Source organism: Chelonoidis abingdonii, chromosome 10 (assembly GCF_003597395.2).
Source record: "Chelonoidis abingdonii isolate Lonesome George chromosome 10, CheloAbing_2.0, whole genome shotgun sequence".
NCBI classification, from domain to species: Eukaryota; Metazoa; Chordata; order Testudines; family Testudinidae; genus Chelonoidis; species Chelonoidis abingdonii.
The window spans coordinates 23,735,734-23,856,631 of NC_133778.1; the positions used below are offsets into that span (position 1 = coordinate 23,735,734).

At 40.3% G+C, this 120,898-nt stretch overlaps 4 protein-coding genes across 5 annotated transcripts in view; all 4 read left to right on the top strand.

The window, feature by feature from the left end:
- The window catches only part of ANKRD44 (ankyrin repeat domain 44), a 228,991-nt gene extending 210,955 nt beyond the window's left edge, over positions 1–18,036 (top strand). The window contains exons 23-27 of the mRNA XM_075069823.1: positions 3,412–3,557; positions 4,569–4,651; positions 6,130–6,212; positions 11,548–11,639; positions 15,452–18,036. Of these exons, the coding sequence (XP_074925924.1) occupies positions 3,412–3,557; positions 4,569–4,651; positions 6,130–6,212; positions 11,548–11,639; positions 15,452–15,717 (670 nt within the window). The 3' untranslated portion in view covers positions 15,718–18,036. The remainder of the gene's footprint in view (positions 1–3,411; positions 3,558–4,568; positions 4,652–6,129; positions 6,213–11,547; positions 11,640–15,451) is intronic.
- A 7,025-nt stretch (positions 18,037–25,061) lies between these two features.
- Positions 25,062–83,210, top strand: PGAP1 (post-GPI attachment to proteins inositol deacylase 1). Of its 2 annotated transcripts, XM_032803604.2 has the most exons (27): positions 25,062–25,261; positions 36,288–36,441; positions 41,586–41,761; positions 42,397–42,568; positions 44,470–44,630; positions 46,336–46,388; positions 46,554–46,620; positions 51,457–51,562; positions 53,029–53,084; positions 53,167–53,250; positions 57,272–57,321; positions 59,648–59,699; positions 61,249–61,326; positions 62,367–62,442; positions 62,760–62,833; positions 62,942–62,993; positions 64,290–64,356; positions 66,906–67,014; positions 67,444–67,482; positions 70,907–71,000; positions 71,668–71,758; positions 72,031–72,228; positions 75,754–75,889; positions 76,794–76,844; positions 79,909–80,138; positions 80,587–80,691; positions 82,100–83,210. In XM_032803604.2, exons 1-27 carry the CDS (start codon positions 25,118–25,120, stop codon positions 82,236–82,238), a joined length of 2,814 nt encoding a protein of 937 aa, XP_032659495.1. In that variant the 5' UTR covers positions 25,062–25,117; the 3' UTR covers positions 82,239–83,210. The 2 variants fall into 2 exon arrangements, with proteins under 2 accessions (XP_032659495.1, XP_032659497.2); XM_032803606.2 differs by lacking the exons at positions 76,794–76,844; positions 79,909–80,138; positions 80,587–80,691; positions 82,100–83,210 and having other exon boundaries at positions 72,153–72,228; positions 75,754–75,850.
- Positions 83,211–107,159: 23,949 nt separating this feature from the next.
- Positions 107,160–109,103, top strand: C10H2orf66 (chromosome 10 C2orf66 homolog). Its single transcript, XM_032803589.2, has 2 exons — positions 107,160–107,294; positions 108,921–109,103. Exons 1-2 carry the CDS (start codon positions 107,172–107,174, stop codon positions 109,101–109,103), a joined length of 306 nt encoding a protein of 101 aa, XP_032659480.1. The 5' UTR covers positions 107,160–107,171.
- A 4,884-nt stretch (positions 109,104–113,987) lies between these two features.
- GTF3C3 (general transcription factor IIIC subunit 3) overlaps positions 113,988–120,898 on the top strand; it is a 30,082-nt gene continuing 23,171 nt past the window's right edge. Inside the window, 7 exon segments of the mRNA XM_075070038.1 lie at positions 113,988–114,051; positions 114,054–114,105; position 114,254; positions 116,335–116,437; positions 117,760–117,956; positions 119,031–119,154; positions 119,725–119,916. Coding sequence (XP_074926139.1) covers positions 114,006–114,051; positions 114,054–114,105; position 114,254; positions 116,335–116,437; positions 117,760–117,956; positions 119,031–119,154; positions 119,725–119,916 — 715 coding nt within the window. The 5' untranslated portion in view covers positions 113,988–114,005.

The window sequence follows — 120,898 nt, forward strand, 5'->3', positions numbered from 1 at the left end:
CCCAGCCCTCTGTTGACTCTTTCCCCCCTCCCCCCATGACCCCAGCCCTGACTGGCACCCCCACACATACCCAGCCCCCCTACCCTGACACCTGCATCCCCCTCACATGCCCCCAGCCCTCTGCCCTGACTCTTGCACCCCCCACATCCCCATGCACCCTGGACATCCCCACCCTGAGCACCAAATGGGAGCCCCTGCACCCCTCACACCACATGGGAGCTGCCCAGGTAAGTGCCACCACACCCAAACCTCCTGCCCCAACCCTTCATTTTAGCTCCTGGCCAGACCCTTCATCCCCAGTCCTGTGCTCGGTCCACTCCCACTCTCAGCTCAGTGCAGAGAGAGGAAGAGAATGGGCCAGAACCAGGGAGAAGGTAGGTACCCACTGTATGGGGGGCAGGGCTGGGACCCCAGACCGGCACTGGGCTGAGCAGGTCCGGCAGCTGCAGGTCCGGCAGCTGGGACCCCTGAGCGGCAGTGGACTGAGCAGGTCCGGCAGATGGAACCCCTGAGCGGCAGTGGGCTGAGCCGCTCAGCCCACTGCTGCTCTGGGGTCCCGGCTGCTGGCCCCGCACAGCCCACTGCTGGTCTGGGGTTCTGGCTGCCAGACCCTTCCCAGCTGGGGTCCTGGCCGCAGATCTCACTCAGCCCACTGCTGGCCTAGGTGAACAGAACCCCACACCAGCAGCGGGCTGAGTGGGTCGGTGGCGTAAGATCAACATTTTAATTTAATTTTAAATGAAGCTTCTTAAATATTTTTGAAAACATTGTTTATTTTACAATACAATACTAGTGTAGTTATATAGATTTGTAGAGAGAGACCTTCTAAAAAACATTAAAATGTATGACCGGCACACGAAACCTTAAATTAGAGTGAATAAATGAAGATTCGGCACACCACTTCTGAAAGGTTGCCGACCCCGGCCTTAGAGACTAACAAATGTATTTGAGTATAAGTTTTTGTGCTGTAGCTCACAAAAACTTATGCTCAAATAAATTTGTTAAGTCTCTAAGGTGCTACAAGTACTCCTGTTCTTATTAAACAAAATACACTACTGACTCTGAATGACAGATAGGGTCAGCTGGATAATGTACACACCCAAATCTTTAATTTATTTGGGGCAGTGAGAATCTCCTCAGTGTATTTCTGTGTGTGACAGGTTTGGTCACAGAGTCCCCCTTGAGATTGTCATGTGATGTGCTGAAATTACCTCTGAGCCCGTTTTCCCTGATCACTTGAGACTCCAGAACCCTGCCTTGTTGAGCCAGACACGCTAGCCTGCTGCAACACAGACCCGGGTTTGAACCACGTCCCCAAAACTGCAGGCTTTAACTGAAAACCACTCAGCAGGTTACCTAACTGCAGCACCCAGATACCCAAACAAACCCCAAATCTGTTTTACTCTGTACAAAGCGTATACAACGTAAACTCAAGAATTGTCTGCCCTCTATAACACTGAGAGATGCACAGCTGTTTGCTCCCCCAGGTATTAATCACTTACTCTGGGTTTGTTAATAAACAAAAGTGATTTTATTAAGTATAAAAAGTAGGATTTAACTGGTTTCAAGTAATAACAGACAGAACAAAGTAAGTCACCAAGCAAAATAAAACAAAACACACAAGTCTAAGCCTAATACAGTAGAAAACTGAATACAGGTAAATCTCACCCTCAGAGGTGTTCCAATAAGCTTCTTTCACAGAGTAGACTCCTCTCAGTCTGGGACCGATTCTTTCTCCGGTACAGTCCTTGTAAGTTCCAGCTCAAGTGATAACTACTCATGACTGGCAGCCCCCTTTGTTCTGTTCCATCCCCCTTTATAGCTTTGGCCCAAGGCGGGAATCTTTTGTCTTTCCCCATCTCTCCTTCTAAATGGAAAAGCACCAGGTCTAAGATGGATTCCAGTATCATGTGACTGGTCACATGTCACTGTAAGACCTCATTCTTCATTACCCATGTCATGTACACATAGGGTGACCAGATGACAAAGATGAAATATCGGGACGCGGGGAGCGGAGGAAAAAAAACAAACAAAACATCGGTTGGGACGTGGGACAAACAAGCAAATATCGGGACAGTCCTGATAAAATCGTCTGGTCACCCTATGTACACAGGAAGGCTTGCAGGTGAATAAATCCATTCACAACCAATTGTGCTAATCAATGGGAGCTGTCAAGATCTAGGTTGAGCAGACAGCAAATGTGAAAAATCGGGATGGGGGTGGGGAGTAATAGGAACCTATATAAGAAAAAGATCCAAAAATCGGGACTGTCCCTATAGAATCGGGACATCTGATCACCTTATCAAGATCCTAAGCCACCATTAATGGCCCACACTTTGCATAATTACAGTAGGACCTCAGAGTAATACTTTATAATTCTAGCTTCAGATACAAGAATGATACATTCATACAAATAGGATGAACACACTCAGTAGATTATAAGCTTTGTAATGATACTTTGCAAGAGACCTTTTGCGTAAAGCATATTCAAGTTACATTGTATTCACACTCCGTAGCATATTTCCATATAAGATATGGAGTACAATATCACACTGTGTATTTATTTAGTTTTGTTAAAGTTGTATAACAATTGAATTGCTGCCCATTGCATGCTCTGGGTACCCTTACAACAAATAAAACTGTGGTCATATAATTAAATTTAAATACCTCACCCTCAAAGTTTTCCAGATAACAATAAAGCTAAAAAACAAAACAACAAAAGCAGCCATAAAACAAAACAAGAACACCCAATCATCAGACATCACTGGAAACAACTGCTGCCTGTTCCCCCAATTTTCTTTTCCCCAAATGTCTCAGTCTTATCATGTGGAGACAGAGAACCCATCCTCAGAGTTGTGGGATCCTCTCAAAATTAAAACAAGCTACAAACCTTATAAAATCACTGCTACACTCTACAATAATGTTGTCAAACATTATGGGTTACAGTACTGTTACTGCAGTGTTCAGGACATTACTTTAGGTAGAATACTGTAGCATTTTTTTAATCATGGGAAGGCCAAATCCAAATTTTCCTTATATTTTATCTGTCACAAGCTTATTCAAAAAATCAGGAATAATAGGGAGGTCTGCTAGTTTTTTGCATTGTGCAGTATGTTCTGTTAAGTTAAACATCCTGTTTTTATGAGCTTGTCCACAACTCCATCCACCTGTTTGCCAGTTTTAGCCTTTTTGTTGTACAAACACTGAGGATGCAACTATTACCTTTATTGCTTATATGAGAGTAGCATCCTAACTTGCCTTGTTGAGAGTTTTAAGTTTCAAGTTTCATAGGAAAAAAGCTTCAAAACTTCTTGTACTGTTCAGCTTAAGGCTACAAGGAACAGCAATATTGTAATTCTTTATAGATCGTTTAATATCCTAAAGCTATAACCATGCTGTTTTTTCTCATAGAACTCCACTTCATGCGGCAGCCTTTGCCGATCACGTGGAATGCTTGCAGCTTCTTTTAAATCACAATGCACTGGTAAATGCCGCAGATAATTCAGGGAAAACGCCACTTACGATGGCAGCTGAAAATGGACATGCAGGTGCTGTAGGTAGGTACCTATTTGCTTCTGTAAATCTTGAAAGAAAATGAAGGCTATTGTACTTACCCATCCAAGTGCTTTATCAGTTTTTTTCCCCCTTGGGGATTATAAGAGATATAAGAGTACATACCTAAATGTGTGTCCATTTATTTTATATAATGGGTAAAAGGAAGTTAGCTTCATATTTTTAAAAAGGCTCATGTGTTTATTGCACCCAAAATTCTTGTCAGTTGTTTTCATTTCACTTTGCAAATAGTTTCAGTAACAGATAAACCATGCCCATTTTTCTGGCAAAAATCAAGTAGCATGTGATTAAAAAGTGCTCTCAGTATTAATTCCTTCATTTGTCTCATTTCTCTGAATATACAGGGCAACAGAATCTCTTTCTAGCAGGAAGATGAAGAGTAATCTTTTGTAGTTAAATTATTAAAAGATGTTTATTTTGAAGTGCAAAATATTGTTTTGAATGGGCAACTGTAAGTTGAGTCTGGATTTATTACTTTTTAAAAAACCCTATAACAAATATTAACTCGTACTTTCTCTCCAGACTTGACTGCGTAGCCCATGTCCTGGATTGCTACACCCATTATCTCCCCCAAAGATATAATGAGTCAGCAGAACCCACTTACTCCTCTCAAAGCAGGATCCACAGTTGTTAACTGGGTGGACTGTTTCAGGCCAAAACTGCCATTCTGATGCTGCAGATTTCATCAGTCAAATTAAAATGAATACATTTGAACTGACAATTTTGGGTAAAATGAACATTATTTAATTAACAGTTTCCCATTTTCAACCAGCTGTTAGCTTTGGTTTGATTGCTGATTAACTGCACAAATTACAGTTTGTTCATTGATAATTTTTCCTCCACATTTGTATAGTTTATATAGAATAAGGATCTATTTGACCATCTACAGTACTGTGTGCACATATTCTGGAGACTGGAGTTAATTTTCTCCTTTGCAGTTTGCAGGTGCATCAGTCTGTAGGATTTATCCAATGGTTTTTGTTTCTGTATTTCAGATTTTTTGGTGAACAGTGCCAAGGCTGATCTGACTGTAAAGGATAAGGACTTGAATACACCCTTGCACTTGGCTAGCAGTAAAGTATGTTAAGGAACTTGGTAGACTGCGCGCGCGCGCACATACACTTGCATTATATATACTATATAAGTGTGCATTGAAGAGGTATTTAAAACAAGGCCTTGGCAGAGTATTGAAGACATTCATTTCTCAGGCCAATGAAATGCTTAGTGCAATGAAGCTGTGATGTACACAAACTTGGGGGGGGGAAAGCAGGGAGGGAGGAAATGTAGTAGAGTTAGCTTGCTCTTTGGCCTATCCAGGAAGGTTACAGTAATTTTGAGAGGCAAGGCAATATAGGCTGCTGTATCTTACTACTTTTGAGATACTGGTAACAGCGATAAGGAAATATTGCTAATGTGAAGAAGCTATGAGACCATTGTGAATTTACAGAATAGTCTCACTGTAATATGTATAATACAGCTTTACATAATCTCTTGGGTTTCTGTGGAAAGGGACAGAAATTTCCTGTTCAAACTGATGCCAAGATCTTGTAAAAGTTGAGGCAGAAATCAGGTTTGGTCATGGTTTTCTTTTCCAGGCTCTGTGTCCACATATTTAGTAACCTCAGTAGGCTTCACCTCCTCTCTCCTCCTAGTCTTCTGCTGCCACTACCTGGCTTAGCAAGAAAGAAATGCCCTCATTCCCTTAACAGGTTTTTCTTTTTCAATTGCACCTTTTAATAGGTGGGAGTTTAGTAGCGATCAAGTTTGTTCAAGGCCTCCTTGCCATATCCCACTGAATACCCCTCCCCCAATTTATAAAGCTGCATCAGCTATTTTGTTAGCACCTCTTATCAGCTGTTTAATATGGTACATGTGGCACTGGACCACCTTCAAGGAATGGACACCTGTGCTAAACACCTATACTCCAAAGCCCCAACCCTGCAATTTGTTCTGCCCAGGCTGACCCTTGCACTTATGCAGAAGAAGTTGCAGAATTGTGGCCCAATTCTGCATTATTTAATAAAATCTTTGGAAAGTTTAATTGTCAATAGTGCCCTTGTCATGCAGGGGGAAAATACTACTTCAACTATTTAATCAAAAAACAATTAACCTTTCTTTGCCTAATTAAAATGCATAAGCAATCAGGCACTTAAAGGTCAAGGAAGTACTGTTACTAATACTAAATATTGCTTATTTATTTAAAAAAAATATACCATCAGTTAACTGTCTTTCAAAGGATCAGTACTGCTCCATGAAGACATGGATTCAAATACAGCTTAAAGTAGGGTCTATATGTATAAGACATTCAGTGTTTTAAAGGAAAAAAGCCACAGCTGGCACATTTGGATTACTTAAAATTCACCCAGTAATAATGGTAGGGATTGCAATCTGTGTCTCCTGGCCTTTGAAATTCATCAAGTATGCACCCTTTTATAAACTCAGAAGCATGTTTGTAATTCTAAATGCATTTTTTAATTTGGATTTGTATTTTTAATTTATGTTGCCTCAATTTTAAAACCCTCTGCAAATTAACATTTATTTTATTTTTAATATTAGGGTCATGAAAAATGTGCCTTGTTAATACTTGACAAGATCCAAGAACAGAGCCTTATTAATGCAAAAAATAATGCATTGCAGACGTAAGTAAATGCTGAAATAATTTTACTATTTACTTGTGCTCTTATGTATTGTTTTTACCAGAAAATTCAGATTTGGAATTTCAAATTAACGTTACTTAGATTTTTCTTAAGTGTGTAATTTAAAAAAAAAATTAAATTTTTCACTGTGGTAGAATATCTGAAAATCATTGATTTTTGGAATATCTTGAGCTATATTTAGTCCTATGAGGCATGTAGTATTAGGTGTTTCTGTGAAGATCAGCTGGTTTATTCTTTTAAAAACAAACATAGGTTTTCCAGTGAATAAAGCAGAAATTGTAGCCTGTTGTGTTGAATGTGACTCCTAATATCTCCCCCCCCCCCCAAAAAAAAAAAGGATTATCCCTTCCAGATTTAACAATGTAAGTTAAAGAAGAGCAACACTTTTTTTTCTCCCTGCTATGGTCTTTAGGAATGTACCAGGATCTGATCCACACATTGTTCGGCCACACCAAAAAAAAGATACGAGGCAGTGGATGTGGCTTAATTAGGCCGCGACTTTGTTCACTTAAAATATCTGGAAGTACCCGGCCATAAATTGTACAGTGTGGGTCATCATCAGTTTCTTAATCACTTCCACATAATCCCCAGCCTGGTTGGACCTCGCCTCCTTCCCTCATATGAGGGCTAAAGGAGGGTTTGAAAAGGAGAAAATTTGGCTCCCCACTATCTCAGACGTAGGACCCCTGAACCCTCCTCCTTTAGCTCCCTTAAGGGATGCTTTCCTTCAGATCCTTTCCCAATCCATTTTATCCAATAACTGTAACCCTGTCATGCATTTTATATACCAAAGTAGTGACACTATAACTTAATCCCCCAGCCTTGCCCCACCCTGCTGGGTTCCAAAGCTACTGTGGGAAAGGCGCAAAAAAAAAAAAAAAAAAAATCTCACCCTGTCTTGACCAACCTGGTAGTAAGGGAGAAATTCCTTCCTAGCCCCCAAGGAAAGAAGGGCAAATAGTGGAATGCCAACAGTGCGTCCTGAAGAAATCTGGTCCTTTTTCAGATTTTATGGCTGAGAGGATGGGTTCTCCCATCTTGATCTGATGAAGGAAGGCCAGCAATAACTTCTTCTTCTTCTCCTTCAAGTAGAGTCCCTGTGGGGGCGCCAATTCACATGCTAGGCTGTCTGGTAGCAGTGCCTGTTTGGCCTGTGCATGCATCCCACACATTGAGGCTATATGGGGATGCACAAGCGAACTTCCCTCAGTTTCTTCTCAATCACCTGTGACCTAAGACAGGGTCTACTGCAGTGGTTCTCAATCTATTTACTATTGTGGGCCACATCCAACATTCCCTGTATAGCTCTGAGGATGTCACACGGACCTCAGCTGTGTGCTGATTGGGACTCAAATTGAGAACCACTGGTCTACTGTGTATCTGTTCTCTTTAGTATTCAGCGGTTGGTTGGTTGGTTAGCTAGTTAGTATATAGTTAGTTATTTTATATTGTTTATAGTTATTGGAACAGTTGTCCCCCCCTTTTTTCCCCCTTAGGAAAAAATGTCATTCATAGATATAGTTAGAGATTTCAAATCCTTCCCCATTTAGGAAATCATTTTTTGTTGTTTTGTTTGGGGATGCTGGAGTTCCAGGAATTTAAAAGATGCTTCTCCTGCAGTGAGGTTGTCCTGATCAGTGACAGGCATTCTCAGTGCCTTTGCTGTTTGGGAGATGCTCATGTACCCAGTAAGTGCAAGATCTACACTTCCTTCAAGGGTAGATTCTGAAACAATAGGACGAAGTTTAAACTCCTAGCGATGCAACAATCCTTAAAACTGGCTTCAGATCCAGGGGCAGAGGACCTCCCTGTGCATAGGCCTCCCACTATGACTACATCAACATCTAGAACATCAGAGGCTGCTAGAGACAGGCAGTATCATGGCACCAATTGCATCCACAGCACCAAAGACCTCACCAAAGGTAGCCTCAACATCCGTCTCTACACAGAAAGATGTAAAGAGTAAATCTCCGAGAAAGTCTTAGTCACCAACATGTGCTTTAGAGAGTAGCAGAAAAGCTCCAGATCCCCTCAGAGGAGGTCCAGGACACAAGCTCTTGGACATCCTACAGCCTAAGGAGTCTAGCTAAATAGCACTCCCAGTGAATGAGGCCATACTAGAACCAGCAAGAACTGAATGGCACATGCCAGTTATGTGTGCATCTACACCTAAGAGGATGGAAAAGTGGTACTTTGTCCCAGCTAAGGAAGTGGAGTTTTTGTTCTCTGACCCTGCCCCATACTCCTCAGTCATCCAAACAGCTGCAAAAAGGCCCAGCCAAAAGCTCCGAAGGGCAATCTGTGCGGATAAGGAAGTCAAGTGTTGAGGGGAGAAAAGTGTTTAATTCCATCATCTTCCAATTTAGAATTTCCAGCTACCAGGACTCCCTGGCAAAATATTCTAAATTCCTGAGCTTTAAAGACAAGTTACCCCAGGAGGACAGGGCTCAATTTCAGGCCCTTATTGACAAGGAAAGATTAGTGGCAAGAACCTCATTAAAGGCTGCAGTCAACACTGCCAGTATTGCTTCAAGAGCTATAATGATGTGCTGGGAAATTGAGCTGCATTTTTGGGGTTCCAGGGAGGTACGGAACACTAGTCTTTTGATTAAGTTAGTGTTTCCAACCAGAAGATAGACAGGTCTTTGCACTCACTAAAAGACTCCAGGGCAACCCTCCATTCCCAGGGCGTATATAGACCAGCCCTGAAGAGGAAGTACCATAAGCAGTCTTACAAGCTGAGGTCTTTACCAGTGCTCTTACGAGCTACCTTGCAAACAGCAGAAGATGCAAAAATATTGAGACACTTCCCCATCCTCCTCTACTGCAGCTACCTGGTCTCCATGGCCTGTCTCTCTCCACCAGCCAAAAGATACTTTTGATGGGACACTTGGGAGCTACGAACTAATGTTTATGCCATCTCCACCCAATTACGAGATCTCCTTTGGTGGACGTCTAGCACAGTTTTCCCCACAGCTGGGGGCAATAACAAAGGACAAGTGGGTGCTAGATATCATCCATTCTGGTTATACCATTGGCTCCCAACCCCGCCAAAATTTCTTTCCCTCTCTTCAGAGACTATTCTCATGAGGAGATCCTACATTAGGAGTAGAATTCCTCCTCCAGTGGGAGCAAGGAAGAGCAAATCAAGGAAAAAGGTTTTATTCTAAATATGAGGAGGGTGGAGACTTTCTCAACGTGCAGCCAACTCAGTGTATTTATTTGAAAGCTAAAATTCTGCATGATTAGATTGGCAAGAATAATACCATCTGTGGATAAAGACACATGATTCACCACTCTCAGTATGAAAGATTTGTACTTTCACCTCCTTTCCACAGAAAATTCCTGATTTCTGGTGGGCCCCAACCACTGTCAATACAGGCTACTTTGGTTTGGTCTAGCAGCTGCATCCAAAGTCTTCACAAAAGTGTTTTCCATAACAGCAGCGCAACTCAAGATAGGGTGATTCCACCATCTTCCTGTATCTAGACTACTGGCTTTTTAACGGCAGGACATGTCCAAAAGTCATAGCACTGACCTCATTGCTACTTTGTCTCATAGCATCTCTGAACATGGAAAAGTCTGCTGTGACTTTGATACAGACTATAGATTTAATAGGAGTGACCTTAGACTCAGTCAGAGCAAGAGCTTATCTTCCTATGGACAGATTGTAAGCCATGGGTAGCCTGAGAGATCAAGTTATGCACAACCCTTGGATATCAGTCTGGATTTGTTTAACTCTCCTGCGTTGTTTGGAGTCACGTACTTAAATAACTCCATTAGCCAGACTCCAACTCCATTGTCTGTAGGCTTGGCTTCGAACAGTATACATACTGAGCAAACACAGCATAAACATTGTAGTAACAATTTGCACCACAATAAGGGCCTCTCTGACTTGCTGAAAGATCTCCCACACCCAACAGGATAATAATCACAGATACCTCTTTGTTAGTTTGGAGGCTCACATACACGGTCACACTTGGATGCCCTCGGAAACGAGGATACACATACATCTCCTGGCGCTCACAGCAGTCCAAGAAGCATGCAAAGCATTCTTACCATTAATCCAGTCTCACCACATTCTTGTGTTAGACAACAAGACAACTGTATTCTATGTAAACAAACAGGGAGATGTGAGATCCATTCCCCTGCGTATAAAATCTGTCAAGTTTATGGAACTGGTGTATCAATAACCATATTACCCTATCAGCAGTGTACTCCTAGGAACCAAGAATAGGCTTGCAAATAGCGTCAGCAGGCACTTTGCCACTGACCATGAGTGGGAGTTTGATAGCTCAGTGGGGAATTCCCTACCCAGATCTGTTTGCCTCTCAGACTAACAGGAAGCGCAGCAAATACTGTTCCAGGGGAGCTCAGAGCCAGTTCTCCAGAGGTGACAATACAGCAAATTGTATAGGCCCAAACCAGTCAGGGGTCCTGTAACTGCCCACACTGTAATCTGTGTGACTCATGGTTTTTGAATGTTTGGGATCGGCAATGCTGCAGATAATGGAGCACCTATATATGTAAGGATAGGATCAAGACCGATCTTGTAGACTGAGGGGGTGATTTGCTCCCACTGACAAGAAGGCAGGTGTGGAAGGCTGATGGAGGTTTCACCCCTGGATAAGAGGTGAAAACACCCCAGTCCATCTCCAGGGGGAGAGAAGAGATGCTTTGATTACCAATTGGGATGTACTGCAATAGTGCTGAGTAGATTCTCTTCACCTCCTGCTACTTCAACAATGAAAGAGCCTAGCAACAAAATGTACAATGATTCTGGTATCCTGCCAGAATTTTCCTGCAGAACCCAAAGGAAAGTGAAATACTGAATTTTTCATCTTAGCCAACCTGATATCTTTGCCAAACTAAGATATTCTATCTTAGCCAAAGTGAAGATGGAACAAAGGCAAGACATTTTGCTAGACTGGGGTCAATTCCCCTGCCAAATATCAAAGGCCTGCTGCAAACAAGGGAGGTGTGAGAGCCTTTCAGCTAAATATTTTATAATGAAAAGTGTTATGCATGCACTATATACAGTGTCACTATCAGTTCCTCCTCTATCTAAACACATATACATGCATGCACATTCAGAAAGAGCATGTGTGTGCATTCTTGTCTGTATGTGAAAACAAGATGTTTTATAGATGTGGAATTAAAATTTTATGTTTAAAAGAGGTGATGTTATTTACAGTCTATCTAGAATACAATTCTGAGGATCCAGAAAAGCAGCTGAACATGCTCTTAAGTGTTACTTAACCAGATGTTTCAAATATATTGCAAATCATACTTGAATCTAGAGTGTTATGTTTTGTAGACCTCTCCATATTGCTGCACGAAATGGCCTAAAAATGGTGGTTGAGCAGTTGCTGGCCAAGGGGGCATGTGTACTAGCAGTAGATGAAAATGGTAAGTGAAACAATGTAATTTGACAGTCTTCAGAAGAGCACCTAAGGTGATTTTTACAAGTAACAAAAGAAATAGACCTGCAAACTGGTTAATTAGACAACACTGATGCTTATACTCCTTTGTGAATAAGATGTTCAGTTGTATAAGTACCCAAACAAAGATACTACTTCTGTATATTTTATATCAAACACACCGCAGACATCACAACAGTCCCCTTAATGTTAATTTTGCATGTGCTGTCAACAGCTAGTCTTTCTTTAACCCCTGGGTGCAATGGTGGTTTGAATTTTCTAAACATGCAAAAGGCAACAGAAAATTCTGACTCCTTGCTCTAGAGTTAAGGATTATACATCTCACCAGAGCATGTTTAATGGTTAGGAGAAAAAACATCAGCAACTGTTTGTTTGTACCCCAATTCATTCTGAGATCAAAGTTAGTAATCAAATTTTCTAACTAAATCTGATATGCTAACAAATTATTACAAGCCTGTAGAAAGTGTGAATAGTGTGAAACATATTTTCAAGTGTAGTCACCAATTAAACACTTTGTTTCAGACCTCCATGAAATCTTTTTTCTAAACACAAAATATCTGTAAGGGAAAGTCAAAACTCTGTTTTTATGGTATTCTGAAATTAACCTTTAAAATTCCTTCTTTCTTGAAATAAGCTGGTTTCTCTTACGACACTGACTCAGTGGCATTTAAGTATTCGATGTAACAGTTCTGTGCCTCAGTTTCCCTACCTGTAAAGTGGGAATAATATTTTTTACCCATCACTGTAAGACACTTTGAGATCTATGGATGAAAGACACTATAAAAGTGATGAATCTTATTTGCCAAATTATACTAGTCAGACGGCATGAATTAATTCTGTTGAAGTCATCTGGATCTGAGTTGTGGACAGGATTTTGTCCCAAGTAAATGCATTTGTAAGAAGAATGTCTATTACATCAATACTAAAATATCATGTTTTATTACAAAGAAAACCTGTGGAGCACAGTTGAATGAATTTTGCCTGACCCAAAATGTAGCACTAATTATGATTAATAAAATGTATTAACTAAATGTAATTACCTGCTTATTACAGGTATTGTAATTAACAGCTCCTGCATATTTCACAAAATTAAACAATTGTACCAATATCATTAGATAACACTAAAGATTTTTTGTTTTGGCACAGTCCCATTTATCATAGCATGCAATCTTCTACATCCCCTCCAAGTGATCTAGGAGGAGCAGAAGGTTTCTGAACTATTTAATCTTACTGCTTAATTTTTTCCTTTTATTACCCTTAACCTCACCCTTATGCTTTTAGTGAGTGGCTATTGTTGTGGCACCTGACTGTAGCTGAATGCAAAGAGATATTGCTTTTCTCAATGCCACTGATTTGCCACTCCATCAATTTGCTGTTAGAACATTCTGAAGAGCAGTGCTGACAGGATACTGTTCCCAGGATCCAACCATTTCCATGGCTTGCAAAACTTCCACCAAACTGATGAGTCAGAACCTCAAGGTCATTGCTGAATCTGAGTCTCCTAAAGAGCATTGTTGCTACAATTTCAAGCTGGCTCTATTTTTCTCTTTTTAATGAAGCAATCTACAAAGATTGTTTTTGTCAGCAATCTAAACATTGTTTAACAAAAAAAAAAAAAAAAAGGCAATTAATTGAATGGAATTATGCCCAAGCTTTCACTGTTTGCCTGGCTCCCATCTTCCTGAAAAAGTGTACTTGAAGTACCTATTATATGACTACAAACAAGAGCCCAATTAATAAATAGCATTTGGCAGCTGATAAAAAATAAAGAACTGGAGTCTCACTTACTGTATCAAAAATTGTACCTAGAGTGATGAATACTGCAGATGTTTTTTTCAAATATTCTCTCAAATGTAAAAGTGAATTTGCCTAAGCCACTTTCTACAAACGTATGAGTTATCAAGTTTTATCAGTTTTAACTTTCCAGGCTCTAGTATTTGTATTAAAAGTGGTATGTTTTGTATAAGATAGTACATCTCTTGAAGTGGCCAATGGATGGGGCTCTGAAAATCTTTTGCCAGAGCTTGAGATAGAAAGAAGTAAATGAACCAGATTTGGCTCTAAACCCCACACACTTTACAACTAATACAAAACCAGTTAGTTTTGTGCGACTATAAAGAGTGAAGATTAAATTTAAACTCTTCACACAGGCAGTATGTCTGAAAGCACTGTAATGATGAATGATGTCTTGGATAAGGCTTTGCTGCCCTGAAAGGAAAAGCTTCAGATTTTCCTAATCATCATCATCTGCCTCTCACTGAGGGATTTCAAGCCAACCTCCAAATTATAAAAATGTCACACTTATCCAATCATAGAACAAAACTAATATAGTGATCATAACTAATCAGCACAGTTCAAAGTTTTTATTCCACTCTAAAATACTTGTAATGGATTGTTTATCATTCTTAGAAATTTTAAAGCAACAGCAATCAAACCAAAGCACAAAAACATATCTGAGTAATTCAAATTAATAAGTAAATTTTCGGAAGTCATGATATGCTCATGGACATAGTACCCAAAGAAAAAGAGGTTAAATTAATCAATTATTATTATTACTACTAATCATTATTAGCTGCAAATTATTTGCTCAGCTGTAGTTGTATATGAAACCCACAGACAGTATGTCCTCACTGCAGAATTAACTTGGGTGATTGGCACTCAAGTGTAAGAACCATGGTTGGCCAAACTCAGGTGTGAGTGGCCACACTACAAAGCCATACCTGAGGATGTCCACTTGGCTGCATCCACAGTGGTGCTGTACTTAACTTGTGTGAGCTGCTAGAAGTATCCCATGGTTCCTAGTGGTGCAGTAAGCTTAGCTACTCTGATTCCCAGTGAATTGAAGAACTTGTTTATCCTTCTGGGCATAGAGGGCATTGTGGGAAGGCATCGGATTTGAGTGATTTAGCCAGTGTCCTCACTGCAAAGATTAGCAACCCACTTGTAAGCAAAACCCGGTCTTTTAAAGCTTTTTGTGTGTAGATGGGATCTGGGGTACAAGCATCCAAATAGGAGCCCAAGTTAACTCTGCAGTTAAAATTGGGTGACTGGCTGTCATTAGTAGTTTCCCAGTTCTTCATTTCACCAAGCCCTTATTACATTTATTTAATTTTAAAAAATATATTTCATGCTTCCTGAATAAAACCATTCTTCTCTTAACAGGAAGGCAAATTTTGGATAATAATCTATACAGTCATACTTACTGTAAATATCGTGTGTTGGGGGGAGGGTGTGTGTCTAGTCCCTTTCTCTGATAACTTAATTCCTAGATAAATTACTCTCTAAAATACTCAATTGATCAATATTATAAAATATTTTAAAAAATCATAAATGCAGAACTTAATATTTTTATCGAATGCACATTTATCTTCAACTGAAGGTCATTGTTCTCAGAATGTGATTTGTTCATATGAACTGAATTGGAAATCAACTTCAGTTCATAGTGCCATATGCTTATTTATGTTGTCGTTTTGCAATCCTATTGTCTGTGTTGTGGAACTGTGTTTACCAAATATTTTTATTCATTTTGTGAAGGCTGTATGCTGCCTGACTTTTAAAATAGTGCTTTTTGTGGTCACATTAGCTTAAACACTCCATACATTGTGTATTTTCCCAGCATGCCTAATTTAAAATAAGTAACACACTCTCTTGCCTGGCATGATTGTAACTAAACATACATCTCCTTATTATGAAGTCATCTAGAGATGTATTTGAGGAATGCTCATTTCCCTTCTCAGTACCCCCAGTACTAACCATTGCCTTGTCTGCATTTGTGCCCAGGTCATACGCCAGCCCTGGCTTGCGCTCCTAACAAAGACGTGGCTGACTGCCTGGCACTCATTTTGGCTACCATGATGCCTTTTTCTCCTTCCAGTTCAATGATGCCTTTCAACTTCGTTTGTTTTAAAAAAGACAATTTAAGCAGGACACATCTCTGCGATGGCTCCAATATGGGCAGCATTAACTCTTACAGTAAACCCTTGAGTAACAATATAGGAACAGAGGATGGGTACAATGAAAATGATTCTGATTCTGAAACGTTTTGACTTTGGTATTCAAAGCTTTTTCTTAATTGCATTTGGGTTGTTGTTGTTTTTTTTTTTTTTTTTTTTAAAAAGCTTGAATCTCACATTATATTTTTAAAGTATTATTATTGACTGAAATTTCCAGAATTAGGCATTGAAAGGATTAGGGACATTAAAAATAATCTAGCCTTTAATATAGAAGTTAGGGATTTTCGTTTGAATGAATTCACATTTATGTTCTGTAGTTTCAAGTTTCACCGTGTTTTCTTTAGGCCCCAAGTGCTCCTGTGAAAGTTTCTACCTCTTTTTTTAAGTAGCAAAAGAGAAAATGCCTTTTTCTTTTTGACAGCACAAATGAACAGGGAACTGTTGTATAAAATATTCATACGTCCTAGCTGTATAGTTGATACACAGACGTCTTTCCAATGTGGCTTTCTTAAATTCCAAGAAAGAACCCCACCCCTCTCCTCATTGTTGTCTCTTCCCTGGTTAACACAGGTTCTGAAGAGTAGATAATAGTTCGTTGCACAAACCAAAGGTACAGTTGTGCATCTTTTTAAAGTACTGCCTGTATTACCTTCTCTAAGGGAAATAAAACATTTTACACTCTGCATGTATTAAGCACTTAAATATACAGAAGGCACTTTTTAAAGATCTTAGGTACAGCACACAATTAGAAGAATACTGATATAAAAATTTAAGGCCAAATCCTGCTTGTCTCTCTCATACCAATATTTCCCCACTGACATCAGTGGAATTACTTGTGTAAAGTCAGCATGATTCAGCCCTTGATTTGTTTTTTTTTTCAATTCAGCACAAACATATATGGCTTATTTGCACTACAGAATTAGGGTCATTAGGAGCTTCTGTTACCTGAGCAATTAACCACCAATCTGAGTTCAGAAAAAAAAAAATAAGCTGTTGATTTATGATGCATCTATATTTTGTTGCCAATTTAAATTGGTATTTTTCATTTTATTTCTAAACTTACATAGCTTATTTTTACCAGGAACATTATCATGTTTTAAAATACTTTTGCCAATATTTTGGTTAAAATGAATAAAGCCAAGGTAAATACAGAGCAAGTGAAAGCATTACATCAAGAGTGGACATACCAAACAAACGCTAGTAAATTTGAAAGCATATTATGGAAAGGGAATCATGATGTACTAGAACAGCCGATTGACACCAGCTTGCTTAAGCAACATCAACATTGTGAATATATCTACTCCTTCTACCAAAGCTTCTAGGTCAAATGGACCCCGTTCCTCGTCTGGAACAGATGTACAAAAGGAAGACTGAGACTTTAAAAAAATAAGCAAATAAATTACCATGAACTAACCAGCTCTATACCACGAGGACCAAAATGCTTCAGTATTTAAATGGAAGATTTTAATTTTTTTCTGAATGCAAGTGACAGAATGAAGTAATTTTTCTAAACTATAAAAATGTAAACTTTTTGAGTAATGAATAGTCTGGGGTGTATTTTACATTTTATGACACAAATTTCTAGCTGACAGCTTGACGTTTTTAACTGATGATGTGTTGACCACAGTGTATTTTTTTCCAGACTAGAGAGAATGTTCATATACTTTTAATGTAAATGTGTTTATATTTATTTGAAATGAAACCAATGCCCAGGAAAAATAACTATGACTTGTTCTCCTTTTTTGTGAATCTTATTTGGCATAACACAAAATGAAATGTGAATATAAGCCAAGACTGTTGGCTTGAGTGGGGAGGAGGATGGACGTGTGTAGCGTGGCCACATGGGCTGAAAACTAACCTCAGGTTCTTACTCATATGGCTGGATGTAATGTGAAGATGAATCAACCAGCCTGTTGGTAAAGGGTGGAGAGTGAATTTGTGTATTGCACCACTTGAGCACCCTTTATCAGACAGATTAGAGCATAGGAAAAACTCACAACTTCTAACGGGGAAGGTGGGGACATCCTAACGCAGCTAAGGTATGTGGCACAGGAAGGATAGAGGAGATGTAATGTGGCTTGGAGTAAAGAAATTTGTTGAAACTACCTATGATTCCCACTCAGGCTGTTTGCAGGCTTAAGTCTATGCTGGAAGGATGGGAGGTGTCTCCTCAGTAAACACTTTAGGCAGGGCAAAGGAAAAAATAGTTTTTTCTTTGTTGGTTTGTTTTTAATTGCCAATTCTGACAGTATTCTATATAATGTTAACATTTTCTAAAATTTGTTGACAGGTTCCCATTCTTCATGAAGGGGAAAAAAACATTTAGTATGTAATTCTTAATGAGACTTTTAATGCATATATGGGTATCTAGTAGTATACATAATACATTACCTGTAATTTGCCCTGCTAAAATTAAATGATTTTAATGTCTCTATGAATATTATGGAATAGAACATTTTAAATCTTAAAGTTAAAAAAAAAAAATCTCAAGGGGTGTTCCCTTTAAGGATTCACATTTCTCTTTTTCTGTGTTTTCCTGCAGTGGAAATCCCAAGCTCCTGAACCATGGGCTTTCCCCTCCTACATTAGTACTGTATGACTATTTTGATTTTTTTTAAATTGCTAAAGAGCAATAACTACTTTACTTAAAGCACTGAAAATAAGGGGAGAGACCAACATGGAAAGAGTGGTGGGTTCTGTGGTGTCCATTTAGAAGTGAATGGAAATCCCACATTTTGCTTTTTGTTGTTTCTAAATGGAATGAACACTTTAAACTTCATTTCCCTTTTTTTTCATTAGAAGGAGAAAAGGGTCACAATTACCCTAGAAATGCAGAGGTAATAATCACAGTGGTCATTTAAAAAAATTCAGCATTTCCTATTGGCTACCATACAGTGATAGCGAAAATACCATCATTACTTCCTACTAAAATATTGGTATCTGTGTAGTATTTGTCAATAAATGCTGACTTTATGATGACCCATTATATCTAACATTATAGAACTGTAGATGATTTATTGAATTTCTTTGATCATTCTGTGGTCCCAATTCTAAATCCGTTGAAGTCAGTAGAATATGATTCCTATTGAATTCCATGGATTGTGGAATGAGTACAATCTACAAATAGCTCAAGTGTATATCTGGTATTGTCTACTTTAAAACAAAAACAAAGGAACTAAATCTAAATTTTCTCATTGACTACAAACTGGCCATCCAGTTTGAGTGGTGATTTCAAGCATGTTATATTACAGGAATCGTAGAAAAGATATCACATATGCTTTGTTGGTTACCCTCTTAAGGGCACTGGGAAAGTCATGTTTTGAGCATGGTACTCTTAGAGGAGGAAAAAAGTACAATATGGGTGAGATTTTCAAAAGGTGCTCAGCTTTGGTTTAATTTTGCTCTTATTGAAGTCAATGAGAACAAGGTTAGGTAAAATGTTGAACACTTTTGAAAATCCCACCCTCGTTTTTATTAGTACAATAATTTGTTCACACTTATAGAAATAAATTTGTGATTTAGGACTTGATCTTGCAAACATTTAAACATGGGAATAATTTTACTCTTGTAATAGTCAGTCCCATTGAGTTAATGGAACTATTCACAGGAGTAAAGTTACTCATGTGCATAAATGTTACAGGATGAGGCACTTCAGTCCTGGTTCTGCGAGTTATATGGGCTACCTCTGTGCCTGTAGATAACATGGGGCTCTATGTGAGTGCACTGGTCCGTCCCCATGGTTCTACGTGAAGGATCAGGGTTTTAGTTTATATTTTAACCACAGTTATAGGTGGACTTCATTGCAGGAATGGTTCTCAAGTCTCTATCATAAATACCAAATGTTCCAATTTTCAAATTGCCTAAAATCTGCCACTATTCTACATTGAAATAGCTATGGGAATTTCAGTTTATCATTACTAACATAGTATGTTTGGTACTTTTTTATGCAGTAAACAGCTGCCAGATTTATTATTAAATCAGAACAAATACATAAAATGGATTATTATCCTTTGTAATGTTGAGAAACTTGGTTATGTATCAGTTGGGATGAATTAACGACTTGGTGATTTTTTTTGTCATGTAAGAAACTTTAGAGTGCCTTTTTATATTTGTGTATTCTGGAAGTATTTTGTGAAACTTGTTATCTTCTGTTTTTCATTTGAGTGTTATCAAAGCAATATAATACCAGTAAATTTTCAATTCAAGCCTTTTTGGAAAGTATAAAGTAGTTTTTTTCTTTTTGTACGTTCTACCTGCATTGAAATGAAAATTAATTTGCTAAATTTCTATAGGTAATTATGTATAATTTTTGCAGTGCTGAAAAGGCTTTCTTATTACACAAAAAGTTAACTTTAGGTCAGTGTTTATAGGGCAGGACGTTTTAAAATAGTGACAATCTGACAGTGTGCATAAAATGTAATTCTATGCGTTTCTTATGCAGTGATCTACATATTAAAAGCCAATAACCTTTGTTTTGTCGTTTTGTCTTATTTTATGCTTTAGCATGTGCAATATATCTTTACAAACCATGGTGATACAAATTTGGTGCCAGTGTTATATTTTGCATAACATATTTGTAATAAACAATCTAAAATACTGTTTGATGGTTTTGGTGGGATTTTGTCTGTAATGTTTTCTTATGTAAATTGGAGTTTAATTACTTCAGTAAATGTTATGACTGTACAAAATGAGGGGAAAAAAAAATACTTATTCCAGTGAATGACTTGGAATCCAATCTGAATCTGTTCAAGCACAGCTTAGTATCAACTACTGAATGCTGTATTAATGTAATGAAGTACCCTGACTGTAAACTACTATTGAAATGCATTCAGATGGTTATTTTTACAAATAAAAATGGTACAAATATTGTTTCAAAACTGAGTGATATATTATTTGTTTAAAACCACTGTATGTTTATCGAAAACTTTTTGTGAAATTACACTAGAAAAATGTTTTAAGCAGTATAGCAGAACAAAGATGAATAATGTAGGCTGACCTGTCTATACTTCATTTTGTATTTCTACATTTTCTTTTACACATTGACTATCTCAATTGGCTCAAGAAATGGGCTAGGATAGTATTAACTACTGTGTAAGTAATTTTGTTCAGTTATGTATTTGGAAAAATGTCATCTTGAATTTTTTTCAAAATTAAGTGGCCGCAAAAAAATTCAGACTATTTCATTAAAACTGTATCACTGTATCTTTAGGGACTAGCTAATACTAAAATAAATTCAACCATACAATTAGCTATTTTAATATTATAAACCTGTATGTTCCTCTTTGTAGTAAAAAGGGTTAATATCCATAAAAATGAGCTGCATAACCAGGTATTCAGCTAACTTTTATGGTGGAAGAAAGATACAGAGTTAAATTCTAGCTCCACCTATAGTAACCTGCAGCATGCATAACGAGAATTCTACCCACTTGAAGAGATTAAAATACTGTAGATAGTGTTGAGGAAAAATGGGAAGAAGGCAGAGCACTGTACTACTATGCATGTCGGTATCTGTAGCAAAGGAGCCACAGCACTCAGTAACGTGCATTACATTTTTCTGAGATCCTTGTAGTCTGATATGAAGTCCACCAGTCCCCTGAAATGTTTTACTTTGTCACAAAGGTGCAGACTTTTTAGTTTTTAAGGCCTGGTCTACGCTGGAGGGGGAAGGGAGAGATCGATTTAAGTTACGCAACTTCAGCTACACGAATATGTAGCTGAAGTTGATGTACTTAGATGTACTCACCATGGTGTCTTCACTGCAGTGAGCAGGGCCAGTGCAACCATTTAGGCGGTCGCCTAGGGCGCTAGGATTTGGGGATGGCATTTTCTTCAGCTTCGGTTGCCCCGGTTGCTGCCTGCATCTAGGGAAGGGGAGCGCAGAGAGGGCTACCTGAAGCAAGTAAGGGGGGGGTGCAGCACGCAGGGGAACTCCCCGCCCCAGCTCCGCCTCCACCCCAAGCATGCCGTCGCTGCTTCACTTCTCCCACCTCCCAGGCTTGTGGCGCCTAAGCTCGGGGTGGAGGCAGAGAAGGGGTGAGGGTGGGGTGAGGGTGAGGGCAGAGGGTGGGGAGCTGCCACGGGGGGGGTGCCTTAGGGTGGGGGCGCGAGGACGGGGGAGGGCGCAAGATGGAAGTTTTGCCTAGGGCGCAAAACATCCTTGCACTGGCCCTGGCAGTGAGTCGACTGCTGCAGCTCCCCCGTTGACTCTCCCTGCACTTCTCAAGGTGGTGGAGTACAGGGGTCAATTTATTGCATCTAGACTAGACATGATAAATCAACTCCTGCTGGATCGATCGCTGCTCGCCGATCCAGCAGGTAGTATAGACATACCCTAAGTAACTTTCATTATTGCCCGGTAGCATAAGCAGTATTATGGTTTTACCGTAGTTCCTCTTATTTCCTGAGATCACACACTATTCTTTTAGAGTTTTGTAAATAATTTATACCATGGCAGACACTTGGGGTTATAGTTCCTCTCAATCTGAGGATGTCACACCCAAGATCCTTCTATGTGAAGATATCTCTCAGCCTTGAGCTGTTGTCTGATTCTGACTGTAAGATAGAGAACGTTGTCCTTAGAAGACCCTGGTGCAGGAGAGAAGAAAACATGACTCAAAGCTCCCCTAGCAGTATGTGAGGCACTTGACAACCTGGGCTCAGTCTCACATGCAACAGGGGAGCCACCCTTTAGAGACATCCATTATAACTGGCTGCATAAGGGAATCAGAGCCAAGTCCAAGTTAGGAGGAGGGCCAGACTTCATTTCAATCAGATCATTCTCCCTGGCATCCAGGGGCAGTTCAGACTTGGAAGAGGTGACTAGGGAGGAGTCTCCCCTAAGGAAGTCCTGTAAACATATGAATCCCTGTAACAAACTTCTCCCAAGATTCTCCATCTAGTGCAAGAGCTGCCCAGCCAAATGACTACACTTAAACCCAGCAGCCCTCTTCCAGAGCAGCAGCTCTACTCCTTCCCCCTTGCAAGCTCTTAGATAAGAAAAGTGTAGAACAACAGTCCTGAGAATCTGTTTTGTGGCACCTTCTGAACCTGCAAGGTGGTTGGGAGCCTGGGAGAAAATGCCACTATGCCTCCTTTTTTTCTTTTTCTTTTCTTTTTTTCTTTTCGGAAAAGGCCAAGTGTTAATGCTCTGTCTTCACATATTCGCTGGGAGAAACTATGACCCAAGTGTCTGGATTGATAGAGAAGTCCTTGAAAAATAAACACCAGGTAAGGAAAATATCCCTTTATGGATCTTCTGCTCAAGTTATCTTTTGTATTACACATTGGTATGACAGCTCTACCATGGAGGAAGCTTTGGTTTGGTTTTGTTTTTTCCTTCATAGAGTTTTCAGCACTTTTCAAGTGAAATGCCCCATTGTATTTTGGAAAAAACCTCAAATATTTCTCTTCAGTTGCTATGTTTTTGAAAGATCTGATGTCTTCATCAAATCCACATGCACCCTCTGAAACTCAAGCTATTCATTTTATCTATGTATTTTCATAGCTACCTTCAAGATCCTAAATCCTCCTTGGCCCCCCCTGCTCTGTATCTTACAGAATGGCTTGGAAAACCAGACAGTGCCTACTAGCAGAGTTTCCTCCTTGTTCCCCACCCCCCTGGGACATTTGGACCCTTTCCCCGAAGGCAGGTGCTTCTGTTCACCGTTCTTCCCCCAGCTCTGTGCCAGTCCTAGGAATCTGTATTGCTTTTGGCCCCTAAGCCTGCCAACTTTCTAATCGCACAAAAGGTAACACTATTCCCCCGCCCCTTTCCTGAGGTCCTACCCCCTGCTCAGTACATTCCCCCTCCTTTGGTGGCTCCCTCTTCCATGCCCTCACTCACTTTCACCATAGCAGGGGGTTGGGTGTGGGAGGAAGTGAAGGCTCTAACTGAGGATGTGGCTTCCGGGATGGGGCCAGAAATGAGAAGTTCAGGGGGCAGGAAGGAGCTCCAGGCTAGGGCGTGATGGCTCGAGCTGGGGGTGCAGAATCTAGGCTGGGGGTCAGGCTAGAGGGGGCTGCAGGTTGAGACAGGGGCTTGGGGTGCAGGAGGGGCTCCAGACAAGGAGATGGGGCAGAGGGGTTCAGGGTGGGGAGGGGGCTCTGGGCTGGAGGTTAAGGTTGGGGGGGTGCAGGCTGTGGGGTGGGACTGAGGGGTTGGGATGTAGGAAGAGGCTCTGGGTTTGGGGCCCAGGGCTGGGGCAGGTGCTTGGGGCACGGGGTTACCGCTAGTGGCTCCCGGTCAGTGGCACAATGGGGCTAAGGCCGGTGTACCGACACTTTGAGCTACCCTCCCGTTTTGCAACAAGGTGCAGTTTCTGCTTCATAAGGACGCCATCTGTACTCATGCTCAGGAATTGCTGCCGCCTGGTCCATGAGGTTGCAAATCGGGAGGGATGGGGTCTGTGGTCGAAAACACTCACGATCTGCTTCCTGGTCCATGAGGTTGCAAATCGGGAGGGATTGGGTCTGTGATCGAAAACACTCACGATCTGCTTCCTCCTGGCTAATGTGCCAAACTGATCTATTGGATGATTGAGGCACGCTCTTTGAATTTTTTGTGTGTGAATACGTGTAAAGGGAAGTAAGGTTTGGGGGTACAGGGCACACTCCTGACCCCAAGGTGATAACCAGAGTGGCCCCTTTCATTGTTTCCACTGGCATCCTCCTTGCTTACTTCCAATGACTTGGTGCCTATGCACCTGTCACTGGTCCAGGGATGGTTGCAAATGGGGAGGGATGGGGTGTGTGGTCGAAAACACTCATGATCTGCTGTTTGTGTCGTTACACCGGCTCCCTGCCTGTTCTGACTCCCGTACGGTGCCCTGGACGCGGCCACCAGGTCTCGTGTCGATGTGGAGGCACCGCAGGTTCCTTCCCGCAGGCACCACCCTGCAGCCTCCATGGGCCGCAGTTCTCACTAACGGCATTGCGGAGCCGGTGCGCGGGGCAGCAGTAGTGTGGGGAGCCCCATGGTCCCCATGCCTAGGAGCTGGACCTACTGGATGCTTCTGGGGCAGAGCGCGGTGCCAGGACCCATAGGGACTAGCCTGTCTTAGTGCCACAGCACTGCCGACCGCACCTTTAGTGGCCCAGTCGGCGGGTGCTGACTGGAGCCACTAGGGTCCCTTTACGACCAAGCTCTCTGAGGTGGTTCTTCTCAGCTTCCCACAACCGTAGAGCAGATACCTCTTTCCTGCACTTTGACCTTCCCAACATGGGAGGCGCGTGTTGCCGACTGTAATTCCCGAACGTAATGGACACATTCTTACGTAACGCTGAGCCGACCTTCCCAACATGGCCGACGGGCCCCTCTAGGTCCTGACCTCTCCAACATGACTGGCCGGTTCCTCCAGGCTCGGACCTTTCCATCATGGCGGACCTCTTCCCAGATTTGTGGGCCGGCCACGCCCTCGTCCCTCTTCCTCCTCGGGAGACCGGCGTGTGGAGCCGGTGGTGCTGGCGGGCGACGGGGGCTCGCTCGGCGGGGGCGATGGGCAGGGGTCCTGGGCTGGCGGCCGCGCTGTTCTACGGGGCGGTGGCGGCGCTGGTGCTGCTGGGGGTGCGGGACGTGCTGTTCCTGTATGAGGAGAACCGGTGCAGCATGACCTACATGTACGAGTACCCCGAGTACCTGGTGAGTGCGGGGCCCGCGGGCAACGGGGCCGGCTGCTTCTCCCTGGGCGCAGCGCCTGGGCACCTGCCCGCCCCGCTCAGTGAGGCGGCCGCGCCCCACAGGGGCTGTAACAGGGGTCAGACCTGCCTTTGGCATGTCACTAGCAAAGCGGTTTCTCCGGTTCCCTTCCACGCCCAGGGCATTTGTCAGTACCCGGCTGCTCGATTTAGTCCAAACGTCCCCTGAGTTTCAGTCCTGAGAGACCATTAGCTCCTCTGCTCTGACCGTCCTGTCTCCCACAGGCCACTGAATCCCCCGGCTGCAAGCCCTGCAGTCAGACCAGTAATCTGCGTTTGCTTCTAAGGTGTTAGCGTCTGTGCAGAGAGTTTAGCCTGGCTTGTGGGTCACCAATGCGTGGTGTTCACACCCTGCACTCTGGTCACTGAAAAACTCACATCAAGAAAGCAGTTGCATGATTGTTAGAGGGCTACTTTTCTGTAATCATCTGACTCCTTGGATAGAACGCCACCTGAATGGTGTGTCATGCAATTTAACACAAATCTACTTAAAATTATATTAAGAGTTTGTATGCTGTGGAGAAGCTTGCAAAGCAGCTTCTAGTAGTATATCTTATATAATCTCTCTTCAGCAAGGTAAAAACTGACTTTTCCGAGGGATGTTTGTGAAAGTGATGCTGCACAGAGTGCTGTCTCAAATACATAACGTAAACAAACCAAAAAGAGTGCTTTTTCTGCAAACTTTCAGTTATAAACAGGTTAGTTTCTACTTGTAGCAATGATAAGGACAAAACTTTCAGACAAATGAAATTCCATCTCTCTATCTGTGAGTGGCAGATGAACCTTTAAGATTTTACAAAGCAAAAATTTGGGGCCAGATTATGATCTCACAATGTTTCTTTAAAAGCTTATGATAGATTCCTTATAGTATTATTCTACTTATATCTAATGCATTTCCCTTGTTTCTATCTAAACATGAAATAACAAATAGTATTTAAAAGAGTAAAGAACTCAACTTCAGAGAGAAATATTTTCCATTAGTAATAATTAGCTATATTTGTCAATAATCTACGCATCACGTCCCAGGAGAAGGACTTTGCCATTGTCGAGAATAGATTGATGTGCATTGAGCAACCTCACAATTTATTACAATAAGAACCAGCTTTGTGCCAACCTGAGCAAGATGCAGATGATGGCCTTTCATCAACACCAAAAAACCAAGTGGAAACTAAACCTCATCTGGGACCGAATACCATTGGCTAATCATCTGAACCCTGTCTACCTGGGAGTGACATTGGACCGGACAGTTTCCTTCAAAACAGGGAAAGTTAGCACCTGTAACAATATCCTCTGAAAGTTGGTCTCCTCAAAGTGGGGAGTCAATCCAATTACTTTGCAAACCACTGCTATCACCTTGTTCTACTCCATACAGTATGCATGTCCAGTTGTCATGGAATAACAGGATGTCTGAAGCCAACACCAACGGATAGCCTGTACTGACTGGCTGGCATTGCACTACCTGATATCAGGAGGAAGGTAACAAGTCAAAGGGAAAGATCATGGTAGATGAAACTCAAGGTATTCATTATGTGATCAACAGGAATAATCAAATGCCTTGTATTATGAAAGAGTTTTTTATAACCAGTCTTGTGCCTTTGTATATGACAGTTGGCAAGGCACGACTGAGGTTATGGAATGAAAGACTATGTGCAACTGGATGCACTGAAATAGATCTGGCACCCCAGGAGGACTTTTCCAGAAAGCCCAATGCAGACTGGTGGCGGTGCCTGAACTGCCTGCGCACGCAAACTGGCAGATTAAAGACTAATATAAAATGGGAATACTTTAATGACACGAATATATGGGAGTGCAGTGAGATGCAGACCATGGAGCACTTACATGTTTGCTAACTCTGGGGAAATCTGTACAAAGGAGGATCTGCTGCGGTGAAAGAAAGAGCCATCTCTTGTGCATGCTTCTGGAAAAACCTCTAGTTTGTGGCAAGGACACAAGAAGTAGTATGTAAAGTAACACTTTCATATGGTGTAGGACATTAATCTGAACAATAAAATCTGATAACTGTTTTTCTTAGTTTTATTAGTGAAAGATAGAAAGATTTGGGGCGTTTTATAAGGACCACTTTGCCGTGAATCAAACGAAGATAGCTGTTTTCCTTTGAATTTGCTTTGCAAATTATCCTTTACGATGACAAACATTTTTCAGACACAGGATTATGACTTAATTGCAGAATCTAGTAATAGGAGAAGCCATGCTGTGGAAGAGAGCTGGTGTGTATGCACATATGTTCTGTACTAGTAAAGAGCTTTTTGTAAAAATAGTCCCTCCTCAAAACAGCTATGGCCATGTCTACATTAGAGAGCTTACAGCAGTACCGATGCAGCTGCGCTGCTGTAAGATCTCCTGTGTAGCCGTTCTGTGCCAACGGGAGAGAGCTCTCCCGTCAACATAATTAAACCACCCCCAATGAGAGGTGATAGCTAGGTTGGTGGGAGAATGTCCGCCAACATACTGCTGTCCCCATTGGCACTTCTGTTGGTGTAATTTGTCGCTCGGGGAGTGTTTTTTCACATCTCTGAGCAACATAAGTTATATTGACAAAAGTGCAAGTATAGACATGGTTTATGCCTTGTACTTCAAGGATGTTTTATCTATCCACATCCTTCATGAACTTAGATCTTCGGCAGGGACTAGCCTAAATCCTGTTATTGATCTGCTTAATGACTTGTCAGTGGTTGCAGTGTGTATAATGATGGAGTGCTGATTTTTTTTAATGCAATGTTTCCCAACACAAATAACTTTTAGAAAAAAGTCACTATAATAAACTGATATTTAAGCATCCTATATATACTGTACTGCAAATCACTTTTCCAGCTAGTGGTCAGTTATTGTTTGGTGGGTATGAGATGAAAACTGGGAGCGTTGTTTGTGGAGGGGAAAAGCACTAAAGCACTTTTCTTTAAATAAAATATTGCACTGTATGTTCTAAACAGGTAACAAAGCAGCAAGTTAATTTCAGGATCTACTAACTTGGGGACTATCACTTTAGAAAAGGAAAGCACAAGCGAAAGCTTACTTAATGTAAATACATGGGCTAACTTGCTTATCACTTCATTAAACAAAATCATATAAGTGATTAGGATCTTTAGAAATATAATATTCAGAACTACCTGTAACTAAAACCTACTTTAGCTTCAATCTGTATAGTACTACCAATTTACAAGTAATTGACAAAATCTCTGTTTTGCTTATAGGACTGGAAGTTGTCTAAATTTAACACTCACCAGCATGACTGTTCTGTTCATTGATTGTCGGCACTAAAATTCTCATTATCTGTCTTATAAGCAAGTTTTGTGGTGGTGAAAGGTGCAAGATTGAAGTGTCAATCTGCAGTACAGTGGTAGAACAAGCAGTCCAAGTTTCCCCACACTTTGCTAGCAATATGCCTGAAGTCATAGCTAGAGGGACAACATCATAGAATATTCTGTCTCCAAGTATCTGGCTTTTGTTGATTTGGGGCATGGTGAAGGGGGAAGTTTGGGGAAAGAAAATGAGGTAGACTGGATGGCTTAGGTATTGTATTCTATTATTTATTGCTTGTTTACTGTAGCTCTCAGGAGCTGTACATACACAGAACAAAACCCATCTGCCATTTATCTTTAAAGTGCCGTCGAAATGTAGCTAAGGCTAGCAGAGACAGAAAGTTATTAGACGAGAATTTGGTGTATGTCAGAGCTATTTAGCCTGACCTTAGGTGGCAAGTATCCACATCACAAAAGGTACGTTCACTATTAATTGGCGTTCTTATTTTCAAACACCCAAAAATATGCTAGACACCTCACAAAAACAAATAATGACATGGTACCTAGCCTGAGGCACTTACAACCTAAATTTAACATGACAAAATGTGAAGGTCCTAAAACTATCTATTTAGAGTTTTATAGTGCTGCCAGTCATCTTAGGCCTGGTCTACACTACGCGTTTATACCGATTTTTAGCAGCGTTAAACTGATTTAATGCTGCACCCGTCCACACAACGAGGCCCTTTATAGCGATATAAAGAGCTCTTTAAACTGGTTTCTGTACTCCTCCCCGACGAGAGGAGTAGCGCTGAAATCGGTATTACCATATCGGATTAGGGTTAGTGTGGCCGCAAATCGACGGTATTGGCCTCCGGGCAGTATCCCACAGTGCAGCACTGTGACCGCTCTGGAAAGCTGTCTGAACTCGGATGCACTGGTCAGGTAGACAGGAAAAGCCCCGTGAACATTTGAATTGCATTTCCTGTTTGCCCAGTGTGGACGGTCCAGTAGACAGGAAGCCGGAACATCGGCTTGAATTGGCATTTCGCGGCGCAGACTGTGGTGCGGACTCGATAGGTGCCCTACGGTGGATGTAAGTCCCAAATCCAAAAAGAGCTCAGCATGGACCGTATGGCGAGATACCGGATCTGCATGGGACGGTGTCTCTGGGTCCGTAGTCAAAACTTTGTTCTAATTTCAGAGGCTCGTTACAGAGATGAAATTTGCAAAGCAGTTGAAAATAATCTCAACACAGCCTATACTCCACGTTGGGAGTCGACAGCACGTGCTGGTGTGACAGCCTGTCGAAGGAAAGTCCAAGAAGTCAACATGTTTTGTCGCCTGGCACGACGCGACCTGCATATGGAGGGTAGGAGACTCTACAGACTATTCCAGCAGTCCCACAAGTCCCCCGAAAAAGATTTTAGCGTTCTTGGCTGAGCTCTCTGCCGGTCGCTGGTACGAGGTCAACACAATTGCCGAGCTGGCCTGGCCTGGTGGACTGGCGATATCTCGCCCTTCGTCGCAATTTTACTGCCCCCTCGCGGACTTCGCCCCTGTGCAAGAAACGGGCAGAATTAAAATCGCTTCCTTGATGTTTCAATTCAACAGCCCTGACCTGTTCTGCCATGCCTTGTTGTGGTTTCCATTCTCCTCCCTTCGGGGCTCTTTCCGGTCCTTGTAGGCGTGCCCCGCTGCGCGGCTACTGCCGTGCCGGCTGTGCGGCCGCCCCATGTGGGCGTCACTTACCTTTCAACGTTCACCGTCCGCATGCGCGGTAAGCACATCAAGCTGCTGGCGTGGCAATGAACTAGTCAGCACATCTCTCTCTCTCACTCCCCGCGTGGAGTCAGGTGAGAGGGTGAGACTATGAGCCTAGCTCGGTCCTCTTATCAGTCTCCTGTCAGTGCCGGCAGTTCTTGTTGCTCTTTTGGGCCCGCGTCCTTGCTTCTTCCCCCCCCGCCATCGTCTGGTAATTGCTGCTTCCCCAGGTTGCTGGTTCCTCTTAGTTTAGCCTCCCACAATAAGTCGTCGGCCTGGGGCGTGGGTAAAAAGGCATGACTTCCCAGTTCATTCCGCAGTTGGTTAAACCGAATTGGCGTTATTTGTGTCTAACTGCTCAACGCTCCCAGTTATTCCCGGCAGATGGTACAGAACGGCTGGTAACCGTCCTCATCATAGCAACTGGGGGCTGAACTCCATCAGCTCCCCCTCCCCCCTTCATGTCTAAAGAAAAGATTCTGTACTGCCTGGACTATCCTACCAGTGAGATGCTGTGCTCCTCTCCCCTCCACCGTTTAATGTCCTGCCTGGACTATCACAGCCGCTGGAGGCTGCTCCCCCTCATTTTATCTCACTAAAAAGTCAGTGTTTCTTATTCCTGCATTCTTTATTACTTCATCACACGAATGGGGGGAACCTGCAGCGGTAGCCCAGAAGGGTTGGGAGAGGAGGGAAGCAACGGGTGGGGTTGTTGCAGGGACACCCCCTAGAATGGCATGGAGCTCATCGTTTCTCTGGGATCTGACACGGGGTGGCTATGCTCTCTGGTTCTCTGATACAGGTTCTCTAGTACACCTGCCCCATATTCTAGGCAGGACTGACTATTTTTAGATACAACATAAAGGAGGGAATGACCGGGGGTGTCATTCCCATTTTTGTCTTTGCGCCCCCGTCCGACCTCAGCGAAGGTCAGACAGGAGCACCCATGACAGCAACAAATGGTACAGAATGACTGATAACCGTCATCTCATCGCCAATTTACAATGGCATAGCAGATGGTACAGAACGACTGGTAACCGTCTCTGCTACCTTTCAAAGGCAAATGAATGCTGCTGTGTAGCGCTGCAGTACCGCCTCTGTCAGCGGCATCCAGTACACATACAGTGACAAAAGGCAAAACAGGATCCATGATTGCCATGCTATGGTGTCTGCCTGTGCAATCCAGGGAAAAAGGGCGCAAAATGATTGTCTGCCGTTGCTTTCACGGAGGAAGGAATGAGTTTAGACATTTACCCAGAATCATCCGCGACACAGTTTTTTGCACCATAATGCATTGGGATCTCAATCCAGAATTCCAATGGGCGGTGGTTACTGCTGGAACTATGGGATAGCTACGGGATAGCTACTCACAGTGCAACGCTCCAGAAATTGACGCTAGCCTCGGTACATGGACGCACACCACCAAATTATTGTGCTTTGTGTGGCCGCATGCATTCGACTTCATACAATCTGTTTTACAAAACCGGTTTATGTAAAACCGGAATAATTCTGTAGTGTAGACGTACCCATAGTATCTGAGTGCCTTTCACTAAAATCAGTAGCAAAATCCCTAGTAGGCATCAGGAAGTCTCTAGCATTTTTCCCTGTTTGGAGTCTAAACTTAGTTTGTGGTGGGGCTATTTTGTTTGTTTGTTTGATTAATACAAGTTACGGGAAAGAAGGGGTGTCACAAGTGGACCAGAAAAGCAAGAGGGAAGGGGAGTTGAATGACAGCGGAACAATTGTTTCGTTCAGTTACTCAATAAGTCTCATACATATCTTTCTGGTTATGTTAACTTGGTTTTTTCTCTCCTTCCGCCTTGCTCACTTCTCACAGGTTGTCAAGGCTGATTTCCTCACTCTGGCACTTTGAGTTCAGAAGGGGGCCTGCAAGGAGTCTAAAAAAATTAATACTGGCCACTCCAGGCTTGTATTAAACTTCCAAGGTTACAGCTTTTCTTTGACGTTGGATGGGTAGGTGCTGTTACCACCGAAGTGCAAAACCCCTTTGAGAACCCAGGAAAATGCACTTGGGAATTTCTTCCTATGTCACACCTCATCGCATCTCTGACTGACATAGTTATGACACCAAATGTTTGTAGTGTAGACCTGGCCTCACCCTTAATTTTCTCCTCTTGCCATCACCTTCCAACATGGAAGCAAGTGGTGCTGCTCTCAGACTGTTGATTCATCTCTCTACTGTCTTAAAGCAGTATGGCTTATTGAATGTGTGAGTGGACTGGGAGTTAGGAGGTCAGAGTTTTATTCTCATCTCTGTCATGGATTTGTTGTGTGACCTTGGGTGAGTCAATTAACCACAGTGCCTCAGTTCCCCTATTTGTAAAAGTAGGATAATGAGGACTTTTCTCAGTGGTAGCAGATGACAGAACAAGAAGCAATTGTCTCAAGTTGCAGTGAGGGAGATCTAGGTTGGATATTAGGAAAAATGTTTTCACTAGGAGGGTGGTGAAGCACTGGAATGGGTTACTTAGGGAGGTGGTGGAATCTCCTTCCTTAGAAGTTTTTAAGGTCAGGCTTGACAAAGCACTGGTTGGGATGATTTAGTTGGGGATTGATCCTGCTTTGAGGATTAGAAAACTTCCTGTGGTCCCTTCCAACCCTGATAATCTGTGATTCTATTGACATATTTGTACAGAACTGGAAGATAAAAGTGCTACGTTTGTTCTCAGTAATATTATATTTAATTGCCATGTTGAGAATTTCTCTGAGTTATTTTAAGTGAATGGTGATGTAGTTCTCTGTAGCTCAGTCTCTTTGAAATATTAGCATTTTGATTTTTTTCTCTTTGTACATTATATACTGGTTCTAAGTAACAGTATGGTGAGAAGTCGTAGATAGGTTGCTAGGGTAATGCTCAAAATTATGAATATTTTGCTTCCTTATGAAGTCCATAGATTTATTTTAAAATGGTTTATCTTTCCACTTTCTCTGAACCGCCTCTAATTCTGCTGTAGTGAGTAGAATCGAACACAGTACTCTTGGTGAGGGTATACTGTTAATTTGTACAATGCCGTTATAACATTATTCATAGTGTCCATCCTATTTCTTATGCTTGTTAATAATTGCATTTGTTGACTGCTTCCGCACATTAAGCAGAGGTTTCCATTGAGCTGGCCGTAATGATGTTCAGACCCTTTTTCCTGAGATGGTACGATTAGTCTAGAACAGGGGTTGGCAACCTCTGGCATGTGGATCACCAGGTACACACCCTGGCAGGCCAGGCCAGTTTGTTTGCCTGCTGTGTCCACAGGTTCGGCTGATCGTGGCTCCCACTGGCCACAGCTGTTCCAGCCCAATGGGGGCTGCAGGAAGTGGCACGGGCTGAGGGATGTGCTGGCCGCGGTTTCCTCCTGCCCCCATTGGCCTGGAGCAGCGAACTGCGGTCAGTGGGAGCTACGATTGGTCAAACCTGCGGACACGGCAGGTAAACAGACTGGCCTGGCCCATCAGGGTGCCAAAAGTTGCTGACCCCTGGCCTAGAACCTTGTAAGGAGTATGAGTTAAATATTTTCCACTAAATTGTCTTTTTAATCATTTTAACTGACTTATTTCAGTTAATTTTGGGGAGGGGTAGCTCTGCTCATGTCTGCTACATTGTCTTGCATTTTTGATGTAAATTCCCTTCTTGTATTGCTTTGCCGTGTGAAACGTATTTCTTTTAATTAGGAAGGGAAGAAGAGTCTGCCATTTCTGTCCTTCTTGTGAAGGTTTCTTTTACTTTAGTCAATCAGTTCTATTTCCCAGGACGTGTACAAAAAGTACTAATTCAAGGGGGATGGAGTGTGTATGCGTGCAGGTTGGTTGGCTGGTTAGTTAGTTATGGGGTCACTGGTCCTGGCTCTGTAACTGAGATTGAATTGAGGGTGTAGGGAGCTCATAACTCTTTCCCAAGAAATTTCAGTAGTTATACCCTGTTTCCAAGGTTCAGACTGTCTGGAGGAAATGCTGCTGTATCACGGTAGTGTCAAAGTTAGACTCAGGACTCGCAGTTTGTCAGACCACTCTGTTTTATTAGCACAGCGCTCTGCTAATACACCCAGATAATGTGAGCACCATACAAGACACAAACTATCTTATTTATACAGATAAAAGGGGGGAGCATTTAGCAAGATAACAAAGGAAGCAGAATCTGATAAGTTTACCTGGGCTAGCCATGCATATCTTATTTCCTTACTAACTATTACCGATCTTCTGTTAATGTTTCGCCATTAGCACCCTTGTTTATGCCTAATGTTTCTTTTCCTGGCACCTGTATTTCAACATTTCTTATTTCTGCTTAAAGGTACATACAACATTTCTTTAATCCATTCTTATTTTTACAATATAATTCATTCTACTTTCACAATAGAAATCTGCTTTTATTAAAAAATAAAACCAAACCTCATTCAGAGCTCAATGTGATTTTACTCTAAAGGATGACTGTAAAATGAGTCTCTACTCAATTCATATCTGATATGCGTACACAGAGTCACATCTTCTGACTAGTGACAAAAAATAAGACTATTATTTTTACTCCTTTCAGGCTTATATGGATAACACATTTAGGACAAAATGAGCTGGTTTCTATTCCGTCTTGTGCATCACCATCAGAATTGTTTGCTAAATTCTAATTACATATCCAGTCAATTTTATTTGTGCGAAACCCACTGAAGACAGAGATACCTAGTAGTCCTACTGAGGGCATAATTTAGCCTGCAGACTCCTTATTACTGGTGTTGATCATTAAGAAGAAAAGAACCCAGGTTGCGTTTGAGTACAGACTGAGTGTGAAGAAAACCTCTTGCTTATAAATGGAGTACGTTTGAATTGGAAGCAGATGAAACACTTTTTGGGTAGAATTGCATTTTAGGGTTTTAACTTTTAAGTCAGGTAAAATTGGATATCCTGTTTCAGAGTAGAACAATATTTGCACCAGGATGATTCTGGAGCCTTTTATATTTGGGAATAATGACGAGGCCCCAATTTATGCTCCTGATGCCTCAGGAGGAATTTTTAATGGTCTTTGTGACAAGGATTTCCACAAAGCTGTTTTTCCTTTGAGATATAGAAATCGGAGTGGATCTTTATTTTGTGTACAGATATTTCTTCCCTTTTACTTTGGTGTAGTTTTATAATTCTGAAAGATAATTGCCGTTCACTCAGACCTTGATTCAGAGCTTACTGAAGTCAATGAAAGTTTATTGACATTAGTGCAATAATCTTATTATTCAGCTACTGTTGCCTGTTGTTGGCTTCAGCTTTTGAGATTGGTTATATGTAGCAAAACTAATAAGTAAAACTACCAATTTTTTGTTTTATCTTAGTAACTTTTTGTAGGTCCTTACAGCAAAACCCATTTAAGTGGTGCGTTTTGCACACCATCAAAATATAAAGATAAAGCAACCTGTGATACATAAGGTACAATACATTGCTGTACACACAGTATGACTTTTTGTTTGCTACAATATGTGCACTTGCTCTTCTGAAGCTAAATCAGCAAACAGAAGCTAATGTATTTCACCCTTCCAGGCAATTGTTACTCAAGAGAACGAGCTTCTGTATTACAGAAAATGCAAGTCCCAAACTGATTAAAGTTACAATTAAATTACTAAAAGTAGTACAGAGAAAAGAGTATTAGCTGGAGAGACCCACAGGCTGCAGTATAAAACATTTTTTTTTTCCTGATTGCATCATACAGAATAGGTCTCAAAATTTTTTTTATTTCCTTCACTTACAAATTATAAGAATTTTTTTTTTCCCTTTTGTAAATTTCCGTAAGCATTACTGAGGCTAAATCCACTTCGTCTGTAATGATGCAAATTGCTTCTTTTGTAGTTACTCTTAATTTGCATTTTAGGAGCCCAGTATCTTGAATTCTCAGGAGTTGCTAAAGATCCTTTAATTTTAGTCAGATACTGTAGGTTTAACCATATCTATTTGTTGTCATAGAAAATAAAACTACCTAAGAAAATATCCAGACGTTTTCCAGCCTATGAGCTCTATCTCTATGGGGAAGGGAATTATGCTGAAGAAAACAAAAATCTGATATTGACAGGGATTCCAGTTCTCTTCCTTCCTGGGAATGCTGGGAGTTACAAACAAGGTAAGAATATAGTAAAGTGAATTTTGAAAGTTGTGCAAACAGAGTTATCTTTTTTAGTTAAAGGCAGGAAGAGTTTAGTCTCTGGAATATTACCAAGGAAAGACACTTTTAGTGGTCAAAGCTGCTACATGAATGATATCCAAATGCCTCATTGCTACTACTTTAAGTATAAATAATGGAGAATTTCCTTATGTACAGTGTCCAGGAATAAGGGGCCATATTCTTAGCTGTAAATTGATGTGACTCAGTTGAAGTCAGTGAAGCTATGCTGCTATTCACCAGCGGAGAACCCGGTTGAAGATGTTTACCTGTAATGAGACTTCACAGTTTTTGAAGTCCATAAAGCCATAGACATATTTGCTCAGCCTCTCATTGCAAAAAGAAAAATAATCCAACTGTAGAGAAATGATTTTAAAAAAATACAGGAGGTTGGTTTTATGGGAAAATTAACATGCCAATTACATACCTAGCAAAATAGACAGAGGACAAAAAGATACTTAAGAATTTGGTTACCTTTTATTCAATACTTAGACAAAGAACATTTAACTGCCCCATCCCTCCCCCCAAAAAAGCACACCTGTCTTTTTCTTTAATATTAACTCTTGATAGACGTGTGTAGTCTGTTTAAAAATATGTAATCAGACATTTCACTGATAATAAAATAACTAGAAATGACGTCAAAGGTGTTTTATATATGCTGTCTGTAATATGATAACACTGTAATCAATAGAGAGCTGATGATTATATTCCTATATAATGTCTCTTTCAACAAATGCTATGATTATTTTTGTGTTTCTGATATTTACATGACAAGGATTTGTAAACCTGTTAACACTTCATGAATAAATATATAGTAAAACAAAAACAAAGAAATAGCATAGCTTTAAATAACTTGACTCGATAGAATGTATTATTATTTAACCTATTAAGATTACAGATTTAATTCTGGGCCTGATTCCCCCAGTATTACACCAGCTTTACCCCAGCGTAAGTCCATTGAAATCAAATTGATTTCACGTAAAACTGAAATAATGCACTCTGTGTTTGACACATGTATATTATCTGTCCAACGATTTAACTAAAAATTTTTACACAGTTCTGTGTGAGGTTAGTTGTCTTAAGTTAACATAATTCCGTTATTACATTTTCTTCACTTGACCACAAAGCGTTCTTTGTCCTCTACCTAGGAAAGTAGGAAAGCAACCTCATTTGAGACTAGGGTCAGTGCAACCCTTTCTGTACTGGCAAAAATAGGACCCATATTGTTGCCCTCTGGTGGAACCTCTTATGTAAATGAGTTCAGACCAGCCCAGGCACACAGTGTGAAAGTACCCCTAAATCATAGTTTCACTATTGCTACCACTCGTGGGCTCCAGTGGTGAGTTTGGGGTCCTATTTTCACTATTGTGGATACATTCTAAAAGGTACTTGTGCTTTAGGAACCCAGCACCTCTGTATGATTCCCACAGGGATCACTCTGTAATTCCTCTAAATTTCACTAACATAGGCAGGAAAAACCCACAGGCTGCTACTCAAACCAGGTCTGTTATATTACACCATTATTGGCAACCTGAGTGACCTGCAGACATCTGATTGATTTTGACTTGAAGGATATTTTAAAACGGTCATATTGAATTAGAAGAAGGGGTAAAACTCACTAGCTGCTGGAGAATTCTGAGGTCTTTGATATCAAATCTAGTTTTAGATACCTTAAAAATAAACTTCAACTCTTCCCATCTACAAAAGCGGTTTCGGATTCCCTGCTAGTTACCTGATGGGCAAGTGGCTCCACCCTGGCATGTTGTTCCAAGTCTTAAATGTAGCCTATTTCTACATTCGGGATAAATTCATTATCTCCTGCTGTACTTCATTCCATTCAGAGACTGGAAGTAATAGTTGTATATTTGTAGAGGAAAATGAAGGTATGTGAGTACTTTGCAGTTAAGTAGTGCTTTACGTTTTTGAAAGTGCTGTGCAACCATTAACTAATTAAATATAGCATAATGAGTGTTATTCTGAAGACAGTCATTCTTCATTAGACCATTACTCGTTTTATAAAGTGCTTTGAAACAGACTTACTCTGCGCTCTAATGGTGACGTTAAAAAAAACTCTGTGCTTTTGTAAACAATTAGTATATGCCCCAAAATAGTTTTTGTTAAGATGAATAAATAAGCCTTGCACACACTTAGCTAATGAATAACTTAAGCTGACTTTTTTAACCTTCAAAGGTGCTTTGTTAATTCTTTTGACTGAAATTATACATACTTTGTCATAATGACATAGTAAAACATTTCATAATTTATAGATTTAGAAAACATATTTAAAGGCATGTGAGGACAATGATATCCAAAGAAGATTACTGTAATAGTCATCACACAAGATGCCAAATGGACACTTTTAATTATGTTTAAAGTAGTACAGACCCTATTGTGAGCTAATTAGGTCTTTTTGAAAACACAGCAATACACAGAAAGGGACCTTTTTGGAATCAAAGGGAAACATACAGAGTGATCTGGATCACTTGGTAATCTGGACCTACTTAAACAAAATGTGTGTTATTGCAAACAAACTGAGGATCATATATCTAGGAACAAAAAATGCAGGTTGTGCCTACAGAATGAGGGAACTGTATCCTGGAAAGCTGTGACTCTGAAAAGGATTTAGGGATCATAGTGGACAAACATAAACTCCCAGGGCGATGCTAATGCAATATTTGGATGTATAAACAGAGGAGTAGTTAGGTGATTTTACCACTATATGTGGCGTTTCTGAGCCTGCTAACAGAATACTGCGTCCAGTTCTGGTGTCCCCATTTTAAAAAAGAATATTGAAAAATGAGATAGAGAAGAGGCACAAAAATTATTTGATAGCTGCAAAAATGCCTTACCTTGAGGCAAAAAGATCAGGAAGAGACGTGGTTAAAGTGTGTAAGTACCTTTATGGGGAGAAAATATCCTGTACTAAAGATCTCTTTTAATCTAGGAGAGAGAGGCATAACAAAGACTAGTGGCTGGAAGTTAAAGCCAGACAAATTTATATTAGAAATAAGGTACAAAGTTAACAGTGAAGTTGATTAACCATTGGAACAAACTATCAAGGAAAGTGATGGAGCTCCCTCTCTTGAAGTTTTCAATTTAAGACTGGATTCTTTTCTGGAAGATATGCCTTGGTCAGGCACAAGTTTTTGGGCTCAATACAATACAGGAGTAACTGGCTGAAATTCTATGGCCTGTATTATACAGGTGGTCAGATTAGATGGTTTATGGTCCCTTCTGATCTTAAAATATATTAATCTTACCAGAGTGCTGTGGGAATTATTTAATATCTGTTCAGTGCTTTGAATGTGATGTTTAGCTTTTCCAACAGGGCTCACTGCGGTTGTTCAATAACTGAATCTCCACAGTAAGAGGCTATTTCCAGGGGTGAATAAAGACAAAGCAGGATCTAGATCTCAAAAAGTGTTGCTCTATAGGAGAGACTGGCATTTTGTCCCCAGATAGACTTGTCCCCATGCTCAAGCTTTCTTCCTTGTAGTCTTCATACTAGGGCTGTCAAGCGATTAAAAAAATCGTGCGACGTCAGTTACAACAGTGTCATGCGATTGCCTGTTCTCACTTTCAGATGACATTGTAAATAAGAAGGAGGCAGCATTACCTCCTGTAAATGTAAACAAACTTGTTCATCTTAGCAATTGTCTGAACAAGAAGTAGGACTGAATGGACTTGTAGGCTGTAAAGTTTTACATTGTTTTGTTTTTGAGACAGTTCTGTAAAAAAAAAAAAATCTACATTTGTAAGTTGCACTTTCATGATAAAGAGATTGCATAACAGTACTTGAATGAAGTGAATTGAAATACTATTTCTTTTGTTTATCATTTTTACAGTGCAAATATTTGTAATAAACAATTATATAAAGTGAGCACTGTACACTTTTGTATTCTGTGATGTAACTGAAGTCGATATATTTGAAATTAGAAAAACATCCAAAATATTTAATACATTTCAGTTGGTATCTGTGGCTTAACAGTGCGATTAATTGCAATTAACTTTTTAAATCGCAATTCAATTTTTGAGTTAATCACATGAGTTAACTGCGATTCATTAACAGCCCTGCTTTATACTATCTTCACAAACTAGTCATTTGCAGTGCAAACTAGCTGTGCAGCTTCTAAGAGCTATATTTGCAGCCCCTACTGATAGTGGTTCCCTCTCTCTTTCCTCCTCTCTCAGTAGTAACTGAATGTCAGCATTACAGTGAGAAGGCCATGCTCAGTAGCAGCCAGGGCAGAACAGGGAAAGTAGGATTTTATCTCTGCAAAGCTGAAGATTTGAGGAAGAAAGGAGTGGGAGAAACACATCTGCTCTTGTGGTGAAAATTAAGGGAAAAGTGCTTTCTCCATGGCTCCATGTAGTTTGGAAGTCAAGCTGCCCAGTTCCCAGGTTCTGCAAAGAACTAATTGGAAGACCCTAGCAATGGTAGTACATCTGCCATAAGGCTAATATATTCCCCTTGCTAGGCTGTGCTGTTGCTGGGTAAGGAGGAGAAAATCAGATCTGGAGGAGATTGAACAGCTGGTCCAATCTGATGCTCTTGAGCAAATTGTATATAATCCAAACAAACTCTCTTTTCAGTAGTCATGGAGGTTTATTAGGTGGATAGCTGATTTAATCTTGCAATGAGTATGGCACTACTTTGTAGTTAATTTATCTATAAAGTTTCTCTCCTCTTTCTTATCAGGTTGTGGGGTTTTTTTGTTTTTGGTAGGTTTTTTTATATGAAACTTTCAGTATTCTTTGAATGCTTTTTTTTTGTAAAATGGAAAAAAATATATATTTTTTATCAACTGATATTTTTCATCCTAATTTCTCATGTATGTATGTCTTAAAACAAGAGAAGTAAACTTATAGGTTGGTAAAAGAGGAAAGCTTTCCACTCTTTTTTGATGCATACAAATGATTTGCATCAAGTGACCACTGGTCAGGATTATAGAACTTGAATATCCAGTGGTAGTAAGATAACGTTTGTTTTTGACCAGCTACATAGTGACTTGTTTGTACTGGACACTCCAACTGAGAGTAGTAGCATTGACTATAGTTAGAAGAAAGATGTTTCTGTGATTAACTAGTGCAATTTCTTTTCCTAGTACGTTCTCTTGGCTCTATAGCTCTTAGAAAAGCAGAAGACATTGACTTCAAGTACCATTTCAATTTCTTCACTGTCAGTTTTAATGAGGAGCTGGTTGCACTATATGGTGGTAGTCTGCAAAGACAAACCAGATTTGTGCACGAGTGCATTAAAGTAATTCTTAAGCTGTACAAGGTAAGATGTGACGTATCCACATGAATACTATTTTGAGTTCGTTTCCTTTTCTCCTAAAAACTGGGATGGGATTTTTGTTCAGTGGGAAATTGTGGGATGGAAATTCTAAATTGTAATAGATATATTGGCTATTAATTATGTGGTGTAAATTATGTGGATGAGAGAAAAATACTCCTTAGTGATTTTGGAAGACTAAAGCATCTAAAATATGGGTCAGTTAGTAACAACTTGTCAAACTATTAAACCAGACTGTTTTCTTTGAGCAACATGATTGATTTCAGAGAAGAATGTAGAACTGTTAACTAAATGATAGGTCAATGTCTTAAGACCTTGTCTGCACTACAAGGGAAATTTGATCTAAGCTACGCAATTTGAGTTACATGAATAGGATACGTGAATACTCTAGTAGCTTACATCTACTTACTGTGGGGTCCACATTAGGCGATGTCGACAGGAGAGCGACCTCCGGTCCACTTAGTGGGTCTGCACTAGACCTGCTAAATTAACCACCGATGCAAAGATCACCACTTGTCAATCTCCTAGTTAGTGTAGACAAACCCTAAGTTTCATCTGCTTGTTCAAATGAATGTTCTCAACTTCTAATTTTGAGTGATTGCTATTTTCTTTTTCTGAAGGATCAAGAATTTGCTCCAAGCAGTGTTGCAATAGTAGGTCATTCCATGGGTGGTCTTGTTGCAAGAGCATTGCCCACTCTAAAGAATTTTAAGCCTGAATTTATAAACCTCCTCATTACACAAGCCACACCTCATGTTGCACCTGTAATGCCTTTAGACAAATATCTTACTGGTAAGTTTACTTCAGTTAAATGTTGCATTGGGCACTATGTTTATTTCTTAATTCCTAAGTGTGTGTGTGAGAGAGAATCTGCCACATTACTGTGACCTGAAAACACATTGTTATGGAAAAAGAGAGATGCTCTTAGATATTCTAGTCTTCCACTCTCTCTTTTTCCTATTTGACAGAACTGGGACACTAAAAGAACATCAGTTTATATCACATAAATATCAAAATATTGTCTTTCAGCTTTTAACTTGACCTTTGGTGTAGTGGGAGGATTACTTAATTTCCAGCATTTTGCACAGAAAATAGAAGTAATTTGGAACCTTGTTAATTACAGCTGAAAGCGATTTCCTGTGTTTCCCCCATGAGCTAATGCTTCTTTGTGTTAAACCTTCATATTCAAAATTATCTTCTCTTCTGAGCAAATACCTAGTTATTTTGTTACTTTTTATGTAATTTGCCAAGTTTCGTCCTGCCCACTCAGTGAACTCAAAGGTATTTGGGTGGAGCAGTGAGAATATTAAATACAAATATTGGTCTTAATTGAGATTAAATGTTGAAGATAGCGTAAAACATACAAGTCTGCAGAGCCCGAAAGGAAAAGAGAATTACTGTAATGACATTATATCAATACCCTACAATATTTTAATTTTTATGAAGTTAGACTTGATAAGAATGGACATTTCAAAAGTTATGAATCTGTACTGTGCATTGGGTGACCAGGTGTCCGGTTTTCGACTGGAACACCCGATCGAAAAGGGACCCTGGTTGCTCCGGTCAGCATTGTCAAGCGGGGTGTTAAAAGACCGGTTGGTGGCACTGCGGAGCTAAGGCAAGCTAGTCCCTACCTGTCCTGGCACTGTGCTGCGCCCTGGAAGTGGCCAGCAGGTCCAGCTCCTAGGTGGGGGGCCCAAAGGGCTCCATGCCTACGCCTGCCCCAAGCACTGGCTCCATACTCCCATTGGCCAGGAACTATGGCCAATGGGAGTTGCAGGGGTGGTGCTGGTGGCAAGAGCAGCACGCAGAGCTGCCTGTGGACCTCCGCCTAGCAGCAGTACCTGCTGGCCACTTCTGGGGTGCAGTGTGGTGCCAGGACAGGCAGGAAGTCTGCCTTAGCTCTGTTGGTGACCGGGAGCCCCTACCCCAGCCCTGTGCCCCCTTCCACACCCTGAACCCCTCTGCCCCACTCCCAGCCTGGAGTCCCTCCTGCACCCACAGCCCTCACCCCCTTCCGCACCCCAACTCTCTGCCCCAGCCCAGTGAAAGTGAGTGAGGGTGGGGGAGAATGAGCCACCAAGGGAGGGGGGAATGCAGTGGGCAGGGCCTCAGGGAAGAGGCGGGGCTAGGGCGTTTGGTTTTGTGCAATTAGAAAGTTGGCAACCCTAACTGTGCAGTAGTATATTTTATTGTGCTGCCATATGTAGAATTTTTTGTGTTCTATCTTTTTGTTTTTCTGGCAGCTAAGCATGGGTGATTCCTATCCCCTTGATTTTGTCACTGCTGCCTTTCTATTAATTTCTCCTTCTACTGTTCACTGATATCACAAATGCATACTTCCATTTGGCCTTTCTTATCGATCACTGTTACAGTACTACGTACGGGCCATTACAGGGTTTCGTTGTGTGTTGCGATTGATGTCTTGACCTTTCTCATCATGAGACTAAATATTTGGAAGCGCGTCTTCAGCTGGTGTAAGAAAGCATAGTTGCAGCTGACTTGCATCATCAGCCCTGCATTGAAATACAGTATTGTTTTCTAACACAAGACTCAAAAATGGGAATGGAAACTTGATTGCTGGGTGGGCTGCCAGCATAGCTCACAAAAAACGTTCTTACTAAATGCAGTGAAAAATTTCCACTGTTGCTTTGTATAAAGTGAATTTTAATCGATTTTCAATTTTTTTAAAGATTTTTATACAGCTGTAAACAATCATTGGATTTTAAAGGCCCAAGATGTAAGAAATCTAACTACTCTTTCTGTGGCGGGAGGATTCAGAGATTACCAAGTTCGTTCAGGACTCGCTTTTCTACCCAGATTAAGTCAACATAGCCGTGCCTTATTTGTTGTGGTAAAATATATTTTTAAATTGTCTTCTAATGGTATTATATTAACTGTTTAGGGTCTGTATGTACCTGTGTCTGAATACAGTATGTAAGGCATAGTATAATAAATACTTATTGCAGTACTACTTGGTTTGAAAGAACACATCTGATGATGAGATGTGCTTTATACAAATTTCACTTTGGAGCGCAAAGGTGAGGTGAAGAAAATATTTCATTTTGCAGTTACTTTTTCCACTCTGCTTCATAATCCTCAGAAACAGTGGATTTAAAGCAACTTGCATCACTGGTAATAAATAACTGGAAATTTGTGTTTTCTTTAAACTGCTTTGTAACAGAACTCAGTTGGCTAGTAACTAAGAGCGTAACCAAAGGGTAGTATTGGACAATGGTTATTTTCAACAAAGGCTTTTTCATGTGCTGTTCCATAGTGGTGGTCTTGTATGCATACGCTGAGCATGGGGTACCAGAAGTTTACAACATGTATATTGAAGAATGGTACATGGCATCTTTGTTATGCTGATAACACCTAGATTTATATTTCTATCGCCACCAACCCCATTGGAGGTATGGAGAGATTTACCCTGGGGTCAAATGGAAATTTGGATGTTGGCTAGTGACTGGAAACTCAACCCAGACGAGTGAATTATTTCCCTGCTGCTGTTTACCCCATGCTATAATGATTACACTGAAAGTTTGAAATAATCCCTGTCTGTTGAGAGGTGCTTTCCATTCATTTTAAGGTTTGCAGCCTATGAATCTTGTTGAATTCCTACCTGATTCTGAGTATCCAGGTGGTAGCCGTAGTCAGGAGTATCATCTTTTTTTGGTAATAAATTTGCATAATTTTAGATTTGGTGCAGACCTCACAGTGGCGATCTATGCCTTTCTCACCTCAAAGCTGAGCTATTACAAAATGTTCTACATGAGACTCTGTCTTTATATTATTAGGGAACTGCAGTTGGTGCAGAACATAAAGGCACTTAACTGGCATTTCACTCATATTGCAACTCTGCTCCATGATCTTCCATGGCTATCAGTTGACTTTTGGCTGAAATTTAAGATGCTGGTTTTAACTTGCAAAGCCCTAAATGGGGTCTTGCCTTTTACAAGTTCAACTCCCCCCCCCCCCCCCCGAGTGGTAGGACAGAAATTGTGATGCTCTAAGGCTAAAAGGTTAAATGGTTGAAATGTACAGTTGATAAATATTCTTTGGAGATAGGAGGTACAGGTGCGTGTCTTGGTTCTGTTGTGTTCCATCTGGTACCATTTCCCCCTCTGTTCCACCCTGGGTCTGTCAGAGTCCAGAATTGATGACATTCAGACTACTTTGCAAGACTGTCCTCCTTTCCCAGGTTTTGGATGTGGATGCTGATGGATCATTGGGAACATGGGATAATAGAATCAATTAAATAAGTTGAGGGTTTTTTGTTTTTTTTTAGGGAAGTGAATCTTAGCTTTGAGGAAAATGATGTAGTTTTCTTTAAAATAAATAAATAAATTAACCATGACAATTCAAAGTCTGTTCCTGAAGTGGTAAGGTTTTTTCCTCAGCTTTATCTTAAGGCTAGCCAAGCTTTTGTTAATTTTATAAAAGCCCATCTTATTAATCAATATTCAGACATAAATCACAGATACATTTTCAAATTTCTAATGTTTAAATGTTGAATCCCCAAAAAGCTAATACATTTCTTCCTCCCTACCCCCAAACAGAGCTCAGCAGTGCCTAGAACTTGGGCCTCAACAGACCACCTCTCCATAGTATGGTAAGCAAATAGAATAAAGAAGGTAGGTAATTGACCTGACATCTTTCTCCATCTCTTACCTTCATCGCCTTTTCTAAATTAATTTAATTTCAGAGTGTAATATTCTGAAAATACCCTTTTTGGGGTTGCATTTTTAAATATAATGTTCCTTATGTTTTGTTCCAGGTGTAAAGAATTGATCTTGGCTACCATTAGGGCATTTTTTGATCTTATTGATGAAACCACCAAACAGGTTTGTAGTTCCCATCTCCTGCATGCCCTATAAATACTGGGAGGAAGGTGGGGATTTGCTCGCCTCAACAAAGTGATGTTTTAGCTACCATTGTAATAGTCAGGGACAAATACTTTATATTACTTTCTGATGATTCTGTATCATGTTGAAAAAATTGCTGGCTTTTTGATGTCTAGTGCTCCAGAGTCTTGTGTTTTGGGTTCTGTGAAGAATGTGACAATGCTTCAGTTTTTGCTGCTGGCTGAGTTGATGAGTTCATTATAGCTGGGCTTAAACCCTGACCTTCTCACTGTGATAGAATGAATTAAACAGGCCTGGGACATTGCGATTCTGAACAAATTTGCTCAGCTGTACTGTGACAAGGTATACAAATTTGCTTACATATAGTGTCCTGTTGCAAATTATTTTAACAAAACAAAAACCCTCTATGTAAATTTGGAATGCTTACTTAAGGGAAACCAAGGGAAAAGCTGATGTTTCTTCTTTTCTTCGTTTTCTTCCTATTTATTTCTTCTTTTAACTCCCTCTGTCTCATTTTTCTTTTCTACCTGCTTAAGTGTTTTGTTGCCGCTGCACGTTACTGTTTTGAAAAACTATTTGAAGAACTTTTTGCCATATATCATCTTATTCCTGAAGCTTTGTATAATTTTACAGCAATAAAAATGAAGAACTAGGGATAAGGCTGAGAGGTTGTGTCATTCTTTGAGGGCTTCACTGGTCTCTGAAGCTTGTTCAGTTGGATATAGGGAAGTTGACTGGTCTGTTGGGGGTAAAAATTTTCAGAACTCGTTGGGGATGGCTGTAATACTCAGAAATGGCAAAGCTATATTTGCAGGAGTAGGAGGAAACTTACTTTGGGAGGTTGATTTTTTAAAAAAAAAGAAATGGCATAGGTTTGAAGCTACTCAGACATTTGAAGTATGAGTTAGGCCCCAGGAAGTTGGATTAATGGGCGCAAGCAAGTGAATCAGTTGTAGGTAAGGCTGTGACTCTGTCACTGAGGTTGCAGAAGTCACGGATTCTGTGACTTTACGCAACCTCTGTGACTTTTGCAGCTGCAATGGCCAGTGCGACTGATCCCAGGGCTGCCAGAGCAGCTGGCCCTAGGTACCCTGCAGCCAGCTGCACCGGGCACTGCTCAAGTGGTCCCAGGATGGCTGGCCCTGAGGAGCGCCTGAGTAGCAGTCCCTGGGGCCAGCTGCTTCAACCACTGCTCGAGCAGCCCGGGGCAACTGGCCCTGGGAAGTGTCCCAGGGAGCACCCGAGCAGCTGTCCCCAGGGGCTTGGAGCCAGTGCAGAGGCTAGCCAGTGCAGGGGCTAGCCTTTGGCCCCTGCTCCCCCACAGCAGCGGTGTCCTGAGGCCCCCCCAGAGCACTGTCGCCCGGGGCGCCAGGAACTGCTAAGTTCTTCCTTCAAGTGCTTGCTCATATCTGTTTCAGTTAGGTGTGCACGCGCGCGCTGCATGCACATATGTCGGAAACTTTTTCCCTTGCAGCTACCTGTCGGATTGGCTGTGGAGTCCCCTGGACTGGCACCGATATGGTGCTCTATATCTGACCCCACCAGACCGACCCCCTTTCAGTTCCTTTTTACCGCCTGTGATGGTTGTTGGAACAGTGGTCTCTTGTTATCAAGTGCTCCACTACTCCCTAGCTATCTCTTATCTCTGTATAATTCTGTCCACTTCTATTCCACCCCGCCCTCCCACCCTCCTTGCCGTCCCTTTTCAGGGACCCCTCTCTTATTCAAGAGGTGCAGGCACTCCTCGCCCTAGAAGCGGTGGAGGAGGTGCCTCGGGAGCTCAGGTGCAAGGGTTTCTACTCACTTTACTTCCTCATCCCCAAGGCAAAAGGAGGCCTAAGCCCCATTCTGGACCTCAGAGAGCTCAACAAACATATTGTCAACTTGAAATGAGACTTGACTTGCATGGTCTCCTTGGCTACAATCATTCCCTCATTGGATCTGGGAGACTGCTATGCTGTCCTCGATGTGAAAGACGCTTACTTTCACATTTCAATCACCTCATCCCACAGACGTTTTCTCGGTTTCGTGGTGAACAAGACGCACTATCAGTTCACAGCCCTCCCGTTTGGCCTGTACACAGCCCCTTACATCTTCACCAAATGTATGGTAGTCATGGCAGCTTTCCTTTGCTGATATCACATACATGTCTACCCGTACCTAGACGACTGGCTCATACGGGGCCGGTCTCATCAGCAAGTTCAGTCTCAGGTGCAGATGTTCACAGATGTGCTTGGGCATCATGCTGAATGTCTGTTCTCACCCCAACCCAAACAACAGAGTTTATTGGGGCAGTCCTGGATGCAAACCAAGCGAGAGCGTTCCTCCCAAAGGACGTCTGACCCTTGCGAACATAATCACCAACCTTTGCAGGTTCCCCACTACCACAGCGAGACAGTGTCTCAAGTTGCTGGGTTACATGGCATCCTGCACATACATGGTGCAGCACGCCAGACTGAGGCTCAGGCCCCTACAGACGTGGTTCATGTCCGTGTATCCTGGAAATGGTGCTCACAACCTCAAACCATACTCTCGATTCCCTGCGTTGGTGGCTGGATCCCCACATGGTGGGCACTGGGGTTCCGTTTCTCCCTCCTCAGCCCACTCTGACTCTGGTAATGGACGCATCTGCATTGGGATGGGGGGCACACCTCGGAAGCCTGACAACACAGTTTATGGCAGGTAGAAGAACTAACCCTGCATATCAATATCAAGGAACTCAAGATGATCCGCCTCGCATGCCAATCATTCCTGTCCTGCCTACAGGGCTATTGTGTAGCAGTATTGATGGACAACACCACAGCCATGTTTTAGCTCAACAAACAAGGCAGAGCCTGGTCATCTCCCCTTTGCCAGGAAGCCCTTCTGCTGTAGGAATTCTGTTTAGCCCACTCCGTCCTCCTTCAAGCTTCATACCTGCCGCGTGTCCAAAACGTACTGGCAGACAGCTTGAGCAGACGTTTCCTTACGCACGTATGGTCGATTCATCCAGACATCATCCACTCGGTTTTCCGCAGCTGGGGGTTTCCCCGAATTGATCTGTTTGCTTTGTGGACCAACAGGAAATGTCCAGCCTTCTGCTCCTTCCAGCGTCACAGTCCAGGCTCGATCGTGGATGCCTTCCTGATCCTATGGTCCAGCCAATGGCTTAACGCCTTCCTGCCATTTCCTCTGGTCCACAAGGTACTCCTCAAGGTCTGCAGGGACAAGGCGGACATCATACTGGTGGCCCCAGCTTGGCCTTGCCAGTGTTGGTACCCCACTCTCTTGGATCTGTCGATCTGGGTTCCCCTTTTGAGTCACTGGCTTCCTGCTCACTCCTCTACCTCTCCTGGAAGGTCGCCTTCCTAGTGGCCATTACCTCAGCACGACAGGGTTCTGAGGTGCGGGCTCTCATGTGTGAACCACCTTATACCATTTTCCATAAGGATAAATTCAGCTGAGGCCTCATCCAGCTTTCCTACCAAAAGTTGTATCCTGTTTCCATGTCAGCCAGGACATTTTCCTGCCAGTTTTCTACCCAAAACCACGTGCCAACCTTCGAGAACAGCAGCTGCATTCACTGGATGTCAGAAAAGTGCTCGCCTTCTACATAGACTGGACAAAGCCATTCTGCAAGATAACCCAGTTGTTCGTCTCCATCGCAGAATGAATGAAAGGTGCACCGGTTTCCTCCTAGCTAATATCTTCATGGATCACGGCATGTGTCTGCACTTGTTATAACCTGGCAAATGTCCTCCGCCTGTTGTTATGGCTCATTCCACAAGGGATTAGGCCTTGTCAGCAGCCTTCCTGGCACACATACCCCTCCAGGAAATATGCCGGGCTGCCACATGGGCATTGGTGCACACCTTCACGTCGCACTACACCATCGTTCACCAATCTCGTGATGATGCAGCCTTCGGCAGGGTGATTCTTCAGGCTGCAATACTTTGACCCTGACCCCATCTCCAAGGTAAGGCTTAGGAGTCACCTAACTGGAATTGATATGAGCAAGCACTCGAAGAAATAACGGTTACTCACCTTTTCTGTAATTGTTGTTCTTCGAGATGTGTTGCTCATATCCTTTCCATTCCTCCACACCTTCCCCTGGCGGAGTAGCCAGCAAGCAGGAACTGAAGGGGGTCTGGCCGGCAGGGTCATATATAAAGCACCCTATCGGCACCATTCCAGGGGGCTCCGCAACCAGCCCGACGGGTAGCTACTAGGGAAAAAGTTTCCGATATCTGTGCACGCGACGCGTGTGTATAACTAACTGGAATAGAAATGAGCAACACATCTTGAACAACAGTTACAGAAAAGGTGAGTAACTGTTTTTTTAGTCATGGGTATTCATATAGCAAAAGTCATGGACAGGTCACCGGCCGTGAGTTTTTGTTTATTACCCATGACTTGTCCATGGCTTTTACTAAAAATGCCTGTGATTAAATCTTAGCCTTAGTTATAGGTGCATGAAAAATTAACTCGTTACATGGGTCTGCAATTTATCACATAGATATCACCTTATGGTCCATGCATGTGTCTGTCTCTGTATTATATTGTATAAATATAGCTAAAGCTTTTTGGTTTTATGTATATGTAGTTTTAACTTTTTATATAGTTTGGGCAGTTGCAATTTGCATATAGCAGTAATTGGATATAGATGAATAGAGTATTTTTATTAGCTCCAGTTACTGAATTTAAACTAGAAACCGTATTATCCTCTGCCTTTTTGGAGCTCTGACTTTTACTATAAATAACTGTGTTGCTTGCTTAATTCTTGTAAATCACATAAAATGCTAAGTAGATTATTAACAAGTTGTCTGATATTTTTAGATAACTGAGGATCCAAAGATGAGAATGTTAGTATTGAATCATCACTTTGTGAGGCACCCAGCAAAGTTCTTTGAGGAAGATCCTGAAACACTTACTGAACTTAAAGGTATGCAACTCCAATTCCTTTGACCAGGATCCAGGGACACATTTTGTCTAAGAGTTAATTTTTTCACTACCAAATTGCTGAAGCACACACTCTTTCTTTAGGCACCACTCAAACACCATTTGGAATGCATGGTGACAAACTATAGTCTTGATTCTTGTTTCTAGCTGAAGTAGGCTTGGTTGAGGACCATAGTGGGGCAAACACATGCCACTTTTGTATTCCCTAGTTTCTGGGGAGTAGCCAGGAAACAAAAATTGTTCCAGTTTAGGCCTGGCGGACTGATCTCCAGCAATCACAGGAGTAGCTGGAGCTCAGATGTACTGACTATAGTCTTTCCCAGGTCCATCCCCTATCCTGATGGGGGTTGGTATGTATGTATTGTAAAGCCATTATGCTAATTCTGGCTGCTTAGGGAATTCTTAGTGCCCAGATATGCAGATTCAATGGCTCCTTTCCCTTGACAGAGCTGGGCAAAGAGACCCATGCTATAATAAAGAATTGGCTCCTCTCTTGGGTTGGGACATCTGCAGAATTCCTTATTTGGCATTTTCTGGCTGCTAGGAAGTTAACAAGGCTGTAGAGCCCAGGAGTAACTACCAATTTTAATTTTTAATTTAATTTTGTTGAAATAGGCTAGGGGGAGGTGAATATCATCTTTGCATTTCTTTAGTTTTCATTAATCATTTAGTCAGATATTCTCCCCCCCACTCACCCTTCCAGTTCAATAGCAATTTGGAGTATATTTATGTGCAATTTTTTTCAATTGCATTTTCCTTTCTCCTCCCTCACTCTGACACTTGGCTAAATTTATCCATGTTGTAATGCTAGTAAGTTCAAAGGAGTTACAATAAGGGTGAATTTGAGCGTGTTTTGTGTGTCTAATAAATCTGTTTCTATTACTCGTCCCCCTTCATTCATATTTCTTTCTGCTCATACTTTCTTCTTGTAGCGTGTCTTCTGCTCCTAATTATGCTGCCTGAATTTGGGCTTTTTATGTTCCTTTCCTGTGAGACTGAAAGTGTGGTAGGGGCAAAGAAAGTATGCTGTGCTGTTATATTTTCAACACTCTTGTCTGTATTCAGCTCCCATGCTGACATAGATGCCCACCAGATGCTAATGCTATTTTTCTTTGAGACCTTTTATTTTAGTAGCAGCACTTATTAATACATTTTGCAAGTAATAATAGCATCCCTTTGTTTGGGATGCTGTACAGATAGTTGATTTTAACCATTGTATGCAATTCTGAGTAGCAGTTGTGAGTATTGGATTACATATTTTAATGTTCCTATGTCCTAACTTCTGGAGATGTGAACAAGAAGTTGATTAAAATATGCTTGATATTTTTGTGAAGGTCTGCTGAAGATTATATTATACATTACAGGCAATTCCTGCAGTAACATACAACTAGAATTAAGGTTTTTTATCACACACAAGTGAGCAAATTAAAGTATATAATTTACTTCTAGGAACTTTGATTTGGATGAAAATCAAATCCTCAAAATGGACCTATACAGTTTACAATGTAAGTAGCATTAATTTCTTTTTCTAATTTCAATTTTGTTATTTCTGTGTTTTCTCTAATAAGCAATATTTTTTCTTTTAAGGAATCTGATGGAAAATATTTCATGTTTCCTCTTTCAAACCACAGAAATACCTACAGTCATGTCCACTGTCAAAACAGTATGTTGGTGAGAAAATACTTGCTTTCTGTATTTTTGTAAATATATCTGTTGTTACCTGATTTTAAATTTATGAAATGAATTGTTGTTTCCATTTAAAAAGCTCTATTAAGATAACTTCTCCAGTACAGTAATTATTGAACAGAGCCAGCTTTTTTACTGTAATCCCACCTATTATTTATTTAGGGGTGCATGCGTTTTGGTATTTGTTATTTCTGGTGTGTTCATTATCATAGTATCTGAGTACTGCATATAAATACTAAGGCCTTGTCTATATTAACAATTAGACCGCAACAAGTTGAGGTGTGAATCCACCCCACACTATCCTGCTGAGGTCTTTGTGTATGTACCCTGCTGACGCATTAAGAATTTGTTAGGATACTTTAAGATTTTAACAAACTGTTAACACTTGTCAGCAGATGAACAGTTAGACCGTGGCAGGCTAGTGTTGGGTGGATTCATACGTCAGCTTGCTGTGGTCTAATTATTCATGTAGACAAGCCCTAAAACTGACTTAGAGTTGCCTATAATAGATTTTGCAGTTCACCACTCCAAACTTCAGCAGCCGAGCAACTGTTTCTCAACCCCATTCTCTGTTGTCATAACTTGACATGCAGATCGTGGTATGAAAATGATCAGCCTTTAGCACAGTTCTGTCTCCTCCATTAGTCCATTGCACATTCCAGTGATTCCTGGACCCTTTGTCTTTGGTTCCCTTCTGTCTAGTCCAGTGGTCCCCAACCTTTTTGTGGCCAGTAGCACATTCAAATTTTCAGAAGAGTGTGGCGGGCACCAGTAATTACTCACATAGTGCAGGGCTGGCTCCAGGCACCAGTGGAACAAGCACATGCCTGGGGCAGCACATGCTACGGGGCAGCATTCTGTCCATTCTGCAGAATCAGAGCATTTTTTTGTTTTGTTTTGTATTGGGTTTTTTTGGCAGCAGTTTTGGACAGTGCAGAGAGAAGCTGGAGAGAAGCCAGGAGGACAGAAAACACTGGCGTCCGCAGCCTGCAGCCCAGAGTACTCTATTGTCAGCAGGTGCACGGCCCTGGCTTTTCTCCCCTGCTGGGCAATAGGTGGGCCCCGCGCTTGTCAGGGACAGAGAACGCCAGCACCCTCCGCCCGCAGCCCCGGAGTTCTCTGTTCCCGGCAGATGCGGGGCTGTGGCTTCTCGAAGAACTTAAGCCACGGCCCTGCAGCGAGGAGGCGCCTGCAGCCGAGGAGTTCTCTATCCCCGGCAGGTGCGGGGCTGCAGCTTCTCTCCAACTTAAGCCACGGCCCTGCTTCTGCAAGGGACCAAGGACACCGGTGCCTGCAGTCTGCAGCCCCGGAGAAGCCGGAGAGAAGCTGCAGTCCCGCGCCTGCCAGGGACCGAGAATACCAGTGCCTGTAGCCCCGGAGTTCTGTCCCCAGCAGGCACAAGGCCACGGCTTCTCTCCCCTGCTGGGCACTAGGCGGGTGCACATAAATGTCCCGGTGGGTGCCATGGCCCCTGCAGGCACCGCGTTGGGGACCACTGCTCTAGTCTCTGTTGCTGTTAACTGCACTGTCCTTAAGAACTGGTGCAGCTGTTTCAATGGTTTGTGAATGGGGAGTAGGTCTTTAGTGTAGCAAGGCCTCATCTTATGCCCTCATTCAGGAAAGCATGTGCTTAAGTGACCTTCCTGAATAGGGAGGCTATCCTAAAATGGGGTTCTAGTAAGGGCCTTACCCAGAACAATATAAATGAACCGGGAGCTAGTAGAGGATATGGAGCACCACCAGTTGATGTGTTCTCAGCCGTTTTCCTGTTGAGTAGATAAGCCGCTGTGTGCTATACAATTGGAGTTTGTGTTTCTTCCACTTTCAGCCTGAAACATGATGATTTGCAGTAGTTTAACCTCAAGGCAAACACATGGATCACTTTGACTCACCTCCTCATTTGAAAAGGAGTATAGTTTCTTAACTGGAGGTGGAAGAATTGATTTCTCACCACTGTTACTACATAGGTATTCGAGATTAGTGAAGAGTCCACTAAGACTCCAAGATTTCGTATGACCTTGATGAATGGAGGGTAAATGCCTTTAGTGAAAGGAGAGGTCAGTGTCTTGGTTAGCTCCTATAATTGTTCCCCCTTCCCGCCAGCATCACTTCAGACTTACCTGAGTTCATGCAGGGGTCTAATGAATCCCTGCCTGGCTTCCTGCTAGCTCAGTTAGTGGGCTTCCAGGGTCAATGGCTCTGGGGCAGCCCAGACATAAAAACTACCCCATGGTGGGGACCCAAGGGCTTCTAAGTGCCCTGCTGTAGAGCTAGGAGCCTGGAAGCCCTTGGAGACCTAGGTATAGCTGGAGCCTGCTCCCTGCTGCAGAGCTAGGAACCTGGAAGCTGTGGAAACACTGGGAGACCCAGCTTGAGGTGTGGTTCTCAAGGCTTCTAGCCCATGGAACCAGGCACCAAAAGTCTTTGGCTCCCATGCCTAGAGACTCCTGGCTCAGCCATGGTCCCCAGGGCTTCTAAGCTTCCAGCCCATCTGGGTGCCTTCTGCCTGGGAGCTGCAGCTGAGCCAGAGGCCTCAAAATTTGGGCTCCCAGGTTTAATTTCATTTCAAAAAATTTTAAACAAAATGTTTTGATTATATCAATAAGATTTTTTTTCAGATGTTCCATTCTGTGGGAAATGTTGGAAATTCTACCTTCTGTTCCAAAACGGAACACCATCCCCCCTCTCCTCCCACCTGCCCCCCAATATTGACATTTTCTGTAAAATAGAAATTCTGGCTTTTGATCAGCTTTAATCATTAGCAATGTTGTGTCTGATTCTTGCACCAGAATAGAATTTGCTTTATAAGATGTAAAATAACTGAAGTTCTTTAAATCAGACACAACATTGCTTGGTAAGAATATAAATTTTACTTGGGCTGCTTGGGTATTTTAAAAAAGGGTTAATTTCTAACTAAACTGAATTTTTCATCTCATTTATAAGCCATACTAATTGCTTACAGGATTTTGACAAAAACAATTGCTGATTACAAACAATAAACATTTTTGGCAGTATAACTACAGTACATCTTCAGTAGTTGTTTTTCATAAGTCTTTAAACTAGAATTGTTGATTGCACAAGTATATAAATAATACTTTAGTTTTGTACAGTCTTTATCATCATCATCTTATCTGAGGATCTATTGTTTTCCAAATACTTTACTTTGCAATTTGCTTGTAAGGTTGGCATGGAATATAGAGGGAACACCTTTGCCACCACTGCAGTCGATTAATAATAATAATACAGTAACTTTATACAACAGTTTGGGACAAGAGATGAAGATCACCACCACATTATGTTTGAGGGATTTAGGCAGGCACAATATAACTACCCAGACACTGGAATTACCACCCAGTCTTTTTAGAAGAGTTCTTTGAGACTTCTGAACACTTCAATTTTGTTTTTCATAAGAAATAATAAGTGCAATATCTTCTGTTCATTTTCATGGTTAGCAAAAACAACAAAGGGAAATTATTAAACATATTTCTTGTCTAGCCAAAGATTCTCATTATTCTACTTCATCGCATAATTCTGAGTTTGTGGTATCCAGCTTCTTGGCAGCAGACATGATGTCATTAACACTCTACAGGATCAAGAAAAAGAGATGGTGAATCTTAACTGATTTCAAATAAATAGCTAAGGAAACAAGAGATGAATCATACTTCATAAGTACCTGCATTTTTGTGTGTTGATTGAGTGTGTAAAGTCCCTCTTTGGAGCACTTGGTGGTTTTAATGAGGGCCTCTGTAGAAATGTGTGATAGATAAGGATAGGGAAATGAAGACTGAAGTCTTGTCTTTTTAATAGACTTTGATGTATGTAAGTATTGAAGGAGGTTTAGAACAGTGGGTGATGTCTGATGAGGTGTCACAGGTAGGCAGGTATACATTAAGAGTGGATCATCAACACTAACTCTACATTTTTTTTTGAAGTGAAGCTTATATATAAACTCACACTTAAATTTTAAAGTAGTAACGCACATTTTCACATGGTATTGATTTAACAGGATACAAGTAGCTGGATTTATGGCTGTTTAAACAGTAGTTCATCTATGTGGTGAGTATAAAGGTTTCTTGTAATTTATTTAACTAGTTACTGTAAGATCAATTTTGGGCATTCAGTCTTGTAACACAGAGCAATTTAAAAGGAAGAACTATAGGGATTTAAGAAGGATTACTGTTAAAAGTCATTGTTATCTGGTATAATGTACAATCAGCTTTCTTAATATTTAAATAAATTCAAAGCAGTAATAAGTGACCTAGTATTTAAAGAAAAAAGATAACTCTCTTTACTTTTATGTAACTTATTTTGTCTCTGACTTGTATGTAATATCACTTTAAAAAGTCCTCTGTCATGGAACTGTATCCGTTGTATGCAAAGGATGGACTGGATGGTCATCATCTTCCGTAACTACTACTATGAATTTATTGTCACTTGAGGACATTTAGGAATGGATGTGCTTGTTTTAGCAACTTTATTTTAGCAAATCAGGTTGTTAGGTTTAATTGATACATTTTGGAATTTGTAACGAATTAATGCAAATTGAAACGATTTTTAGGGCCAGATTCACTAGCCTTTTAAAATCTGCTTTATTGCACTCCAACTGCTCAGAGCTGTGTTAAAGCAAATTTAATCTACTGCTTGGGTTAGGGGAGTCCCCATTTGGCATGAGGTCAGTGTAGTGGTCCTATGCCTCTGTATTCTGTCCCAGAAGTAAGGGAGCATGGCCAGGGTGCTTGTCTGACCACCTGGTACCCAAGTGTTATAATTGCCCTGCATTGAATTAGGAACCACTAAGGTGTCTTTATAACCCCTTTGCACACCCTCCAGATCTGCATCAAGCTCTGCCATTACAGGGAGTTGGGGCCATTCAGTCTAATTAAATATAGTGTCTTTTTTTAATTGTGAGTTAAGTCCATTTAGTCAAACAGCACCATTTAAAGGGATCTGGAACAGTTTCAAATGTGGTTGTGGATTCTCAGTCACTGACTATTTTAAAATCAAAATTGGATGGTCTTCTAAAGGATTTTCTCTAGGAATTAGTTTAGTAAAGTTTCATGGCCTGTGTTATACAAGAGGTCATACTAGATGATCACAGTGGTGCCTTCTGGCCTTGGAATCTATTAATCTTGTTCTTAAAGTGCATCTCTTGAGAAGTGTCTGGGGTTTTGTTTAAAATATGTATAGCTGACCTAAAGTAAATTCATTAACAGATAATCATTAATCCAATTCTCGCTTTGAACTGCCACCTGAAAGGTTTGCACCAATAGGCAAAGCTGGTTGCACATGATACACTTTTATGAGTTCCCTTAAGCTGTGAGAACAGTGGATGCTTTTCCTTATTGTGCATTACTTCAGTACAAATGCAGATATCAGTTCATTAAGTGTTTTCATTATGCTTCAAAAAGTTGAGGCTAATAGCACCCAGATCTTGTGAATGCAGCGATATTGATACCTAAACAGCTCTGGCTGAAATCAGATTTGCAAGATCTCTGCTATTTGAGTTGTAAATTACTTTAGATTGCTAAATTATAATGTGTGGTATATGGACAATCGTTCAGTTAACTATAGTTAAGGCTATGTTTTAGTCATTGGTACTTTTAGTAAAAGTTATGGACAGGTCACGGTAGCAAACAAAAATTCATGGCCCGTGACTTGTCCATGACTTTTACTATATATCCCTGACTAAAACTTGGGGAGGGACCCCTTGGGAGGGCGGCCCTGGGGGTGCCACAGGTGCTGGGGAGGGGTGTGTGGCCGGGGGGGGAGGGCTGCTGAGGAGAGGGGTACCACAGGTGCTGGGGCGGGGGGTGTTGGTGGGGCTAGGGAATACTCCCTACAAAACTCCTGGAAATTGGTGACCCTAGTTCCTTGTGCTACCTCCGCTCTGCCTCAAGCCTTAGTTCTGCAGCTCCCATTGGCTAGGAACTGCGGTCAATGGGAGCTGCAGAGGCGGTGCCTGTGGGCGGAGGCAGCATGCGGAGCTAGGAGCTGAGGGAGGGGAGTTGCTGTTGCCCTTCTGGGGAGTGCCTCCCACCCCGAGGTACGCGCCACCCATCTGCCCAACCCCGAGGACCACCACACCCACACTCCTGCTGCTGAGAGGTGAGATGGGGAGCTGAGACTGCCTCAGCAGTGGCCAGTGAACCTGGCTCGGGGTGTCCGAGCTGCTCAGCCAGGTCCAGTGACAAAATCTGTGACCTCCATGACAAACACGGAGCCTTAACTATAGTAGACTTAGATCTGTGTCCTGTTTTTAACCTTGTGCATTTCTATAGGGGCAGAGAGAGGCTGGTGCATTACACTGTTACTGGCTAGCTTCTTTCATAATGAATATGTGCATTTTGTATAGTTGCACTTTAAAGTATTTTAACTTTTACAGCCTGGAAGGTTTTGATTTATCCTGGAAAGCTGAGTTACTGCCAACTGTTAAGGTAAATTGTACTATACGTTATTTTGTTGCAACAAACTGGGGTAAGCATTTATCTGAAGACGTTTTGTGTGGGTTTGTGAATAATTTAATACATTCACATATTGTCTATAATTGATTTCTAAGCCAGGTTTCCTTTTGGGATATATGCTACTGGGGGAGTGGGAAACATCTTAATTAAAAAATCAGCTTCTTCCCCATTTTTGAGGGAAGTGATATTTATTCCATATCAACGACTTGGTTGTCAGGAGTCCAGCAAGAAAGCTGAAGTTTTCAAAAGGCTAATTCATTGTTAAGCCTATAGAAAACTTAAAAGAACATTGTAGTTTACTAAAACTACACCAATAAATTGTGTTTTAAAAAGCATCTTGGGTTTCTAATCAAAGGAAACAAATAGACTCTAAATTGTGTTTGAGTTGTTCTAGAATGCAACTTGACTTTTCTGTTGTTATTGGCAAAGTCAGTACCTTCTTCTGTCATTCTGCTCTTGGGAGATTTCCCTTCACTCCCTTTCTTATAGCAGAAGGCTTAGCATGTATTTTACATCTTGTAGACTTTAAAGTTCTCCTCTATTGGCAGACATTTTCTTTCACTTCTAAAGTTGATAGCAGTTTGTAGCCACATAAATAAAGACAGCAACAGGGTTCAAACAGACTGAATATTGTGTGATATGCGATTGTTAATGAAACTTCAATGATACACATTCATCATAGCAGGAGAATATTTAAGTTAATAATCCGTGGGGAGCGACAGTGCATAAACAGTAGTAGTTATAGTAATCCATTTCTCAACTGCTGTCCAAATATAAGCAATTTAAGGGTGTATCTCATCATAATTTCTTCAGCACCTACTGTATCTGAAATCTGTAACTGGAAATTCATAATAAAATGTTTTACCTGTAGCTTTTTAATGGGAGCAGGATTGGACCATCTCTAAAGAGTTGTGTACAGTATTTCAACATTTATATTAAACTTCAGTAGAGTAAGTGATGTGGCGCACAGTGCAGTTCACTATAGTACACAGCACTCTTTTAATGCAGGACACTTGCATATGAACTGTGTTTTTTTTCCCCTTAATTGTAATTGCTATTATTTGTGAAGCTTACAATGATTGTAAGTGTTCACATTTAGGTGTGAGTTTCTGTGATGTACCTTCAAGAGGCACAGCACAGAATCCAGTGCCGACAGTGTGTGGGGTGTGATGCTAGCTTTAAGTCTCCTTTTGAGCACTCCCAATCATCTGTAGGGGCTGGAGCAGGCCCTGGCATAATTGAGACAGCCCTGGGAACCTTTCTCTGTGTCAGCAGCCTCCTGAGGCAGCCCCATGGCCTGCATTGCTTCTTGGAATCTCAGTAGCACTGTGGGCTCTGGCCCTGTCCTGGCATACCCCCTTAATACCAGGGCTTGCAAGTTTCTCCCATGGCCAGATATCAGGTTTTTAGGGCCGCTTACCCCACATAAAAGAGCTGAAGTAAGAGTGAGGCTCTCGCCTGAGGTTTTTAACTGAACCAAATTATACTTTTACTGTAAGTAATTTTTGTTTTCCTATTTTAGATTGTAACTCTGAAACTCCAGGAATATCCTTCTTTGTCCGATCTTGTAGTTTATGTACCAGCTATTAATGGCAATAAGGTAACAAAGATGAGACTTAAAAACACTTTATTCAGCATCCGTTAAAGACAACTGACTACTATATTTTGTCCTTATTGGTTGCAAGGAAAATGTATTAAATATGGAGAATTGCATTAAATATCTTTTACAAATTATAGTTCTGTCCTACAGTATGTGATTCAAAGGTAGAGTTTTCAACTAATTTAACATCTAGTCTACTGAAAGTAGCTATAATTCTAACATGAGTTACAGATTGTATATTTACTCACAAAAAAGTATACAGTAGTGATTTTCGAACTGCTGCTTACTTGTGGTTCTAGTCTCTTCCTTCTGTTTATCTGCTTATTTTTAAAGACAGCTCAATATACATTAATACTTTCCTAGTACTACGTTTTCATGTAAGCAGCTGCACTAGCTGTGACAAAGATGTTTTGTGATCGAGAATGTGATAGTAGGTGGTCAGTATAATCATGAATAAGAAGGGAGATTGTTTCATAGAGAGACCATCTTTCTGTTAACTTATAACTTTCAAGCTATAAACAGCTTGAAAACCACTTTTATAAAGGAAAGTGAGAAATACTGGTTTTAAGGTGAAGTGAGAGAATAGTTTTAAATGAACTAAATATATTTTTTAGATTGTGGACCAGATTCTCAGCTCAGCTCAGTCCATTTGTGCTGCTCCAGGGGCACAAAGCATAAAGCTGTTGTCATTGCTCCGCTAAATATTCTTCTTGTGTATGGGAATCCTTGAGGACAGGCTGCCATATACCACCCTCTTGTGCCCAGAGTAGGAGGCACTGACTTAGAGATACTAGCTCTCTGGTCATGCCGCAACACGTTGCAGCTGGGTAAAAATTGGAGCAAGTTACTCTAAAGCTGTTCTGACTTGTGCTAGTGGCTGAACCAACGGCTGGCCAGCCAGCCAGTGTAAATGAAGCATGGAAACATGACTTGCAGAAGCCTTTGAACGTTGTCGTCGTGTGAGAGTATGGTCAGACTCAATACTCTAGTTTTATGTTCATTTCAGATCTATGCAATAAAATAATATGTCTATGTTGCAGTTTACTTTGGACTGTGAATTCTTTAAAGAGGATTCCCGAATGGTACAACTTCCTGTAACACACCTTTTTTCTTTTGGTAGGTATAATGCACTGCTCTTGCAAAACTTGAAAACTGCATTTGTTGGCATATTTTGAGTAATAAATTTGGCCTTAAAATACTAAAAGATTGATCTTTGGAGTGAAATTCAAAGATAATTTCCCATTAAGCAAGCCTTATTTCACCCTCTTACTATTAGGGATTTCATAAATATTGTATATCGGATGTACATATAAAGTACCTCAACTTCCAAGAAAAACCTTAGATGAAGTGAACTTTTCAAGCAAATCAGTCTCTAGTCCTTTACTTTTCTAGATTTACTAATTGGAAATAATATAGGGTTGTCATTTCTACAGGGCTTTCTTCGAGCAAAATTGTATTAAATTCAACTGGTCTAATTTACAATGTACAGCTCCAACACTTTGGCCAGGTAAAAATACTGAATTAAACAACGTTGATATTAACTAACTAGTTCCTTTGGAAATACAAGTGAATAAATGCTTCTTGTTTTTGTTTTGTTTTGTTTTGTTTTGTTTAGATATACCAAGCTTTTAAAATCTATATTGAGAGCCACTGCCAGCCACACAAAGGTAAATTTAATGTTTTCCTGAAGTGCACATAAATGGTTGCAGTAAAATATATTTTGACAGCTTTTTTTCTGTTGTACATCTGCCTCCCAGCTCTCTCATGTTCCATACTGTAATGTGATTGCTAACAAGTTCTTTACTTTTTATATAATTTTTTTTGCTGTGAAAGTTGCCAGACTGAGCGCTCTGGAGACTGAAATCCTCTGTTCTGTCCAATGAACACACAAAATATGGGCAGTGTCTGTATAAGCTTCCCAACCCTGTCAGTGTGCTTCACCTCTCTTTCTAGAAGGACCATTCGTAAAGGTGAGGGAAGTAGTCTGGACTCCTTAACTATTCCATCCTTGGTGTCTCTGCAAAGAGAGGTGCCACTTATATTAGTGGGCTTCGGTTAGGTTGACACTATCTGTCAGGATCTGGACTATGAGTTCTAGAGTCCTTGTATGGTAAGGGCTTTCAATTGCTATTGACTGAAGTAAAATCTGAATTGTTGACTTAGGGATGAGATGCTCTGTGTCTTATTACTGCTTTCTTGTACCATTTAGACCCTTCAGTTTGGTGTAGAAGATTTTTATGGCTTTTAATAATGAACCCAAATCATCTTTGCATGGGTCTCAATCTGTTTACACACTTCTTTTAAACAAAAACTGAAAAAAATTCTGTTGTGAATATATGTTTCAAAATAAAAATCCATAATCTGTATCACTGTCTATGTGGGAGAGTGGTTCTAAATGAAAATAATTAGCAAGGATTTTCTAGGTTCCTGAAGGAACCATGCACCACGGAAGATCTTGCAAGGACTACAAAATGGGCCATATCATATGCCCAACACTGGAAAAATCTATGATTGTGGCAGAAGGACATGAAAAGAAGATCTGGGCACACTGGTGTGCCTGTTAAGCTTTCCTACTGTGCTTATTGGAGGATGGTTGACATATTTCACTCTCAACGGTGATAGACAGATAGATATAGATAGTTAGTTAGATATATCTCAGTCTCACACACACGGTATTCCAAACTTTATACTGTCAACCAAATTTGAACTCTCAATATATTATTATATGGCTTTCAATTTAGATTTCTTTCCATACAGATTGATATAGTCTATATTCTCCATTTATTCTTGTTTTACAAAGTGATTTTTAAAAGTGCAAATTGTAACAATTGTTGCAGATATTTGAAATGTAAGAATAATCCAATAGTCGTGTTATCAACTGCGTTGAACTGTGAATGAACTACAGAATTTTAATCTCATACAATAATGTTTCATAATTCATTTTTACTTCTGTTCCTTTCCAGGAAGAAAAACGAGTATTTACAGACTCCACATACCATGGTCACATGAAGACTCAATAACTGTCTCTAAGTAAGGAGTTGAGAGATTCTGTTTTTCCTTGTTATCTTTTAAAGTAGAGTTTACATCCCAGACATATTAGAAGAGTAAACTTTCTGGAATTAGATTTCAGTTTTAGACATTTGGGCTGCCTCTCTCTCCCTCTAAATACCAGAGAGAGTTCAGATTTGTCAATGAGATTCAGGGGACTAGCTGCACCGCTTGCATCAGATTCTTTAAATCCACCAGTGAGGACAGATGAGTAGTTCAGCGCTCTCTCTTTACACGTTGCCAATTTTTGCTTGTAAAGCTGATTTAGGGGAAGCAACAAGCAAAATCTTTACTTCCGCCCCTTAAGGGGCCAATATTTCCTGTGCTGTTCTTTCTCTCTGTGCTCCCTCCTCTCCCTTCAGTGTAGACAGACCATACCGCTGCAACAATCTGAAGTTTGAGGTTATACCTGTGCAGGAAAACCTCCCAGAAGCAGTAGAAGGGATGCTGACCTTCGCCCTGCCAGGAATGGGGGCTTCGGAGTCTGGGCAGCTTGTTATGGTGTGTCTGGATTTCTGTACACACTCTCTCTGTCTCTGTCCTCTGGCATTGACCAGTCAGTCCTCTTCAGCCCTTGGGACTCAGCAAACTGGACCTTCCTCACTGATTGACAGCTCTTCAGTAGTAAATCTAAAATGTCCCACGCTCTTGGTTCTGGACCACTTCTAAAGGGAAAAGCTTCATGGTTCAATTGCATGTGCTTTAAGTGGATAATTGAGTCATGTGGTAAGGAATCTGGCATCTTACCAAATGACATAATTATTCACTTAAAGCACATGTAGTTCTCATGCACATGCAATTTCATTCTCTCCGTCTGCCTAAGAGGAAGATCTGGGGTATCTTGGATGTTCTTCTCATTCCTTTCCAGTGATATTTCAGAGGATGAGGAGTGAATACCAGGGCTCAGAACCCTGAGATAAAGCCTAAAATAAAACACCAGGCAAGGAGGAGACTCATTTCCTAAAAATGAGCACTGTCCCAAATCCTCCAAAAAGATAATCTGAACTAAAATGGTCAAAAGCCAGAGGGGGGGGGGAAAGCCAGAAAAAAATTCAGTTCTTCATTTTCCACGATAACCCTGAGCCATAGAAGCTGGAAAGGTTCCTTTCCCCTCCAGGATACTCTTTTAGTCCATGGAGATGAATGTGGTGAAGAGGAAGACCAAGCTTTAAGCCAAGGCAAATATCTTTCTAGGGTGTGAGGGCAAGCCACGTGAAGGGGAGAGCAGATGAGCAACATAGAATTGTCCTTGATCCAAGTACACCTCTACCCTGATATAACGCTGTCCTTGGGATCCAAAAAATCTTACCGTGTAATATTGAACTTGCTTTGATCCGCCGGAGCATGCGCCCCCCCCCCCCCCCCAGCGCTGTTTTACCACATTATATCTGAATTTGTGTTATATCGGGCCGTATTATATCGGGGTAGAGGTGTATGTACTTGCCTAAGAGAGCATAAAAATATAATTGTCATTAGGTTATTGCTAACCACTAAATACACCTCTACCCCGATATAATGCGGTCTGATATAACGCAAATTCAGATATAACGCGGCGCACTTGTGAGAGGAGGCAGAATGGAGATGAGCTGGGGTGGGGGGCCCCAGGGAGGGCTGCAGCAAGTAACACGGGGCGCAGAGGAACCACTCCCTGCTCCAGCTCATCTCTGCCTCCTCTCCTAAGTGCGCAGCCATCACTCTGTTTCTCCCTCCCCCCATTCCAGGCTTGCCAGGCCAAACAGCTGATTGGTGTGGCAAGCCTGGAAGGGAGAGAGAAACGGAGCGGCGGTGGCATGGTCAGGGAGGAGGCGGAGGCAGAGCGTATGTGAGCTGGAACAGGGAGCAGTTCCTCTCCCTACCCTGATATAACGTGGCCTGACCTATAAGACGGTGAGATTTTTTGGCTCCCGAGGACTGCGTTATATCGGGGTAGAGGTGTTTTTAAAATAACATCTACAATTTATTCTAATGGTTCTCATAAATAACCAGCTGCTCTGTCCAACATCAAAAGCTTGTTGGGTTTGAGGTTAGAATATAAAATGGGCTTGAAATAGGATTAATTGTAATACATTGCAGGTTACAGTTAGATTTAATGTTTTGAAAATAGTCTTCCCTGTTCATTTCAGAGCTCTGAAGATTCTCACTTTCCCTTTTTTGCGCATATTCATACTCCTCAGCTCTTGAAGGCTCAAGCCCCAATCAACAGTTTACTTGCTGAGGATGGAATTGAATTTTTTGAGTCAATCAGAGCCCATCACTCACTCAGCTCACATAAGAGTATTATGAGGCCTCCTCTCCTATAGGACTGAGCTTGAAGCCTTCCTTTGTTAGTACCCTGGCCCATGGCAGATCAAGAGACTTGGACTGATGTTCTTCATGATTGTATAAATCACCACCACTATGCCATCAGGCTGGTCCTTGCTGTGATGCTTTTGTATGTTGCTAGTGTTTTGCAGCCATTTATATTGAACACGCTAAAATATTTCTGTATCTTTTGATTATAACTAGAGCATTTACTAATTGTTTCCTTTCAGAGTTCCATCTTTTACTGAGATTTCTGCAAAACTGCACATTGCACAACCTGAAAATGACAGCACTGTTGCAGTATTAAATATTTATTCATCTTCAGATTGTCAATATGAAGTAAGTAACAGGGGTTATTTTCTTTACCATATATAATTTGTCTCTATCTCTGCATATTTTGAGGAATTTAATTTATTTCTTGCTCATCAAATCTAAAGGTGTTTAATATTCTCAATCACTTTTTATTTACGTAGTGCAGTTAAAAGTAGTTTGGAGCAGGTGAAGGGCTCTTAAAGGTGGGCTGATGTCATCAAACAAATAAAATCTTTTAAAATGTTACTTGAGCTTTCCCTGTGTGTCAGTGATGATATACATTTCAACTACCGATCTGCTGCTGATACAGAGGAATTTTTTTCTTTCAGAAACCAAAAGATAAAATATAATGTTAATTTTCTATTTTTTGTGCTTAGCATTATTCAAAAGGTTTATCACTTGACAGTAATATATGACAAAATATTAAAGTTCTTTTTAATATGTGTGTTCAATTAGGTAACCATCAAGACCTCATTCTCACAAGTTCTTGGGCAAGTAAGGAAACCCTTTTAATGTTTAATTTTGTTTTGTGTATCACTAGTGTAAGTCTGTGGTTGGCCCTCTTGCTTAATGACAAACATAAATGAAAGCACATGTGACATTCTTAGGTACTGTGTCTCGAGTGAAGTAAGTCTGTCCAGTATCTGAGAAAATTACGTGGACTATAAAAGCAATATTTCAAAAGAGTGATGTATAGAACCCAAAGTTCTGCCAAAAATAGTGTTCGGATTTTTTTTCTTTTAAATATGTATATGTTATTTTAAAGCTAGCTGTTTTACTATACCCTTCTTGCATTCTCTCAAGATAGTGTGCGTGTGACTGTAAGATACCATCCAATGTTAGATTAAAGTATTTTTACTCAGCAAGACAACATACCAGAACAGATGTTGCCCTACATTTTTAAAGAATTATAAAAAGTATTCTAGCTTTCCTTAGATGTGTGTCGATTTTTTTTTGGTGTGTGATGGGTTATAATATATTTTGCACTGATTCTATCATGGCAAGTTGTACTAAAAACAAACATTTAAAATTTTTAATAATAGTTAATAACATAATTAGTAATTTGATTAGCTGTGACTACAAGGTGTTTCAACAAACTAAATTGAACCAGTTAGTATGCAATATATAAACCGTTCGTATATCAGTAAGAACAGTGACTTGTTACAATTAAGACTCTTTTTAATATTAACAATGTGTTTTTAGCACTAGCTTGGGTCACTTCCCTTCCTCCATTCCACTTATCACCCAGCTTTATAAACTCAGTAGGCAAAGATACAACAAATGATAAACATTAAAGGCTTGTCTTTACTGCATTGTCAGGTTGAGCTATAAATCAAGTCCCACTCCCTGACTCCCATCTATGCACAAAAATCTTTAGGACAAGTTAAGTGGTGTTTTAAACTTGAGCTAGCTAACACGCTAGGGCATGGGAATGGGTGAAGCTTGAGTGGAGTGCAGCGGGGATGCAGCAGCTCAAATTAAAACAATTCATCAGCTGCTTATCCAGTCACTCTGAATACCTCAAGTTTTTTTTTGCAGTATGGTCACTCTCACTCCAGCACACTCACTCGAACTAGAGCAGAGGTGGGCAAAGTACGGCCAGCAGACTGTATCCGACCCGCGGGACCATCCTGCCCGGACCCTTGAGCTCCTGGCTGGGGAGGCTCTCCCCTAGCTCCTCCCCTGCTGTCCCCCCTCCCCTTCAGCCTCAGCTCTCCATACAGCCAGCGCTCTGGGCGGCGGAGCCGCAAGCTCCTGCTGGGCAGCACAGCAGCATGGCTGGCTCCGGCCACATGGCACGGCTGCCAGTCCTGCTGTTTCTGAGCAGCATGGTAAGGTGGCAGGGAGCTGGGGGAGTGGGTGGGTAAGGGGCAGGAGGTCCCGGGGGGCAATCAGGGGACGGGGAGCAGGGGGGCGGTTGGATGGGCGGAGTTCTGGGAGTGGAGATAGGCGTGGGAGTCCCTGGTGGCCTGTCGGGGTGGGGATGTGGATAGGGGTCGGGGGACAGGGAGCAGGGAGGGCTGGATAGAGGATGGGGTCCTGGGGGAGGCAGTTAGGGGCAGGGAGCCCTGGGAGGGGGCAGTCAGGATAAGGAGCAGGGGTGGTTGGATGGTTCAGGGATTCTGAGGGGGGCAGTCAGGGACCAGGAAGTGGGAGGGGGAGGATGGAGGTGGGGGCCAGGCTGTTTGGGGAGGCACAGCCTTCCGTACCCGGCCCTCCATACAGTTTCGAAAGCCGGTGTGGCCCTCAGGTCAAAATGTTTGCCCACCCCTGAACTAGTATAGTAACTCAAGCTAATTGTTGCCATGAAATCAAACCCTTTGTATTTACATGAGTGCAAAAGGGTTAGGGAAATATAAAAGGAATGTTTTGCCTACTTCAGACCTAACTGTGTCTCCCCAAAAAGTAGGGCACAATCAGAGGACCCAGAAGGATTCTGAACAGGTCTAGACTATATGGTTGCAGGAGAACCAACAAACATCAGAATCTTATCTATGCCAGAGTTCCCATTATTAGACTTCAAATGGTGATAGCAACTGTGGGAGACTTTATAAGGAAGAGTCTAATGCAGATGAGGCTAAAATGTAGACTAGCAGCCAACGGTTCTGAAGCTTCTGGAAGTGTTTGTACTTGAGTCAGGCACAGGGCCTCCAAGAGCACCCGTTGGGACAGTGCACCTGTGCAGGACTCAGTGATGGGCTGTGTCTTAATAGCATAATGGAGCACTGAACAAGAAAAATCTTGCACTACAGATCACTGGCACGTGCTAATGATGGACTTGCCGTGTAAGCAGAAATTCCTCAGTTCCAAGTGAGGAGTATGACTCAATTATGCCAGTCCTCAATCACATATTTAGACTTAAACTTCTGAAAAGGGTGCTGCAGTGGGTGTTCTTCACCTTGCCTCCAGGTACTTATTTTGTTCCATTTAGGACATGTTGCGTGGTGGTGAACATAACTTATTCTAACGGCAAAAAAACCCCTCTAATTAGAGTCGTCATCTGTTTCTTCGGCAGTCATTGCCATACAGGAAGGATGCATTTCCATGCTAGAGTCAGTAGAAATAGGCCATCTGAAGCTTCATGGTACCAAAGTACCGGTAACTAGGAATGCTGTTCACAAGCATCTCCAGAATATATATATCAGTCTAAAATATTTCCACCTTTCTAGCCTCCCTGAAGATGTCTCTATGTTACGGTGTACATTTAAAAAAATTATTAGCTGTCATTTTAGGATATCAGTTACGCAGATTTGGCAAAATAAAACAGCTTTGGGTCATGAAATACTGGTTTATTGGATAGTTAACATGGAGTCTTTGAATTATACTCTCCTGTTATCCTAGTTTTTTACTAAATTCTGATGCTGTTAATGAAAAAGGAATAAAATATTCACTAAGCAATCAGACCTGTCCGTTTTACTCACAGTTATTTCCTCTCTGTCACTTGTTATAAGTATTTTTATGTTTCTATACCAATTCTAACTAATGTCTAAAACTGTAATTTGAAAAGCTCCTTGGCTACATACTTCCTGGCATGGCAGACGAATGATTATCTCAAACTGATTTCTAAGTTTTGTTGTTAAATATATTTGATTTTATCAGTGATACATAATTCAGATGCAACGGTATTCCTTCCATGCTTTATCCTGACTGCAAAATACTTTATCAGAACTGCATGCAATTTGGTATTTTATTTCTAAAACCAAACACAATCAGGTGGCCATCCAGGAGTATGGTTCGTGGATATTTATCAAGTATAACTTTTATTGTTAATGGGAGTTACTGAAGCATACACATCAAGGGGAAAGCAGAACCTGAACCTCATGAAAACAATTTCATTATTGTTCCATGAGGTAACTCGTTAATTTTTTAATCCTTTTTGGCATGCTCAAGTTAACTGTATAACATTCTTGTTTTCTAGGTAATAAGGTTTCATGGTGTTTCTCTTCCTGTGTATGTTGTTTCTAATATACTTCTTGCATATGGAGGACAAATAAGCGCCTTAATTTCAACAGGTAACGTGTAAAAAGATTTTAGCCGTACTTTTTTTTTTTTGTGTATAGTAATCATATCTTCATACATTGTGAATTTAGAAACCACCATATTAATATTCTCCTCATATGGACACATCACTGTAGTTTTTCTTGTGGCTTATGATCATATATTAATCCCTCAGAATTAAGAGTTTTCTTCTTTTAAGAGTTGGGCCATGATATCAAACAAACAAACAAAAAGGAGCACAGTGTTTTTCCCTATTAATGTCCTCCTCTAGTGACATTTTGCCCTTGTCAGAAGTTTTAAGGAAAAAAAATAGTTATGGGGTAGAACTTACTTTGAAAGACTTAAAAATAAACTGAAATGTGTGCAGGAAACTGGTAATCTCTTGTCACTAAAAGCATCTTTATTCAAGCTTAGGTGATGTTAGTATCGCTCACATACTTTTTTTTATCATGTCTATCTAGCTAAAACTGTTGTCCCATACCCTCTGTTTCTGAGCAATCAACTGATTAATAAGGATTTTGAACAAGAGCCTTGCTATTGTACAGTAATAGTCTTAGTATGTTATCATTCTTATTTTCACTTTTGAAGCTTTGTGTTTAATTTCACTTTCTGTTTTTGTGCTTTTGTTTTGAACTTTGTGGCAAGGTCTGAATTGTGTCTTTATAATAATTTTTTTTCTAGGCCATTGTTCGGATTTTGTTCCTGCACTGACTAGAGCAGCCAAACCTTACAAAGTGGACCCTTTTGTGAATGTTGTTAAATTTTTGTTGGGGTAGGTTATTTCTCTTACTTGTTTTAATTTCGTGTAGCAGTTTCCAAAGTGTAGAAGCTTTATTTATATGTTTTTTAAAAACTAAGTAGTAGTATTTTATTTTCTTTGTGATCCTTTGATTCAGAGGCATCTTTTGCCGTGTGATGATGTTCTGATTAAAAGGCTGTAGTGTCAGGAATAATTATAGATATATATATATATAGATATATATATATATATAGTTGAAACAGTGACCACAAAAGACAACTAATATTTCTTTCATATTTTGGCAGGTTTAACTGGTTTAAAGATATATGGAATGTATTGTTTTTGCCAGAGTTGGATGCTGTTTTACTGAATAAGCAGGATATGTGGTTCCCCCTTGTGTCCCTGATTCTGTTTCTTTTTGGGACAGGAATTGCCTACTGGGGTGGCATACTCTTCTCTTCATCTCTAAGGCTCTTGTCTTCATTGTGGTTATCTTTGACAAGGTAAAGCAGCATAATACTTATCTTCCTACAGATGACTGCAATGATCATAAGTAAATCAGAAAAGTAGCAGTTGTAAGATTGGGAATACTTGGGTGAATGAGATCCTACAATACAGTTGCAATAAACTCCTTTTTATTGATCATAAGGATTTGCCATCACCAAATACAAAAGGAATATAAGGGGCCAGATTGTGGCCTGTACTACACCCCCAGGTAATGGGACATTAAGGGGCTCTCTTTCTTGTGCTGGCTTCCTGTATTGCCATTTTGGTTTGGGAAATCTGGGAAGACGACAGTGACAGAGTTACCATCTCCTTCCCAGACTGCTCCAGGGGCAGCACAATAACGTGCACCCTTGCCCAGGGCAAGCCATAAATTCATAATCTGTTATTAGTGTCTGATACCCTAAATTACAGAACGCCGAGGACTCTGTACAATAAGAATTGTACAGAGACATGTTTCAATGTACAGAAAACATGTATTTTACAGGTATATCTGAAAACACTTTAATGTTCAATTTTTATTTATGTGTACAGACTATTAAAATATAAGAAGCCTAACAAGACTTTTTTGAAAGAACGGATCACTACATTAGCCAAATTGGGTTATATATTTAATCATATTTTAATAATTTCTATGTGAAAACAGCCAAACTAATTTAGTGTTTTAGCTCCAGAAACTCAATCTCTCTACTCTCTGAGCAAAGAGCTGATCCACCAGATGAACCTTTTCTACACATTTGCCCTTTTGACATTCCATCAAGTAGGTGTCAATAATGCATATAGTGTGCACACAACTGTCACATTTCAGCTGAGATACTCTTATCACTGCTGAAAGCTAATAGAATTTAGCTGAAGTGATAAAGCTGTAACTTTTCAGTTTGAGGATTTTTTAATTAAAATCCTGCTATGGATGGATAGATTTCTCTTATAGGTACCCAATTCTTGTTCTGTGTTGATTGAACAACGTGACCGCATGCTAACTCTGAGAACACTCAGGGTAGGGTAAAGCAATTTAATACTCATGCTTCACAGTTTGGATTGGCTGCCAGTAAATCAATAGATTTCATTCAGAGTTTTGTTGATTTTTTTTTTTTTTTTTTTTTTTTTAAAGACTGGAGTAGTCTAGTCCTGAAATTTTGTGATTGATTATATCTTTCCATGAATCCCTAGAAGGCAATTGAGAGTTGCTGTCTATACTTAAGTGGTGTGCTAAGGCCAGGAGCAGTGGATTTGTGTGTCGGGGCCCTTCTGTAGAATTCTTTCTTAAATACTGTCGGCCAGGGTCCCTGTGTAGCTGTCTTCGCTGTTTGGACCTAAACCTTTTCATTTGGAGCAGTCCATATTTTACAGACTCCTTTCCTGTTTAGATTATAATTTTTGCCCACATTGAGTTGAATGGTTGGTTTTTAGATCACTAGTACCAATGTTATTTTAATGAATGTTCTGAAAGAAGTATGATATCTTGGATGCCTCTAATGGGTGCATTATGGCACAAAGTAAAAATGATAAATGTCCCCTTAGTCAAAGTGCTGCTACTTGGAGAAAAGGGTAGAAGTCCTGTCATCTTAATCCTCCAACACAGCCATCCAATCCATGATCTCTAGTTATCTTGGCTCCTCTTGTTGTTTGAAATTCCTGTCCATTTGGGCATTCTTCCCCCACGCTCCCAATAGACTTCAGATGCTGTTCGGATTCCTCCTCTGTCTCTTCCAGAATACAAACCTGTTTTCGCATTGTGAATACTTTATCTGTCCTCCTGATCTGAATCCGTACTGCACATCTTCCATATCAGACTACCTTGGTTCAACTGGAAAACTTTCTCAGTTGATGTTTCTTCCGTTCAGTCATGTCCTTGTCTCATGTTTAAGTATTACATAATAGAATGTCTCTTCTTTTATTTTATTTTTTTAAGAACTAACCTGTTTGCTGTCTTTCTGGTCATTGCGAACATTTAAGTTGTTGAATTCTTGCCTTGTTTCACCCATTCTGTGCCTCAATTCCACTCAGATCAAACATTTTTCTTATTAGGAAATAACATCATGAGTTCTAACTTCAGCTGGTAGATGAACTATTGATATCTAACATCTTCTTTTGATCCTCAGAAAATCATTGAGCTTCTTCAGCAATATCCTGTTTTACCAGTACGCACAATGTGTTCAGTTGCACATCATTTCACAGCTTAGTCAGCCCAGATAGCTTTTGTTTCTATTTTCAGTTTTTGTTCTAAACTTTCTATTTTGAAATATTTTGAACATCAAAATGCCCACTGTATTTCCACAAAGAACATACTTTTCATTAGGATTTTCATTTTTCCATTCACTCATTTTATTGCTGAAGTACCTCCTCTCAGCTGGTTTTTGTAATCTCAAAAACTAATTCTTGACTTTTGGTAATGTCAACTGAATATCCAAAGAATTGGGATATCTGCTGCTGTCTTTCTGAGACTTTGAGCAGGAAATAATGTCTATTTGAGGAAAAATGTGTGTCACAATGTGAATTTTTTTTAGCACTCTGTTATGGTTTCTGTACTGTTGTATAACATTACATTTCATTAACACTGCTAATAAAAAGCACCATTGTGTATTGATCTAGTACTACAATAATAAGAAGCAGATAGAATCAGAAATGTATGGACTGGAAAGGACCTTGAGAGGTCATCTAGTCCAGCCCCTGCACTAGATCATCCTTGACAGGTTTTTGTCAACCTGTTTGTTAAATCTCCAATGACAGGATTCCAGAACCTCCCTTGAAATCTATTTCAGTGCTTTTTCACTATTACATCTTTGTGTTAGTTCGTATTCAGTTCATGATCCACTATAACGGCCAGATCCTTTCCCGCAGGACTACAGCTTGGCCGGTTATTCCCAGTTATTGGCTTCTCCTTAGGTAAACATGAAGATTTAATGATTGATGTAAAACCTAGGCCAGTGTTATAAAATATTTGATTTTCATGCACACAAGAAGTCAGATTATGAACTGTTTATTACATATAGTCTCAGACACTTAAGAGGCCATGAGTTTATTAACTCAAATGCCTGACATTCTTAAAGAAATGGAAGTATGAGGTAACAAACTGACAGCTGAAGAGTATTTCAGGCACCGTAATTTGCATGTGATTTGATTGGTTAACAATGTTGTAAACTTGCTTATGGACCCCTGAGAAGGTAAGCAGTAACTAGTTCAGGGTTTCTCAAACTGGGGGTTGGGACCCCTCAGGGGGTCACAGGGCTCTAACATGGGGGTCATGAGCTGTCAGCCCCCACCCTAAATCCCGCTTTGCCTCCAGCATTTATAATGGTGTTAAATATATAAAAAGTGTTTTTAATGTATAAGGGGGGGGGTCACACTCAGAGGCTTGCTATGTGAAAGGGGTCACCAGTACAAAAGTTTGAAAATCACTGAGCTAGTTCCCAACTTATTACATAATTGATTTAAGTTATTCTTGAACCAGGAACTTTTTTCCTTCTATGTAATTGTGGATTTTTGTCTCAGAACTCTAACAGAGAGTAATTTTGTCATTGTAGACCCTCTGGACTTCCTAAAGACAGCAAGTTGATGACACCAAGAAGAGCATTTATGGCCATTCTTCTGGTTTTTGTTAGCTGTACCACTTGTGGGGCATTTGCTATATTAATTATCTATCTACACTACATGTTCAAGGTATTAAAACAATAAATAATTGAGTCAATATCTGAATTAAACTCTTCAGGTATTTTAATAGTAGATGAATACCAAAGGGAAAATATAGAACAGTTTATCCTTTCCAGGATAATATACTTATTTGCAGAAACCTTTAAAATCCATACTTATCTGGTGTGCTTCATAATCCAATGATACTTTTTAAATCTTTTACTCATCTGAGCATGTCCTCCCGAAGGAACTACAAACTTAATCTATGTGTCTCTATTGTAAAGTGATATTATGCACAGGTGTCTAATGGGGTGAGTCTACTTTTCAAACCCAGGTTTATAAAACCAAGGGCCTGATCTTCCCCCTTTATGGAAATTTTAGTAATGGGAAGAGACCTTGATAGGAGGAAAATTCTGCAGAGATTTCATCACTGAATTTTCCCAAAATTTTTCTGGGGTAGGGAAAGGGGACGTGTGCATGCACACTGTCAAATGAGTAGCAGTTTGGTCTCCAAACTACCGGTATTCTCTGTGATCCACAGGAGGGCTAGGGCCATCTGCATGTTACCTCCGTGCTGACACCTCTTCAACACACGCACACCTTTTTGACTGCAGCAGATTCTCTGAAAGTAGGCATCTCTTGTGTATTTTGTTGAGGGATTCTGAGGAAGGCGGAATGGAATGAAAGGAAATGTCAAACTTGGCGGAAAAAACAGAAGCTAATACACCCTCCATTCCGAGAACAGGAAAAGGTGTCATAGGACATTTCTGGGGAAGTCCTTTTTATTACAGCTTCAGTTAAGCTGTTCTCCCAAGGAGCCAAAATATCAGGACAGAAGACTCTAGAGCCAGCACAGTGTTTTTTTTTATTTAGGCACTGCAGCTGTTGTGTGTAGAACCTATGTAAAAAAATAAACATGTCTGTCTTCTCACAGGTTATCAAACTACATTTGAATGTAAGAATAGAGCAAAATGTTCTTAATATGGTAAGTCTATTTAATACTACAGATGACAGAAAACAATCAGCACCCCTGTATGGGGTTATGTGTTTATCTTGCCTCAACAATGTCTGGTGGTGAGCAACGTTGACAGCTGTGATTTACCCAGACTTGGTAACTTAAAAAGGGAATAAGTTTTGTTGGTGGTTTGGTGACTAGAGGGGTCTAAAACTAGCACTAGAGGTAATGGCTTCTTTGGTTCATTGGAGTAGAAGAGGAAAAAGCAGACTCCTGAGTAGCCTATGTCAGCACTGATGTCTATTTTATTCTCTCATTCTGAGAGAATCACTGAGGTGATAACCTGAGATTTGATGCTATTGGTAAGAAATCTTTAATCTTAGGCTAGGAAGTAACAGTAATTATTTGTCTAGCTAATTATTTTGGCATTTTCCTGAGTGTAATTTTCCTTTTGTGTTCCCTGTATATAATCGGGAGAAAATGTTCTTTCTTGTGTCTAATTGTATAGGCTGGTAATAACCTGTGCTCTGCCTATAAATACTTAGCTCAGGAATTAGCCATGGTAGGATACAAGAGGAGAGGTAGTAGGACTTAATTAGTAAGGACTTGCATGGAGGGGAGCAGGGAGATATTGACTAAAATTCTGTTAGCCAGGAAGCTGTTAAGAATGAATAAAAAAGTCAATATTAGACTAGTTTCATGCATGGGAACATTTAGAATATTTTCTGCTTCTTTCTCCCATTACTTAACAATAGCAACTAGGGGTTTGTATATTAATATACGTGCTCAGAATAGCTACCCATCACTTTCCAAGTTTAGAATTATATGCCAGGGAAATGAAATAAAATGCATCTTTAATTCACTTACCTAAAAGTTATAAGTTTTTCTTGCTTTTTTTCTAATTTTTTTTTTCGTATCTTCTTTCTTTCCTTCTGTCTCTAATTCATTCTATCCATCTCCGTAACATTGCAATTTGTCTTCTCTTTTCTTTCCTTAGTCTTTTTGAAAATCAGCATCTCCTTTCTTTATCTTTCATCTTTCACTCCTGCTGCCTGTCTCCAACCCTGCTAATGGTATCTTCCTCCTTTCTCTCTGCATTCTCATCTCTGATCTTCATGTAGATTCTGTACTGTCCCCTGTATTCTGTTTTTCTTTTTTTTCCTGTCCTTCCTCCAGAAGCTCCCTGAGGTACCTCCACTCCCCATCCTTGTTCTCATTCCTTCTTGGAGTCCTGAAGCCATTGCTCTAAAAGGAGAGACTGGTTGAATTAGAAGCTTTAAAAGATGAATATTTCTTTTAAAAATGATTTTTTTCAGGAAATCCAAGACGATGGTCCTTTAACCTTGGCTAAATCTGAGTATATTGCAAATCTGTTTATCTTCCTAGATCAGATCTGGCACATTGCTATTATGTTAATAGGGTTCTTTATGTTAATTTTAGGGCTGTTGATTAGTTGAGGTTAACTCACGTGATTAACTAAAAAAAATTAGTCGTGATTAATTGCCGTTTTAATCTCACTGTTAAACAATAGAATACCAAGTGACATTTATTAAATATTTTTTGATTTTTTCTACATTTTCAAATACTGATTTCAATTACAACACAGAACACAAAGTATACAGTGTTCACTTTATATTATTGTTTTTATTACTAATATTTACACTCAAAAAATGATAGAACTAGTATTTTTCAGTTGACTTCATACAAGTCCTGTAATGCACTCTTTTTATCGTGAAAATGCACCTTACAAATGTAGATTTTTTTTTTGTTACATAGCTGCACTCAAACAAAACAATGTAAAACTGTAGGGCCTACAAGTCCACTCAGTCCTACTTCTTCAGCCCATTGCGAATACAAACAAGTTTGTTTACATTTATGGGACATAATACTGTCTACTTCTTATTTACAATGTCACCTGAAAGTAGAACAGGTGTTTTCAATTTTGTAGCTGGCATTTCAAGGTATTTACGTGCCAGACCTGCTAAACATTTATATACTCCTGCATGCTTTGGCCACCATTCCAGAGGACATTCTTCCATGCTGATGACGCTCGTTTTAAAAAAAAAAATGCATTAATTAAATTTTGTGACTGAACTCCTTGGGGGACAATTGTATGTCTCCTGCTCTGTTTTACCCACATTCTGCCATATATTTCATGTTATAGCAGTCTCAGATGACTCAGCACATGTTTGTTTTTAAGAACACTTTCACTGCAGATCTGACAAAATACAAAAAAGGTACTAGTGTGAGATTTCTAAAGATAGCTATAGCACTTGACCCAAGGTTTAAAAATCTGAAGTGCCTTCCAAAATCTGAGAGGGACTAGGTATGGAGCATGCTTTCAGAAGTCTTAAAAGAGCAATACTCCAATGCGGAAACTGCAGAACCTGAACACCAAAAAGAAAATCAACCTTCTGCAGGTGGCATCTGACTCAGATGATGAAAATGAACATGCGTCGGTCTGCACTGCTTTGGATCGTTATTGAGCAGAACCTGTCATCAGTATGGATGCCTGTCTTCTGGAATGCTGGTTGAAGCATGAAGGGATATATGAATCTTTATAGCATATGGCACATAAATATCTTGTGATGCCAGCTACAACAGTGCCATGTGAATGCCTGTTCTCATTTTCAGGTGACGTGACCAAGAAGCAGGCGGCATTATCTCCTGCAAATGTAAACAAACTTGTTTGTCCGAGCGATTGGCTGAACAAGAAGTAGGACTGAGTGGACTTGTAGCATCTAAAATTTTACATTGTTTTAATTTTGAATGCAGATTTTTAACATAATTCTACATTTGTAAATTCAACTTTCATGATAAAGGGATTGCACTACAGTACTTGCAGTCAGGAAATTGAAAAATACTATTTCTTTTGGTTTTTTCAAGCACAAATATTTGTAATAAAAATAAAGTGAGCACTGTACACTTTGTATTCTGTGTTGTAATTGAAATCAATATATTTGAATATGTAGAAAACATCAAAAATATTAACAGTGCCATTAATTGCAATTAATTTTTTTAAATGCTTGATAGCCCTAGTTAATTTTATTAGTCTTATCTACTCTACCAATATTTTCATTTATTTTCTTTACAGGATCCAAAGCACTCAAAAGAAACTTCAGATAATTCCAATAAAGAGACAGTAAAGAACTGTGATTCAGCAGAGACCATTACAAAAGCAGCAGCAGCAGCATCACCCACCACCAATACAGCTATTGACAATGTTGTAAACAGTCTTAAGATACATATTACAATCATCAATTTACTCACATGGATTGTGCTACTCTGTTTACCATCTTTAATTTATTGGTTTAAAAATCTCAGGTAACCTTTAAACTGCCAAGAAAAAAAAACAGCATTATAGTTTGCTTAGTACTTATCTTCAAAATAGCTGATGAATCAAAATTACAAAGCTTTCTCTATTACTATTATTATTATAGTAGCACCCAAAGGCTTTAATCGAATGATTTAAACACGTATCTGTACACCTCAGTTTTATATAATTATTTATGGTTAGCTATTATGTAAATCAAATTATATGATAAAGAGACTTATTTCATAAGGGATTTACAGGCAGGGCCAAATCTTAGCTCCCTGTGACTTACACTGAGAATGCTTCCACCCTAATTTCTTTCAGTCATATGGGATTAGCTATTCACATGTTGCCAGGCCGTCCTTTTGATTGTTTAACTTCTGTGTGGTTTATAGTGGTTCAAAAAAAAAAAAGGGGAGGAATAATATGCTGTCTTTGCACAATTTGCTTATTTTTTAGGTACAATATTAGACTTGATCCTGATCCATGTAGAACTATGGCTATTATTCTTGTATCCACTTTGGGAATTCTCATGAATTCAAGTACTACTAAAGTAAAATCAAGGTATGCTAGCTAATCCTCTATTATTAATTATTTCCAGTCGTCTTGTAGACCATATAACTGTCTTCTTGTTTAATTCTTACTCTTGAGTCCTTTTCCACTTCTGTGGTTAAACTTGATTTGTGATACACACATCTTTAACTGGTAACCTCTCATTAACATTCATGACATCTGTTTTATAAAACCTTAAAATGGAGATCCAGGTATCTGAGTGGATATCTGTTCAAACTACATTTAAAAATTGACACAGATCAGCTGTAGTTTAGTCAAATGCAACAGATCACTTGTGTTCACCAACCAGGACATGAAGGTAATATTGATTTGACACCTAAACAATCTGTCAGATCAAGAACTTCTTATTCTTTTAGCTTTCCATTCAGACCTTATTGAATCCTTCAGAGCTTTATTCTTAGCAGGTCATTGTGAGTCTAAGGCCTTGTATACATGGGAAAGTTATATCTGTGTAAGGTAAAGATGTGAATTTAAGCTCCCACATTGTTGCACTGTGTTAATTCCCTGAATGGACACTTATTCTGGGATAAGAATGTCTTTTTCTGGTTTATTTTATGTTGCTTTGGAAGATGTTCAAGTTAAACTTAAAAAAAATCAGCTCTTATTCCAAAATGAGTGTCTCCACATGAGGGAGTTGTATCATATAATTAGGACAGGATAACTGGAAAAATTTCCCATAGATGCAAGCTTTTAATAAAAAAAAAAAAAAAGTCGTGAAAAACTTACTGCACATGAATCATCTACTTCTAAATTAAAATACTTTACTTTTGTTGCGCAAAATAGCACAGTGTGAATAGTCACTTTAACAACAGAGTGAAGCTCTCCATGAATGGTTTCAGTTGACAATGCTAGTAGATGAAGTCCGTTGTTTATCCGGAGTACAGGTACAGTGCAGAGAGCCACAGCACAAAGTTTTCCAAATTACCCATTACACATTCAAATCAATACATTCTTCTTAAAAGCAAGTGCAACAGTGTGTTTGCACCAAAATACCTTTGTCCTTTCCAGGCCCATTAGAACTTTTGGCCTCTCTGCAAAAGCTATCAGTTACTACCAATTGTACTATAAAATATCAAGCATGTTTTTTTCTTTAGGTGTAAAACAATTATAGAGCATTTATTTTTAAATATTATTTTTCCTAATATTAAAAACATGCACATTAAGGTGGCTTTAAAATTGTTTTTTAAAAGATTATTTTTAGCCTTCATGATGATGATCTTGCTTTTAGATGAAGAGCCTTAATGGGGAACAGGTAACTTCTTTAAATGAAAATCCCAAAACCTTAAAATCAATACATCTTTCTTAAAATCAAGTTCAACAGTGTGTTTGCACAACTTTGACGCCTGCTATATGGCTTGCGGTTACAAAAATGGTAAAGTGTTTTTCTCTCTTCTCACAGTAAACTGTCGAAAATTGCAGCGCAACTTCCTCTCCCTTTGTCTGTAGCTGTGGTGGCCTTTGGACCAATGCATTTATACAGAGTACCATACTTTGTAATCTGTTCTCTTCTTCTACATGTGTTATGTTGTATTGTGTAAATCTTTAGTTTCCCAAATGAAATCGGAAAAGCAGTGTGGCCCAGAAATGGATGCTGGAAAAGATGTCAAGTTGAACAAAGAAATGTCCAGATCAGTGTAAATGCTAATTAACATCATTTGGAGAAGACGACAGAATTGTGAACACTTCTTGTGAAGTTTGGGGTGTTGGGGAAAGCTCAGAAATCTGCCAGTGGTGTTAGTCTACTAATCTGAAAAATTGATGGAAGAATTGCAATATTTCTCTGGACACAAAAACCTCTCTTCATATTAGCATAACACTTCAGTGTTCTAGATTTCAGTAGGCAGACCATTCTGTGTCCACACTGCAGACATTTTGATATTTCTGTTGACACTTGGTTTTCTGTTGAAACACGTTTACCTTCCTGTGTGTAGTATTGAACCTACATCTTGTTCTTGAGTTTTAAAATGTGATGTTTTAAATTCACAAATGATTGAAAGTGCACTGTATCACACAAACTAAATGGCCAAGAATACTTTTAATCATTTTATGCCACACTAGCAAGCTGTCACAATTTTCTTTTTTTCTTGTATCTATACAAACTAGAATATGTTGTATCTACTGACCTGTTAATTTCTAACAAGTCAAACATTTTTATCAGTGCCTGTGGTACATTTGTGTGATTATTGAAAGTGTTGGTGGCTTATAAACTTTATCTTTTGTAAGAGTGATAAAAAATATTTATATACTCTATGTTGCTTTCTATTCAGGAAGGATATCATAGATTCATACACAATTTCTGTAATATTGTTTTAAAACATTGAGAAATTCTGGAAAAAACCTGTGCCGGAATTTCAGTAATAGTGGGAAATACTGATTATACGAATCAGCTCTGTAAAACAGCGTCTTGCCTCAATCCTGCAGTGACTGGCATTATTGAAATACCTAAGACAGATATCTGTAATGTATAGGAAATCTCTTTCTGGGCATTGTATAAGTGTTTTAAAACAAAAATTGTGTCCATCAAGATAAAATGATCTATAATCCTTGTAAATCTGATTGGTTGATTCTAAACAGAGATGGACTGTCTACTCATTTCTGTGTATCTTATCTATCTCTATATTTCTGAGGCACCTATCACCTTAATGTCAAAGCACTGATCCTATCTGAGAACTCTTTTTTTCTGATCTTCTCTTCTTATGAATAGTTTGAGGAAATCCAGTACCGACAGTCAAGTTACAGCATACGCTCCATGAAGCAGTAGATCCTAAACCTATTTGTTCTATTGTATTGCATCATTCTTGCCTGAAGTGCCTGAGTTAATTCTGGCTTGTTTTTAAGAGTCATTTAGTTGAGCTGGCTGGGAAGACTCTGTAAGCAGGGCTGGCTCTAGTAATTTCGCCGCCCCAAGCACGGCGGCACACCGCGGGGGGGGGCGCTCTGCCGCTTGCCGGTCCCGCGGCTCCGGTGGACCTCCCGCAGGCGTTTCTGCGGACGGTCAGCTGGTCCTGCAGCTCCGGTGGACCTGCCGCAGGCATGTCTGCGGAGAGTCCGATGGTGGACCTGCCGCAGACATGGACGGTGGACCTGCCGCAGGCATGTCTGCGGAGAGTCCGTGTCTGCGGGAGCTCCACCAGAGCGCCTGAGGCGCTTGGCACGCTGTGGCCTGGAGCCGGCCATGTCTGTAAGTTTATACAATGACTTTCCAAACTGAAAGTGTGAGGTGACATGACAAACTGCAGCACCTTACTTTTGTCAGCTCATAAACAAGCCAGCACCCCGAGCTATCAGTGAACCCTTAAGACTGCTTTAAGTATAAGATAACAGTAGCTAACTGTGTCACCATTATTGTTATCAGGAACATATATGCTGGTTTTCTAATCTTAACATTTATATAATGCTAGGCTAGTCATAGTTTTTTGTAAATCAGAAAAGTTCTCTGAACAAACTACATTATGAAATTTGATTTCTACCTAAATGTATGCTACAGTATGTATGTATATGAAACAAACACTCATAGTATGCTGTGTGTGTATTTACAGACAAATTCTGCAGTCCTTTATCCTAAAATCTCATATTCAAATATAGAGTAGAGTAATAATAATTCTAGTTTGGGATGATTGTGTAACCCGAGAGAGTAGCAGAGCCATGTAGAGTCTTCTGTAAGCCATTACAATCAAGAGAAAGCTATTTATCCTAGGTTGGTCTTCCTTGCTGCATATTGTACTGTGCTTCTAGCATTGGGCTTGATTTTTGCTACCCTGACCACTGAGTAATACCTTGTTCTGCAAATAGACCCATTTACACTATTGCAGTGGTTAGATATCCTCACTGTTAAATATTTACTTCCTGTTTGAACTTTGCTAATTTAACTTTTTTACATCCTGGTTTGCTAAATAAGACCTCCTCCCCCCCTTACTATCAGAGAGGTGTGTGTAAATTCTTGCAGACTAAGATTAAATTGCCTCTTAACATTCTTTTGAATATAATAAATTAAATTGAACTCATTTACTCTCTCTTATTAGAAAATGAGTTTTCCAAGCCACAAATCATTCCTGTTGCTGTTCTTCTAATCCCCTCTAGTTTTTTTAACACCCTTTTTAAATTATGGACACCAGAATTAGCCACGGTATTTCAGCAGTAATCTCACCAGTGCCTTATGCAAAGGTCAAATCACCTCCTTCCTTGTTTGTAAGATACTTCTGTAAATGAGGAGAATAAAACCTGTCTTTAGGCTTATTTCTGTTGATTATGGCCTTCTGTGGGTACATATGAAATTTTTATTTTATAAACTGCCATCTACATAGCATATATTAAGAAATTATGAAAACTAGAATAAAATGTTACCCTATTGTAAGTAAACTATTCATTAAATAGCAAATATAGAAATGTATTTTTACTGCTTTTAGGACCTACCATACCATCTGTCTGAAAATGAGAACTGGTGGAAGTCAAACCCGGAATATTCCTGTGTTTTTTCTAAGACAAATGTCTGAGCTGTTGCTACCCCAAACCACTGTCATAGGGTATGGATGGAACACCTTTCATGTTAGGTAGAAATTGCATCACTTTCTTGCATTTATTAATGGTGTAATTTATATAGCAATGTTGTTTTAGCCATGTTGGTATCAGGGATTAGAGAGACGTGGTTGGTGAGGCATCATCTTTTATTGGACCAACTTTTATTGGTGAGACAAGCTTTCAGCACTCTGAATACCTTTCCTAGATCTGAAGAACAACTCTGTAGCTTGAAAGCTTGTGTCTTTCACAAACAGAAGTTGGTCCAGTAAAAAAAATAATACTTTATCTACCTCGTCTCTCTAGTTTACATAGAGCAGTACCTTTTCTCAAATTGGATGATGATACCCTTAGGATTCCCATACAGCAGGCTCAGGCTGTGTGTGTTTTGCAGATTTGTTAAAATCTTTGATCTAGATTTTCAAAAGTGACCAATGATTTTTGGATGACCAACATGGAATTTCTTTTAGGGACTTAATTTTTCAGACTGTGCTGAGCTCCGACCCTCTGCAAATCAGGCTCCTTTAGAGGTATGTACATATATATGTTTGTTTCTATTAATGCAGGTTTAATTTTGCTTGCCTCTGTTGCTTTCTTAAAAAAAAGGACACGCTGTTTCATATGGTATAAAGCAGTGTTTCCCAAACTTGGGATGCCGCTTGTGTAGGGACGTACTGGCCGCCACTTCCAGCAGTTGCCATTGGTCTGGAGCAGCAAACCACAGCCGGTGGGAGCCGTGATCGGCCGGACCTGTGGGGGCTTTCCCTACACAAGCGGCGTCCCAAGTTTGGGAAACACTGGTATAAAGAATACACTTTTTATTAAATTTCAGTTAATTTTTCTTTTAAAGATCCTGTGGGTTGGAATGAGAGTTCTTATATTTAAAATGGGGAATAGGGGTAGAACCAATAATCTTTTAAACTAGCACAAATTTAAGTGCTCCCTCTGTAAGGGAATCAAGTTGACTCTGTGAATAATGGTAACTATAGCTCTGATACCTTGTAAATATACGGTGTTCCAATATTTATGAAACAATTCTGAGCAGATAATATGTGGAATATGTTTTTAAAAATTTCATTGGATTCAGTTTTCAGTTTATTGTTGTAATTTAGCCTACATTCTCCTCTCCTATGGTCAGATGAGAGGAAACAGCCTGAAAATGGAGTTATCTTGTGATATTTTAGGGGCAGTCTCCCTTCTCAGGGTGAAGATGGCTGTTGACGTATAGGGGAATTAGGACCAAGGAATTAGCCCCCAGAGGAAAATCGTGTTCTGCAAATTTAATTGACTAAGAACTCTCACCCCCTTGACAGCAGGTCACTCAGGAGCCATGCTGTCTTCTAACTCCTGTTCCCTGTCTCTAATGGGAATAAAAGCTGCAGGGAGGGTATTAATATGCAATATTAGTTGCTTGCATGTTTCCAAATGGATCTGTCACAATTGGATGGGTGCATGCCATGTATAGAGCAAATGTTCCTTAGCGTACTTCAAAATCCATTCAGTGTAAGAATTCTTAAGTGTGCTTGTTGGCTTGTTTTTATAAGTTTTCAAAAACAGAATCAAAAGCAGGACAGGAACACAGTAACAAAATTACAAATTTATTTGAGCATAAGCTTTCGTGGACTACAGCCCACTTCTTCAGATGCATGGAATGGAACCTATATCGAGGAGAGAGATATACACATACAGAGAGCATGAAAAGGTGGGAGTTGTCTTACCAACTCTGAGGGTACGTCTACACTACGGGATTATTCCGATTTTACATAAACCAGATTTATAAAACAGATTGTGTAAAGTTGAGTGCACGCGGCCACACTAAGCACATTAATTCAGCGGTGTCCGTCCATGGTCCGAAGCTAGCATCAATTTCCGCAGCGTTGCACTGTGGGTAGCTATTCCGTAGCTATCCCATAGTTCCCGCAGTCTCCCCCGCCCCTTAGAATTCTGGGTTGAGAGCCCAGTGGCTGATGGGGCAAAAATCATCGTCGCGGGTGGTTCTGGGTAATTGTCATCAGTCATCATTCCTTCCTCGGGAAAGCAACGGCAGACAATCATTTCAAGCCCTTTTCCCCTGGATTGCCACTGGCAGACGCCAATAGCACGGCAACCATGGATCAGCCATTCAGTCCTTTTTTTTTTTTTTTTTTTTTTTTTACAGTCACCGTAGTGTACTGGATGCCGCAGATCAGAGGCGATACATCCAGCGCTACACAGCAGCATTCATTTGCTTTTGCATGATAGCAGAGACGGTTACCAGTCGTTCTGTACGTCCTGCTGCCGGGGGGGTACAAATTGGCAAGAGATGACGGTTATCTGTCCCTCTGTACTGTCTGCTGGCTATCATGGGTGCCCCTGGCTGAGATTGGCCGGGGGCACAAAAGCAAAATTGGGAATAAACTCCCAAGTCAATCCCTCCTTTATGGTTTCTAAAAACTAGAGTCAAATCCTGCCTAGAATAATGGGGGCACAGTGTAACTAGAAGAACCAGTGTATCAGAGAGCACAGGTGCCTGTGTCACATCCCGCAGAAATTATGAGCTACATGCCATTCACGGGGATGCCCTGCAACAACTCCACCCCGTTGTTTCCCTCCTCCCCAAACTCTGGGCTAACCGTGGTAGTGTCCCCCCTATGTTGTGTCATGAATTTATAAAGAATGCAGGAATAAGAAACAGAGACTTGTTAGGAGATAAAATGAGGGGAGGCAGCGTCTCGGGACTATTGACAGTCCAGGCAGAATCATTAAGCGGTGCGGGGAAGAGGAGCCCAGCATGGCTGCTGCTATGATAGTCCAGGCAGTACAGAATCTTTTCTTTACACAGGAAAGGGAGGGGGCTGAATGGAGCTCAGCCCCACTTGCTATGATGAAGAATGGTTATCAGCCGTTCCTGTACCATTACAGGGAATGACCCGGAGTCCTTCATATTTTTACCCAGGCGCCATTCCGGCCAGACCTCACCTCAGGCCAGCCAGGAGCACTCAGGGGCTGATGGTGACGACGGATATCAGCTCATATTGCACCGTCTGCACACTGGGGAGGGAGAGAGGAGCAGATAACTGCTCTTCACTGCTGCAGCATCGCATCTAACCAGCAGCATTCAGTAGACATAGGGTGAAATGAAAGACGTCAAGAAAACGTATTTCTTCTCTTTTCTTTCACCGTGCGAGGATGGGGAGTAAATTGACAAGCTATTCCCTGAACCACGCCGCATCATGTGTTTGACCTACAGGGCATTGGGAGCTCAAGCAAAAAATGCAAATACTTTTCGGAGACTGCTGTGGACTGTGGGATAGCTGGAGTCCTCAGTACCCTCCCCCCTCCCTCCATGAGCGTCCATTGAGTCTCGTGGCTTCCGTTACGCTTGTCACGTAGCACTGTGTAGCCTGGAGATTTTTTTTCAAATGCCTTCGGCATTTCGTCTTCTGTAACGGAGCTTTGATAGAACAGATTTGTCTCCCCATAACAGCGATCAGATCCAGTATTCTCCCGTATGGTCCATCCTGGAGCTCTTTTTAAGATTTGGGACTGCATCGCCACCCGTGCTGATCACAGAGCCTCACGCTGGGGCAAATCAGGCAATGAAAATCAAAATTTCGTGGGGGCTTTTCCTGTTTACCTGGCCACTGCATCCAAGTTCAGATTGCTGTCCAAAGCGGTCACAGTGGAGCACTGTGGGATACCGCCCGGAGGGCAATACCGTCGATTTGCGGCCACACTAACCCTAATCCGATATGGTAATACCGATTTTTGCGCTACTCTCGTTGGGGAGGAGTACAGAAACCGATTTAAAGAGCCCTTTATATCGATATAAAGGGCCTCGTAGTGTGGATGGGTAAAGCGTTAAATTGGTTTAATGCTGCAAAAATCGGTTTAAACACTTAGTGTAGACCAGGCCTGAGAGGCCAGTTAAGTAAGGAAAAAAAACTTTTGAAGTGATAATCAAGATATGTGTATATATATCTCCTCAATATATGTTCCATTCTGTGCATCCGAAGAAGTGGGCTGTAGCCCATGAAAGCTTATGCTCAAATAAATTTGTTAGTCTCTGAGGTGCCACAAGTACTCCTCTTCTTTTTGCGGATATAGACTAACACAGCTGCTACTCAATAACAAAATTAAGTAACTTTAGTTAAAATACAGTAAAATCAATATTTTGCAAATGTGCTATAACTAGAACATTTTAGTAAGGTGTCACCAGAATAAAGTCCAGTATCATCAGTTGTTCTTGACTTCATGTGTATTGTCTTGTCACTGTGACCAAGCATGCAGGCTTTTTCTGCACTGTCTTGTCATCCTGCAATAATTAGTATCTGCTCTGTAGCTTCCAATTCATCATGTGACCATAATGTGTGATGATGGAAAGGAGAACTCATACCACTTCTGTTCTTAACTGGGTCTTTTCAATCCAGTGTACCTCAAAATTGAATTAATATTGACCACAACGGGTGGTATCATATTTATTCAAAACAAAACTGGACTTCTGTAAGTTGGGTGTCAGCATCATCCTAAATAGTGTGTGTGTGTGAAGGGTTGTTTTAAAAATAACTGTGGTAACATTTAATTTAGAATTATTTTTTAATATTCAGCACAGTTCAATTTTTATTATTTATGGAGCTGATTCAAATAGCAAGCTATTGCACATTGCAAAATGAATGGTATAGTAATACAGGACTGAGAAATAAACTAAAAAAATTCTATTTATAACACAAAGTAGGAGAAATTGGGAATGCTATGTGATTAAATATAATAGAGCATCTGCATGGAACAGAACAAAATGTAAGTTAACCCAGCCGGGCTACAGACAAACTGTCATATTAAAAGTTGCTGTTGAACAAAAATCATAGTCTTGATAATAACATGAATCAGATTTATATATTTTATTTAAGGGTTTAAAAAGTTACTGCTTTTATCAGTACCATTCTTGATACAAAGTCTATTTTTTCTGTTCCATTGCCAATAATAAACCCTCAAATGCCAAGTGACATTTAATTTATTATATTTAATAGCTTTTGATATATCTGCTTTTTAAATTTTGACAGAGGAGTATAAATACAGTTCTAGTGTCTGTGAACAGATTTAAACATTCATGAAGAACCTATCTGATGATCAGATGTCTTTCAGTAAAATGATGAGAGATGACTTGCATATTTGGACCTCTGTCTTGCTTGTGGTGAGAGAAAAGAGAGTGGACATTTTGTAGACATAAAATCCTACAGCTTAATAGAACTGTGATGTCCTCTTTTGAGTGTGTATTTATATAATGCTGCTGCTGCTGTTATAAATTGTTAAACTACTAGAGAACTGTTAACGACAGAACAGCCTAAAATCTTGAGATTCATTTTATATTTCATGTTAAATGTTAGACATTTGTTCAGTTTTAGTGTTAAACTTTTTACATCCCATTTTTGGAAAATAAGTGAGCTAGTTTATATAACATTTAGCATTGTGTTGTAAACTGTTTCAAAAACTTCATTACCTTAGCAAAACATGCACATTTGCCACCAAAGCTATATGTAACTGTTATATACCTCTTGATATTTGTGCAAATGATCTACATTTAACAGACAAATCCATACTGGACTAAATAAAATCAAGTTTTTCTACTTAATTTTTTTTAAAACCTGGAACTTTAAGCTAGCATTCAAAATGAATAAGTATTTAAAATCTTTCTTGAAAACCTTTTAGAATTATAGTACTTTGATATATTTTCTTAATAATGAAAGAATGGAATCAAAGTTCTTATTTTAAAGAGTTCTGTGTGTTTTAAAGCTTAAACTGGATAAAATGTATAAATTTGTACCTTGGAAAACGCTTATTACAGTATTTCTGTGTTTTCTAATAATTTTTAAATTACTTTAGAAAAAATTCGGCAGCCTTTCTTTAGTCAGGCAAATCTGCCTGCGCCCCCAATTCTGCAAGATACTGAAGCATGTGCCTACCAGAATTGAGGCCTAAATAAGAATTGTGATATTTGGCCCTTTATTTGGATTCAGACTTAGGGCTTGATCCTGCAAACCCTTACATAGGTAGTCCTGATTCATGAGTAATCCTACTTTGCACTCTGATCTTGCAAGCATATCTGCATGGGCACAAGGCCTGCCTGTGTGGAGCTTCTTGCAGGACCAGGACCATAGTCTATAAGGGCTTATGTCAGTAAAGGTTTGCAGTATCATTCCTTAATCCTGAGGCATATTTGTGCAAACACTGTCAAGCGTTGTGTTCACAGTAATAAATGCTATAACTAGCATTTTAAGTTTATGCAGGATTGGTCCATTAGAAATCAGTGTATTGAAGCTTTGTGGGTTCATCAAAATACCAACAAGAATTTCTTTCCATTTTCTGAAACAAGTGAGAAAATGTTTGTATTTATTGTAAATCTGAAAAAATGTATGAAGCATTTTGATTTAGTTTTTAATTTCTTTTGCGGTGTTTGACTATTAACAATTTTATTATGGTGGAAATTAAAACTTTAATAATCAATTATGTAACTGCAGTTTGAGAACAATATTAGAGATACTTCAGGAACAGATAACTGTAACATTACAGCACTCTACAAGGAATAAAAATGACACACACAATTAGAGTGCCAAACCAAAATGAAACTAACATATTTTCTCACTGTGATTTAAAGCATTTAGTTTTATGGGGCAAAACATTGTGCTTTAAACAATTAAATGAATACACTGCAGTTCTAGCTTGTAAACATCTGTAGCCTCTGATTACATTGTGAAAGTCCATATGAAGTTGGCCAAATAATTTTTTGAAAGTATGGATCATAACTGCAACTTGATTGAGTACCAGGAGAGAGGGGGATGTTAGTTTCTTACTCACTCTGTGTTAGCTCTGGCATTCTTGGAGGCCTCCACTATTTTTAAATACAACTAAATTTTCTTTACATTGGTTGCTTTCAATCCAAACCTTAATATCAGGAAATTCAGAATTGTTGTTTACATGAATTCCTGAACTACTTCTATTATGACCTCCCCCTCTCCACACTCTCACACAAAAAAGATGTATAAGCCTCAGGTGTGTGTCTTGGCTTTTGTTACTTTTTGTGTCACAATCCTAATCTTCTATAGAAATTAATTGTAATTATAGTAAGATTTTATTTTTTCTCTAGAAACTTCACCTAAAGCTGTAAAGACCACAGAAAGTATTGTATTTAACAATGAAAGTTAATATCTCAGCCTGTTTAAAAGAGCAAAAGGGTATAATGCTGTAGTGGCCACATAAGCATTGTATAGTGAATTATATTTCTGAAGAAAAATTATTTTACATATAACCTGCAAAGGACTTTAAAAAATAGACATGCCATATTTTGGTTCTTTCTGATACAGTAAAGCCTTTCAGATCCTTTTATTGTTAATTCTGGTATTTTATTTTATTTTAAGAATATGAGGACAATCAAATGTGGCTTTTCTGGCTCTTGCTATAGGACTTAATTGATATCAGAAGATTGTTAACCCTCACTTTTTAATTGAAGGGGCAGGGATGTTGAATCTAGAACAAAGATGCCCTTGCTTCAAAATGTTAAGTAGTCATTGGACTTCAAAACTTTTATTTTTATTTATTCCTGTTTAAAGGGTGTGAGTAAAAATCTTCTCCTATCAGTCACTCAGCTTTCACTCTCTTGACTCTTTAGCTGTTGTCATTTTGCTAGTTCCAATCATTGTTCCTTTCCAGGCTAGCCAAAGCGTGAATTTTTAATATGAAAAACCTTAAAAAACAAATACCACCACACACCACCTACCAACGTTGAGAGCATCTTTATAGGTCATAACCAAAAAAATTGAACAAGCCCAATAATTTCTTTTGCAGATCATCTTTTAGATTCTCCTCCAAATGCCATGATAGACTCTTGCCCCTGCAAAATATCAGTTCATGCTGTTTTAAAGTAAATTACAAGAGCTCTTAAAAATGTTGGAAACCACAAACAATTTTGGAATTTTTATTATTTCCAAACAACCTAATTGACTTTTGTAATTTTTTTCTGACAGTTTGAGATCTCATATGGTCAGTTGAAATATGGTGTGAATGGTTTTTGGTGGAGTTAACCCCAGTAGTGACAGGTTTATAGACACTGTTGACAGGGTCTTAACTAAAGTTGTGTGAATGTTGAGGTTATAATCCGTTATCATTCTTTATAAAAACGATTGTAATTGAGTTCTCAAATACATTTTATATCATAAATACACGTATATGATAAATATACTTAGAGCCTGATCCTGTGAGGTGCTGAACACTCCTTGAAAGATGTTGAGTACCTTACTGAAATCAGAAAGGTGAGAGCTCCTGGCATCTCGCAATATTGTGCTCTTGAAGACCAGTCCTTTTTCTGTTGACATCAGTGGGAATTAGATTTGAACAGGAACTAGCTTGGGACCTTCATGTACTGTGTGACGTGTCTAATCTCTGCAGTACGTACTCCAAATTTAATTTTTGCTTGTCTTTTCCACACAAATGTGCATGACTTTTTGAGTACTTTGTCCAGCATTATATATACTGTATTAAATACACATCTTATTTTTGTGTATAATTTTTGTATGGTACACTAACACTTGCATTAATATACATGATTGTAATTCACAAACAGTGTCACTTATTAGTCATACTGTGTGCAGAGTGTTGTGAATGTTACCACCTGTATTTTTACCTATGCTGTTGGGCATAGTGGTGAACATTTGCCTTTGGTCTTTGCTCAGGTATTGATGTGCTTTTCTTTCTAAATTGTAATACTTGGTATTCTCAGTATTCGAAAGGTAAAATAAAAAGAAAACAAAAAATAGTGAACAAAAGAAGTGTGTGTGTTAATAGCATTACTTGGGGAATTTTATAATTTGTTTGTTCAGACCTAAAGAGTACGTGGCTTACTTGGACTCGAGAGGTAGCAATTATACTCCATATAGAGTAGATTCCAAAATGTTAATTTATGCTTAGCTAGTAGGCATGCATCATCTGCCTAACTCTCACAAGGGAAAATATGAGATGATGCTTGCTGAAAAATCTAACTATCCTTTCCTCACCTCTAGTCTGTCTTCTTTCCCAAACTGTTAATATTTCACATAGTATTTTCTTGTACATCAGTATAACTTTAGTTTTCTCACCTTTCTCTCAGCAGCCCTGGGACTTGGTGGGTAAGTTAAGTTGCCAAAGTTGTTTTGTCACCATTCGGTAGGTGCCCAGTGCAGGTACTCATTGGGTAGGTGCCCAGTGCAGGTATTCATTCGGTAGGTATTCTGGCTCCCTGACAAACTGGAATTGGAAGTGGGTTAGGAGAAGCAACTCCTAAAGAAGGTAGGGGATGGGGTAGGAGCTCCTAACCACTGGTACAGTGGGGAGACAACCCTCTCTTCCTCATCCCCCTTTAACCCTCAGAGAAGGGGGAGGGTATTGAGAGCTCATCAGTGGTGCTGGGACCAGGTTAATGGGGTGGGGAGCTGCCTGCATCCCTTCACATGAGGGAATGGAATACAAGAGGAGGATGACTGCACAGGGCACACTATTGCCAAATAGTTCCCAGATATGTTACCTAATAAAGTTTCAGACTAGTTAAACCACACTCCTGGTGTGTTATCTTTCTGCTCTCTCCAGGACACCACCTGGTCTGGTTTATTTTCTTTTGTTTTTTTTCTCCATGATCATTGCTCGAGAACAGTTGAGGTTGGTGGGTTTTTTTAATGTTTTTTAATTTTAATTTTTATTTTTTTGGATTTGGATTTCACTGAAGCTTTCATTTCTATGTACTAATCAGCTATCTGCGATCCCTGTTCAGATTTTCATTTTCTTAATCTAATGCATTTGATTATCAGAGTATCTCATAACAGCTTTTTCTGATTTGAACTTGGTGAATGCATTTCTGGGATGTGTGAAAAGGTTTAATTAAAAGGTAGTTTGGTTTTGGTTTTATCTGGGGTATTTTGTTTGGATTTTTTTGGTGTTCCAACGGAGGGTGGGTGGGGGTTAAAGATATATAGCAGTGACTTGCCTGGGGCTTAAGGCTGATCATCTGAAAGTGTTATCTTAGTTTAAGGAATTGTTATCTAACTGTCAGATACACATTAATATTCATATTATGATGTACTGTGTATGTAATTAACCATCTTCAGTTTGGCAGGGATGTGTCCATTTGGATAGGGTTGCTGAGAAAAGCACAATCTGAATTTAGACACCTTTGAAATGGCACATTTTGATAGGTGGCAAGCATTTGTGAAGCCAACCATCTCCTCATAGAAGGATGTAATTTTGTCTGAGTATAATTGCACTAATAGTACTCAATTCTGAATGTGTACTATTTATGTCTGAGTTTACTTCACTGAAAAGGCTGCAGTTGAATTATCTTTCTAAAATATGCTTTTGGCCCAAAAAGAGTCCCAGTATTGAAGCCAGTGCTAAATCTGTTCACACTTCATTTTGGCTCAGTAACAAACATAATTTCAGATAAAAGATTAGTGAATTAAAAACGGAACCTACAACAAGGATAAAATAATTGACTCTCTCATGTTTGTGCCTACATCATCAGCCACCCAACGTTCATGGTTTCTGTTAAACTCAGTTGTATGGAGCATAGGCTCCACCAGAAGCAATGTAATTTTTTTTAAATTCACATTAGTTCTCAGCATATTTACTATTAGAATATATTGAGTGTGTCAAAAATATACTTTTAGGAGAAAGATTTCACTCCCTACTGAAATACTTTAAAAAAGTAAATGGAAATAGGGGAATGAAGACGTAGAAGCAACTTGGTATGCAAACAATCATGAAGTTTACATATTTGTACAAGACTTTCAGATTAGGAATATACTTCCAGGACTCATAGATTCATAGACTTAGGTCAGAAGGGACCATTATGGTCATCGAGTCTGACCTCCTGCACAGTGCAGGCCACAGAATCTCACCCACCCACTCCTGGAACAAACCCCTAACCTATGTCAATTTAATCAAAATCTTTGTTCCTCAAACTATTCAAATATCTTCCAAATTCACTGAAGCTTTCATTTCTATGTATCAATCAGATATCTGCAATCCCTGTTCAAACTTTCATTTTCTTAATGTAATGCATCTGATTATCAGAGTATCTCATGACAGCTTTTTCTGATTTGAACTTGGTGAATGCATTTCTGGGATGTGTGTTTCACATACACAAAGTGAAAAGATTTAATTAAAAAGTAGTTTGTTTTTGGTTTTATTAAGGGTATTTTGTTTGGATTTTTTTGGTGTTCCAACAGTCTTGCCACATTCTCATGCAGCAGACTGATTCTCAGAATTTCTGGGGTTATATTAGTAGGACCCTTAAAGTGAAACTACAGTGTCAAGGGCTACTCTCTCTGCTCTAAAAGCAGTCTGCCTACTCCAACAAAGCAGGGATATGCTTTTTGGTCTATCTGATCATGTGATACAAGTACAACTGAGTCTGAGAACTCCTCTGTGGGGTCACCTTGGCAATCGGACTCCTAGCTTTTTTGTAGGGGATAATGTGGTTCAGTACAAAAGACAACTCCTTGACAGATTTTTGCAGCTTATTTAGGGTTTTTTTATTTCTTCGGATGGGACCTGATTTCATCACAAAAGTGTTGTATGGGAAGGCAGAGTCAGAAGAAATGCATCATCTTTTTCCTTCCCATAGTTCCAGCAGAGGTCATTTAACTACAGAGCTATATCTCCTACTCCAGAAAGAATCATCATCGGGGATATACAAGAACAGTAGGTTAAACGTAAGTAGATTCAAAGTCTAAGGTTAAAGCATTATTGTCAACTACCCTTTGCAAATTGAAAATATAATCAAAATTTAATTTACATTCCTTTGTAACATGGATTACTCTTTGAAAATTAGCAGTAATCAAATTTAAATTATTTGATTTGCTTTGTTTTACGTTTTAAAATGTACATTAAACTAATTGTCAACATACTTCTTGAGCTGTCCATACAATAATAAGCAGCCTGTTCAAAAACAAATGCCCCATATCAAACCCAATGTATCTCAAATTATCAACCCAGCTCTTTTTTTCTGTGGCAAAGGGGAAAAATAGTGACACATGCATACAAAATATTCATGCTTTAAAATATTCCTCAGTTTTAAGGTGCAGGCATAGAATCATACAAGTATAGGAGTGGAAGGGACTTCAGTAGGTCATCTAGTCCAACCTCCTGAATTCAAGGCAGGACTAAGTAATAAACCATTCCTGACAGGTGTTTGTCAAACCTGTTCTTAAAAACCTGCAATGACAGTGATTCCACTATCTCTCTAGGCAGTTTGTTCTTGTGCTTAACTAAGCTGACGAAGTTTTTCCTAATGTCCAACCTAAACCTTCCTTGCTGCAATTTAAGCCCCTTGTTTCTTTTCCTATCCTCAGAGGTTAAAGAGAAGACTTTTTCTCCCTCCTCCTTGTAACAACTTTTTATATAGTTGAAAACTGTTAGGTCTCCCCTCAGTCTTCTCCAGATTAAACAAACCCAATTTTCTCACTCTTTCCTCATAGGTCATGATTTCTAGACCTTTAAGCATTTTTGTTGCTCTCCTATGGACTTTATACAATTTGTGCACAACTTTCCTGAAATGTGGCACCCAGAATTGGACACAATACTCTAGTAGACGCCTTATCAGCACAGAGCAGAGTGAGCAAACTACTTATTGTGTCTTGCTTACAACACTCCTGCTGATATATCCTAGAATGATGTTCACTTTTGGGTGTGGGGGGACAGTGTTACACTGTTTACTTATATTTAGCTTTGTGATCCACTCTAACTCCCAGATCCCTTTCCGCAGTACTCCTTCATAGGCAGTCATTTCCCATTTTGTATGTGTGTAACTTCCTAAGTAGAATATGTTGCATTTGTCCTTATTGAATTTCATCCTGTTTATTTCAGTCCATTTTCCCAGTTTGTCCAGATCATTTTAAATTTTAATCCTATCATCCAAAGCACTTGCAACCCCTTCCAATTTGGTATAATCCACCAACTTTATACATGTGTTCTCTATGTCATTATCTAAATCATTTTTGAAGATATTGAACAGAACCAGCCTCAGGACCAGTCCCGGAAGGACCCTACTTGATAGGTTCTGCCACCCACCTTATAGTAGCTCCATCTAGGCTAGTTTATTTGTGAAAAGGTCATGTGAGACAGTACTAAAGTCAACATATAGCACATCTATCACTTTTCCCCCACCCACAAGGCCTATTATCCAGTCAAAGAAAGCTATTTGGTTGATTTTACATGATTTATTCTTGTCACTTTATTATCTTCTAGGTGTTTGCAAATTAATTGCTTGATTATTTACTCCATTATCTTTCTGGTTATTGAAGTTAAACTGACTGGTCTGTAATTCCATTAGTTGTTCTTATTCCCCTTTTTATAGATGGGCAGTGTTTGCCCTCTTCCAGTCCTCTGGAATCTCTCCCATCTCCCATGAATTTTCAAAGATAATCGCTAATGGCTCAGATATCTCCTCAATCAGCTACTTGAGTATTCTACATTCTGTATCTCTCTTAAATCTTTCATAATGAAACCACTGTCTGTGTCACTGAGGGTTTCTGGAATGTTTACAGTGACTGCCATGGTTTTTGGACCAGGAACATACATGGGCTAAGATACAACTTGTAAATATAAAATCTTTATTTTCCTTGATATAAGTAGAATTGCTCAACATAAAGGACAAAAAATGAGTGGCACCTGCCTTTAATTCTTATCATTAGGGTTCCAAGTTTCTGTATAATTGTAAATATTTCTTTGAAAAAAAATTAAAAATAACTAAAAGATATTTCTATGCAAATGACCTTACTTACACACATTTTATACTGCATGACAAAATGCTAAGTTTTCTTCTTTTGATGTTTGCTTCAGAGGTTCTCCATGTTTTCCATTCCATGATCACGCAACACAAAACACTTTTGTGACACTCCCGTATTCCCCATCTAAAGAAAGAGGAAAATTATCACAGTCCCCAGGTTGAGAACCCCAAAGTCTATTTGGATTTCTAAGGCTTTTCTTTCCCTTCTTCAAACACCTGGTGGTGTTTTAATGGACTCTGATGTGATTTATACTGGGGTTTTGTAAAATCAAAACCCTGTAACTCTTGTTTGGTTTTCTTTGATTAATAATTATGTAATTGTAATTTTGGTTAAAGAAGTAATAAAAATCATTGACAAAGAATATGGGATAAGTATGAAGCCTAAGGGTATGTCTACATACGAAATTAGGTTGATTTAATAGAAGTCAATTTTTTAGAAATCGATTTGATAGTTAATTGTGTGTGTCCCCACTAAGCACATTAAATCAGCAGGGTGCGTCCACAGTACTGAGGCTAGCGTCAACTTTCGGAGTGTTGCACTGTGGTAGCTATCCCACAGTTCCCGCAGTCTTCGCTGCCCATTGGAGCTCCCAATGCCTGATGGGGCAAAAACATTGTCGCGGGTGGTTCTGGGTACATATTGTCAGTCCCCCCTTCCTCCTTCCCTCCCTCTATGAAAGTAATGGCAAAAAATCGTTTCTCGCCTTTTTTCCTGGGTTACCTGTGCAGACAACATACCACGGCAAGCATGGAGCCCGCTCAGCTCCCTGTCACCGTACGTCTCCTGGGTGCTGCTGACAGACACAGTACTGCAGTGCTACACAGCAGCAGCTCCTTGCCTTTGCAAGTTAGCAAAGATGGTTAGCAGCCATATTGCACTGTCTGCGGCTGCCTCCTGGTTGTTCCTGGCCAGCCTCGGTGAGGTCAGTCGGGGGCGCCTGAAAATAAATGGGAGTGACTCCAGGTCATTCTCTTTTAAGTTTCGTCTAATGGAGATTCAGTCCTGCCTTGGAATATCATGCGAGCTGGACTTTTGCCTCAGGCTGCTCTCCCATCTGGCAAGCACTGTGTGGTTGCACCTACCCCAGCCTACCCCTTGCTCCTATGGCTCATGAAGCTGGACAGTAGTAAGGAGCAGTTCAGAATGGTGGTAGAGTGTGCCTTTGGATGTTTAAAATCTCTCTGGTGCTGCTTGCTGACCAGGTTGTTTGCAATTAGAAGAGGTCAGCAAGGCGCGCTGCGCACCGCAGAGGCTTTGAAAACCAGTTTCATGACTGGCCAGGCTTTGGTGTGACAGTTGTGTGTGTTTCTTCTTCGCAAACCTGCCCCCTTTGTTGATTTTAATTCCCTGTAAGCCATGCTGCCATGTTGTGCGTCACGTAACTAGGAACCCTAAATAGTCCTAGTTGGTGGCAGCGAGATAAAATCCAAGCTGGGTATAAGCTTGGGGGAGATTCACAGTAAACACTCAGATGTTGAACTCTAAGTCCAGATTTGAGACAGACGTTTATTACAGGGGTTCCCCAGGGAAGGTTTTGGGGAGACCAGAGTGAGCCAGACACTGGAAATCTGGCTGGTGGCAGCGCTATTAGATCCAAGCTGGTAATTTAAGCTTGGAGGGTTCATGCGGAGCCTGCTCAGATCACCGCAGCAGTTATGAGCACTGTAAACACCACACGCATTACCCTGCAGTATATGCAGCACCAGAAACTTCAAAAGCAGGCAACGAAGCGACGGCAGCGCAGTGACGAGAGTGATGGGGACATGGATGCAGATTTATGTCAAAGCACGGGCCCTGGCAATATGGATATCATGGTGGTAATGGGGCAGGTTCATGCCGTGGAATGCCAATTCTGGGCCTGGGAAACAAGCAAAGACTGGTAGGACCACATAGTGTTGCAGGTCCGGGATGATTCCCAGTGGCTGCGAAACTTTCGCATGCGTAAGGGCACTTTCATGGAACTTTGTGATTTGCAGCCCTCACACTTCACAAGTGAGTGGCGATAGCCCTGTGGAAGCTTGCAACGCCAGACAGCTACTGGTCATCGGGAATCAATTTGTAGTGGGCAAATCTACTATGGGGGCTGCTGTGATTCAAGTAGCCAACATGATGTCTGAGCTGTTGCTATCAAAGGTAGCGATGCTGGGAAATGTGCAGGTCACAGTGGGTGGCTTTGCTGCAATGGGATTCCCTAAATGTGGAGCGATAGACGGAACGCATATCTCTATCTTGGGACCGGACCACCAAGGGAACCAGTACATAAACCAAAAGAGGTACTTTTCAGTCATGCTGCAAGAACTGGTGGATCACAAGGGACATTTCACCAACATCAATGTGGGATGGCCGGGAAAGGTACATGACACTCGCATCTTCAGGAACTTTGCTCTGTTTAAACAGCTGGAGAAAGCGACTTACTTTCCAGACCAGAAAATAACTGATGGGGATGTTGAAATGCCTATAGTTATCCTTGGGGACCCAGCCTACCCCTTAATGTCATGGCTCATGAAGCCATACACAGGCAGCCTGGACAGTAGTCAGGAGCTGTTCAACTACAGGCTGAGCAAGTGCAGAATGGTGGTAGAACGTGCATTTGGATGTTTAAAAGCTTGCTGGTGCAGTTTACTGACTTGGTTAGACCTCAGCGAAACCAATATTCCCATCATTATTACTGCTTGCTGTGTGCTCCACACTGTATGTGAGAGTAAGGAGGAAATGTTTATGGAGGGGTGAGAGGTTGAGGCAAATCGCCTGGCCGCTGATTACGCGTAGCCAGACACCAGGACAGTTAGAAGAGCACAGCAGGGCACGCTGCACATCAGAGGGGCTTTGAAAACCAGTTTCATGACTGGCCAGGCTACAGTGTGAAAGTTCTGTTTGTTTCTCCTTGATGAAACCCGCCCTCTTGGTTCACTCTGCTTCCCTGTAAGCCAACCACCCTCCCCTCCCTCCTTTGATCACCACTTGCAGAGGCAATAAAGTCATTGTTGCTTCATATTCATGCATTCTTTATTAATTTGTTACACAAATGGGGGGATAACTGCAAAGGTAGCCCAGGTGGGGTGCAGGAGGAGGAAAGCACAAGGTGGGGTGGAGGAGGAGGGAAGGACAAGGCCACACTGCACTTCAAAACTTATTTATTGAATGCCAGCTTTCTGTTGCTTGGGCAGTTCTCTGGGGTGGAGTGGTTGGGTGCCCGGAGGCCCCCCCCGCATCGTGTTCTTGGGCATCTGGGTGGGAGGCTATGGAACTTGGGGAGGAGGGCAGTTGGTTACACGGGCTGCAGCGGTGGTCTGTGCTCCTGCTGCCTTTCCTGCACCTCAGCCATATGCCAGAGAGTATCAGTTTGATCTTCCAGTAGCCTAAGCATTGCTTCCTGCCTCCTCTCATCATGCTGGCGCCACCTATCATAGTGATCCCGCCCCCTCTCCTCTTGCTCCCGCCACTTGTCCTCTCACGCATCCCTCTTGTATTCACGTTCATTTTGTGCTTTCCTGCACTCTGACAGTGTCTGCCTCCACACATTCTGCTGGGCTTTTTCAGTGTGGGAGGACTGCATGAGCTCAGAACATTTCATCACGAGTGCGTTTTTTTCACCTTCTAATCTTCGCTACCCTCTGAGATGGAGATGATATGGGGAGCGTTGAAACATTTGCAGCCGCGGGAGATAAAAAAGGGAGAATAGTCTTTAAAAAGACACATTTTAGAGAAGAATGGGTAGGCTCTTTCACAGTGAACCAAGTTGTTAACATTACATAGTGTGTGTGCTTTCTTTACAAGGTTGCATTTTGCCTCTTATATTGAGGGCCTGCCACTTTGGTGTGAGAGATCACACACGCAAGGCCAGTGGGCAACAGAATTCGGCTTGAAGGCAGACATGGTAAGCCACAGTCTTTTGGCTTCTTTAATCTTCATAACATGTAGGAATGGTTTCAAAACAGCAGTGCCCTCATTTCACATACCAAGCACCTGTTGGGTTGGCCATTTAAAAGGAGGAGCTGTGGTTTTCAGGTTAATGTGCAGCACAAACCCAACTAACCCCCCCCACACACCTAATTCTCTGGGATGATCACTTCACCCCTTCCCCCACCGCATGGCTAACAGGCTTTGGGAGTACATTTAGGAGAGCTTCATTGAGATGTCCCTGGAGGATTCCTGCTCCATCCCCATACATGTTAACAGACTTTTCCACTAGCTGTACTGTCTATGAATGCATCCCAAGTCTTCAGGGCAAATTAATCATTAAACACGCTTTCTTTTAAACCGTGTATTATATTTACAAAGGTACAGTCACCAGAGGTCCCTTCTCCACCTTCTAGGTCTGGGAGTCCAGGAGTTCTGGCTGTCAGGGAAAATGGTTTCTTCACTTGCTTGCTGTGTGCTATCTTCAACCTCCTCCTTCTCCTGATCATCTTCCTCATTCCCAAAATCCACCTCCCTCTTATGTGAGAATCCATTGACAGAGTTCACGCACAGGCCTGGGGTAATTGTAGGGGCACCCCTTAGAATGGCATGCAGCTCATCATAGAAGCGGCATGTCTGGGACTCTGACCTGGAGTGGCTGTTTGCCTCCCTGATTCTTTGGCAGGCTTGCCTGAGCTCCTTAAGTTTCACATGGCACTGCTGCAGGTTCCTGTTATAGCCTCTGTCCTTCATGTCCTTGGAGACTTTTTCAAATGTTTTGGCATTTCATCTTTTGGAACGGAGTTCTGATAGCACGGATTTCTCTCCCTATACAGAGATCAGATCCAGTACCTCCCATTCAGTCCATGCTGGAGTTCTTCTGTGACTCCATGGTCACCTCTGCTGATGAGATCTGCATGGTTACCTCTGAGCTCGCCACGCTGGCCAAACAGGAAATGAAATTCAAAAGTTCACGTGGCTTTTCCTGTCTACCTGGCCAGTGCATCTGAGTTGAGAGTGCTGTCCAGAGCAGTCATAATGGAGCACTCTGGGATAGCTCCCGGAGGCCAATACCATCGAATTGCACCCACACTACTCCAGATTCGACCCAGCAAGGTCGATTTCAGCACTAATCTTCTCATCGGAAAGGAGCACAGAAATCAATTTTAAGAGCCCTTTGAGTCAACAAAAATGGCTTCGTCGTGTGGACGGGTGCAGGGTTAAATTGATCTAACGCTGCTAAATTCAACCAACTCACAATGTAGACCAGGGATAAGACCCAATGAGCCTTTTGCTTTAGCTGACCATAGAAGCCACTATTTTCTCCTGGTCCAGGTACTGAGAGTTTTTATGGGATGTTTTTGACTCTGATTATATTCCTGTTCTTAGAATTAAATGATTTTAGTTCACAGGCCAACATAAAATATGTAACAGCAAGTTATTGCAGGCAGAAAAACAGTATCTCCTTCCACTCCCCTCGTTGCCAAAACAAACCACTAGATATCTCTTCAAGTCTGAGACAAGTGATACCTTTGAACTCGCTCCTGTTGCCATTAAAGTCAGAGAAATTTGCATTGACTTATACAACAGTAGGGACTGGTAGGAGTACAAATGTGAGAGATTAGATTAGGAAGCTAAATTATAGCACAGAAGTTGATTAATGCAAAAGTAGTAATGGGCAATTTCAGATGTTTTTATTAAATAAAACATCTGTTTATAATGGACATAGAAATTAAAAAGATTTTTTTCAACACATCATTCAATTATTTTATTAGTCATATTCAATTTAGTCTGCAGCCAGTATATCATGTAGATAAGATGCCCACATTATAAGATAATAAAATAAAACACCTGAAATTGCTGCTATTCTGAAGAACTATCTAGATAGCATATGTTTTTGTCTGTTCATTTGTGGGGGTTTTTTGAGTGAATGCAGACAGAAAAGCAATAATGGCTTCTACAGCAGCAGGTCCTAGAAAAATGAGATGAACTAAGTACAGATACTTCTTCAGAACATATCAGAAATGTTTCATTTTTCCACGTTACTTCTGATTATTTTTCTCACTTGTTTATATTTTTAAAATATTTGTATTACAGTAGTGCACAGAGGCCTCAACAGAGGGGAGGGCCTTGTGCTAGGTGTGGGACAGATGCTTAGAAAAAGCCAATCCCTGCCTGAAGCCCCCACAATCCCCAAATAAGACAATCCCCATGTTACAGACAGGGAAGTGAGGCACAAAGATGAAGTGACTTGCCCATGATCACACAGGAAGCCAATGGCAGAGCCAGACATTCAATCCAAATCACCAGAGTTCCAGTACTGAGATCTCTTAATCAAGGAGCAAAAGGTTTTTTTTTCATGCAAGGTGGCTAGTTAACTTTTTTTAATAACTGTTTCTATGGGGGGAAAGTAAACAGCAAAGACAAATATAAGTTAATTTTTGGGTCTGCTTATGTTCTCTTTCTGGTCTCATTGAAATCTGCATAAACCTCCAGGACAAACACAGCCTCTTGTGTGTCTAAAAAGAGAGAAACTCTACAAACAGAATTGCTGGAGTGAAACTTGGTGAATGTCCTGGAACTGGCATGGGACACTGGCATGGGACACTGAGGTCCTTCCCAACTTTCACCTGCCTTATATGAGAAGCATCTGCTTCACAGACATGTAAAGTATGTGGGGTGTGTTTGTGTGCTGTGACTAGCTTATTCTGTCAGACTGGTAAATTTAAAATAGCTGCAACCCCGTTAAGTTTTAGCCTTTTCCCCTTCATTCTGTTTCTCCTGTTGCTGCTGTCCCTGGTGCTGATCTGAAAACCAGAATGCATGTACCTGAGGGCTCGAAGTCTCCAAGCTGCCCACAGATAACAAAAACAAAGCAGTTAAAAACAATCTAGTCTAAATACTACAATAACTCCTAGTGTAAACTTATAAGATAATCTATGTGCTAGGTACACACATTACTATAGATAGCAAAATAATGCAACTGGAATTTTATTTGTGTTAGCGATGTCAGGGTTCCTGAGCCTGGGATCAGTGTCTTTAAAAAGTTTAGATCTCAATAGATAAAGATACACACCTACTGACATGGCATTCTATACAAATATTTATTAATAATAAAAATGGACTGGTGATAAAAGAATGACCAAGATTCCTAACTTGAAAAGTGACAGTTTGGTGCAACTGCTGTAACTAAAAGGTTCTTAAAATGTTCTTTAAATTGTCAGGAGAAAAATATATGAGGAGAACTACGATCAAATGTTATAGCAATTTTGAACTGATATTACTGAATAAGAACAAGTTAAACAGTGTAGTCCTTGTTAGAATTCTTGTCTATAATACCTTGGAATCATCCACTCTAGTATCCCCATATGCAATCTGTAAATGAATGAAGATAACATAAGGATATCAGGTCAATACTTTCATTAAGGTGCCAAGATTTTGCCTCTTGAAATAGACCTCACCTTGCTGTCTTCTAGCACCAGGAAATTCCTCCATATCTAGCTCATCTTGGAAATCCTTCTGCTAGATATAATTATCTGAAAAATAAAAGTATAAAATTGATTTAAAAGTAACATTTTTATTAAGGTTCCACCATCCTCGCAGGAAATTTCTTTATTTTGCCATCCACAAATGTTCAGTAATGTGGCTGGATGAGGAGGGAGGGCAGTGTGTGCTGCAAGATTTAGTAGCAACAGGCCTGAGGAGTATCGAGGATGAGATTCTCAAGGGTCTTTGTCATGGATGGAAATGGAATCATTACTGCAATACTACTAACGTCATTGGCACCCACCCACAGCCAGTCCACTAGCAATATAAGTGGAGAGATCAGTCTGTTTTGCAGATAGAGACAGGCTAACCAGAAAGGGGCAAGCCAGAGCCAAACTTACAGGTAAGCTTTATTTATTTCCTCAGGGCACACAAAGATCTGCTGCTGTAACCAAATGATTAGCTATTTTAGAACTATTATATGATGGAAATAGAGAGGGGATGCAGTGTGGAATGGGAAGCATTTCTTTAGGATTAATCTGTTCCTCAAGATACACTAAAGTCGGGGGTGGGGGGGAAGCGGGAGAAAAACCACACACTCTCTTTCTCTCTCCCCCCAGTAGGTAGATTCTCCTTGTCATGGATTGATTGATTGTTTTAAACCATTTATCTGCATTAACTCTATGAAATGCTTGCTTTCAAGTGTCAGTGGTGCACGTTTTATAGAACTCATGCAGTCTTGTTCTATCCCCCTCTCGTGTGCAGCCTGCTCATCTCTCCAGCATGTGGAAAGTGGCACTTCTGGTTCTGTGTACTATGCTTACTCTGAGGGGGTTGGCAAAGGGGGCTCCGCTAAGGCCAGAAGAAAAATGGAAACCTCTGGACAATCCCAGAAACCGAGATCTGGTAAGGAAACCCTGCAGGAAACATTGTAATGAAGCCAAACTTCGTGTGTGTTTCTCATATTTAGGTGTCTCGTAAGAATTTCTTACCTGTTGTAGTTAAAAACTTCAAAGTGAAAAGGGACCCTCTTAGCTAGTGTTAGTAACTCTGATGTGCCTTGTATGGTCAGTATCAGCAGCCATCTGCATATGCTTTAATCTAACTTGAAGAAACACTTTCAATTTAATATACTGCACATGGATCTTCATCATATCTATGTACAATACACATTAATTTAAAAAGAGATGTATTTTGATCTGTGAAAATACAACACATTTTATCCAACAGAATAGGGGTTCTCCTAGTCCTGTTCTTGTTGACTGTATAGACAATATTGTTTAAGTCAAATGGTAAACCATGGTTTGAAAACACAAATATATTCGTATCTGACACAGCACCTTGAATGGTTTAAGATATGACAGACAATTAACAACAGAATATTCAACCACAAAGGTTTATTTATAAGATCTTATGCAAAAGTTGTGAGAAACATGTTAGTGATTAGCAGCAATGTTTGTACTTGTTTGGAAGGTGACCAAATATGAAATTTAAAAAATACTAACTAAAACCTAATATTTTTGAAATATAACAAAGACTATCCAGCCGAAGGATCAGCTCAAATCAGTCGCAGGTGACTTTTAGGATAAATAAAATTGTACTGGAAAACCTGAGGCTACTCTGGCTGTTGCTAGAGGTTGCTCTTAATGGAGGTTTCACTGTGCGCTTTTGCTAAAGAAAACGTTAGCAAATTGGGCAGCATAATACTCTAATCACATTTCTTGTAAAGATCTTAAAGGCTTTACATAAACTATACTCTTGTATAGTTTAGAACACATGTCAGTTTGAGGGAGTTCCAGATATTGTAAACTGTTTAATAAGCTTCACAGTTAAGGTATATTTGATGTGTAAAAGGCATGCATTAAAAAGTTGGGTATCTACCCCATTAATCAATCCTCAAAGCCTAGAGATCTGAAGAAATAATTAAGACCTTTGAAGCAGGCTGCTTCAATCTTCCTGATTTATGCCACCTCTTATTTGGAAACCCAAAGCTAACAAATATATTTTACTAATATTCTCAGTGTCAGAAGTATACACATTGTGGGGACTGGCAGTTGGGAGGGTTTTCTCCTCAAGGTTACCAGTTTGAATCAGTACAGCTCAGCTGAGACTTCACTGATTAATGGGTTGGTGGTCTTTGGACAGGAGTCTATATCACAAAGCCAGATTCTGACACCTTTCCCCACGATGAGAAGTGCCTTACTTCACATGCAATCTCATTAACTTCAATGTCAGAATCTGGCAACAATTTCTGGGTCTGTATGGCCAGTCCCATCATAGGGGCTAATGACTGACTGTACTTAGCAAATGAATATGACTAAATCACTGCTAGGTGTAATCATTCCAGTTCACACTTAAAACATATTGTGAAAGCAGAGTAGAACAGCTTGCTCTCCCACTGCCCGTGCTGTACGTGTTTGTGGATAAAATAGAGGACTTCATTACTATCCAGTTCTTGTCACAAGTATATTTACTTTCTTTTAATGGATATGATTATTCATTTTACATTTTTTAAATGTAAACTGTCTTCAGTTTTTCAGAACGCTCCAGGCTTATTTTTCGGGAAGAGGTCTTGATCTGAGAAAGTTCCTAGATACTTTCTCCATGAATAATGACAGACCCCAGCCTGTAGCTGTCTACTCGGATCCTACTGCTTCTGCATTTGCAGATTATGAAGAAAAGAAAAAACTATTTCAGAATTACTTCAAAGACTGAAAGAAGCTGCTGATCAAGGTAAAAGTGATTGTTTTTCCTCTGTGCTGACAGTTACATGTGGTTGAGTTACAGATTTGGATTTCAGTAATTTCCCCTTCTATATTAAGAATAAAAAATAACTTGCTCTTGATAACACATCAGAAATCTGTGGTATTTTAACTCTCACTGAAAGGTAATTGAAATGTATTTAAGGAGAAATTTCTGGGGAGTTAATTTATTTCTGGAATAACAGCAGTTATATGCATGGTAAGAAGTATTCTGAAGTCAGAAGTTTATGCACTGCTTATGCCTCTAATTTATTTCCAGAGACACACCTACTTGACATTTGCTGGATTAAATAGGGAAAGATTTCAAGAGATCAAGTAAAACCTAGTACAATCGAAATTTTTCTAATGGAGGCTCATAGCCTCCCATGATATGTGCACATCAAGGAAAAAAACAGACTCAAAAAAGAAAACATTACAGTAAGAAAGACTAGTCGGCCTTTTAAATCTCTGTAAATGTTTTTATTTCTTCAATTAAAAGTGAAGGTTGGATAAAATAGTGTGCAAACTGATTTATATGTCTATACTATAATATGAACCAAGCTTGCACTATTAGTATATCCATGGCCAAATGTCCTGCAGGGAACTTGCTTATTTTATTTTTATTTTCTATACTATATAAATAATAATCCTCCTTATGACAACATGATGAGGGTAGCTAAGTATTATTGCCCCCATTCTACAAACAGTAAGAACTTCAGTAGGATTTGGATCAGGTCTTAAGTGACTTGGTAAGAGATGGTTTCTGAACATAAATTTCTGGCTGTTCATAAATGAAAATATTTGCTTTGAGTGTTCTTACAAAATAGTTTATATTTACTGTGAAATTACTAAATTCTAGACACTTGTGTTTTGTTGCATCAGCCACACAGAGGATAACTCAAGGTCTGGTGCCTAAGGAACATAAACAACACTGATGTTTGACACAAACTGATGAAGACCTAGAAACATAGAATTAACTGTGCTCCCCTATCCTTGATTTACTCTGTTGTCTAAATATTGCATCACATAAGATCAGATTCTGGGCCCCCAAAATATCTGGAGATTCTATTGTTAACTTGATGAAGATTTAGGGGCTGAAAGACTGGGCATTTTTAAACATTTTTTAATTCTAACCAGGGTTTGTGTCCCCAATTAGTTACAACTTCCTAATCTCTCCACCCTATCAGTCTTGCAGCCACATAATGTGCTAAACGCAGCAGAACTGTACATTTCCACTCTAGGTGGAGACAGGATTTGAAATCCAGTCCTCAGGCACCATGGAGCTGTATTCCACAAAGGTGTCTATGCCACAATCATGCAGGGAGATGTGTAAGAATGGAAATTGTGTATTTGTGCATATGCAGCCAGTGGCTGATCCTATGAAAGCTGTGGCCAGAAACAAGCAGCCACAGTAGCTTCACTGACACTCCATGGCCTTGAGGAATCTGTTCCTCACCCTGACCCTTACAGAGATTACTCCTAGTCAGAAAAGATAATTTACTGTTTAACAATGCTCATGCTAATAATTTGGGATTTATGAGCCCATCTAAGCCAGTGGGAGTGTTTCAGTTAGGGTCCTTTGGCTTTGGATCAGACCCTACGTGCTTTTAAATGCTTTTATTTACCATCCTTATTTTATTTATTTATTTTTCTTTTCAGGTGGTTACTTTTGGACGTCACGTGAATTGGAAGCATACATGGCAAAATGTTACTGCTTTGGGGTTTCTGACCATTATTTGACAATTTAACATTTTCTTCAGCATCTGAGTCTTTACATATTCAAATCTGACATCTGGCTGTAATTGCCATATTTGCTCACTTTTCAGGTGGTGAGGTGTGGAGGTTGTGAAGATTGGTCTGACAAGATTTTACTTGTTGAAATGTAAATGAAGGAAAATTTCAATCTGATGTAGTATGTCTGACTATTCCTAATTGTCTTTTCAAGTAATGTAAATACATTTTACCTTTTAAATTGACTACATCTAGGTTTTAGATAACTGTTTTCTTGAATTTTACCGAGTCTTCATTACAGTGCTTTGTATTAGTTTGGAGAGGTGTGGAATTAAAAAAAACAAACAAAAAACACCACTTCAGTCATTACAGAAACCCATCTCTTTGTTCTCTGTGCAGCAGCTAGCACAAAGGGCCCTTGTCCCTGACTGGAGCTCCTCGGTGCTACCACAATACAAATAATAATGTTTTTAAATCTTCATGACAGAAAGATAGACTCATCAGCTATATACATCTGAGAGAGATCCCAAGATGATCCTACTGAAAAAGGCAGAAGATAATACAAGAAGAGCCTCCATAAATGTGGAAATAAGAAAAACCCTGTGAAGTCCTAAGACATACATTATTAATGTCATCTTCAAGGTCTCATTCAGATATACTATAGCCATCGGAGTACTTAAATGTTTTGGCTTTTATGTTTTGATAGGAATCTCATAGTAAAGAATCCCTATGATTCCCACAATTTAGTAAATAAACTAATAAATGATTCATAAGAGCCCATCTTACTATTTCTGCTCTGACCATTCCTTATGTATCTGAACCATTAGATTTCCAGTATCATATTTTAAAATGGCATCAGGAAATCCTGCATTCAGATTACCACAGTTACTTCTCATTTGGAAGGTACCGCATTGATCCTGAGAAAACCTTTACACACATGCTTAATACTCCACATGTGAGGAGTCCTACTGACTGAAGTTAAAGGATGAAATCCTGGTCCAATTAAAGTCAATGGCAGAAGTCCCATTGACTTCACTAGGATCAACCACATGGATGAGTCTTTGCAGAATCAGGGCCTAACCTCTTGTTTAATAATGGGTATGAAATATGGAGGTAATAGCTCCATTGTTGTTTCAGTACTGACATGGTCACCAGCTATACCTGCACATTTATAGAACTGGGACAAGAAGGCAGGCCACTGGCTTCAAAACACAGGCATCTTTCATCTAAATAAACTGCTTTAGCTGTTAGTATTGAGAAGATTTTATTTTATAAACTAGTACAGGTATGTAGTCTGGATCTATCTAGCCCACCAAATTGAGACTTTTTTTTTTTTTTAGGAACAGGAGACTGACTAGCATATTTAGAAAAGCCTATAGACATCAATGTAAGTTAATGCGAACTCAGAAGCTAGAATACATATCTATAAGTGATTTCATTGTTGTTTTATAATACAATAATTGCTCTAGAAACATAATCACTGCCCTATTCCAGATGGGTCATAGAAATGGTTTCTCAATTTTAAGAGTTCTGCTACTCTGTTTCTACTTGATGAAAAGAAAAACTACAGCGGTCTTTCCTCCAAAGAATCAATATAATCAGTAAAACTTGAGTTATTAAATATACATTTAACTTCTGTGTATTTTCTGAAAAAATTTAGGGGCTCTTCCAATACTGCCTTTCATTTTCACTAGTACAAAGTGAGGGCAACATGGGTGTAAACTGCTCTTATTACGACTTCATAGCATTTCTTAATACTTAGTCCTGCTATGAGTGCAGGGGACTGGTCTCTTTCAGTCCTATAATTCATACGCACTTTGAACTGTGCTGGACAAGAATCTGACTTAACCCTGAGCAAATCTAGGGTGCTTTCCCAATATAGATGTCCATAAATGTTTACATCCAATGGTATCTTCATAAATTAGGGAGTTAGACTTCTGTTCTTCCTAGATGGCTGCATCCATTTCTTTGATCTATCTGTGCTCTTCTAGCAGGGCTGCCCAGAGGGGTGGGGTGAGGGGGGGCAGGTTGGGCAATTTGCCCCATGCCCTGGGCCCCGCAGGGGCCCCCACGAGAATATAGTATTGCAACTTTTTTTTATGGAAGGGGCCCCTGAAATTGCTTTGCCCCAGGCCCCCTGAATCCTCTGGGTGGCCCTGCCTTCTAATACACCTATTGCTATAGTTTATGTTCTATTCATAGTCCTTCACTTCCTTTATCTGGTCAGGATTCAGTAACTCCTGTCTAATGTGCTCTTTCAGCCACTTAAAACAGTACAAGGAATGGGAGATGCCCTTTCAACTATCAATACCTTCCTTAGAGGTTTTTAAGGTCAGGCTTGACAAAGCCCTGGCTGGGATGATTTAGTTGGGAATTGGTCCTGAGATCCCCGTCAACCTTTTAATCTATTATTCTAATATGTACCTCCTTGATGCAAAGACCACTGAAGTTAAAAGGAAAGACGTCCATGGAAACAGACTTTGGATGGGGCCCATACAGAGCATTGGGCAGGAAATATGGGTTTATTACGAAAACAGTGGTTTGGCGGGGTAATTTTAATGCTTAGGAAAGTTGTTGGGTAAAATGAGCACAGGAAATGCTTAATTTCCGATCCGCTGGAAGGCGATGCACAGCAGTCAGTACCCTCACTGGCCCACCCTGCCAGCTGTGCCTAATGGATGCAGGGTTGGTGAAGCCCTGTCAGTCCAGAATATTAGCGAGACAAGGTGAGGCAGGTAAAATATCTTTTATCGAATCACCTTCTGCTGGGGAGAGAGACGAGCTCGGGGTGGCACCCAGGGCCAAGTGGGCTCAGACTGCTTAGCACAACTACTTACCGGGGGGCGGGGGCAGCACAGAGCGGCCCCAGACCCTGCCCCCACCCTCCGCCCCTTGTGTCCTCACCCAACCCCCTGCTACCATCGCCCGGAGCCTCCGCCGCTCCCTGCTGCCCCGCTCGCTCCGCGCCCAGGAGGCCAGCGGCTTCGCAGTTGTACCGCGCATGCTCAGAGCTCAGGCTGCGAGCCAGCTGGCGCTATCCCGGAACTGTTGCACAGCGGCAGCGAGCTGCGGTCGGACCCGATTAAGAAGGGACGCCGAGTCCGTGTGTGAACCCCCGGGGCCCCGGTCCTGGGTTGGCGGCGCGATGTCGAGCTTCAACCCCGAGCTGATCGATTACCTGGAGGGGAAAATCTCTTCGAGGAGTTCGAGAGGCTCCGAGAGGAGCGCAAGAGCCGCGAGAGGAAGTGAGGGCCCGGTCGCTCTCCTCAGGCGGGTCACGCCGTTCGTTGGCCCCTTAGGGCCCCGCCTCCCCGGCCGCGCTGCCCCTTTGGGAGGCTTCGCCTTGTGCTGCCCGTGTCTTGCGGAGGGAGATGCGTGGGGGGATGGCCGGAGGGTGCAGAAAATGGCCGTAGGGTGGTCCTTGGACGTATGTCGTGGAGGTGCGTGGGGGATGGCGGGGGTGATAGTGAGGGGCGGGGAGGTACAGGGCAATGGCCGGGGGGTGCGTGGGGGATGGCCGGGCGATGGGGGGGCGGGGAGGATGCAGGGCAGTGCCTGGGGGGAGGTGGTGTGTGGGGTGATGGCCGGGGAGGGTGCAGGGGAATGGATGCTGGCTGGGGAGTTTGCAGGGTAATGGCCTTGGAATGCACAGGGTGGCTGTTTTATTGACAGAACCAGGCTTCATCCAGTTGTTTTTGGCAACCTCTGGATGGGTGGAGAAATTCCTAAACTTCAGTCTTAGGATCCGCTGCACTCCTGACAGCATGCAGGGCACAGACAGAAGATGCCCAGCAGGGTATAAATAACAGTGTAGACAGTGAAATGGTTTAGGCAAATAGAGTGCCCTATGTTCCTAACACTCCTGGGTGTGTAGCTTAAACACATCACGACATGCCCAAGCAGTGCCTATCACATCTACACTGCTGGTTTTGGCAGTATAGTGTCTGCAGTGTTGTGTCTCTGCTGCTAGAGCTTTTCCATGCCAGAGTGACCATCCCCAGCTTTGGGGAAAGGCTTTGTCAGTGGGGCACTGTTTTCTCCTGCTGCCGGAGTCTTTTCCCATTACTTCCCTGCCCTCATAGCCTTTCACTTTGGTGTGTAGGTATGTGCTGCAGTGACAAGTGTGGGCGCAGCCTGACTTCCACCAAGGCATGTAGCTACGCATGTAATGTCTGTGCTCTACATGTGGACATTGTTAATCCATGAAATATTTTGTGCATTTGAACTTAATTTATGATCATGAGATACATGTGAGAAATTACTATTATTTGATACTGTTAAGATAGGACTCTTACACATTGCCATGTTTCTAGAAAGACAAGGGAAATTCTTGGTGAATGGAGCCTGACACCATAAGGAATGGCAGTTCCTTTTGCAGAGTGGGTAGGTGTCTGACTCCGAAGAGGATCTTGGCATCCTTGGCAGGAATGCAGGCACACTGTAGAGTTTTGAGGCAGTTAAAATTGGAGAATATGAGGATTATACTCAAAGTTCCATCAGGAACATGAAGGCCACGCATTTTTCATTCCCATAATGGGATAAATATAATTTTGTACGTATACAAAGATTTTGTTTTGATTCATTGTTCCTTGTAGCTTTTAAGATGTTTCTAGATTTGCTACCAGGAGTTGTCTTATTTTATAAATATGCTATTTTTGTAAACTAAAAACTGCCCCTCTTATTTTCTAGGCAATTTTTGTTTAGTTAATGAAAAGAAACTTAGACTATGTTGGAAATTTGGAACATCTGATCTTTTCTTTTTCTTCATGTAATTTCATGATACAAGAAGCAGCTCCTTCAAAGATTATTGAAGTGCTCTTTTCATTTCTTCATTTATTTGTATATTTTCCATTATATCCCAGCTACAGTAAATAAGAGAGCCATTGCTGTGGGCCACTGAAATTGCTGTTCTACAAAAAAAAAATACTTTGTTCCCCCAGAGGAGGCCTTACTGGTCAGGAGAGCATTACACCATTTTTATCCATTTTTTTTTAAGGGTATAACAGATTGTTTCAAGAAACAATTAATTGCAACATCTAACCATGTAGTGGTTTCAGCATTGCATTTAATTTTAGACAAGGCAGGCAAGCTTTTAAAAATATTCATGTTTGTTTACAATTTTGTTCACTTGTTTTCAATTTTGTTCATTTTTTGTGAGACGTTGGGAACCATGTAATCTTATTCCAGTGTACTTCAATACAAGCAGTATTCTTCAAGAGACTTCATTCAGAACTAATGTAGGACTACAGTGAACAGTCAGAATTTGAGTTCACTTTACACTGACGAGAACAGAAGTTTCTTAAAATCAATGTTGGTGCCTGCTTTAATAAAATAATATAACATCTGTTCCATCAGCAATGCAAAAAGCCAGAAACCCATAGTCTAAATGCCAGTAACTGTAAACGCAGGTGGAACAGTAAAATTAATTTAGTAGTTGTATTGCAAACCTTGTGACTAATTTTGTTGATATCTAGGATGGAGAAAGTGTACCTACTGATGAAAATACATATGACCCAGAAGCTCCATCTACATCTGGAAAAGGATCTGGTAAATCCCGGAGTCGCAGTGAAACAGAAGGTACGTGTCAGTATGCTGGCTTAAGAAATGTAAAAATCACAGACTTTTGTTGCTGAAATCATGTGTTCTTTGATAGGTGACTGTCAAGGCTGATCCCCCAGTCTGGCACTTCGAGTGCAGAAGATGGGGGCCCACAAGAACTCTAAAAATTATTATTGGCCACTCCAGGATGGTATTAAACTCCCAAGGTTACAGCTTCTCCCTGACCTTGGATAGGTAAATGCTGTTACCACCCAAATGCAAAAAAAACCTTTTTACCCAGGAGGGCGCATTTGGGAATTCCTCCTTGTGGGGTACCCTCAAGCCCTTTCCACACACCCCTCTGGGGAAGAGCTGAGAAAGAAAACAGAGGAAATCAGCCGTTACCACCAGCTAATTAAACAACGTGCACAAACCTCTTAGGACACACACACACAAAAAAATCCTGTTCTTAAAAAAGGTAAATTTTATTAAAAACAAAAAGAAAGAAAATACATCTGGAACTTAGGCTATTGCTAGATTTTAAAAGAGCAAATATAATAATTAAGCATCAAGAATGGTTTTCTTGAGGTCCAACTTAAAGGTTACAAGCAACACAAAAGCACCTGGGGTTAGCACAGAGGAGTCTACAAGCCAATAAGGGGAAGGAAAAAAAAAAAAGAGAGAGAGATAAACCTAATCGCATCTTTGTAGACATTTTCTGATCTACTTACATATCTGGGGGTTAAAATTGAGTAGTTTTAGGTATGGTGGTTTCCATAGCTGGTTCACAGCTTCTTACAGCATAGCTTCAGCCCTGTTTTGCTCTGTCCCCTCTCTCCGGAGAATAACAGACAAAAGGAGAGTCTAGTTTCAATTTTAAAAAGCTGTAGCCTTCCCATTGGCTCTTTTGGTCAGGTGCCCACTCACTTCCCTTTACCTATGCATGCAGTCAGACTTTTGAACCTTCTACAGGTAAAGCAAGTAGGGAACCGCTACTAACAGGGATTTTATAGCCAAGTGGCTGGCTGGGTGTCCATAAAAGGTAGCCCTTTCCGCCCCCCCTTCATTTATCACAGTGACTTTTAGAAACAGTTTACAGTTTGTTCAATTAGAGAATGTAAGTATGAAATGTTTGTTCTCTATCATATCCAAGCTTGCCATTGCACCAGTGGGTGCCCTGTATCTCCAAGAGGCAGGCTGAGGCGATCATAGGGAGGAATTGGGGGAATTATTGGGGGGGTCAGCAACAATAGTTGCAATTCCATCTATACTACCAGCAGTATTTTAGACCTGACTTAAACACCAACACATGCTGATTCATCAGGATGTATTGTAAATCTGTTCTGATTCTCTTCAACCAGAAGAAACAACAGATGGGGTCAGTAAATCTGTCCATCGGGTCTTCGCTTCCATGCTTGGGGAAAATGAAGATGAGGAGGAGGAGGAGGAAGAAGAGGAAGAGGAGGAGGAAGATGAAGAAACCCCTGAGCAACCCACAGCAGGAGATGTTTTTGTATTGGAGATGGTGCTTAATCGAGAGACCAAGAAAATGATGAAAGCAAGTATTTGCATTTAAAAATCTTTATGTGGTCTGCATGATACCACTGAAGCACAGTGAATGAATGTTTTCTGTAGCATCATTTTAGAGACATGATGCTAATATTTGAAAACGTAACTGAAAATGTTATACATGATGTCTCCTGATCCCTTTTAATGGTTTGATTTGTTTACATGTCTGTATGTTTTAAAAGATTCCTGCTGGTTCCTGAGTTGGTTTGTCAATTGCGCTTTATTATAAGCTTCCTTCAGCTGTCATTGAGATCTGTCATGCTTGGGTTTTTAGCTCCATGAGCGCTTACCGTCCTCAAGTTTTGGTTTAACTGAACTGTTTTTGTTGCAGTAAGATTTCATCTAAGTCACACAAATTCAGCTGCAGAGTCCTCCTCTTTTATCCCAGCGTGGGGCTGCTCATATAAGGGCACTTGGTTAAAGAATAGGGGAGTAATTTTTAGTTTTTCTATAATTGGATTTTAAACTTTTTTTATAAATGGATGTTTACACAGTGAGCTACCAAAATTAGTTCTGACAGTTGTATCAGCACCAGTGGTACTGAAACAAATTTAAAATATTTTATATTTGTTTAACAAAAATTACAGATGTGATTGATTCCTCTCGAATTTGAATAATAGACTAGGGATGGCATTTGAGCAGTCCAAAAATAATTGGAAAATTGACCAGTCAAGTAAAGCCAAAAATGGTCAAATATTTTAGAGCACGAATTTATTAGAACAGTAACAGAAAAGAGCAAGGCTTTATGATCTTCAGTAGGCTTAGCCTTAGATTCTTATGCCTAATTACAACAACCAAGTTACTTAACAGTTATTTTAACTCTGAAAAAATGCAAAACTCAATAAAATGAGGTTATTAAAAAAGAGAGAAATGACACCATGATGTAATCTAAAAGGTAGGCCACTGTCTACATCAGGGCATTCTTGCTAGAATATTTGACAATGTTTGACCCTGGTGAAATAATAGGCGGTCAATATGATATTGTTTGACAGGTCACTTGATCTGCTTGCCAAGCCTATTATGGTATAGTTATATTTGTTTCTATTATAATCTTTCAATTTAGGAGAAAAGACCTCGCAGTAAACTTCCTCGAGCCCTCAGAGGCCTCATGGGAGAAGCCAACATTAGGTTTGCTCGAGGGGAGCATGAGGAGGCTATACTGATGTGCATGGAAATCATAAGACAAGGTACTTCAATATTTTGTGGGAGTGTGTGAGCCATCAAAAGGAGTAAGATTTATGTGGAATTTATAGTATTCATCAAGGAAACTAAAAATTAACTGTGTTGCTTCATTTAATATCAGATACTCTGGCATCAGGAACTGATCTGTTTGAAAATGGTCCTAATACCAAATTAATGATATGAATACTCCTAGCTCATCTCTAAGCTCTCTCTCTCTCTCACACTCTGTGTTGTTGTTTGTAAAAATAAATTAAGACCCTGATCCTGCAAAGACTTATGCCGCTGCTTAGCTTTAAGTACTTAAGTGCCATTAACTTTGCAGAATTGAGGTTTAAATGGCTTGTAAAAATAATCTGCTGTATGGATAAAACACTATATAAGGTTATAGTAAAGTTTAGTCAATTTGTTTAATTACACATAAAATAAACTGGGAGATTGTCTGACAGTTTCTTCTTTGTTTTAACAAATTAATTGAATATTTCATATACTTCTAATGTGCATTATTTACAGAAGCCTAAATTTTTTCAGGTTGGTTAAAAAGTTTAAAACTTAATGAGTATTTTTGTCTTTAATAGCTCCTCTTGCTTATGAACCATTTTCTACTCTTGCCATGATCTATGAAGACCAAGGTGATATGGAGAAATCATTGCAATTTGAGTTGATTGCAGCTCATTTAAACCCTAGTGACACTGAGGAGTGGGTTAGACTGGCAGAAATGTCACTAGAGCAGGACAATATTAAACAGGCCATATTTTGCTATTCAAAAGGTAATGTAATGACTATTTTACTATTCCCTAGTACTTGTGGTAATTTTATTTGATAATATAATGATATAAACATTTGATTTGCTTTAGCTATCCCGTTCAGTTTTCTGTTCACTGAGATTGTGGTAACGTTGTTTAAAACTGATTTGATCTTTGTGTGTAGGGATATCTCATTCTACGAGGTCTGAGAGTGTTTCATTCTTACTAAAAGTGTGTGGGAGCATTAAATATCTATGGATGATTGAGCAGCCCCTTCTGCTGTGTTTTGGGAGAAGATAAACATAATAAACTTACATATTTGAAAGCATTACGTTAGTAGCTAATGTACATACTAGGTAAGTCTATTGGATTTGGAGTGTTATAGGAGACCTTTCCTCAGGCTGCAAATATTGTTTTCTGTAGTATTTTTCTTATCTTCTAAGATGATACTGACACTTGCCACAGGCTTTATGATATCTGAATTCTTTACTTCAGTCTTCATGGCTGAGGATGTTAGGGAGATTCCCAAACCTGAGCTGGCTTTTATAGGTGACAAATCTGAGGAATTGTCACAGATTGAAGTGTCACTAGAAGAGGTTTGGGACTTAATTGATAAACTTAACAGTAACAAGTCACCGGGACTAGATGGCATTCACCCAAGAGTTCTGAAAGAACTCAAATGTGAAATTGCAGAACTAACAACTGTGGTTTGTAACCGGTTCTTTAAATCGGTTTCTGTACCCAGTGACTGGAAGATAGCTAATGTAACACCAATATTTAAAAAGGGCTCTAGAGGTGATCCCGGCAATTACAGACCGGTAAGTCTAACATCAGTACTGGGCAAATTAGTTGAAACAGTCATAAAGAATAAAATTGTGAGACACACAGAAGAACATAAATTGTTGGGCAAAAGTCCAACATGGTTTCTGTAAAGGAAAATCATGTCTTACTAATCTATTAGAGTTCTTTGAAGGGGTCAACAAACATGTGGATAAGGGGGATCCAG

Coding starts and splice junctions, on each gene's coding strand:
- PGAP1 (XM_032803604.2), top strand. CDS start 25,118: ATGGGCAGGGGTCCTGGGCTGGCGGCCGCGCTGTTCTACGGGGCGGTG. Junction 41,762..42,396: donor TAATTCTTAAGCTGTACAAG/GTAAGATGTGAC, acceptor CTTTTTCTGAAG/GATCAAGAATTTGCTCCAAG. Junction 67,015..67,443: donor CTTCAGATTGTCAATATGAA/GTAAGTAACAGG, acceptor GTGTTCAATTAG/GTAACCATCAAGACCTCATT.
- C10H2orf66 (XM_032803589.2), top strand. CDS start 107,172: ATGTGGAAAGTGGCACTTCTGGTTCTGTGTACTATGCTTACTCTGAGG. Junction 107,295..108,920: donor ATCCCAGAAACCGAGATCTG/GTAAGGAAACCC, acceptor AACTGTCTTCAG/TTTTTCAGAACGCTCCAGGC.